This window comes from Hyperolius riggenbachi, chromosome 10 (genome assembly GCF_040937935.1).
Source record: "Hyperolius riggenbachi isolate aHypRig1 chromosome 10, aHypRig1.pri, whole genome shotgun sequence".
Taxonomy (NCBI): Eukaryota; Metazoa; Chordata; class Amphibia; order Anura; family Hyperoliidae; genus Hyperolius; species Hyperolius riggenbachi.
Window position 1 is genome coordinate 52,464,262 of NC_090655.1, and position 144,179 is coordinate 52,608,440.

At 47.6% G+C, this 144,179-nt stretch overlaps 2 long non-coding RNA genes across 5 annotated transcripts; one reads left to right on the top strand and one right to left on the bottom strand.

The window, feature by feature from the left end:
• Positions 1–8,422: 8,422 nt before the first annotated feature.
• Positions 8,423–88,904, top strand: LOC137534025 (uncharacterized). Of its 3 annotated transcripts, none has more exons than XR_011024285.1 (4): positions 8,423–8,511; positions 50,389–50,472; positions 83,499–83,640; positions 88,156–88,904. It is a non-coding gene; the product is annotated as an uncharacterized lncRNA (long non-coding RNA). The 3 variants fall into 3 exon arrangements; XR_011024284.1 differs by lacking the exon at positions 8,423–8,511 and adding an exon at positions 38,691–38,752; XR_011024286.1 differs by lacking the exons at positions 8,423–8,511; positions 50,389–50,472 and adding an exon at positions 76,699–76,749.
• Positions 86,927–110,900, bottom strand: LOC137534023 (uncharacterized). 2 transcript variants are annotated; one of them, XR_011024279.1, is made up of 3 exons: positions 110,805–110,900; positions 100,282–100,340; positions 86,927–88,470 (listed from the first exon to the last, which is right to left on the bottom strand). It is a non-coding gene; the product is annotated as an uncharacterized lncRNA (long non-coding RNA). The 2 variants fall into 2 exon arrangements; XR_011024280.1 differs by lacking the exon at positions 110,805–110,900 and adding an exon at positions 110,388–110,608.
• Positions 110,901–144,179: the final 33,279 nt, after the last annotated feature.

Genomic DNA, 144,179 nt, shown 5'->3' on the forward strand with positions numbered 1-144,179 from the left:
GATGGTAAAATTGATCAGTGATTGGCCAATCATAATTGAAAGTGTGTACCTGGCTTAAAGGGAACCTGAACTGAGTAAAATTATTTAAAATAAACACATGATGTAGCTGTAAATGAATATTACATACTTACCTCACCGTCAGTTCCTCTCAGAAGCTCACCATTTTCTTCTTACAGTGATCCCTTCCAGTTCTGACAAGATTCAGGCCCAGTGCACACCGAGCGGTTTTTGGAGCGATCCGCCAGCCGCATCCGCCTCTAAAAACGCTTGTCTAATGTATTGCAATGGGATGGTGCACACCGGTGGTTTGCGTTTTTTGCCAAGCCACAAACGCGCCTCCTGCTGCGCGTTTGCGGTTTTCGGAAGCGTTTCGTCCTCAATGTAAAGTATAGGAAAAACAGAAACCGCTCTGAAAAACACTAGTTCAGAGCGGTTTGCCAGGCATTTTTGTTACAGTAGCTGTTCAGTAACAGCTTTTACTGTAACAATATGTGTAATCTGCTACACAAAAACGCACGCAAAACCGCTAGGTATGTTTAGAAAACCTCTCTAAACATACCTAGAATCGCTCTGAAATCAGCTCCCAAAACCGCTAGCGTATTGCGGATCTGCTAGCGGTTTTGGTGTGCACTGGGCCTAAGGCCTGGTGCACACCAGAGGAGTTTTTCTGAGCGTTTTGAGTTTTTAAATCTGCTGCTAATGTTATCCTATGTGTCTGTGCACACTGGAGCAATGAGGTTTTGTAAAAAACCCCATAGCACTACATTGGGAAGAGCTTTTAGAGGTTTCAAAAGCTCTTCCCAATGTAATGCTATGTTTTTTTTTACAAAACCTAATTGCTGCAGATTTAAAAACTCAAAACGCTCAGAAAAACTCCTCTGGTGTGCACCAGACCAAAGTCAGAAATGAAATATACCAGTTGCTGTCAATTATATATCAGCTGCTGTCAGTTACAACTAAATGTGCAAGGTAATGTCCATGTTTCCCTATGGCTCAAGTGGGCAATATAACAGTTTAACAGTGTGCTGACGAGGAAGCTGTTATGGGGTAATGGCCATTTTCAATATGGAGGACGGAGAATTCCATCGATCACAGTGGACAAACAGGACGTCACGCAGGAGAGGAGAAAGAGATTGATGAGTAGACCTCATGGGAGGTACTGTAAGTATGACCTGTGTATGTTTATAATTACTTTTTATTTTCAGTTCAGGTTCTCTTTAAGGTTTAGCTTACATATATGCATTATAACTGCTGCATGCAATGCATTTGTCCATACAAAAGTGCATGAAAATGCACAGCATCTGGAAGAGAGAGCACAGAACAACTGATCAGTTAAAGCGTGTCAATTGTGATCAGCTGCCAGTGTAAACCCAGCCATAAAGTGACCCTAAGGGCTGGGACCCGCTATGGCATTTTTGGCAGTGTTTTGGGATCATTGACAATCGCCAGCGATTCCCAAACACTTTGCCAATGTATCTAAATAGGGCTGAACCCACTAGTGCGATTGTGAGTAGGGTTAATCGCAATCGCAGGGCATGCAGCATTTTGAGTGTGTTTGCGTTCAACGCTAAGTATAGAAACACTGCAAAATCGCTTTGAAAGTCAATTTTGTAGAGATTTGGGGGCGAGCATTTGTAAATTTAAATGAAAGGTTTTCGTCCGTAGCCCTGCCCCCTAATGGAAGAGGTCATAGGTGTTTCTCTAGGACCAATCAGAGAAGCTTCTGTGACCTCTTCTGCTAGGGAGCGGGGCTATGGGAAGAAGCCGGACATTGAGACACCTGGTAAGTTTAATTAGCTTTATTTAAAATTCAAAACGCTCAGCCCCCAAATCACTGCAAAATTGCTTTTTGAAAACGGTTTCTATACATGGCATTGGGTGCCCAAAATGCTGCATGTCATGCGATTGTGATTAACCCTAATCGCAATCGCACTAGTGGGTTCCCCACTATTTAAATACATTGGCAAACAGTTTTTTCTTTTAAATCGCCGGCGATCCAAAAACATTGCCAAAATCCGAGCTTGGTGCACACACCTAATTTTCAATTAACCATTCACACTCTAATAGGATTAACACTGTCCAAAGATCTCATTAAGGGTTGGGAACACACTAGGCCAGTGGTTCCCAACCTTTTCCGGCCCGGGGAACACTGTCTGACCAAATTTTTCTCCGGGGAACGGCCGGGGGGGGGGGGGGGGGGGGGGAGGGGATGCGGCCCCCGGTTGTTTGCACGACCTAGTGGACAGTGCCGTGCACAGCAGGCTATGGGGGGGGGGGGGGCTTGGGTGCGGCTGCATAGCTAGCATAGTTGCCCCAGTGTAGGGAGTTTAGTTGCCTCAGTGTAGCTAGTATAGTGCCCCAGTATAGTGCCCCAGTAGAGCTAGTATAGTGCCCCAGTATAGTGCCCCAGTATAGCTAGTATAGTGCCCCAGTATAGACAGTATAGTGCCCCAGTATAGCTAGTATAGTGCCCCAGTATAGCCCCCCAGTATAGCTAGTATAGTGCCCCAGTATAGCCAGTATAGTGCCCCAGTATAGTGCCCCAGTATAGCCCCCCAGTATAGCTAGTATAGTGCCCCAGTATAGCCAGTATAGTGCCCCAGTATAGCTAGTATAGTGCCCCAGTATAGCCAGTATAGTGCCCCAGTATAGTCAGAATAGTGCCCCAGTATAGTGCCCCAGTATAGCTAGTATAGTGCCCCAGTATAGTGCCCCAGTATAGTCAGTATAGCCAGTATAGTGCCCCAGTATAGCCCCCCAGTATAGCTAGTATAGTGCCCCAGTATAGCCAGTATAGTGCCCCAGTATAGCCAGAATAGTGCCCCAGTATAGCTAGTATAGTGCCCCAGTATAGCCAGTATAGTGCCCCAGTATAGCCAGAATAGTGCCCCAGTATAGCCAGTATAGTGCCCCAGTATAGTGCCCCAGTATAGCCAGAATAGTGCCCCAGTATAGCTAGTATAGTGCCCCAGAATAGTGCCCCAGTATAGCCAGTATAGTGCCCCAGTATAGTGCCCCAGTATAGCCAGAATAGTGCCCCAGTATAGCTAGTATAGTGCCCCAGTATAGTGCCCCAGGATAGTTCCCCCCGCCCGTCCCCGCCGCTGTTATTACCTTAACAGCTGCCGCCCCTCCCCTCTCCGGCGCGTGTATATTTCAAGCAGCGTATCTCCGGCTGCTCTGTGTGATGCGGAAGGAGGCAGGGCAGCGGCTTCCTGTAACGGCGATATGTATCGCTGTTACTATGGAAACCGAGCCCTGCCTCCTGTGCATCACACACAGAGCAGCCGGGAGATACACTGCTAGAATAAAAACATGCGCTGGAGAGGGGAGAGCGGCCGCTGCTAAGGTAATGGGGGGGGGGGGGCCTTGGGTGCGGCTGCATAGCTAGCATAGTTGCCCCAGTGTAGGGAGTTTAGTTGCCTCAGTGTAGCTAGTATAGTGCCCCAGTAGAGCTAGTATAGTGCCCCAGTATAGCCAGTATAGTGCCCCAGTATAGTCAGAATAGTGCCCCAGTATAGCTAGTATAGTGCCCCAGTATAGTGCCCCAGTATAGTCAGTATAGCCAGTATAGTGCCCCAGTATAGCCCCCCAGTATAGCTAGTATAGTGCCCCAGTATAGCCAGAATAGTGCCCCAGTATAGCTAGTATAGTGCCACAGTATAGCCAGAATAGTGCCCCAGTATAGTGCCCCAGTATAGCCAGAATAGTGCCCCAGTATAGCCAGAATAGTGCCCCAGTATAGCCAGTATAGTGCCCCAGTATAGCCAGAATAGTGCCCCAGTATAGCTAGTATAGTGCCCCAGTATAGTGCCCCAGAATAGTGCCCCAGTATAGCCAGAATAGTGCCCCAGTATAGCTAGTATAGTGCCCCAGTATAGTGCGCCAGTATAGTGCCCCAGGATAGTTCCCCCCGCCCGTCCCCGCCGCTGTTATTACCTTAACAGCTGCCGCCCCTCCCCTCTCCGGCGCGTGTATATTTCAAGCAGCGTATCTCCGGCTGCTCTGTGTGATGCGAAAGGAGGCAGGGCAGCGGCTTCCTGTAACGGCGATATGTATCGCTGTTACTATGGAAACCGAGCCCTGCCTCCTGTGCATCACACACAGAGCAGCCGGGAGATACACTGCTAGAATAAAAACATGCGCTGGAGAGGGGAGAGCGGCCGCTGCTAAGGTAATAGCAGCGGCGGCCGCGGGGACGTGCGGGAGGGGGGATAAGAGGACGGCACACCAGGCAATGGAACACTGGTGTGCCGCGGAACACTGGTTGAAAAACGCTGCACTAGGCGATGCGTGAAAGGTTGCGTTTTGCTGCATATGTGTTAATGCGGTTTATTAGCATTTTGAGTGCGTTTTATTTGCATTAGCGTTTACATTTTGCGCATGAGGTTTTTTTGCATTTTACTTTGCTTACATAGAAAAGTGCGTAACTTGAACTGCAGTTGGTCATGTGAAGTAGTGTTACCGCAATACTTCACTTGCGGCCGCTACTATGGTTATAACATAGTTGTAACTATGTAAGTTAACATAGTAGCAGCTGCAAGTGAAGTATCGCGATAACGTTACTTCACAGGACCACCTGCAGTTAGTTATGCGCGGTAGGCAAAGCGGGCGCTCCTTCACATTAAGCTGCGCTGCTATGGAGAGCAGCTTGATGAATCAGGCCCAAGGGTACACAGAGCTTGTGCCAAAGTAAGTGCTTAGCTTCCGATTGGAGGAAGCTAGCAGAGGCGGGGAGAGCGGCAGGGGGAGCCTGTAATGGAGGAGAACGATCAATGACAAGCTGCAGGAAAATGCAGGTCCTATTAAGATTTAATAATTCTGCCTCAGGTTCTCTTTAAAAATGGATTTTGAAAATGTAGTTCCACTTTCATGCTTTCCCCTGCACTGACTGATATAAGTGACGCGGTTGCTATAGGCAGCATCTCTGCACTGACTGATATAACTGATGCGGTTGCTATGGGCAGCATCTCTGCACTAGCACTGAGTGATGCGATTGCTATGGGCACCATCTCTGCACTGGCACTGACTGATACTGCGCCACCCACATGCATCATGTTACCATATGGTAGATTAGATAAAGTAGTACCAGTATGAGCTGCTGGCTGGCGGGGAGAGCACACCGGTCTGCTCAGTGGGAGGGCCCTGCAGCCATACTACAGAGGCAGTATCAGGAAGCTTGGGAGCCTCCTATCACCTGTAGTGCCGGGGTTGGTATGAGCAGCACAGGCAGCCTGCTGTGGACAGTACTTCTTCCCTGCAGTGACCCACCCCACCAACACAGGCCTACCCTGCAGTCACTGATGTACCCAGCAGTCACCTTGCTTTGATGAGTAAACCCCCTATTGCACTGTGTTTACCTAAGTAGCCTGCCATGTGCAGCAGCAGCGCCCCCTGATCACGTGCAGCTCAGTCTGCAGCCACCTGCATCCATTTACAGCAGCCTTGTCCCTTCCAGCAGCCCTGTCCCTTCCAGCAGCCTAGCCACCTGCATCCATTTACAGCAGCCCTGTCCCTTCCAGCAGCCCTGTCCCTTCCAGCAGCCCTGCCCCTTCCAGGAGCCTAACTATGGCATTACAGAGACCACCAATATACACACACACAGGTTCTCGCAGCCCTCCCATAGAACTGGCTCCTAACCGCATCTATTTACATCAAGACATTCTATAGCGGCCACACGGGGGAGCTCCACACACGAGTGCAATGGACATTTTACAGTACCGGCCACAAGAGGGAGCTCCGAAAACAATGCTGCCGGCTTACATACTGGCTCCTGGATCCTGGCTGCTCAGTGTGATGCCTCCAGAGAGCGGACTCTCTTCCTCCTCAGCTGTGCAGAGCGGAGACTCCACCTTCTCCGGCTGGGAATCGCTCGAGCGTGCTGTGTCCGCGGAGGTCTGTGTGTCCCGTGCCGCTGCTGCTGCTGTAGATGCCTCGCGCTGGTGACGTAGCGTTGTGAATCTCGCTCTCCTATATGTAATGTATACAATAACATTGCGTACTACAGTAATCGATGCTATATACTAGGCATAGCATACAGTATAGTGCCTGTCTTTGTAAATGGGAAGCACAGCTTTTTATTTGTTTCTGCAACTAGGTGTACAATACATTTATGCTGTTACTGGGGACTTCTCATTCTGCTGGACTATCCTTACACTGATAACACAGTCCACTGCAGCTTATAGGAGGGCTATCTAACTCTGAGCTCACCTCCATCTCTACTGGGCTTTTATTTTCCCTGTTCCCCAGTTATCAGTGCTGGTTCAGCTGTACCACAATGCAGCCCTCAGATCCCATTTGTATAGCTGCTGAGCCATAAGATATCAGCAATTCTTCTTAGCAAGGCGTGATATGCTGGGGACAGGGGCGTCTCTAGCCATTTTGTCACTCCAGGCGAGAAAACCTGTGCCCCCCCCCCTCTCCCCATCTTTCACCATAAAATAATCATAACACAGCAATGATTCACCAGAAAATAATCATAATGTGGCCAGCGTTCACCAGAAAATAATCGTAATGTGGCCAACGTTCACCAGAAAATAATCGTAATGTGGCCAACGTTCACCAGAAAATAATCATAATATGGCCAACGTTCATCAGAAAATAATCGTAATGTGGTCAGCGTTAACCAGAAAATAATCGTAATGTGGTCAGCGTTCACCAGAAAATAATCGTAATGTGGCCAACGTTCACCAGAAAATAATTGTCTGTGGCCAGCGTTTACCAGAAAATAATCGTCTGTGGCCAGCGTTTACCAGAAAATAATCGTCTGTGGCCAGCGTTTACCAGAAAATAATCGTCTGTGGCCAGCGTTCACCAGAAAATAATCGTAATGTAGCCAGCGTTCACCAGAAAATAATCGTAATGTGGCCAGCGTTCACCAGAAAATAATCGTAATGTGGCCAGCGTTCACCAGAAAATAATCGTAATGTGGCCAGCGTTCACCAGAAAATAATCGTAATGTGGCCAGCGTTCACCAGAAAATAATCGTAATGTGGGCAGCGTTTCACTAAAAATGTATAATTACCTGTAAAAAGAAAAGCATTTACTCACCTGTAGAAGACTGCTCTCCCTGGGTGAAGCTGCCCCGAGTATCTTACTGCAGCAGCGTAGCCAGCCTCCGAAAGTTCCGCGCTGATGGGCAGAGCAGGGCTACAAGAAGATGGCGTCAGAAGCCCTGTACTGGAGACACAAATAGTCTCCAGTACATGGCTTCAGACGCCATCTTCCCGTAGCCCTGCTCCTCCTGCCGGAAGACTATGCAGGCTGTAACAGTGAGCTGTGGGGATGAACTGGTGCAGAGTCTAGTAGACGCCGCAGCCAGTTCACCACAGGGGTCGCACAGTCTGGCGGGGGAAGGTGGGCACTTCCCCTCGTCCCCCACCCGTGGCAGTGCCCCTCCCCCACCCGGCGCTCCAGGCCACCGTTTGCCCTTGCCTGGTGGCTGGGACGCCTCTGGCTGGGAATATTCTGTTTAAAGAATACCAGAGCCCAAGAGAACATGAGAAACAGAGAGGGGGATGGAAGCTGGCGAGTTTGCTGAAATTGGATGTGTGTATGCACCCTTATTAGGCCTGTTTTTCACAGGCGGCTGAAGTTCTCATTTGTCGCACAGTTCAGCCTCCTGGCTGCTGGACACAAGTGCCATTTGGTTGCAATTACATGCAGCTGGATGGAAGAGTTTGTGAACGCCACACACGTCACATTTGACATGCGATGGTGTTACCCGTCAGCCAAAATCTATCTCATTTCACCACCACCACCATGCTTATATGCAACTCCATGGGGTGCACCTCGACATGTAGTAGGTGGCACAGAGGGGGACACTGTGGTTATAGGGGGCACAGGGGACAGAGGGGGAACAGTGTTGCGACTTAAGTAGGGGTTCAGGTTAAAAATGAAGGTGTGGGTCCTAATGAAGCACATAGCTGGAAATAATCTGCATTGTAGACTAGGGATGGTCAATGAGGTGCAATAATTGCTAGTTGATGTAGGCTTATGCAAAGTGTGAATCAATTGTAAATGTATGCAGCTTGAAAATGGGCCAATCCAATCTCATGAAGGTGGAATTTGATTGGTCCACTTTCAAGCAGCATGCACCTGCCCTGCCAGCACATTCATCCTTCTCCTGTCCAGTCACTGCACCATGGCAATGCACCTGCCTTGCCAGCACATTCATTCTTCTCCTGTCCAGTAACTGCACCATGGCAATGCTCCCAGAATGCCCCTGCCTTGCCAGTGCATTCATCTTTGTTCCTGTCCAGTCACTGCACCATGGCAATGCTGCCAGCATGTAACATTGATTTCAACATGCCAATGGGAAATAATTATGTTGTGTCATCTCATTACAGCTGGAAATATTGGGAGGCTCAAACACCTGACTGAACAAGTCCAGCAAACTCCGCCTGCTGTTTACTTTGCAATGGCTGGAAGAACTTCATTCTCAAGGGGCAAATGACTTCTTACTTCTACGGCACGTGACTACCAAACTTGGCTACTTAGATGTGGTATCAGGTGGGTATGTGGATACCTAAATGCTGCATCTGGGGCACATAGTTCCTTCATTCTGATACCTGGGGCACATGGCTAGTTAATTTTGGAGTCTGGGGACTGGGAAACAAAGCTGTTCAATTGTAATGTCTGGGATGTATGGCTGCTGTATTCTGGTATTGTGGGGTGTATAGCTACCTCATTCTAGTATCTGGCAGCACATGGCTGCATATATTGTGAAAAAGAGAAAAACACTGTTTACTTTGGGGGCTGCTTTTCTTTTTTTTTCTTTCTGCTGCATAGTTAATACTAAGGCCTCTTTCCCACCAAGAAGTTGCGTTTTAGGGGACGTTAAGGTCGCATAATGTACCCCTAACGCAACGCGTGGTGGTGTTGAAGTTGGACGTCAGATTGAGCTGCGTTATGTGGCTCTCAAAGCTCCAGGATAGTGATGGGAAGTCCAGATCTTTTTAAGGATTCGGATCATTGAAAAGATCCGGATCTTTGAACCAAATCATTTTACTAGGGAAGCAGACTGGGGGTGAAATGACTAGCAGGACAGGACTTTCCCTGCACTGTACATTCTGTATGTTCCTGTTTCTTCCAGACAGACATCCACTGTGAACCGAATCTTTCATTGTGATGATCCGGATGATTCGACTAACAAAAAAAGATCCAGATCAAATGAACTATTCATTCATGATCCGGACAACACTACAAGTCCCACCAGGAGTCACCACAGTGCAGTGAATATTAATTAGCCATGTGGCTAGTCACTGATCATGTGCAAGCAGTCTAACGGGAATAACGTACAGCATGCTGTACTCAGGGCCGGGCGAGGCATAGGCTGGAGAGGCTCTAGCCTCAGGGCGCAGTGTAGGAGGGGGCACAGAATTAATTCAGCTGTCATTCCTAATTGTGTTTGAAGCAGAAATAAATAAGAAAAAGGGATACATGGCAGTGACTGCAAGCCACATAACTAGATATTAAGGTGTTGGGGAGGTTGTGGGCCCTGTGGCGCCTCTTAGTCTAATAGCAATCAGTGTGTGATGGCTGGGGTGGGAGGGATGGAGGGGCGCACTTTGGTGTCTCAGCCTTGGGTGCTGGAGGACCTTGTCTCCGGCTCTGGCTGTACTTTCATTTAATGTGCAGTGTTATACCCTAACACAAGGTGTGCACTTAAACAGCACATTGATTTTACAGTGCTGTGAGTTAGGCTGCGTTACTGGCTGCTGTAACATGGTACTTTAACGTCCCACTGTGAAACCAACCTAAACATTCGTTAAAACTGTGCATTCGGGAACATCTCCAATATTACATATATTTTTGGTTTTCAGCACTGGAACAATTAAATGAAAAATGATATATTTACTAGGAGTACTCCATAATTGTGAAATAATACTTTTCTATCATTCTCCCAGTCTAAAGCCTCATACACACGGGCTACAACAGGTCGCCCGTGTGTATGAGGCGCGCACCACGAACCGTCGCTTGTCATAGCTGTCGCCAGGCAATTGACTTGGCCAATCGCCTGGCGACCTCTGTCACCGCAACTTCGACGCAACTGTCGCTAGTCCGTCGTGTGTATGTGGACTAGCGACAGCAACTCCATACACAATGCATGGAGCTTCCGGCAGGGGGGCGGCGGGGAGGAGGAACCTTCGGCGACAGCTTCCGCTGAATCTGTGTCCCTCTGTGCGTCGTGTGTACGGCTGTTGCACAGAGGGACCTGGCGACGAGCTGTTGCTGGCTTTAAAAAAAAATGTATTATGGCTCTTGCCACATCGGAGGGTTGTGTGTATGAGCCATAAGACTGTTTCTGGCATTGCTTGATGATTTTTAATTCACTATTAATACTTGTTCAGATGTATTTGTATATTATCATTTTTAAGCCTCACAAGTAGCCCATTTCGTGTAAACAAAATTGGTAAATGTGTTGGTAAAAATATAAAGTGCATGGTAACCAATGCTCGGAGCCTTGCAAATAAAATAGACGAACTAGAGTTCATTCTGAATGACAAAGGCTATGACATTGTGGGGAATAACCGAGACATGGATGGATGAAAGCCATGACTGGATAGCTAATTTAAAAGGATACAATGTGTTTAGGAGGGATAGAACAGGGAAAAAAGGTGGAGGGGTTTGTCTCTTTGTTAAGAATTCTTTTACAGCTGTCCTCAACGATAAGATGGAGGAAGATTGCGAAGATGTGGAGTCCGTTTGGGTAAATATTCATGGTGGAAATAAAAGTTGTCAATTGCTTATTGGGGTATGCTACAGACCACCTCTTATTAATGAAGCTGCAGAACTGCGATTACTACAGCAGATTGAAAAAGCTGCAAGTAAAAATGAGGTCATAATTATGGGCGACTTCAACTTTCCAGACATTGACTGGGGTATTGAGGCTACCCATTCTGGTAAAAGCAGCAGATTTCTGGCAGCACTACAGGACAATTACTTGACTCAAATGGTAACGGAACCAGCTAGGGGGAATGCGTTACTGGATCTGATCATTTCTAATAGACCAGATAATGTATCAAATGTGCAGGTTCAAGAACATTTGGGAAATAGTGATCACAACATGATAACGTTTGATCTGGTGACTGATAGGCCACGGGGCAGCGGGACCACTAAAACTATGAATTTTAGAAAAGCAAAGTTCAATCAAATTAGGCAGGCACTAAGTTTGGTGAACTGGGATAATGTACTACAAGGGAAGGACACTGAAGGGAAATGGCAAGCTTTTAAATGTATTCTCAATAAATATTGTAGTATGTATATCCCATATGGAAACAAAATGTCTAGGAATAAAAAAAGGCCTCTATGGATGAATAGAAAGGTTAGGGATAAAATGAAGAGGAAAAAGAATGCCTATAAGGTCCTAAAACAGGAGGGGACTGAGGCTGCACTAAGCAATTATAAGGAGTGCAATAAAAATTGTAAAAAAGAAATTAGGCTGGCAAAGATCGAAGCTGAAAATCAAATCGCTAGGGATATCAAATCTAACCCAAAAAAGTTTTACAAGTACATCAACTCTAAAAAAAGAAGGGTTGACTGTATAGGAATCCTAAAGGATGAGGGTGGGAACTCAATGGTGGATGACCAAGGTAAGGCAGAGTTATTAAATGCTTTCTTTGCTTCTGTCTTCACAAAGGAAACAGCACTGTTGCAAATTACAGAGGAAGAAGAGTCTCAATCTTCTAACTGTAATATTAAATACTTAATGCAGGAAGAAGTAAAGGCAAGACTAAATAAATTAAAAATAGACAAGGCACCTGGCCCGGATGGCATGCATCCTCGGGTCCTAAGAGAATTAAGTTCAGTTACAGCTAAGCCCCTTTATCTTATCTTTTGTGACTCTCTTGCAACTAGCAGAGTCCCAGTGGATTGGCGTACAGCCCACGTTTTCCCATTATTTAAGAAGGGCAACAAATCTGATCCAGGAAATTATAGACCTGTAAGCTTAACATCAGTTGTATGCAAACTATTTGAGGGGTTACTAAGAGATACTATACATGACTTCATAGTAGAAAATAATCTTATTTCTCAGCATCAACATGGGTTTACTAAAGACAGGTCCTGTTTAACTAACATGCTCAGCTTTTATGAGGTAGTGAATGCTAATATGGATATTGGGAATGCTGTAGATGTGATATACTTGGACTTTGCAAAGGCCTTCGACACTGTTCCCCACAGAAGTCTGGTGCAAAAGTTGAGGATGCAAGGACTGGGGAAGAGTTTGTGTGCATGGATAGGGAACTGGCTAATGGACAGAAAACAAAGAGTTGTGGTCAATGGATCGTACTCAAAATGGGAGACTGTTAGCAGTGGGGTCCCACAGGGGTCTGTACTGGGTCCAGTGCTCTTCAATTTATTTATTAATGACCTAGTAGATGCAGTAGTGAGCAATGTTGCTATTTTTGCAGATGATATAAAATTGTGCAGAATCATCAACTCTCAGGAAGATAGTGTCATATTGCAACAGGATCTGGATAGGATGGCTATATGGGCACATATATGGCAGATGAAATTCAATGTTGACAAATGTAAAGTCATGCATTTTGGTCGTACCAATGGTCTAGCACCATACAAAATAAATGGGATACAGTTGGGAACATCAAACTTGGAGAAGGACTTAGGAGTACTCATCGACAACAAGTTAAATAATCGTACTCAATGCCAAGCCGCTGCAGCTAAAGCGAACACAATTTTGGGATGCATTAAAAGGGAAATAAAAACTCGAGATGCTAGCATAATATTGCCCCTGTTTAACTCTCTAGTAAGGCCACATCTGGAATATGGAATTCAGTTCTAGGCACCACATTACAAAAAAGATATTGCAGTTTTAGAGCAGGTGCAGAGACGAGCTACAAAATTGATACGTGGGATGGAAGGTCTCGCTTACCAAGAAAGGTTAGATAAACTGGGTTTATTTAGTCTAGAGAAAAGACACCTTAGAGGAGATCTAATTAACATGTATAAATACATCAGAGGGCAATATAATAGCTTGGCGGATGAGCTTTTTGTCCCTAGGCCTTCTCAAAGGACTAGAGGACATGAGCTGCGCATGGAGGAAAAACGTTTTAGCCATTTATTTAGGAAAGGGTTCTTTACAGTAAGAGTGATTAAGATGTGGAATGCATTGCCACAGGAAGTCGTTATGGCAAACTCTATACCTGCATTTAAAGGGGGCTTAGATGCTTTCCTTGCGTTGAAAGACATCCATGGCTACAATTACTAGGTTATGCCTAATGATGTTGATCCAGGGATTTTATCTGATTGCCATCTGGAGTCAGGAAGGAAATTTTCCCTTTTGGGGCTAATTGGACCATGCCTTGTGGGGTTTTTTTCGCCTTTCTCTGGATCAACAGGGGTAGGTGGGGGACGGGCTGGAGTTGTACTTTGTACTGGTTGAACTCGATGGACGTATGTCTTTTTTCAACCAAAATAACTATGTAACTATGTAACAAATTCTTATACTGTACACCCGGGGGTACACGTACCATGTGTTCAGAACCTAACAGCTGCTGGGTTCTTAAAAGTTCTGCAACATTTATCTGGGTCATATCAGATCACAGTAAGTATTGCTAAAGGATGAATGAAATGGCGTGTGTGCAGTTGCTGCAGCATACTGTACATGTAATGGCATCACCGACACTTTATAAAAATGTACTGCAGGTACTGTATATGGCTACAGTTACAAGACTGCTATATGACAAAACATCACTGCAACCTCAACCATTATTATAATTTCTGATTATCTTCCACCCTTATTTTTTGCTCAAATAGGAAAAAAAATGCCTAGCACCACTAGAGACGCTAAGTAGGGCCCTGCCCAGCCATGATGGTTAGACGTCAAGAAGGAATAGTGACCTGTGAGAGGGATTACCTCCTACCCCCCCCCCCCCCCCCAACCTCCTCACTAACCAATCCACATGGTAATGATTCTGGGAATGATGAGGTGCTTTGCAAGAGACGCTAGGAAAATCTACCCCTTCCTTGAGCACGACTTACATACTTACAAAAATACACGAAAACGCATGCGAATTTGCATGAAAATTTGCAAACGCATACGAATTTGCATCTGCATGCAAATTAATTTATGCATTTTTCGCAAAGAAATCGCACCGCATTAGTGGAAACGGGCCCTAAAGGACAAGATGATCCTAAAAAGTACCGCACCACTCACGAATATCTAATTAGAACACGAATCGGTCTTTATTAATACAAACAAAAGCACATAAACACTTAAAAGCCAGGTACATGAAAAATAGCACTGAAAACGAGTATCAACAAATAATGATAATATTGATCATTCCAATAAATACAGATAAATGTGATACATGGTCCTATGACTCCATGGTAGCCAACATATGGTTCAAACCCTATTGAAAGTACAATGCAATGGGCAGCACTGTGGCGTAGTGGTTAGCGTTCTTGCCTTGCAGCGCTGGGTCCCCGGTTTGAATCCCAGCCAGGTCAACATCTGCAAGGAGCTTGTATGTTCTCCCCGTGTCTGTGTGGGTTTCCTCCGGGCACTCCGTTTTCCTCCCACATCCTGAAAAATACAGATAATTGGCTTCCCCCTAAATTGTTCCTAGTCTACAATACATACACTATATACATAGACATATGTCTATGGTAGGGACTAGAATGTGAGCTCCTCCGAGGGACAGTTAATCACACACACACACACACACACACTCTTCTTTACTATGTACAGCGATGCGGAGGATGTCGGCGCTATATAAATACTAAATAATAATAATACTGTATATGCATAATTTATGCCAGCAACTTCCATATAAAGTGCAATGTGCTAAGAATATATATAGGATGAGAATGAATCCCAAAAGTATAAGTGAAATATAAATGGCAAGAAAACAAACCAAGGATCCAAAAGGGACATGAATAGTGAAGAGTGTGGGCAGCAGTGAGGGAAGTGAAGGAAACAAGGCGCACACAAGCACCGTGAGAGCAGAGCGCAGGCACCGCAACCAGATGTAGAAGCTGGCTGGAGGTGTGAGGGAGCTTATTGAGGAGAGCTGGGCGAGGCTCCTGACCGCCACACAAGGGCAATGTAAGTCTATAGGGACTTGCACACTATAGCGACACGATGCAGTGCGACAGAAGTAGCTAAATTGACACAAGGCTGCCGCAAACTCTGCAGTGCATTGCCGCATGATCCGTGCTTACCGCATGGATTACGCAACAGTGCAAGTCTAAGGTGACACGGTAAGTGTGACTCTGATTGCAGCAGCGGTGCGGCACATAGGCAGATCGATGACATTTCAGTGACGTACTTCCTGTCCAGCAGAAAGTACATCACTGCGCGGGGGAAGCACTACACATATTACCCTGTTGGTGCACTTTGCCGCAGTGTAATATACCTGGGGAAATGGTGCACCCTGAGCTCTCCTGCTGCAGGATGACTGCACTGCACAATGGCCTTGATTCACTAAAGCTACTGCCCACAAACAGCGCGGGTTATTAGCACACAGGTGCTACGCGCAGTCCTGTCAGCAAAGCGTGTGCGTTAACTTACGCGAGATGCTTCTAACTGCCGCGCGATGTGCTTGTAGTGTGACTGCGATACTCCGCCAGTGCGGCTGCTACAGTGGATTATGGCGGTTGTGCTACAAGCACATCGTGCAGAAGTTAAAAGCATTGCACATAAGTTGAGACTGCACGCTACGCTGACGGGACCTCGTGCTAATATTAACTGGGGCTGTTTGTCCGCGGTAGCTTTAGTGAATCAAGGCCTGTATGTCAAGTTGGCCTTAAAGGGTCCCTGAGATGGGGGATAGAAGAAATTCATACATACCTGGGGCCTACTCTAGCCCCCTTTGGCCTGATCCGTCCCTCGATGCCATCCTCCGCCTTCTGGATTTACCGTGAAGGCTCCCATAAGTTTGGCTGTGCACACACACCCCTGTTGCGCTTATATAGGTGGGAGCGTTCTGTGCCTGTGCAGTACTATGTAGTCGCAAAACACTCTCAGCCACGAGAGTGCAATGGGGGAGCACGCGCAACCGCACTGCACATGCGCAACTGGACGTACTTACGGAAGCACTTACAGAGAATCCAGAAGACGTAGGATGGCGGAGAGGAAGCAATCACGTTTAAGAGGGCTGGAGGAAGCCCCAGGTATGTATGAATGTTCTCTATCCCCCGGTCTCAGGTACGCTTTAAGGAACGATCTTCTAAACTGTACAGTTTCAATACTGTGTAAGTACTCAGTGGGCCTGATTTGTCAAGCCCAGCACAAGGAAAACTGATGCAAAAGTGTTGCAGTTGTCCTGAGCAATCAGTCAGAATTTCTATTTTATTTGACAGTTAATCCCTGATTGGTTGCTCTCTGCGGCATCATTACTCTACTTTATATCGCATTTGTGTAATAAATCAGCCGCAATACAGTCCTACACAGCACTTCATAAGTCAGGTGCATACAATTCATTAAGCAGTAGAAGTATACATCAGAGCCTATAAGAAGGTGCCCAGGTGTATTATAGCTTTGGCTATGCCACCAGTCATGTAGGTATAGGAGCATTATGTTACAATGTAATACACTGCAAGTCTCAGTGTGAACCAGCCCTTAGGTAGCATCTCCTAGGTAGCACCACGGAATATGTTGGCGCTTTATAAATCAATAACCCTGGAAGTGTTTACATCCAGACTGAAAACCCGCCTGTTCAGTTTGGTATTTGCAGAAATATAACTTTTGTTGTGTGAATACTTCATCCTACTTCCAATTACTGAATCTGAGAGAGCCTAAGCGCTTTGAGTCCTATGAGAGAAAAGCGCTATGGAAATGTTATTATATTGTATTATACGTTACCTGTCCTGTAGCAGCCTCTGCGCTGTGTGCGTAACCTTCCATGTGGCCTCTGTCAGACGCTATGCACCAGTTGTGTGTATGGAGAGCCTCCCGGGGGTTACAGACATCGCGCGGAGGCTGCTACAGGACGGGTAATGTATAAATGCACACACAGGGGGGGACACATTTATATATTAGGGGGCAGCGGCGGGCACAGACTATTCCCTTAAAAGGACTACTGTAGGGGGGTACGGGACAAAACGTTGAACTTACCTGGGGCTTCTAATGGTCCCCCGCAGACATCCTGTGACTGCACAGCCACTCACCGATGCTCCGGTCCCCGCCGCCGGTTCACTTCCAGAATTTGCAACTTTAAAGTCAGAAAGCCACTGCGCCTGCGTGGCCGCATCCTCGCTCCTGCTGACATCACCGGGAGTGTAATGCGGAGGCCCAGTACTGTCTGCATCTGTGCAGTACACTCTCGGTGGCGGGAGCCAGGACGGGACTGCGCAGGCACAGTGGTTTTCCGACTTTAAAGTCGTAAATTCTGGAAGTGAACCGGAGGCGGGGCCCAGAGCATCGGTGAGTGGCTGCGTGGGCACAGGATGTCTGCGGGGGACCATCAGAAGCCCCAGGTAAGTTCAACTCTCTTTCTGCCTACTCCCCTACAGTAGTCCTTTAAGATTTCATGCTGAAATCGGGCGGGAATTGGCCTGCAGTATATTCGCAGCTTCAATGAACAGACAAATTTCTCTGTAATCAGATTTGATTAGAGTTAAATTTGTCTTTGTCGAATCTGCCCATGATCTCCTGATGTATGGGAACCTTAACAGGTTTTTTTCCAGTCAGGACCCAGTGAGACTACTGATAAGGAATTACAGCCATAAACTACTTTACTCTAGGAAGCCCAGTTCTCTGCCAGGAGAGGATAGCTATAAAAAAGGGCAATAGTTCATATGCTGTATTCTAGAACTCTGAAGGTGCGTACACACGCACTACCACCGGTAACGACAGGTCCGCCGGACCCTCCCGCAGGGCGGACGTTCCAGCGACAGTAGTGCGTGTGTACAGTCTTTCAGGCAGACTGATGAGGCTGTTTCTGAACGATACTGTCGGCTGAACATCCGCCCAGCGGGAGGATCTGGAGGACCCGTCGTTGCCAGCGGTAGTGCGTATGTACACACCTTGAGACACAGGGACAGACTGTTACAGTCAGCTGAGACAAAACAATAATTCTGCTTTTTTAAAATAAAACTGGGATATCTAAGTCATTTTTTTAGGAGTAGGAGGATATATACATTTGTTTACCTCTTCACTTAAATAGGAACTCCAGTGAAAATAATGTAATAAAAAAAAGTGCTTCATTTTTACAATAATTATGTATAAATATCAGTCAGTCATTCAGTGTTTGCCCATTGTAAAAATCTTTCCTCTCCCTTATTCACATTCTGACATTTTATCACATGGTGACATTTTTACTGCTGGCAGGTGATGTCACTGGGAGTAGCTGCTGTTCCCTTTTTTTGGCAGTTGGAGACAGCTGTAAACAGGTATTTACCACAATGCAGCCAGGTTCACAGACAGGAAACTGCCAGGACCATGGTCCTCAGTTTCCTGTGGGAGGGGTTTCATCACAATATCAGCCATACAGAGCCCACTGATGATCCGCTTGTGAAAAGGAATAGATTTCTCATGGGAAAGGGGGTATCCGCTACTGATTGGGATGATCAATTTTTGGTCACAGTTTCTCCTTAAAGGGATACTTAAGTCAAAAATAAAAAAATGATTTTTACTCACCTGGGGCATCCCTCAGCCCCCTGAAGCTGTATGGTGCCCTCGCAGCCTCGCTCCGATCCTCCTGTCCACGCCATCGGCTACTTCCGGGCTTGGCGACAGCCGCCGACAGGCTGGGAACGCGAGTGATTCTCCGTGTTCCCAGCCGCTATATCACCCTCTATACTGCTATAGCGTATATGTTATATGCTATAGCAGCATAGAGGGTGATATAGCGGCTGGGAACGCGGAAAATCACTCGCGGTCCCAGCCTGGCGGCGGCTGTCGCGGAGCCCGGAAGTAGCCGCCGGCGGGGACAGGAGGATCGGAGCGAGGCTGCGAGGGCACCATACAGCTTCAGGGGGCTGAGGGATGCCCCAGGTGAGTAAAAATCATTTTTTATTTTTGACTTAAGTATCCCTTTAAGTGTCACTTTAAATGACAGGCAGCATGTCCCCTGAATAACATCAGTATGTCTTCCAAATCAGGTGATTAAAGCGGACCTGAACCCAGAAGTCCTCTCTCCTCTAAAAGATACACAACTGCATAATAACCTTTAAACATAAAAACATTTTTCTTACAGCTGATACAAATCTTAGAATAAATCTGCATTGTTTCTACTTCCTGATTCATGGAGGCAGACATATTGTTGAGCCCCATACGCACGCTCAACAGCGTTTTTTTTTTATGCAGTGCTGCATAAAAGACCACTGTTCAGCATGTGTATGGGGCTTTAACATCCAGGGCTTTCAAATGGGCTTATCTGCAATCTCTGCTAATAGGCAGTCATGTGACACAGGGGAGAGATAAGATTACCTCTTGTGATTATACACAAATGAGGGGGAATTAGACAGGCTAAACTCTCTAAATACATACAGGGTGCATTTCTCTCCATTTTCCTTCTGTCCTGTGCAAGAGTTCAGGGCCCATTTAAGGGCCCTTTTCTACGAGCAGCTGATAGGCTGTGAAAAGGCTGTCAAACTCTCACAACTGCATGCCGCTGTTTGCTGCTGCCTGGCAACTGCTTACACTAGCTGCCTGGTAACTGCTCACTGAGCGCACAGTTCAACCGCCTGTGGAAAAGAGCCCTAAAGAAAACCTAAGGCAAAAAAACAGTTTCACTTCCCTGGGGCTTCAGCCAGCCCCTGCAGCTGTCCTGTGCTCATGCTGTGATCCTGCCATGCTCCAGTCACCCACAGCCCCCTCTTTCAGCTGGATGCACAGCCCCAGTCTACGCACCTCCTTATCGCACCCCCGTGGACGGGAACTCTCTGCACATGTGTAGTGCGGGAAAATCTATACTTCTTATGCACAGAACGCTCCCGGCAACGGAGCGCTATCGAGGTTGTGAGCGGCCGGCACCGGGCATGCGCAGGGGCCACTGACTCGCTAGGTTGTGTGACTGAAAGAGGTGCATGCGGGTGACTGGAGCATCGCACAATCACAGTGCGGGCACACGGCGGCTGCAGGGGGCCGTTGGTAGCCCCAAGTAAGTTAAACTTTGTTTTATTTTCACTTTAGGTTTACTTTAAACAGCTATATTATGTAACTATATTCTCAAAATAAAAATTTGCAATTACGTTATCACAAATGACATCACTCGGCAACATGTCCACAAATAACCTAATTAACCACCTTAGTGGTATGGATGAGCTCAGCTCGTCCATGACCGGCGCGGTGGATTGCTCAGGCCCTGGTGGGCCGATTTTTCACACGGTTTGCTTTGTTACACGCAGCTAGCACTTTTGCTAGCTGCGTGTACAAGCCAATCGCTGCCGCTCCGTGCCGCGTTAGAGGGCGACACCCCCCCCTGAGACCCCTTGCACAGCCTGGCCGATCTACGCCAGGCTGCGCTATGGGGTGGATCTGGACTCCCCCAGACGCCATGACTTCATCCCGATCGTCGCCATGGCGACGGGGGAAGCCAAACAGGAAATCCCGTTCTGAACGGGATTTCCTGTTTGCTCTAATTGCCGGAGGCGATCGGAAGGGGTGGGGGGATGCCGCTGCACAGCGGCTGTCATGTAGCTAGCGCTAGGCTAGCTACATGATTTAAAAAACTTTTTTTAAAAAGTGCTGCGCCGCCACCCTGGCGGATTTAATAGAACGCTAGGGTGGTTAAAGGACAACTTAAGTGAGGGATTTAGAGGCTGGCTCATTTGGGTCCAGTCTGGGTCTTCTGCGCATGCGCGGACCTTCCATACATGCGTAGAATGCTGAATGGCAGACCGCGGGAGGATGGCAAGGGCCTCAGACGACCTTATGGGGCTGGAGGAAGCCCTGGGTAAGTATCTAAGCTTTAGAATGTGACGTCTCTGCTTTACTTTAAACACTCTCTCAAAACTCACTTTTTCCGTCAAGCATATGCTCTACCTTAGGCTATTTCACCCTTTGACCCCCTTTTGTACTTCGTACGAGATAACCTAAAACACACTGCCTCCTTTTGGATTTTGTTACACATTTATTCAGATTAATTTTGTCACTGTAATTACCAATTCTGTACTTTGTACTAACTCTGTAGTTTGTATATTGGTGTATACCATTGTCTGTAGTATTTTGTACCCCGTTTGTTTCTTACTTTGTACAGCGCCACTGAATATGTTGGCGCTTTATAAATCAATAATAATGTAACAACTGGGACGCTATAGATTTTACACTTTTCTGTGCTAACTTATCCAACTGTTGTACTTGAAACTGTACTTCAATAAAAACATAAAACAAGAAAAATGATGTGCCATGTGTATTCAAATCAAGCCTAAACTAGGGCTTTAACCTTTTGCCGACCGCGTGGCCGCGGCGGCAGCCCCAGGACCGCCTAACGGCAATTGGCGTAAAATCCTGGGGCTCTGTTTTGAATGAGATCGCGCGCACGCTGCGCGCGCATCTCATTCTCGGAGGGCGGAGCTCCGCCCCCTCTTCAGTCTCCGAGCGGCTATTGCCGCTCGGGAGACTGTTAGACGGCGTAATCGCCGTCTAATTACCCGTACAGCGCTGCGATCAGCAGCAGCGCTGTACTGGGGACAGCCGTGTGACACGGCTGTCCCCTCCTGAGCCACGAAGGTGATCGGCTGTCATAGGCTGAAGCCTATGACAGCTAATCACAGGGATTGGCCGGCGGGGGGAGGGAGGGAGGGGGCTATACAAGAGAGGGGAAAAAAAACTGTTTTTGTTTAAAAAAACAAATAAAAACCAAGCACAAATAAACAAAAAAACACTGGGGTGGGCGATCAGACCCCACCAACAGAGAGCTCTGTTGGTGGGGAGAAAAGGGGGGAGGAATCACTTGTGTGCTGTGTTTTGCGGTCCTGCAGCTTGGCCTTAAAGCTGCAGTGGCCAATTTGATGAAAATGTGCCTGGTCTTTAGGGGGGTTTAACACAGCAGTCCTCAAGAGGTTAATAACTTAATTTGTGAACTAAAGAGACTTAATGTACTGCATGTTTAATAGATTAAGAACCGTTCAGTTTGGAAAAAAAATGTACATTAAGAACAGGCAAATACTTTTCACAGCACTATGTATAAAAGATAACTATACTGAGGAGGAAACAGCACATATAATAAAGTCTTATTAACCTCCTGAGCGATAATCCCGAGCTGAGCTCGGGGTATATCGCACAGGAGGATTTCTCAGGCCCTGGTGGGCCGATTTGCATAATTTTTTTTTTTGTTACACGCAGCTAGCGTGTAACTTCCGCTCGCCGCCGATCCGCCGCTACCCGCCGTGCCGCGCAGCCCCCCCCTCCCGGACCCCTTGCGCAGCCTGGCCAATCAGTGCCAGGCAGCGCTGAGGGGTGGATCGGAACTCCCTCTGACGTCATGACGTCGGTGACGTCGTCCCGCCCCGTCGCCATGGCGACCGGGGAAGCCCAGCAGGAAATCCCCGTTCTGAACGGGATTTCCTGCTTACTCTGATCGCTGAAGGCGATCGGAGTGGGTGGGGGGATGCCGCTGCGCTGCGGCTATCATGTAGCGAGCCCTGGGCTCGCTACAGGATTTAAAAAATTTAAAAAAATAGTGCTGCGCCACCTCCTGGGCGATATAATTGTATCGCCCAGAGGGTTAAAATGTAAATTGGTCTTTTACTGTCCATGTGATTGATGCAATCATTTTGTGACAAGTGGAGCAGATGCTCTTTATTTTGTCTGTTCAATTCTTATGCACACCGGATTTGAAAGTGATGTGTCATGATTCAATCTTTTCTGTAAACACTGCACATGGGAGGAGTACTTCACATACAGTAAGGAGCTCGATTCTCTAAAGCATGATAACTGCTATCGCAGTTATCACGCGAGCCGCCAGGTGCAAGCTTTACTTTGCGTGATAAGGGAAGGGGTTTGCGTGCAATCACATGCACTTTTCACGTGAAAAGCGCTCATGATCGCGCGCAAATCTTTGCTTATCACGCAAAGTAATGGTGTTCCCGTGCAAACCTTTGTGCACGGCAGCTCGCGTGATAACTGCTGTGATAGCTGTTATCACGCTTTAGAGAATCGATCCCAATAAATGCCCTGCATTGGTCAAAATGCTGTACCAGATTTACAGTATGGGTGTATGGTCACTGATGACATTTAACCTGATTCATTATTTAAATTAATTCTCAATATCACTTATTTGACACAGTTGCATAAAACTAAAGCATATAAATACAAACGGCTCAAATACCGTAGCCCAGATCACTTTTGTATACTACTTTGACTTATGTTGAATAGCTAATTAGGACCATTAGCGCATTAATACACATTAGGCCTGGTGGTTGCATTCCGCCCGCTTTGCATCCGCTTGCAACAAATTTCCTTGTCCGCTCCTTCATCAATCAAGTCCGCAGTGCCGCACACCTGTCCCGAAGCCAATCGGTCCATCCATATTCAGTCTGGTGGCTGGCAGGAGTATGGGGCTCTCCATAGGCTGCATTAGGCCAATTCTCCCTAGCAACAGAGAATTTTCAGTGGTCCTCCATGAACCAATGAGTTCTCTCTGTTGCTTAGGATTCCCATTGGTCTTCTACAGCCCGATGAAGATTCCCATGCTTATGCCGGCCACCAGGCTGTATAGGAGGGACCAAGCGGTGGCGGGACCAGAGTATTACGCAGGGCAGCCATCAGGGGGGGACAACTGACACTGCAGTGAGGGGACCAGGGCTTCTGGGGGCCCTGCCCCCCCCCCCCCCAAAAGCGCTGGAAGGGCCGCATGTGCTGGCTGCGGGCCTGTGGCTAACTAACCAGCACACCGCGTTCCAGCACTGAGAGAAGAGTGGCATCAGCGCTTAAACGTGGGGAGCAGATGAGTGAGCCCGCTACAGCAAACTTTCTATACTGGGGAACCACCTATATCTGGCTACAGGCTACCTATACTGGGCTGGAACCACCTATACCTAGCTATCTATACTGGGACACCCCCTATACCTGGCTACCTATACTTGGGGAACCACCTATACTTAGCTACCTATACTGAGTGCACCACCTGTACCTGGCTAACCTATACTGGTGCACCACCCATCCCTGGCTACCTATGCTGCGACCACCTATTACTGGCTACACCTATCCCTGGCTATCTATGCTGCGGCCACCTACTGCTGGCTACACCTATCCCTGGCTACCTATGCTGCGGCCACCTACTACTGGCTACCTATGCTGAGGCCACCTACTACTGGCTACCTATGCTGAGGCCACCTATTACTGGCTACACCTATCTCTAGCTACCTATGCTGTGGCCACCTACTACTGGCTACACCTATCTCTAGCTACCTATGCTGTGGCCACCTACTACTGGCTACACCTATCCCTGGCTACCTATGCTGCGGCCACCTATTACTGGCTACACCTATCCCTGGCTATCTATGCTGCAGCCACCTACTGCTGGCTACACCTATCCCTGGCTACCTATGCTGCGGCCACCTACTACTGGCTACCTATGCTGAGGCCACCTATTACTGGCTACACCTATCTCTAACACCACCAGGACTTTTGCAGGAGCAGGGTGAGCCTTTTTACAGTTTTAACCGGTGCCCCAAATCTCCCGGCAGCTTAATCATATGTATGCCGAGGGAGTGGGGCACCCCACACTGGGGTGGAGGGGCCCTGGATCCAAATAATTGTATAATACCGTAATACAGTGGCAATTTTTTTAGACGGTCATCATAACATGGAATTTCCTACCATTTCAACCCAATTTCATAGCATACATTTTCCCGCCCAGTTAAATGTGCCAAGTTCGGACTCAGTCTCTGCAGATCACTGGGCTAAGAGGAACGCAAACTTGGCTCTCCTGCTGTTAAGGAACTACAAGTCCAACAATGCATTTGCCTGTATGAATCATGACTGTGGCTGTCAGACTTCTGCAATGCATTGTGGGATTTGTAGTTCCTTAAACTACAACTACAGGAGAACTGTAGTTGAAGGTATATAGAAGCTGCCATATTTACTTCCTTTTAATAAATTCTAGTTGCCTGGCTTCCCTGCTGATCCTCTGCCTCTAATACTTTTAGCCATAGACCCTGAACAAGCATGCAGCAGATCAGTTGTTTCTGTCAAACCTGACAAGATTAGCTGCATGCTCGTTTCTGGCCCAATTTAAACATGACTGCAGCCAAATAGAGCAGCAGAGTTGTTAAGGAAACTGGTATTGTTTAAAAGGAAATAAATAAGGCAGCCTCCATATACCTCTCACTACAGTTGCCCTTTAACAGCTGGTGAGCCAAGTTTGCAGATCACTGGCTTAGTACAACGAGCCAAACGGATACGTTTAACAAGTTGAGACGGATCCTGTTTTTACCATTAGGATCCGTGCCCTGCGCCAAGCGGAGCTTAAAAAAAATGTTCCGAATGTTTTTAAGCAAGTGTAAACCAACCAACCCTTACTTTAATGTAAATAAATATGGCATTCTTCATATCCATAGCGCTACAGGGTCACTAATAATTTAGGAATAGATGTAAATCATGCAAAGCTTAAAGGGAACCAGAGACGCCAGGAAAAAGATATTATACATACCTGGGGCTTCCTCCAGCCCCATACGCACGGATCACTCCCACGCCGCCGTCCTCCGCTTCCTGTATCAGCCAGTTCCGGGTCCCGTAGTTTCCGTCAGTCGGCCAGTCGGCGTCAACACGCGGCCAATTGTCCGCATCACCGGGGCTCCCAGCATACCATTACGCGTGCGGCTGCATACTACGCAGCCACACGCGTAAGGGTATGCTGGGAGCCCCTGTGATGCGGACAATTGGCCGCGTCCGCCGGAAGTGACGGGACCCGGTACCGGCGGATCCAGGAAGCGGAGGATTGCGGCGTGGGAGCGATCCAGGCTTATGGGGCTGGAAGAAGCCCCAGGTATGTATGAAATCTTTATTTCATTTTCTAAGTGCGGCGTCTCTGGTTCCCTTTAAAGGGAAGGTTCACGCAGGAGCTAAAAAAAAAAAAATCCAAATCCACTTACCTGGGGCTTCCTCCAGCCCGTGGCAGGCAGGACGTGCCCTCGCCGCGGCTCCGCAGGCTCACGGTCTTCGGTGGCGCACCCAACCTGGCCAGGCCCGGCTGCGAGGTCGGGCTCTTCTGCGCTCCAACGTGCGTGTCACTGGTGCACGCTGATGTCATCGGACGTCCTCTGGGCTGTACTGCGCAGGCGCAGTAGGTCTGCGCCTGCTCAGTACAGCCTGGAGGACGTCTGATGTCAGCGCACCCCCGTGAGGCGCATTTTGGAGCGCAGAAGAGCCCACCTGGAAACCAGGCAAGGCCAGGTTGGGTGCGCCACCGGAGAAGACTGAGAGCCTGCGGAGCCGCGGCGAGGGCACGTCCTGCCTACCATGGGCTGGAGAAAGCCCCAGGTAAGTGAATGTGGATTTTTATTTTTTTTAGCTCCTGCGTGAACCTTCCCTTTAAAAGGACAACTGAAGTGAGAAGAATATGGAGGATTCCATATTATTATTTTTTAAATACCAGTTGCCTGGCAGCCCTTATGATCTGTTTGACTGCAGTAGTCAAACACTTCAGCACTGACTCTTGAGATCCTCCACCAAAAACACCACTAAGATCATAGATACGTTTACCAGAAATCCATAGACCTTAATTACAGGGTCTATATATAGCTTCTATGGGCCTGCAGCTGGCATCCCTCCTGCTGGCCTCCCTCTTGCCACACCATATCCGCCTTCACTCAGAATGATAGATTCACCATGGATTTGAAGTTTAAAATAGAGAATAGCATAGCTCCCAACTGTCCAGGCGAGGACTGGCCAGGGGGAAGGGGGGCGATTGCCCCCCAGGCCGCCTTTCATTCAGTCATTTAGGGCCGGTCCAATGCCTGGTGTATTCAGGTTTGTTGTTGTAAGGCAATGTGAAACATACACACGGGCTACAACTGTCGCCGCAACCACGTGGAACGCGCGTGTTGCGGCGACAGGTCGTCCGTGTGTATGGTGCACGCGGCCCGAACCGTCGCTACTCAGAGCTGTCGCCGGGCGATTGGCGCAGCCGCCGCAACTTTGCCGCTAGTCCGCGTGTGTATGCGGACTAGTGACAGCCACCCATAGGCAATACACGGAGCTTCCGGCGGGGGGGGGGGGGGGGAGGAACGTCGGCGACAGCTTCCATCGCATCACTAATCCCTCTTCCGCTGTGTATATGCGGAGGGACCTGGCGACGAGCTGTCTCCGATCTGTCGCGCATACGCTCCAATTTGCTAGCGACCAGCTACATTTGTAGCTTGTGTGTACCCACCATAGAGACTAGCTGATAAAAGTGCAATTAGAGGCCAGGAAAGCTGGTAAATATACACAGCATGATGCAGAGCTTGCCTGGAGGGTCCATGGTCAAAAATCTGTCTGGTCTCTCCCCATTGTTATGACTGCATGTGTGGATAAGGTGTTAAACAAGTTGAAAAGTTTTTGACAGTCCCTAGACTCCAGGAGGGCTGCTTTCTGACTTGCATGTGAGACTGGCAGGGACAGGAGTCCTATTACAGGCAAGTAGTCTCTGTCTGATGTGGGACTGCAATACAGATAGGGCTTGATTCACAAAAGAGTGCTAACTGTTAGCACGGCCGTTTGCGCGCGATCGTGAATTTTTGCTTGCAAACACGAATTTTCACGCAAAATCGTTATCGTTTCCACGTGCAAACTATTATGATTTTGCACGAAAATGGGCGTGCTAACAGTTAGCACTCTTTTGTGAATCAAAATTCTTGCAGGGGGGCCCGGGGACTTCTAGTTACGCCCCTGATATGCGCATTTGTGAGTGATTTTACAGCAATTGCAATTTTACCATGATTTTAATGTAAATCAATGGGAGCGTTTTTAAAAAAGCTAAAAGTGCTCAGAAAAGCGCATATAGTGTATCTAAGCCCTTAGTATTTGTACGCTGCGGGTGAGTTGGGCACCGGGAGCGTCGAATGACGGCTCTTCCTGTTGCCACTAAACTCACTGGTGCTGCTCCCTAGCGTTCTGGACGAGAGACGCCGGAGGTCACCGCTCAGGCCCCGCTGGGCCAATTTGAATTATTATTATTTTTTTTTTTTAAACACTGCGTGTCCTACCCGCTCGCTGCCGATCCGCCGCGATACAGGCCCCGCCCCCCAAGACCCTGTGCGCTGCCTGGCCAATCAGTGCCATGCAGCGCTGAGGGGTGGATCGGGACTCCCTATGACGTCACAACGTCGATGACGTCACTCCGTTCGTCGCCATGGCGACGGGGAAAGCCCTGAAGGAAATCCCGTTCAGAATGGGATTTCCGGACGGGTCTTCGCGGCGGCGGCGATCGGAGGGGTGGGAGGGAGGAAGCAGGGAGGGGGGTATCCTGTAGCTAGCGCTAGACTAGCTACATGATCAAAAAAAAATATGCACAAAAAACGTTCGGGCCACGGGAATCAGAACACCAGGCAGGTTAAATATTATTCCCCCTCTGAGTCATTGTAACTCGGAAGGAGGTGTAATTTGGGGTACGCTGATCACCTGAGCCCCGAATTACCCTTTCGTGCCCCGCGCAGCTTATTATTGCTGCTATGGGGCTCCTGGTTTGGGTAACCTGTGCTGAGCGCCGTGCACCAAAACCACCTGCTTTGCCTTCTCTTTGTATTCTTGTTATTAGAAACCATAACCTAAAGCTGGCCATACATACATCAATTGTTACTGACAGATTCTTTCACTATGATCGAATCATAATGACTTTTCCACCTGTCAATACTGAGTATGGATGTGGCCTGAAGGGTTTTATACTATAGTAAAGTGGGTCGTGGGCAGGCAGAGATGCACTACACTGACCACCAATAAAAAGCAGGTAAGCAAGGTATGAATGCTGGGGGGGAGGAGGGGAGTAAAAAAAAGTGATGGAAGGAGGGGTACTGAAACTTTGGAAAGTAGCATTAGCGAGGCAGGGAACATGGTGCCAGGAGGGAGGTCAGTAAAGATGTTACCTGACTGAGTGAGATGGTGGTCTGGTAAAGGAGGAGGGGACACCCGAGATGGAAGAGGGGCTTGTTTGAGGGATTAGTAGAGATTTTGGTGAGAGGAAGGACATAAGTGTGGGGGGGAGGGAGGAATGAGCCTTGGGGAATTAAAGTGGCCATACATCTGTTGACTTGACAGACGATCAACTGTTGTTCCTCAAAATGTATTCTGTGCCCCCGGTGCCTGTACTTTACCCATCACACTGTCCCTAGAGTGTCCTTGCTGTATTTCCGCATTGGCGCTCCACGTGACTACTAGCATATACAACGTGGGGTGCGTGTGTGACGTCATGTGGGCTGGGGCTGCCATGATAATGGGCCTCTAGTTTGTTTTTCCCCCAGGCCAAAAGGTCCCAGTACTCCCCTGCAACTGTCCCTCTTTTGGAGGGACAGTGCCTCTTTGGGAGCCCTGTCCCTCTTTCTACCTCATTTGTCCCTCTTTCAGGACTTTGTCCCTCTTTCCATGTACATATACATATTTCTTTACTAAAAAATGTGTTTGACTGACTCTAAACTTTATTCCCATTCTTTAAATTGATATATTACTAAATTTAAAATGGTAATATGAAGGTAAATGAACCGGCAGTGGTTGCGGCAGTGGTGAGCATGCGTTGGCTCGGTAGCACACCTCCATAAACACGTGGCCGGAAGCGCTCTGCGAATTTACTCTACGTAGTCAGGACTAGAGATGGCCCGAGCGGTTCGACCACGAACTTATTCACGCAAACTTGGGTGGTTCGCGTTCGCGGCGAACCGTGAACTTTATGCGAGTTTGACCCGCCCCCTATACTACATCATTAGGCTCAACTTTGACCCTCAACATCACAGTCAGCAGACACAGGGCAGCCAATAAGGCTACACTCCTTCCTGGAGCCCCCCCCCCCCCTTATATAAGGCAGCTGCGTCGGCCATTATTTCACTCGGCGTGGCTGCAGTAATTAGAGAAGGGAGAGGAACCTGCTGTAGACATAGGGAAAGCTTAGTTAGGCTGTTGTTAGGCTTGTTAGCTTGCTCCTTGCTGATGCTTATTGCTAAGAAGCCCACCAAAACAGCTCTTTTGAGAGATAATGTTCTTTTGATGTGATTTTTTTTTGTGTGTGTGGCCCACTGACACTTGCATGTACAGCCCTGTCAGTCGCAGCTAGCCCTTGGTAATTGCTATTAGGGTTGCCGCGATATACCGGTATTACGATATATCGCGGTATGATTGTGCACGGTAACCATACCGTGCACAATCTCGGTTTATCGGTTTTAGGGGGCGGGGCGACCGGGAGGGCGGGGCGACGTAGTGGCGGGGATGCGACGCAGCGACGAGCCCACAAATAGCGCCAGGGATACAAATACTTACTTGCGAGAAGCCAGCCCCGTCCTTCACGATGTACCCGGGCTTCATTGTACTTCCTGTTCTTGCATCACATTTCCTTGAAACAGCGCCCCATGCGTGCTATTACAAGATGATGCAAGAACATGAAGTACAATGAAAGCCCGTACATCGGTGAAAGACCTGGCTGCCGGCATGTGAGTATTTATCCCTGCTGCTGCGTCCCCTCTCCCTCCCCCCGGCTCTCTGTGCTGCAGCCACCTGTTTCTGGCTACACCCATCCCTGGCTACCTATCCTGCGAGCACCTTCTACTGACTACACCCATCCCTGGCTACCTATGCTGCGAGCACCTACTGCTGGCTACACTTAACCCTGGCTACCTATCCTGCAAGCACCTACTACTGGCTACACCCTGTCCCTGGCTACCTATCCTGCGAGCACCTACTACTGACTACACCTGTCCCTGGCTACCTATCCTGCGAGCACCTACTACTGGCTACACCTAACCCTGGCTACCCATCCTGCGAGCACCTACTACTGACTACACCTGACACTGGCTACCTATCCTGCGAGCACCAACTACTGGCTACACCCTGTCCCTGGCTACCTATCCTGCGAGCACCTACTACTGACTACATCTATCTCTGGCTACCTATGCTGCGAGCACCTACTACTGGCTACACTTAACCCTGGCTACCTATCCTGCGAGCACCTACTACTGACTACACCTGTCCCTGGCTACCTATCCTGCGAGCACCTACTACTGACTACACCTGTCCCTGGCTACCTATCCTGCGAGCATCTGCTACTGGCTACACCTAACCCTGGCTACCTATGCTGCGAGCACCTACTACTGACTACACCTATCTCCTGCTACCTATCCTGCGAGCACCTACTACTGACTACACCTATCTCCTGCTACCTATGCTGCAAGCACCTACTACTGACTACACCTATCTCTGGTTACCTATGCTGCAAGCACCTTCTACTGACTACACCCATCCCTGGCTACCTATGCTGCAAGCACCTACTACTGGCTACACCTTTCTCTGGCTACCTATGCTGCGAGCACCTTTTACTGACTACACCCTGTCCCTGGCTACCTATCCTGCGAGCACCTACTACTGACTACACCCTGTCCCTGGCTACCTATCCTGCGAGCACCTACTACTGACTACACCCTGTCCCTGGCTACCTATGCTGCGAGCACCTACTACTGACTACACTAATCTCTGGCTACCTATGCTGCGAGCACCTACTACTGACTACACCTGACACTGGCTACCTATGCTGCAAGCACCTACTACTGACTACACCTGACACTGGCTACCTATGCTGCGAGCACCTACTACTGGCTACACTTGTCCCTGGCTACCTATGCTGCGAGCATCTACTACTGACTACACCTATCACTGACTACCTATACTGCGGCCACCTATCGCTGGCTACCTATACTGCGGTTACCTATTACTGGCTACACCTATCCCTGGCTACCTATGCTGCGGCCACCTACTACTGGCTACAGGGGGGGCCCGGGCCCAAATAATTGTACAATACCGTAATACCGTGGTATTTTTTTTGCCGGTTTTCATACCGTGGAATTTCATACCGTTGCAACCCTAATTGCTATACTGTGCAAGGCCCAGCACATTCAGCGAATACCTTTTCACTGCACCTGTGTGGGACAGCTACATATTTGTAATACCAGTCATTGCATAACTGTTCATGTTTACTGCACCTGAGTGACAGCAGCACGCAGTGTTATATATACCAGTCACTGCATACCTGTTCATGGTACCTGTGTGTGTGACAGCTGCACATTTGTAATACTAGTCACTGCATACCTGTTCAAGGTACCTGTGTGTGTGACAGCTGCACATTTGTAATACTATGTTCGGTAGGGTTAAGAGGCGCCTGGTCAAGGTGATGATATAAATACACTCTATATGACCCCACGCTCCTCTATACTACAATACTAGTCCAGCCCGGCCCCCCACCCAGATTCTTCCCCTCTGTGAACCCAAATACCCACCCCCCCCCTTATATTACCCACCCCACACCCACAGCATAGGAGACAATCTTTCTCCTCTCTCTGCCAACATACAGCAGGAGAAAGATAATCAGATTTATCCCCTATTTTACACATTGGCAATATACCATTAGGAAGATCTATGCGCATAATTAACTCTATGCTCACCCGGGGTACACACACTTGTGTGTGCATATACAGTGGTTTGCAAAAGTATTTGGCCCCCTTGAAGTTTTCCACATTTTGTCATATTACTGCCACAAACATGAATCAATTTTATTGGAATTCCACGTGAAAACACAAAGTGGTGTACACGTGAGAAGTGGAACAAAAATCATACAGTACATGATTCCAAACATTTTTTACAAATAAATAACTGCAAAGTGGGGTGTGCGTAATTATTCAGCAGCCCTTCCTGCTGGAAGGTGAACCTCCGCCCCAGTCTCAAGTCTTTTGCAGACTCCAAGAGGTTTTCTTCCAAGATTGCCCTGTATTTGGCTCCATCCATCTTCCCATCAACTTTGACCAGCTTCCCTGTCCCTGCTGAAGAGAAGCACCCCCAGATCATGATACTGCCACCACCATATTTGGCAGTGGGGATGGTGTGTTCAGAGTGATGTGCAGTGTTAGTTTTCCACCACACATAGCGTTTTGCATTTTGACCAAAATGTTTCGTTTTGGTCCCATCTGATCAGAGCACCTTCCTCCACATGTTTGCTCTGTCCCCCACATGGCTTGTGGCAATCTGCATATGGGACTTCTTATGCTTTTCTGTTAACAATGGCTTTCTTCTTGCCATGTTCAACACTGGGATCGCAAAAGACAAATTACAATCGCCTATGGAATGTGATTGCATTTTTACCAAGCAAATGTGGCTCCATGTTGCAGTGATTGCATTTTTCGAGTCTCATTCCAGAGAATGAGAATTGCATTCTAACTGCCACCAACATGTTGCATGCAGTGCACCTTTGCTACATATGCACACCGCAGGCACCGCAAGGATTTACCACAGTGCTTTGTTGGATACCGGCTATCAGCAAAGAGCAAAAACGCACCCCAACAAAAGCACACCAAGTGTGAACTGGCCCTAGAGAGAATTTGATTAGGGATTACAAATTGTTGCAACCTGCAGTGTAGAACTCAGGGGCATATTTAAAATGATTTAAATATACCCTCAATTTCTACTTATGGCCTCCTCCTCCCCACAGCCATACCAATCCTCACCAAAAAGTTACAAAGCATAGAAGCGCAAATAAAACAAAAAAGATGCAGGCCAACAATCGTAATTCTGGAAAATACCAATTGCACTAACAAAAACCCGGCAATGCAATTTACATGTTCATCGCCGTGCTGTTGCTATTGGCAAAATGGGCACGATACAATTTTTGAATTGTAACGTGCCTAATACAAAAGGCCTCTAATTAGTTGATCTCCCTCTAAGATCGTTTATTATTATTTTTTTGGGCAGAGTACTTTGGCTAATCCAATTGGCTAAAAGTAAATCGCATTTTGGCCAATAGGATTGTAAGCCGGCCCACCATGGCAAGGTAGACTCTTAGGGCAGGTTGGGGTAAGGGAGTAAGAGAGGTATAGGGGATGGCAGTTTTGAAGAGGGATAAGGGGGATAGATGGTCATCATGGGTAACACTCTTACACCTTCAAGTGTAAAGTCTGGAAACACGACGACCACCTGATAAATAATTGGGATCCAGTTGGTCTCCCTTAGGCCTGGTTCAACATTGGGATCGCAAAAGGCAAAGCACAATCGCCTATGGAGTGTGATTGCATTTTTACCAAGCAATTGTGGCTCCATGTTGCAGTGATTGCGTTTTTCGACCTTTGCGACATATGCACACTGCCGGCACTGCAAGGATTTACCACATTGCTTTGCTGAATACCGGTTATCAGCAAAGAGCAGAAACACTCCCCACCAAAAGCACGCCAAGCACCAACAAATGACTGTGCACGATACAAAGTAAGTAAAAACATGGGGTGTATTGTAATACAGAAAAATGTATATACCAAATATAAACGCACTGGCTCAAAATTCAGACTTGGTAGACAAAGTAATTACAGTGACAAATGTTACATGATGAATAAAACGTATAACACATTTCAAGACGCAACATGTTGAGAGAGCCTTGTCCTTGTGAGCTTACAATCTATGGGAATTGGGGGGATGGGGTAGTAAACAACATGTATACCAAGAGGTGATGTGTTTTTCGGTTTCCTAGTGAGGAGCACAACTTGGCCAGAGACTGATGTGGGAGTGGCCTAAGTTGCAGTGCGTATGCTTGTTGGAAAATGTATCTATCAAGTGTGATGATTTTTAAGGACCATATACTAGCACAGAGTAATAATTCATAGCAGCAATTCATAGCTGTTGCATGAACTGGAGAATTGTTGCCACCCTGTCATCCTATAAATTCTAACACCAGATTACTATCAAGTGTGACCATGTTTCAGGGCGGTATACAGTCACGCTCTGTCACTCAGTTGTAAATGGTGGTGAGAAATGACTTTTGGGTACCTCTCCCATTTGTAGAGCTGCAGGACTGTCTTACAGGATGTATTCTCTGCAGAATCCGGCACCCGGCCTCCAGTACTGCAGAGTGGCCAGGATCTGCTTTCCTTTCCGTCCTCTTCCCCAATGTGCATCCATACTAGAACAGCAGAGAAAAGCACCACCTGAGAGGGCGTGTGCCAGAGGCTCCCAGCATCCTCTCTCTATACCCAGCTGAGTATTGTGAGGTCATCAGGTAATCCTGACCAGGGCAGTTTCTAGGCAAAAATACACCCAGGGCGGGGGGGTGAAAAGTGCCCCCCCCCACGTGGAGCCAGGTATAGGTGCCTGCAGTATAGGTTAGCAAGGTCTAGTTGCACTCAGTATAGGTGGGCAGCTATAAGTCCCCCCAGTATAGGTAGCCAGGCATAGGTGCCCCAGTATAGGTAGCCAGCTATAGGTCTCTACAGTATAGGTTAGCCAGGTAGGTGCCTCCAGTATAGGTATGCAGTATAGTTGTCCCGGCATAGGTTAGATAGGCAAGTGTTGCCGCTATAGGTTAGATAGGTAGGTGCCCCCAGTACAGGTTAGCTAGGTGGATGGCTCCAATATAGGTAGCCAGAATAGTTGCCCCCAGTATAGCTAGCTAGGTAGGTGCCGCCAGTATAGGCTAGATAGGTAGGTGCCCGCAGTATAGGCTAGATAGGTAGGTGCCCGCAGTATAGGCTAGATAGGTAGCTGCCCCCAGTAAAGGCTAGATAGGTAGGTGCCCCCAGTGCAGGTTAGATAGGTAGGTACCTCAAGTACAGGTTAGATAGGTAGGTACCTCCAGTACAGGTTATATAGGTAGGTACCTCCAGAACAGGTTAGATAGGTAGGTGCCCCCAGTTATAGGTTAGATAGGTAGGTATGACAAAAAGGTTAGTCAGGAGCCTCATATACAACGTATCAAAAATATTTTTGTATTCCGAAAGCATAGTGTGAACAAACTCCCCCCTCCCCCCCGCCCTCCCATTTAAAACCATAAAAATGGCTGCAGTTCCCATAGAGGATGTTAGGCCTAGCGCTAGATGAATTTGGAGTGCACTCCAATTATTCAATCATAAACAACAGTTACCAATAGCGTATTTGTTTGGGGGCCCCCTTTATGTAAACTCAGGATGCTATTAATCCTTGTGATGTTCTCTATAGGTATCCGGGTCATGTGCCATATGTCATGGATAGCATATGCTGAATAGACTTCAGCCTCTTACTTTAGCTCCACTTTTTATATGCAGAACATACCCAGCATATTTTCTAAGCAGACCGGCACTCGCCGGGACTCACCTGTCCTTTTTGTATAAGCGTATTACGCTATAATGGTGGGTACTTCCGGCATTAGCAACATCCATATGCCAGGTTCCCTAGCGTGCCACTCGTCTGCCACCGTCCGTTTATGTGCACCGGCTACTTCTGACGTTTCGGGCGTTTTGAAGCAGGAACTAGGATGCTGGGGGGGAGAGAGCGAGGCCGTACACAGAGATCCGTCACATGATCGCAGCCTCACGTGACGCGTTTCACCCGGCGTCTGGTTTCTTCAGACAGGTAGGTACCTGCAATATAGGTTAGATAGGTAGCTGCCCCCAGTTAGGTTAGATAGGTAGGTACCAGCAATATAGGTTAGATAGGAAGCTGACCCCAGTATAGGTTAGATAGGTAGGTACCTGCAATATAGGTTAGATAGGAAGCTGACTCCAGTATAGGTTAGATAGGTAGGTACCTGCAATATAGGTTAGATAGGAAGCTGACCCCAGTATAGGTTAGATAGGTAGGTACCTGCAATATAGGTTAGATAGGTAGTAGAGATGGCCCGAACAGTTCACCGGCAAACGGTTCTAGGCAAACTTTCGGTGGTTCGCGCTTGCCAGCAAAGGCGAACTTTTGCGGAAGTTCAGTTCGCCCCATAGTGCAGCATTATGGTCAACTTTGACCCTCTACATCAGTCAGCAGCCACATTGTAGCCAATTAGGCTACACTCTCTCCTGGAGCCACTCTCCCCCTTATAAAAGGCAGGCAGCGCTGGCTATTACACTCACTCGTGTACCTGCAGTAATTAGTGAAGGGACAGCTGCTGGCAGACTCTCATAGTGAAAGATTAGTTAGGCTCTTGTAGGTTTGTTAGCCATATGCGTTTTATGCTAATCCCTAGGAAGACAACAGGAAGTAGAAATGCATCAAAAACAATTTTTAAAAATAAAACATATAAAAACGCATGTAAAACGCAAACATAAAAATTGCATACCATTGCGTTCCCATTGACTTTCATTATGTGCGTTTTTTAATATTATGCAAAAAACATGCATTTTAAAAATGCAGGTTTGTAAACACATATGCGTTTTTATATGCATTTTTTCCTGCGGCCCATCAGCTTCCATTAGCGACAAAAACGCAGCGTTTGTTCTGCAACGTTAGCGTTTCTGCTAAGTGTTCACCTAGCCTGTATGTTCTCTATTCCATATACTTATTCCTCCTATATGCATCCTCTATGTATACCCAGCTGAGTACTGTGAGGTCATCAGGTAATCCCAGCATCCTCTATACCCAGCTGAGTATTGTGAGGTCATCAGGTAATCCCAGCATCCTCTATACCCAGCTGAGTATTGTGAGGTCATCAGGTAATACCAGCATCCTCTATACCCAGCTGAGTATTGTGAGGTCATCAGGTGGGGAAAAAACAGCTGTAACTGATCAGTCAAGTTTTCATTTGGAAAGACAATTTACAGCATGTCAGGACTATTTGCATGTAATTGATAATGTATTCTGTGCTAGGGATTTGATTATATTTACTTCTTTTCATAATTCACACTGATGTAATGCTTCCTGAGTGAGGTTTGTTAGGCTTTTTGTATATATGGAACACACACACACCACACCACACCACACACACACTCCCCCCCCCCCCCCCATCTTTTGTTAGATATTTGACAGGTATATATATAGCCATCATTTCTGATATCATTTGGTATATCTGCTTACATTACTTTTTCTCTGGCTACTAATAAATATATATATATATATCTTTCATTACCATAATTGCTGTATTGAAATCCTTATGTGACTATGATTGTTGTTTAAATAATTAAGTACTAAAACATTCCTTCCTTCGGTTTGCGACAACGGAGCTGCGATCAGCGGCAGAGGAGCCCTGCTCGGCTCGGCGGTCTCTAGGCGAATGCCTCACTCCCGCACCAGAGCTTCCTTTTAAAGCCACAGAGCGGACCACGTTGAGAACAGACACAGAACCCGCGCGCCGCTGCGCCACACTTGTGCTTCTTCTCCCGCCTCTTCGCGGGGTTTTCAGGCGATCGGCGACCCCAAAATCCGGGACCACCCACATATCTCCATCTCCGGACTCCCCACCCAAGAACCGAACAGGAATCTCAGAGAAATGCCGGCGCTTTCATGTGGAAATCCCCCGATCCATGGGCGCCCCCTGGCGGTCACAGCGCTAGCGGCGGGGAGACAGCTGTTCGGGGGCAGATTGCGGTGGTGAGAGGGGGCAGAGAAGGGAGATCGCTGCTGGGGGTGGACGAGGGGTCTCTGGCAGACACGTGTAATGTTATTTGGGGCCTCCAGGGGGCGGTGATGGGGAGCTATGAGCAGTGTAGTGTGATTGAAGAAGCACAGAGGCTGTCACGTGACCCCGGAGCTGTCGGCAGTGGCACTGGAGGTTCAGATGCGGCTCCTCACGTGCAGAGGGGAGGGGCTCTGGCACATCCCCCCGACCCCCCCCCCCTTGCCTTTTTTACATACAGCAAAGAAGGCTGCAAGAAGCCACGCCCCCGGCGCCGAGAAGCTCCGCCCCCCAATCTGGGACACTTGGAGAGGCAGCCCTGAGGAATTTGGGAGCAGGTGAGAATGTGCATCCCCCAAAGCAGCACCCACAATGACCCCCCCCCCGCCAATCACCCTCACTGACCCCTCCCCCCCCCCAGCACCCACAGTAGCTTCTCCTTCATCCACACACCCACACTGACCTCTTCCCCAATCACCCACACTGACCCCTCCCCCCAGCACCCACAGTAACTTCTTCCTCACCCACCCACACTGACCTCTCCCTCCACCAATCACCCACACTGACCCCCCCCCCCCCCCCCCCCCCAGAACCCACAGTAACTTCTCCCTCATCCACCCCCACACCCACACTGACCTCTCCCTCCACCATTCACCTACACTGACCCATCACCTCTCTCCCCCCCCCCCCCCCCCCACACACACACACACACTGACCTCTCCCTCCACCCACCTTAACCTCTCCATCACCCACACTGACCTTTCCCTCCCAACAGCACCCACACTGACCTCTGCCTCTCCCACCCCCCACACTAACCCGCTCCCACCCCCCACAATCCACACTAACCTCTCCCTTCCCTGACAACCACACTGACCTCTCCATTACCCCACCACTCAAACTAACCTCTCCCACCCCACAGAACCCACTCTTACTTCTCCCTGACCCGACATTGGGTATCATTCATAAAGCATTTCCCAGAAGTCTAAAATACCGACAGCTGTGTTTTCCTGCACTGATTCTCATTACCGACAACACTTATGAATGATACCCAATCACACTGATTGATGAAGTTCCCCCTGTTGGTGTCTTTTGAAGCATGCACTTTACTTAACATTGTTTGTGTCTTGTTACCTCCCTCTTGGCAACCAAACAACAAAAAATCCCCCTCCTCTCTCTTTCTGAGTATACATAAATAATGGACGCTATGCTTGTGGCGCATACCACATTTCAAACATTGAATTGGGTAGGACATGTACGCTATGCTTAGTGTCTCTTACCTGATTGGCTATATCCATATAGCTTTGCATTTACTTATTGTTTGAGTCAAACAGTAACGCCCCTTACTTGGGATGTCTCTGCTCTGCATTTCGTGCCGATTTTCCTGCTGTATTTTCAATATTATTATTTTGTTCATCACTTTATTTACATGTATATTATCCCTTGTGTACCATAATATAATGTTGTTTAATCCTTAATATTGTGTGACACTTTGTGAAAAAACAGTTGTTTTTAATTTAGGGACATTGTAATCAGCCCTGGTAACTATTTGCGTTCCAAGCCGGCATAGCACTTCCTGAAGTGACGCACCTCCGTTTGACGGTGACGCACTTCCGGCTGTCGGGCTTGGTTACCCATGTGCGCTTGCCATTGATGGGCATAGACCAGCACACAGCGACATAATGGATGCGCTACAGGAAAGGGAATCACGTGGACTCTTGCGCTCCATGACTCATTTTCAACACAGCTTGGAAGGCAGATATATTTGCGCTCCAGCTGATGACGTTCTTCACTCGGACAGCTTGTCCTATCAGAGCGCTCCATCCACGAAGGTCCCCAGCTCTTAAAGGGATACTTAAGTCAAAAATAAAAAATGATTTTTACTCACCTGGGGCATCCCTCAGCCCCCTGAAACTGTATGGTGCCCTCGCAGCCTCGCTCCGATCCACCTGTCCCCGCCGGCGGCTACTTCCGGGTTCGGCGACAGCCGCTGACAGGCTGGGAACGCAAGTCATTCTCCGCGTTCCCAGCCGCTATATCATCCTCTATGTTGCTATAGCGTATAACATATACGCTTTTGCTGCATAGAGGGTGATATAGCGGCTGGGAATGCGGAGAATCACTCACGTTCCCAGCCTGTCAGCGGCTGTCGCCGAACCCGGAAGTAGCCGCCGGCGGGGACAGGAGGATCGGAGCGAGGCTGCGAGGGCACCATACAGCTTCAGGGGGCTGAGGGATGCCCCAGGTGAGTAAAAATCATTTTTTATTTTTGACTTAAGTATCCCTTTAAGCACCTCCTTTTCTTATGATACACTGCTACTGAGGAAGTGGTTATCTTTAACCACGACACGTGTGGAGCGTCTGGCAGTCATCTGAATGCTGCTATCAATTCCAGGACCCTCCAGTATCGGTATATGTATGCTACAACCCCATAAATAACTTTTTGAATTGCATTACTGATCCCTATATGCACTGTTCATGCACTTTTACCTGAACACTCATGTTCTTTGAGCATTATATCTATCCTTATTTCTTAGCACTTTGGTCACTGTAGGGCTTATTACTGTAGCATGTCATTTTCAGGTCTTGACCCGGGTCTGGAATTGCCTTACATTGGGCTCAAGCATTGAACCCAATTTTTGACAATTTAAGCAGTTACAGGGCTGATTGTTTACATAGGTGGTGAGACACTTATTGATCATTGGTCCGCAATTGATGTATTGTGGTGAGTTGCTGCTTGTTAGCTGTAACTTTTTAAATTATTTTATGTGTTCTTTGCATGGTGTCCAATAAAGATTGTTTACATTTGGAATGGTGGTGCAGCCTGTATTTCCAAGACCTCTTTTTTCTTTTTTATGGTTAAGGTATGATGCTTTTTGTCCTGGTAGCTGCACACCAGTACTATTGAGGAGTGCGGATTATTTCTATTGCATATCAATCCCAGTCACACAGTGACCAATTGGGCAAAGTTTGAGAACCCTTCCATTAACAGTGTAAGAATGGCTGCAGTTTACATTTTCCCAGTGAATGTTGTATTTGTCTCCGCCCACTTTTTGGTTATGGGGATAAAAAGTATCCTATATGTTATTTCAGGTAATGTACTATGTGTGTGCCAAATTTCATTCAAATTCCTTCAGCCATTTTTACGTGATCGAGTAACAAATATCCGCACTTCCCCTTTTATAATATTAGTAGGATATGCTGCATTTTATATATGAACTGCATTTTCTATATGGGCTAATGTGCTTCATTTTCTGTATGGGCTAATGTGCTGCAATTCATATATAGGCTGCTGTTTCTATATGGATTAACCTGCTTATTTTCTATATGGGCCAACATGCTGCATTTTATTAATGGACTGCATTTTGTATATGGGCCAATGTGCTGCATTTTATATATGGACTGCATTTTCTACATGGGCTAACGTGCTGCATTTTCCATCTGGGCTAAAGTGCTGCATTTTCCATATTATTATTATTATTTTATTATTTAGTATTTATATAGCGCCGACATATTACACAGCGCTGTACATTGTATATACCGGTATTTCCCCAAGCCTCCATGGCAACACTACGGGTACTAGCCCCGCCCCTATTACCCCATAGGACAGAATAACTATAAGTGTTCACCTGACCCCCCCGCGGGTGTCTTTTTTTCCTTGTCTCACCTCATAGGACGGATTGCAGGTTTCATACTGCACAACATTTTCATTTTTCCTCCCTTACTGGCTGCATCATGTAGCCCTCGCTCAGGTTGCCTCCCCTGTAGCAAGGCTGTCTTTACCACACTCTAAAGGAGCGTTATGGCAGCGACCCCGTTCTGCTGTGTCTTGGGGGTCCTTTATATGCTTATCTCCTTGGATGGCACTAACAGTGTTGGGAGCGGTATCTGCGTGCATATTGGTTGCTTACCATGCTAAATGCGTGGTTTTGGGCGGGCATCCTTCACTACTTTTGCTTCTCTACCTTTCCCTAATGGCGCTGGAGGCATCTATGGCGTGCGCTCCACTCGCCGGCTGGGGTGGTGGAACGCACCGCAAAACCGGAAGTTCGGGTTGCCGGCATCGTGATTGGCTGGGGAGCGGTGGAGCGCACTACCTCGCCGGAAGTTCAGGGTTCTGACACCAGAGGTGCGTCGCACGCTAGGGGCAATGCGTAAGGCGCTTTCTATGACGCGCATTCCTCTATTTAGGGCCAGCAGTCTCTTCTCTCTGGTGGCTGCTGAAGAGAGAGGACAGGCGAGGAGTTGTCTACACCCTTGATTACTTTTGGCACAGGTGCTTTGTATGGCATTATTCTTGTGGAGGATGCGCGCTGCGCAGTATCCTAAATGCATTTTGTTGATACCTTGCTTTTTCTCTATCTTTCTAGCTTGCTACTGCTTTTCAGTAGCCTCTATGGATGCCCATAGGCCACACACAGACCAGCGCTACCATAGGTAAGGGAGTCAATGGTAAGTTTTAAAGGGACATACTTAAGGAGTGCTAATACTGGCTTTTATTTTTTTCGTGCCAGCTCCAGATCACAGCACAAGAGGAGGTCCTCCCGATCCCCGAAGAGGCGCCCTTCCAGGGAGAGGTCCGCCTCAAGAGAAAGAGCGCGGAAGAGAGCGGCTAAAGATGAATCGCACAAAAAAGCAAGACCAAGATCAAAATCGCCGCAGCGCCCACATAAGGGTCAATTATGTTGGGCTTGTGCTCAGCCTGTAATCCCGGGTAAACTAGTTTGTTCGGCCTGCTTTATTGACCTAGGAAAGGATCAAGTTCAGGAGCCAGTGGATGTAACCGACATGATTCAAAAGGCAGTGCAAGATTCAATGCAGACTTTCTTAGCAAGCATGCCGGCTCATTCTACTCCTCAATCTGTTCCTCAAGAATTGCCCTCGACTTCCTTAGCAACTACGGCACAGGAAGATTATGAATTAGGATTCGATTTTGCCCTTGTGGAACCCTTTATCAAAGCGGTCAGGGAAGCGATCGAATGGGAAGAGTCGGATGAGGAAGAGCAAGGGGATTCAAAAAAGAAATCCAAGAAACAGTACTACAAACATTTAACAAAAACAAAGTTAACATTCCCAGTTATGGACGAGATACAAGCTATTATGGATGATGAGTGGCAGAGACTTGAGAAGAAGCCTCCATTAGCCAATAGGTTCTCTAAACTATATCCTATCCCAGAGAAGCAAGGAAAGCCATTAGACAATGCACCCACGGTGGATGCGTCTGTAATTCGCTTGGCGAAACATGTTACGCTACCATTGGAAGATTCCATCTCGTTTAAGGACACGTTGGAGAGGAAGTTAGATTTTGACCTCAAGAAAATATATATGACGTCTGGGAGTGCATGCAAGCCTGCCATTGCACTTACGTCAGTGGCCAAAGCTATCAGATTCTGGACTGAAAATATTGAGAGAGGAATTAGAGAAGAGGCAGATAAGGAGGCCCTTATTTCAGCTTTGGAAGACTTGAAGATTTCGGGAGATTTTATTGGAGAGGCAGCGATCGATATACTAAGATCCTCGGCAAGGTCAATGCTTTACTCTGTCACGGGCAAAAGAGCCTTATGGCTCAAATCTTGGTCGGCAGATCCGTCATCACGATTATTATGGTGCAAGATACCGTTTGATGGCAGATCATTATTTGGCGAGAGGATGGATAAAGCAATTAACAAGGTGTCCGGGGGTAAATCTGGACTGATCCCTCAGGACAGAAGGCTTAACAGGCAGTCTTCGGGTTCTCAGGCGCAATCCCAACCCTCTAGGTACCGTAATGCCAGGTCATATAAACCAGGAAGGGGGTTCAGAAGAAATTGGCAACAACCCCAGTCAACCTTCAATAGACAATCTAAACAGAAGGGAAATCTTTCTGGTCAACCCAACAAGAAGTCTTTTTGACGTTTACAAAATCCAGAAGTGTCCGGTGGGCTCAAGACTAAAGCTCTTTTCGCAGGTTTGGAGACAGCACATCAATTCCCCGTGGGTACTAAGGACGGTCTCGACCGGACACTTTTGGACATTCATAACGGAACCTCCAGAAAATCATTTCAGAAGAACAAAGATACCAGTCTGTCCAAAAAAACGGGAAATTCTGGAAACCTATCTTCAAGATCTCTTATCGAAGCAAGCAATTATTCAGATTTCAGACCAGGAAAAGAAACTCGGGTTCTACTCGACACTGTTCTTTGTCCAAAAGAAGTCAGGGGATTGGAGACCAGTCTTGGATCTAAAACTTCTGAACTCCTTTATTCTCCTAGACAAGTTCAAGATGGAGTCTCTTCAGACCATAATATCGGTTGTAAAACAAAACGACTACTTGCTGTCAATCGATTTAGAGGACGCTTATTTACACGTTCCTATCCAAGCTTCCTTTCAAAAATATCTTCGATTCTGCATAGGAAATCGTCATTACCAGTTCATCTGCCTGCCTTTTGGGATTTGCACGGCACCCCGAACATTTACCAAGCTTCTAGTAGAGGTGATATCTGTTCTAAGACTGCAGGGATTAAGAGTCCACCACTACCTCGACGATGTACTACTTCTGTCAGATTCGAAACAGCAAATATTGACACAACGAACAGTTCTCATAGATACTCTGGAACACTTCGGATGGCTAATAAACTACCGAAAAAGTCAACTTCAACCAACAAAAGACATGATCTACCTAGGAGCCCGGTTTCTCACAGACCAGAACGCCGTGTGCCTCCCGCTAGAAAAAATCCCAACAGTCAAACAAAGGATCCTTCAGCTTTTATTATCAACGCACATACAAGCAAGGTACTGCCTCAGAGTTTTAGGAACAATGGCATCCACCATTCCCATGGTCCCATGGGCCCATTGGAACATAAGACCACTACAACAAGGATTCCTAAAACAATGGAATGGAGAGGACCTCCATCAGTCAATTGTAGTGACAGCAGACATGAAGAAGAACTTAGGCTGGTGGCTCACAGAAGAAAATCTGCAACGCCAGACTCCGCTATATCCGGCTCATCCAGTAGTTATATCAACAGATGCAAGCTTAACTGGATGGGGCGCAACATGTGGCAAACTCACGGCACAGGGACAATGGCCAGTCTTTATGAGGAATTGGTCAGCCAATCGGCTGGAACTCAGAGCGGCTTACTGTGCTCTTCGCCATTTTCACACAGTGATCAACAAGAAACCAGTCTTATTGCGAATGGACAATGCAACAGCAGTATCCTATGTGAGGCATCAGGGGGGCACTCGCAGTCAAGCTCTCCTAGACGAGGCGGGACTCATATTCAGCTTTGCGATGAGAAATCTGACATCTCTTTCAGCGATCCACATACCAGGGATAACCAATACAGTCCCAGACTACTTGAGCAGGAGTCAAATCTCGAACAACGAGTGGAGCCTCAACGACGAGACCTTCCAGATGATTTGCAGTCATTGGGAGGTTCCCGAGCTAGATTTGATGGCGACACTAGCCAACAGGAAATGTCGCAGATTTTTCAGTCGCTTCCAGGACAGGAACGCGGAGGGCACAGATGCACTAACGGCACCATGGAGATTCCAAGTGGCATACGTCTTTCCTCCAGTCCCACTCATCCTACGTTTGCTCCTGAGATTGAGGGAAGAACAGGTAACCCTCTTAGCAGTACTACCTTACTGGCCAAAGAGGCCCTGGTTCCCTATTCTTCTTCAGATGGCGACGGATGCACCCCTTCACCTTCCATGCGGTGCGACTCTCCTCTCTCAGGGACCAGTGTGCCACCCCAATCCATCACGATTGAGATTGACGGCTTGGAGATTGAGAGGGGGAAGCTAAGAGAAGTTGGTTGCGAGGAGTCAGTAATATCGACATTGCTTCAAGCAAGGAAGAATTCTACAAACACCACTTACCAGAGGATCTGGAAAGTTTATTTACTTCATGCTATTTCTCACAGTTTCAATCCACTACAGCCGTTAATTCATCAGGTCCTGTCCTTCCTCCAATCCGGAGTAGATAAAGGCCTTAGTTATAATTCAATTAAAGTCCAAATCTCTGCCATCTCCGCATTAACTAGTCAAAAATGGGCATTCCATCCTCTTGTGAAACAGTTCATGTCAGCAATCTTTAAACTTCGCCCTCCGATAAAGCCTATATTTGCGGTCTGGGATTTGCCATTAGTACTGGACTTCCTTGCTAAGTCACCATTTGAACCAATAGAGGATTGTTCTTTGACTAATCTAACGTTGAAAACAGTCTTTCTGGCGGCAATATCCTCTGCACGGAGGGTTTCGGAGCTACAAGCCTTGAGCCATGCTGAGCCCTACCTAGTGTTCTTTCCCGATAGGGTGCAGATAAGGCCAGTACAGGGGTTTATTCCCAAAGTTCCTTCCTCTTACCATGTGAACCAGGAATGGTCTCTGCCGAACTTTACGGAACAGGGATCATCAAAGCTTCATTCATTGGACGTGTCTAGGTCTCTGAAGGCCTATATCTCAGCAACCAAGGACATAAGAAAGTCTGATAGACTCTTTATAGTTTGCTCAGGCTATAGAAGAGGTGAAGCTGCGGCCACCCGAACAATAGCGGCCTGGCTGGTCCGAATTATTCAGAGTGCCTACAGGGAGGCCAATCTTGAGCCACCGAGGGAGATCAGAGCACATTCCACCAGGGGAGTGGCAGCCTCTTGGGCGGCTCAGGCAAAGGTCTCACCCGAGAAGATATGCCAGGCAGCTAATTGGACTTCTATAAATACTTTCATGAAACACTATCATGTAGATGTTACCACCAACACTTCCTTGGAATTTGGAAGAGCTGTAATATCTTCCAGTTCCTCTATATAATTTTGTTAAAATAAAATATAGTTTGATTCACCTGCAAATATTGTCCCTCCCTCTTATTGTGGCTAGTTAAATCCCGTAGTGTTGCCATGGAGGCTTGGGGAAAGCGGAAAATTGTATACTTACCTTTCGGTAATTTTCCTTTCCCCAAGCATCCATGGCAACGCAGCGGCCCACCCTCTTTCGGTGAGATACTAGTTACAAGACACCTGCGGGGGGGTCAGGTGAACACTTATAGTTATTCTGTCCTGTGGGGTAATAGGGGCGGGGCTAGTACCCGTAGTGTTGCCATGGATGCTTGGGGAAAGGAAAATTACCGAAAGGTAAGTATACAATTTTCCGCTATATTGTCTTGTCACTAACTGTCCCTCAAAGGAGCTCACAATCTAATCCCTACCATTGCCATATGTCTATATTATGTAGTGCGTCTAGGGACAATTTTTAGGGGGAGCCAATTAACTTATCCGTATGTTTTTGGAATGTGGGAGGAAACCGGAGTGCCCGGAGGAAACCCACGCAGACACGGAGAGAACATACAAACTCTTTGCAGATAGTGCCCTGGCTGGGATTCGAACCAGGGACCCAGCGCTGCAAGGCGAGAGAGCTAACCACTACGCCACCGTGCTGCCCATATGGGCTAAAGTGCTGCATTTTCTATATGGGCTAAAGTGCTGCATTTTCTACATGGGCTAAAGTGCTGCATTTTCTACATGGGCTAAAGTTCTGCATTTTCTACATGGGCTAACGTGCTGCATTTTATTAATGGACTGCATTTTCTACATCGGCTAACAAGCTGCATTTTCCATATGGGCTAAAGTGCTGCATTTTCTATATGGGCTAAACGTGCTGCATTTTCCATATGGGCTAAACGTGCTGCATTTTATATATGGACTGCATTCGGAGCAGTGCTTTTCAGCGCTGCTAGATGTGGGCGCAGCCGGCGCCACCATAGACTATTATAGGAATCACATCACACAGCGCTCAGTGAGTAACGTTGGGGCCGTCAAAAGACGGAGCTGAAGTTGCTTAAAAAACACAATAATTCGGCCTCCAGCAATCGCTGGAAGCCAAATTATATCATCCCCCCCCCCCTATCCATGGCGGCCTGGAGGGGGAATAGTAATTAACATGGCCTGGACTTGTGCAGAAGCAGGATCAGCCATGTACTGGCTGTGTCCTGCGCCCAAGTCTACCGGCGCAGATTTCACATGTATGCACTGCATTTTCTATACTGGCTAACATGCTGCATTTTCTGACATGTGAGATGGGCCCCTGTATTGGGGGAGGGGGGTGGTTAGAAGCTGTGCCCCCACAGCTCTGGAACCCCCTGCAGTCACTGGGGCTGCTCTCTGTGGTTACACCTCTGGTGAACAGTGTGTCCTTTAGCCTTTGCCATAAACAAACACTAGTAACAGAGTATGGTATAGATATTGTGGGGACTGCTTGAGTGTCCTGAACGTAACTGCACAACACTTATAAAGCATATACAGTATATTAGAATCTTGCTGCTTAAATACATTGTTCAAGTAGTCTGAAGTGTGTGTCCAGGTGCCCCAAATGTTCCTGGCATTCCCTTCAGCCATTGCACACTTTAGATCAGCATTGTCTGACAGTTATCTTCTATTGTTCTTCCTACACCTCCAGCTCACCCCTTTTCCCCTTCCCTTTCCGTACAACTGAACAGGCTGCTCAGCAGATAGCCCGCTAGCCTGTCTATACAGAAATCATTCCTAAATTACCACAAAACAAGTGCACTTACCAGATTCTATCAGACCTTAATTACAGGGTCTGAAACAGGGCATCATACGACCAGTGGCCAATATCTTCCCAGCTGGTCTTCTAATTACTGGGCTAAGATGTCCACGCTCACTCAAATAGTAGTACCCACGGTGGTTGCATGCAAAGAATATTTGAGAACTCATCTAAGCAAATCTCTCTTAAAAGCATTTATTTCAGTAAAACTCCCAATAAAGCATTTATTTCAATAAAACTCTACCCGACCGGTTTCACTGTTAAAGGGAAGGTTCAAGCAAAATAAAAAAATGAGTTTCATTTACCTGGGGCTTCTCCCAGCCCCATGCAGCCATCCTGTGCCCTCGTAGTCACTCACTGCTGCTCCAGTCCCCCCCTGGCAGCTTGGCGACCTCGGAGGTCGGCGGGACGCATTGCGTACATTTTTACGCATTCCCGCTAGTGCAGGAACATTAACACATACATTTTTACGCGTTACTGGTTCAATGCGTACATTTTTACGCAATGAACCAGTAATGCGTAAAAATTTATGTGTTAATGTTCCTGCACTAGCGGGAATGCGTAAAAATGTACGCAATGCGTCCCGCCGACCTCCGAGGTCGCCAAGCTGCCAGGGGGGGGGGGGACTGGAGCAGCAGTGAGTGACTACGAGGGCACAGGATGGCTGCATGGGGCTGGGAGAAGCCCCAGGTAAGTGAAACTCATTTTTTTATTTTGGTTGGACATTTCCTTTAAGTTTCATCAGGGGCTAACAGAGCAAACGGCTGAAACGGCATATTTATACCTTCTAAAACTCATGCCGGTCGGGTGAGGCGGACATTTGGCTGAATGGCGTCCTGTGAGTTTATATGCTGTATATCGTTTTGGGTCCCTGTCACAAGGGCCCTGATGTGAGTGATTGTTCATTAATGTTTATTGGGAGTTTTATTGAAATAAATGCTTTTAAGAGAGATACGCTTAGATGAGTTCTCATATATTCTTTGCATGCAACCACCGTGGGTACTACTATTTGAGTGAGCGTGGACATCTTAGCCCAGTAATTAGAAGACTAGCTGGGAAGATACTGGCCGCTGGTCGTATGATGCCCTGTTTCACAACCTGTAATTAAGGTCTGATAGAATCTGGTAAGCGCACTTGTTTTGTGGTGCAATATTGGTGGAGGAATTTGAGACTAGCGCCGAAGTTCTACATCTTATTTATTGGAAGGACATTGAACTGGAGTGTTTTGAACTGTGGCAGCTTATCTCAATGAGAATTTTCTAACTGTTCCGAGTTTATTTATATGATTGCGCTGATATAGTTTATATATTCCTAAATAACCACCTTGAACTAATGTTTTTATGTGAATGGAGTAATTCATATTTTAATATCAATCAACATTTATAACAGTATTTAACAGTATTTATAAATTAAATGTACTGTTTCCATAACTCCACAGGCCTTTGTCGAATAAGTTCTGGATCGGTGGGATCAAGGAGGATTGAGAAGACTCTGAACTCTCCAGAGGCTTCCCACTACTGAGGTAAGTATTCAATTATCTTTTTTCACTTCAGGTACCCTTGAAAGGATACATGAGGTGACATGATGAGATACAGTGACTTGCAAAAGTATTTGACCCCCTTGAAGTTTTCCACATTTTGTCACATTACTGCCAGAAACATGAATCAATTTTATTGGAATTTCACATGAAAGACCAATACAAAGTACTGTACACGTGAGAAGTGGAATGAAAATCCTATATGATTCCAAACATTTTTTACAAAAAAATAACTGCAAAGTGGGGTGTGGGCGTAATTATTCAGCCCCTTTTGGTCTGAGTGCAGTCAGTTGCCCATAGACATTGCCTGATGAATGCTAATGACTAAATAGAGTGCACCTGTGTGTAATCTAATGTCAGTACAAATACAGCTGCTCTGTGACGGGCTCAGAGGTTGTCTAAGAGAATCTTGGGAGCAACAACACCATGAAGTCCAAAGAACACACCAGACAGGTCAGGGATAAGGTTATTGCGAAATTTAAAGCAAGCTTAGGCTACAAAATGATTTCCAAAGCCTTGAACATTCCACGGAGCACTGTTCAAGCGATCATTCAGAAATGGAAGGAGTATGGCACAACTGTAAACCTACCAAGATAAGGCCGTCCACCTAAACTCACAGGCCAAACAAGGAGAGCGCTGATCAGAAATGCAATCAAGAGGCCCATGGTGACTCTGGACGAGCTGCAGAGATCTACAGCTCAGGTGGGGGAATCTGTCCATAGGACAACTATTAGTCGTGCACTGCACACAGTTGGCCTTTAGGGAAGAGTGGCAAGAAGAAAGCCATTGTTAACAGAAAAGCATAAGAAGTCCCGTTTGCAGTTTGCCACAAGCCATGTAGGGGACACAACAAACATGTGGAAGAAGGCTCTCTGGTCAGATGAGACCAAAATGGAACTTTTTTCTCCAAAATGCAAAACGCTATGTGTGGCGGAAAACTAACACTGCACATCACTCTGAACACACCATCCTCACTGTCAAATATGATGGTGGCAGCATCATGCTCTGGGGGTGCTTCTCTTCAGCAGGGACAGGGAAGCTGGTCAGAGTTAATGGGAAGATGGATGGAGCCAAATACAGGGAAATCATGGAAGAAAACCTCTTGGAGTCTGCAAAAGACTTGAGACTGGGGTGGAGGTTTACCTTCCAGCAGGACAACGACCCTAAACTTCAAGCCAGGGCAACAATGGAATGGTTTAAAACAAAACATATCCATGTGTTAGAATGGCCCAGCCAAAGTCCAGATCTAAATCCAATCGAGAATCTGTAGCAAGATCTGAAAACTGCTGTTCACAAACGCTGTCCATCTAATCTGACTGAGCTGGAGCTGTTTTGCAAAGAAGAATGGGCAAGGATTTCAGTCTCTAGATGTGCAAAGCTGGTAGAGACATACCCGAAAAGACTGGCAGCTGTAATTGCAGCAAAAGGTGGTTCTACAAAGTATTGACTCAAGGGGCTGAATAATTATGCACACCCCACTTTGCAGTTATTTATTTGTAAAAAATGTTTGGAATCATGTATGACTTTCGTTCCACTTCTCACGTGTACACTACTTTGTAATGGTCTTTCATGTGGAATTCCAATAAAATTGAATCATGTTTGTGGCAGTAATGTGACAAAATGTGGAAAACTTCAAGGGGGCCAAATACTTTTGCAAGCCAAGGTAGACATGTCTATGTACAGCGCCAAATATACAAATAACTATGCTGTGTTCCTTTTTTTCTTTCCCTGCCTGAAAGAGTTAATCAGGAATGCAAGTGACTGGCCTGGGACTGGATGGGACCACAGCGTAACCCTCAGTGATAAGGAATTACAGCCATAATACAGAAAATGGCTTCTGAGAGCAGAAAATAGATTAAAAAGGGTCAACAGTTCATAGACTTTAGCTCTGGCATACTTCAATGAAGGGTTATTGAGCAGAGACAATGAAACAGTAAAAACTTAAAAAGTAGATTTAAATATAAAATAAAACTTCTGCCGCTGAGGGAGTCATCAGATACTTACTTTGCCCATGCGCTGCAGCTACAAACTTCTTCTTGTTCTTGTGTTCCATCTCACATTAAGAGTGCTTCCTAGGGGACGCTCTTGCTGTGAGATGGAACACAAGAACAGGAAGAAGATTGTAGCTGCAGCGCATGGAGCATGGCCGAAGTGAGTATCTAATGACTGCTGAGCAGCTGCTGCTGCTTCCCCCCTGAGCCTGACTACCTATACAGAGGCATCTAATACTGACTATCTATACAGAGGCATCTAGTACTGACTATCTATACTGAGGCATCTAATCCTGACTATTTATACAGAGGCATCTAATCCTGACTATCTATACCACGTGTCAAACTCTGGCCCGTGGGCCAAATTTGGCTCGCAGCGCCAGAAAACTTGGCCCGCAAGTGCTTTCCTGATTTTACATTGATTTTGGCCCGTGGCCATGCTCCCGGCTCCGCCCCCTCCCACAGTAAGTTTGCATTGCCCTCCTTCCTTGTATGAGTGATAGAGCGTGATTATGCTCAGACACTCGCTTGCTCCGCCTAACTAATGACATGAGGGGTTTTACTTCCTGGCCGCCGCTCCATTACCTCCAGGAGTCGGCAACCCGTCCTGCACAGAAGTCCATTCCCCTGATGCTCTTCACATGCCCGGCGCCATGGCATGCAGCAGTGATGTGAACACAGCAGGGCGGCTCCCCCAGTAACATCGCGTATACAGGAAGTACTTCCTGTATACGCGCCATCTATGTCGGAGCCGCTCTGCTGTGTTCACATCACTGCTTCATGCCATGGCGCTGGGCATGCGAAGAGCATCAGGGGAGTGGCAGGCTGGCTACCTACAGGGGACAGCTACCTATCTAATCTATACTGGGGGACAGCTACCTCATCTATACAGGGGAAAGCTACCTATCTAATCTTTACTGGGGGACAGCTATCTATCTAATCTATACTGTGTACAGCCAGGGCCGGATTATCAACCAGGCAACAAAAGCATTTGCTTGGGGCCCCATTCAGAGTCAAAGGGGCCCCATCAGCACATAAACCAGCCCTCGCCATTATGTCAGCGGTGGCTGGAAGGTATAATGGTTAAAGGGACTCTGAGCAGTGTAGTAACTATGGAAAGATGCATATCATTTTAAAGCTCTCTTTCTCCTCTTTCCAATGATATATAAACCACCGCCCTATGCCTTTTAGTTTTCGCTATTTTCGCGATCGAAAGCGTGACCACGGCAATTTTGATCGCGAAAATAGCGAAAACTAAAAGGCGTAGGGTGGCATTTTATCTATCAATGGAAAGAGGAGAAAGAGCTTCAAAATGATATGCATCTTTCCATAGTTACATTGTATTACACAGGACGACTTTTCTCCAAAGTCGGCAGCTCGATTCAGCACAAAGCAATTAAATATAAGGAACCCAGGGGGATATAATTACAAACATCATGCTGGTAGGTGTGAGGATGTAATTAATTAGTTGTGGGTCTGCTTAAAGGCATACCCACAGGCACTGCTCGGAGTCCCTTTAAGGGCTCTGCCTCTGACACAGGAGACCAGGATTCGAATCTCGGCTCTGCCTGTTCAGTAAGCCAGCACCTATTCAGTAGGAGACCTTAGGCAAGTCTCTCTAACACTGCTACTGCCTATAAGGCGCGTCCTAGTGGCTGCAGCTCTGGCGCTTTGAGTCCGCCAGGAGAAAAGCGCGATATAAATGTTATTTGTCTTGTCTTGTTAAATGATGTCGTGCGCTGCTGATTGTATTCAGAGCCAGGCTCTCCTCCTAAGTCCCCCTCCTGCTACTGTGCACTCTGCCGCTGCCCACTCCTCCCCCCTTCCCACAGAGAACCACAGGTGCAGCAAGAATGATAGCAGCAGATGGCAAACCCTCACTCACCTATCCATGATGCAAGCGATAGAGATCCCGTCATCTGAAACCCATCTGTCTCTTCTACAGTGCAGCCGCTCGCTCTGAACTTCCTGATTCTCAGATCAGACAGGAAGTAGGAAATAGTAATAGTAGTAGTAACAGAGTGGCAGCACTCTAGAGGAGACAGATGGGCTCCGGATGACGGGACCTCTATTGCTTTGATCGCAATAGGTGAATATGAGTCATCTGGTGCTGTCAATCGCCCCTGCTGCGGCTGCCTTCTCTGCTGGACTATCGTATTCACTGGGATGGAGGCTGCATGGTGGCTGTCTAGTTTGGGAGGAAATCGGTTGTTCGGTGGTGGGGGTGGTTATGTAATTCTGTCTGGGGAACGGAGTCCGGTTTGGCGGTGTCCAGAGATTTCTGCTATTGCCAGGCTGGAGATGCAGGGGAAAAGTGCTGCTGCGGTGATATCTGGCGCCCTCTTCACAGGGGTGCCCCAGCCCCTGAGTGCAAATGTCCCAGCCATTCATCTCTCACTCTGCATTTTGCCGCTGCTATTTCCTGCTTGTGCACCCACAGAGGAAAGCGGGCTGTTGCCCATAGCAACCAGTAGCTCGGCTGCCCCGGTGTGTGCGGCATGTTGCTGTGCAGCTGCATCTTCTGCTTCTATTACAACATGATGGGGGGCCCAAATCAGTTACTTTGCTTAGGGCCCCATTTAGCCTTAATCCGGCTCTGTGTACAGCTGCCTATCTATCTAATCTATACAGGGGACAGCTACCTATCTAATCTATACTGGGGGACAGCTGCCTATCTATCTAATCTATACAGGGGACAGCTACCTATCTAATCTATAATGGGGGACAGCTGCCTATCTATCTAATCTATACAGGGGACAGCTACCTATCTAATCTATACAGGAGACAGCTACCTATCTAGTCTGTACTGGGGACACCTGCCTATCTAATCTATACAAGGGGCAGCTGCCTATCTAATCTATACAGGGGGCAGCTGCCTATCTATCTATAAAGGGGACAGCTGCCTATCTAATCTATACTGGGCGCAGCTACCTAGCTAATCTATACAGGGGACAGCTACCTATCTACTCTATACAGGGGACAGCTACCTATCTACTCTATACAGGGGACAGCTGCCTATCTAATCTATACTGGGGACAGCTACCTATCTAATCTATACAGGGGGCAGCTACCTATCTAATCTATACTGGGGGCAGCTGCCCATCTAATCTATACTGGGGGGCAGCTGCCTATCTAATCTATACTGGGGGACAGCTACCTATCTAATCTATAAAGGGGACAGCTGCTTATCTAATCTATACAGGGGACAGCTACCTATCTAATCTATACAGGGGTCAGCTGCCTATCTAATCTATACAGGGGACAGCTACCTATCTAATCTATACAGGGGGCAGCTGCCTATCTAGTCTATAAAGGGGACAGCTGCTTATCTAATCTAACAGGGGATAGCTACCTATCTACTCTATACAGGGCCAGGAACAGCTACCTATCTACTCTGTACAAGGGACAGCTACCTATCTAATCTATACAGGGGACAGCTGCCTATCTAGTCTATAAAGGGGACAGCTGCCTATCTAATCTATACAGGGGACAGCTACCTATCTAATCTAACAGGGGATAGCTACCTATCTACTCTATACAGGGGACAGCTACCTATCTACTCTATACAAGGGACAGCTACCTATCTAATCTATACAGGGGACAGCTGCCTATCTAATCTATACATGGGCCAGCTGCCTATCTAATTTATACAGAGGACAGCTACCTATCTAATCTATACTGGGGGACAGCTACCTATCTAATCTAACAGGGGACAGCTACCTATCTACTCTATACAGGGCCAGGAACAGCTACCTATCTAATCTATACAGGGGACAGCTGCCTATCTAATCTATACAGGGGACAGCTGTCTATCTAATCTTTACAGGGGACAGCTGCCTATCTAATCTATACTGGGGGGCAGCTACCTAGCTAATCTATACTGGGGACAGCTACCTATCTAGTCTATACAGGGGACAGCTGCCTATCTAACCTATACTGGGGACAGCTACCTATCTAACCTATAGAGAGGGCAGCTACCTATCTAACCTATAGAGAGGGCAGCTACCTATCTAACCTATACAGAGGTCAGCTACCTATCTACTCTATACAGGGGACAACTACCTATCTAATCTATACTGGGGACAGCTGCCTATCTAATCTATACAGGGGACACCTGCCTATCTAATCTGTACTGGGGACACCTGCCTATCTAATCTATACAGGGGACAGCTGCCTATCTAATCTATACAGGGGGCAGCTGCCTATCTAATCTATACAGGGGACAGCTGCCTATCTAATCCATACTGGGGGTGCAGCTACCTATCTAATCTATACAGGGGACAGCTACCTATCTAATCTATAATGGGGGCAGCTGCCTATCTATATAATCTATACAGGGGACAGCTCCCTATCTAATCTATACTGGGGACAGCTACCTATCTAATCTATACAGGGGACAGCTACCTATCTAATCTATACAGGGGACAGCTACCTATTTAATCTATACTGGGGACAGCTGCTTATCTAATCTATACAGGGGACAGCTACCTATCTAATCTGTACTGGGGACACCTGCCTATCTAATCTATACAGGAGACAGCTGCCTATCTAATCTATACAGGGGGCAGCTGCCTATCTAATCTATACAGGGGACAGCTACCTAGCTAATCTATACTGGGGACAGCTGCCTATCTAATCTATACTGGGGACAGCTACCTATCTAATCTATACAGGGGACAGCTACCTATCTAATCTATACAGGGGACAGATGCCTATCTAATCTATACTGGGGGACAGCTGCTTATCTAATCTATACTGGGGGCAGCTACCTAGCTAATCTATACTGAGGACAGCTACCTATCTAATCTATACAGGGGACAGCTACCTATCTACTCTATACAGGGGACAGCTGCCTATCTAATCTATAAAGGGGACAGCTGCCTATCTAATCTATACTGGGGGCAGCTACCTAGCTAATCTATACTGGGGACAGCTACCTATCTAATCTATACGGGGACAGCTGCCTATCTAATCTATAAAGGGGACAGCTGCCTATCTAATCTATACTGGGGACAGCTACCTATCTAATCTATACTGGGGACAGCTACCTATCTAATCTATACTGGGGGCAGCTGCCCATCTAATCTATACTGGGGGGCAGCTGCCTATCTAATCTATACTGGGGGACAGCTACCTATCTAATCTATAAAGGGGACAGCTGCTTATCTAATCTATACAGGGGACAGCTACCTATCTAATCTATACAGGGGGCAGCTGCCTATCTAGTCTATACAGGGGACAGCTACCTATCTAATCTATACAGGGGGCAGCTGCCTATCTAGTCTATAAAGGGGACAGCTGCTTATCTAATCTATACAGGGGACAGCTACCTATCTAATCTAACAGGGGATAGCTACCTATCTACTCTATACAGGGGACAGCTACCTATCTACTCTATACAAGGGACAGCTACCTATCTAATCTATACTGGGCACAGCTACCTATCTAATTTATACTGGGGGACAGCTACCTATCTAATCTAACAGGGGACAGCTACCTATCTACTCTATACAGGGGACAGCTACCTATCTACTCTATACAAGGGACAGCTACCTATCTAATCTATACAGGGGACAGCTGCCTATCTAATCTATACATGGGCCACCTGCCTATCTAATTTATACAGAGGACAGCTACCTATCTAATCTATACTGGGGGACAGCTACCTATCTAATCTAACAGGGGACAGCTACCTATCTACTCTATACAGGGCCAGGAACAGCTACCTATCTTCTCTGTACAAGGGACAGCTACCTATCTAATCTATACAGGGGACAGCTGCCTATCTAATCTATACAGGGGACAGCTGTCTATCTAATCTTTACAGGGGACAGCTGCCTATCTAATCTATACTGGGGGGCAGCTACCTAGCTAATCTATACTGGGGACAGCTACCTATCTAGTCTATACAGGGGACAGCTGCCTATCTAACCTATACTGGGGACAGCTACCTATCTAACCTATACAGAGGGCTGCTACCTATCTAACCTATACAGAGGTCAGCTACCTATCTACTCTATACAGGGGACAGCTACCTATCTAATCTATACTGGGGACAGCTGCCTATCTAATCTGTACAGGGGACACCTGCCTATCTAATCTGTACTGGGGACACCTGCCTATCTAATCTATACAGGGGACAGCTGCCTATCTAATCTATACAGGGGACAGCTGCCTATCTAATCTATACAGGGGACAGCTGCCTATCTAATGTATACTGGGGGTGCAGCTACCTATCTAATCTATACAGGGGACAGCTACCTATCTAATCTATAATGGGGGACAGCTGCCTATCTATCTAATCTATACAGGGGACAGCTCCCTATCTAATCTATACTGGGGACAGCTACCTATCTAATCTATACAGGGGACAGCTACCTATTTAATCTATACTGGGGACAGCTGCTTATCTAATCTATACAGGGGACAGCTACCTATCTAATCTGTACTGGGGACACCTGCCTCTCTAATCTATACAGGAGACAGCTGCCTATCTAATCTATACAGGGGGCAGCTGCCTATGTAATCTATACTGGGGGACAGCTACCTAGCTAATCTATACTGGAGACAGCTACCTATCTAATCTATAATGGGGACAGCTGCCTATCTATCTAATCTATACAGGGGACAGCTACCTATCTAATCTATACTGGGGCAGCTACCTATCTAATCTATACAGGGGACAGCTACCTATTTAATCTATACTGGGGACAGCTGCCTATCTAATCTATACAGGGGACAGCTACCTATCTAATCTTTACTGGGGACACCTGCCTATCTAATCTATACAGGGGGCAGCTGCCTATGTAATCTATACAGGGGGCAGCTGCCTATCTAATCTATAAAGGGGACAGCTACCTATCTAATCTATACTGGGGGACAGCTACCTATCTAATCTATACAGGGGACAGCTACCTATCTACTTTATACAGGGGTCAGCTGCCTATCTAATCTATAAAGGGGACAGCTGCCTATCTAATCTATACTGGGGACAGCTACCTATCTAATCTATACAGGGGACAGATGCCTATCTAATCTATAAAGGGGACAGCTGCTTATCTAATCTATACTGGGGGCAGCTACCTAGCTAATCTATACTGAGGACAGCTACCTATCTAATCCATACAGGGGACAGCTGCCTATCTAATCTATAAAGGGGACAGCTGCCTATCTAATCTATACAGGGGACAGCTGTCTATCTAATCTTTACAGGGGACAGCTGCCTATCTAATCTATACTGGGGGGCAGCTACCTAGCTAATCAATACTGGGGACAGCTACCTATCTAGTCTATACAGGGGACAGTTGCCTATCTAACCTATACTGGGGACAGCTACCTATCTAACCTATACAGAGGGCTGCTACCTATCTAACCTATACAGAGGTCAGCTACCTATCTACTCTATACAGGGGACAGCTACCTATCTAATCTATACTGGGGACAGCTGCCTATCTAATCTATACAGGGGACACCTGCCTATCTAATCTGTACTGGGGACACCTGCCTATCTAATCTATACAGGGGACAGCTGCCTATCTAATCTATACAGGGGACAGCTGCCTATCTAATCTATACAGGGGGCAGCTGCCTATCTAATCTATACAGGGGACAGCTGCCTATCTAATGTATACTGGGGGTGCAGCTACCTATCTAATCTATACAGGGGACAGCTACCTATCTAATCTATAATGGGGGACAGCTGCCTATCTATCTAATCTATACAGGGGACAGCTCCCTATCTAATCTATACTGGGGACAGCTACCTATCTAATCTATACAGGGGACAGCTACCTATTTAATCTATACTGGGGATAGCTGCTTATCTAATCTATACAGGGGACAGCTACCTATCTAATCTGTACTGGGGACACCTGCCTATCTAATCTATACAGGAGACAGCTGCCTATCTAATCTATACAGGGGGCAGCTGCCTATGTAATCTATACTGGGGGACAGCTACCTAGCTAATCTATACTGGAGACAGCTACCTATTTAATCTATAATGGGGACAGCTGCCTATCTATCTAATCTATACAGGGGACAGCTACCTATCTAATCTATACTGGGGCAGCTACCTATCTAATCTATACAGGGGACAGCTACCTATTTAATCTATACTGGGGACAGCTGCCTATCTAATCTATACAGGGGACAGCTACCTATCTAATCTTTACTGGGGACACCTGCCTATCTAATCTATACAGGGGGCAGCTGCCTATGTAATCTATACAGGGGGCAGCTGCCTATCTAATCTATAAAGGGGACAGCTACCTATCTAATCTATACTGGGGGACAGCTACCTATCTAATCTATACAGGGGACAGCTACCTATCTACTTTATACAGGGGTCAGCTGCCTATCTAATCTATAAAGGGGACAGCTGCCTATCTAATCTATACTGGGGACAGCTACCTATCTAATCTATACAGGGGACAGATGCCTATCTAATCTATAAAGGGGACAGCTGCTTATCTAATCTATACTGGGGGCAGCTACCTAGCTAATCTATACTGAGGACAGCTACCTATCTAATCCATACAGGGGACAGCTGCCTATCTAATCTATAAAGGGGACAGCTGCCTATCTAATCTATACTGGGCGCAGCTACCTAGCTAATCTATACTGGGGACAGCTACCTATCTAATCTATACAGGGGACAGCTGCCTATCTAATTTATAAAGGGAACAGCTGCCTATCTAATCTATACTGGGGACAGCTACCTATCTAATCTATACAGGGGACAGCTACCTATCTACTCTATACAGGGGACAGATGCCTATCTAATCTATAAAGGGGACAGCTGCCTATCTAATCTATACTGGGGGCAGCTACCTAGCTAATCTATACTGGGGACAGCTACCTATCTAATCTATACAGGGGACAGTTGCCTCTCTAATCTATAAAAGGGACAGCTGCCTATCTAATCTATACTGGGGGCAGCTACCTAGCTAATCTATACTGGGGACAGCTACCTATCTAATCTATACTGGGGACAGCTGCCTATCTAATCTATAAAGGGGACAGCTGCCTATCTAATCTATACTGGGGACAGCTACCTATCTAATCTATACAGGGGACAGCTACCTATCTAATCTATACTGGGGACAGCTACCTATCTAATCTATACAGGGGACAGCTACCTATTTAATCTATACTGGGGACAGCTGCCTATCTAATCTATACAGGGGACAGCTACCTATCTAATCTTTACTGGGGACACCTGCCTATCTAATCTATACAGGGGGCAGCTGCCTATCTAATCTATACAGGGGGCAGCTGCCTATCTAATCTATACAGGGGGCAGCTGCCTATCTAATCTATAAAGGGGACAGCTACCTATCTAATCTATACTGGGGGACAGCTACCTATCTAATCTATACAGGGGACAGCTACCTATCTACTTTATACAGGGGACAGATGCCTATCTAATCTATAAAGGGGACAGCTGCCTATCTAATCTATACTGGGGACAGCTACCTATCTAATCTATACAGGGGACAGATGCCTATCTAATCTATACTGGGGGACAGCTGCTTATCTAATCTATACAGGGGGCAGCTACCTAGCTAATCTATACTGAGGACAGCTACCTATCTAATCCATACAGGGGACAGCTGCCTATCTAATCTATAAAGGGGACAGCTGCCTATCTAATCTATACTGGGCGCAGCTACCTAGCTAATCTATACTGGGGACAGCTACCTATCTAATCTATACAGGGGACAGCTGCCTATCTAATTTATAAAGGGGACAGCTGCCTATCTAATCTATACTGGGGACAGCTACCTATCTAATCTATACAGGGGACAGCTACCTATCTAATCTATACAGGGGACAGATGCCTATCTAATCTATAAAGGGGACAGTTGCCTATCCAATCTATACTGGGGGCAGCTACCTAGCTAATCTATACTGGAGACAGCTACCTATCTAATCTATAATGGGGACAGCTGCCTATCTATCTAATCTATACAGGGGACAGCTACCTATCTAATCTATACTGGGGACAGCTACCTATCTAATCTATACAGGGGACAGCTACCTATTTAATCTATACTGGGGACAGCTGCCTATCTAATCTATACAGGGGACAGCTACCTATCTAATCTTTACTGGGGACACCTGCCTATCTAATCTATACAGGGGGCAGCTGCCTATCTAATCTATACAGGGGGCAGCTGCCTATCTAATCTATACAGGGGACAGCTGCCTATCTAATCTATAAAGGGGACAGCTGCCTATCTAATCTATACTGGGCGCAGCTACCTAGCTAATCTATACTGGGGACAGCTACCGATCTAATCTATACAGGGGACAGCTGCCTATCTAATTTATAAAGGGGACAGCTGCCTATCTAATCTATACTGGGGACAGCTACCTATCTAATCTATACAGGGGACAGCTACCTATCTACTCTATACAGGGGACAGATGCCTAGCTAATCTATACTGGGGACAGCTACCTATCTAATCTATACAGGGGACAGTTGCCTATCTAATCTATAAAAGGGACAGCTGCCTATCTAATCTATACTGGGGGCAGCTACCTAGCTAATCTATACTGGGGACAGCTACCTATCTAATCTATACAGGGGACAGCTGCCTATCTAATGTATAAAGGGGACAGCTGCCTATCTAATCTATACTGGGGACAGCTACCTATCTAATCTATACTGGGGACAGCTACCTATCTAATCTATACTGGGGACAACTACCTACCTAATCTATACTGGGGACAGCTACCTATCTAATCTATACTGGGGGGCAGCTGCCTATCTACTTTATACAGGGGTCAGCTGCCTATCTAATCTATAAAGGGGACAGCTGCCTATCTAATCTATACTGGGGACAGCTGCCTATCTAATCTATACAGGGGACAGCTGCCTATCTAATCTATACAGGGGACAGCTACCTATCTACTTTATACAGGGGTCAGCTGCCTATCTAATCTATAAAGGGGACAGCTGCCTATCTAATCTATACTGGGGACAGCTGCCTATCTAATCTATACAGGGGACAGCTACCTATCTAATCTTTACTGGGGACACCTGCCTATCTAATCTATACAGGGGGCAGCTGCCTATCTAATCTATACAGGGGGCAGCTGCCTATCTAATCTATACAGGGGACAGCTACCTATCTAATCTATACTGGGGGACAACTACCTATCTAATCTATACAGGGGACAGCTACCTATCTAATCTATAATGGGGGACAGCTGCCTATCTATTTAATCTATACAGGGGACAGCTACCTATCTAATCTATACTGGGGACAGCTACCTATCTAATCTATACAGGGGACAGCTACCTATCTAATCTATACTGGGGACAGCTGCCTATCTAATCTATACAGGGGATAGCTACCTATGTAATCTATACTGGGGGACAGCTACCTATCTAACCTATACAGGGGACAGCTGCCTATCTAATCTATACTGGGGACAGCTACCTATCTAATCTATACAGGGGTCAGCTGCTGATCTAATCTATACAGGGGACAGCTACCTATCTAATCTCTACAGGGGACAGCTGCCTATCTAATCTTTACTGGGGACAGCTGCCTATCTAATCTATACTGGGGGGCAGCTGCCTATCTAATCTATACTGGGGGACAGCTACCTATCTAATATATAAAGGGGACAGCTGCTTATCTAATCTATACAGGGGACAGCTACCTATCTAATCTATACAGGGGACAGCTGCCTATCTAATCTATACAGGGGACAGCTGTCTATCTAATCTTTACAGGGGACAGCTGCCTATCTAATCTATACTGGGGGGCAGCTACCTAGCTAATCTATACTGGGGACAGCTACCTATCTAGTCTATACAGGGGACAGCTGCCTATCTAACCTAAACTGGGGACAGCTACCTATCTAACCTATACAGAGGGCAGCTACCTATCTAACCTATACAGAGGGCAGCTACCTATCTAACCTATACAGAGGTCAGCTACCTATCTACTCTATACAGGGGACAGCTACCTATCTAATCTATACTGGGGACAGCTGCCTATCTAATCTATACAGGGGACAGCTGCCTATCTAATCTATACAGGGGACAGCTGCCTATCTAATCTATACAGGGGACAGCTGCCTATGTAATCTATACAGGGGACAGCTGCCTATCTAATCTATACAGGGGGCAGCTGCCTATCTAATCTATACAGGGGACAGCTGCCTAACTAATCTATACTGGGGGTGCAGCTACCTATCTAATCTATACAGGGGACAGCTACCTATCTAATCTATAATGGGGGACAGCTGCCTATCTATCTAATCTATACAGGGGACAGCTACCTATCTAATCTATACTATATCTATATCTATATTCATAGATCAGGGATATCGTCCACGAATCGTTGATGATCAAATACACAGAGCAACTTTAAAATCTAGAGAGGAACTATTGAAATACACCCCAAAGACTGAAAACAACAGAGTCCCAATAGTGGTCACCTACAACCCAAGATTAAAGACACTGAGGAAGATATCGAAAGCCCTGCAACCGATACTTCATAAAGACAAACGCCTGAAAGAAGTTTTTCCTGATTTACCAATGCTTGCTTTCAGACAACCTCCCAATTTGAGACAAATGATTATCAGAAGTGCATTATCTACACCAGAAACTCCAGGCACATTACCCTGTAATAACGCAAGGTGTGAGACCTGCCCTTATATCTTGTGCACAAGCCAAATACAAATACCAAACTCACAGAAATATCATCAAATATCAGACCAATTTTCCTGTGAATCATCCAATGTTGTATACATGATACGCTGCATGAAATGCCCCTCAAGAGGTATCTATATAGGAGAAACAGGACAAAAACTGCGCACACGAATGAACCATCACCGCTTTAAAATTAATGAGGGTAAAATGGACACACCAGTGGGCCAACACTTATGCGAACCAGGACACAGCATGCAAGATTTAAAAGTATTTATTCTTAAGGGTAACTTCAAAAATGAACAAGCAAGAAAGATTTCTGAGTACAAATTTATGAAAATGTTCAAGACATTAACAGAAGGTTTAAATTGTGGAATGGGATTCATGACTCCTTATGTAACATGATTGACTTGGCTTCACTATCTTCAGAAACCTGCTAGATTTCATGTTTGCTTGCATAAGCTCACTGGCTCCAGCCTGCTGATCACCTGACATCTAACTGCTAAACAGCAACCAGTACAACTGCCATCTTCATGCAGCTTCCCTGCATCAGTGTTTTACTACAGCTAACATCTAGAAATATGCCTGAAGAAGGGGACTAGATCCCAGAAAGCTTGCATTATTTAACTTTATCAGTTAGCCATTAAAAGGTATTACTTTTACAAGACTTTGTTTTTTTCTACCTACATATATTGTTTGGCTAACACGGTACAGAAACATTTTTACTACTATATACAGAGGCATCAAATCCTGACTTTCTATACAGAGGCATCAAATCCTGACTTTCTATACAGAGGCATCTAATCCTGACTTTCTATACAGAGGCATCTAATCCTGGCTATCTATACAGAGGCTTCTAATCCTGGCTATCTATACAGAGGCTTCTAATTCTGACTATCTACTGTATACTGAGGCATCTAATCCTGACTTTCTATACAGAGGCATCTAACCCAGTGTAACGATTGTGGAACTTTCTCCGTGATCAGCGCACAACGCGTGCGCTGACACAGCGGAAATCCTCCACAAGCGTATATTTGCAGGCACCCAGCAAAAGGTGCTACGCACCTGTAGAGGGAAATTCCTGTCGGCAGATGGCGCTGGGGAGTGCAGAGGAACCAATCCTCTGTACCTCCACAAGTGCCAGACAGGAATTGTACGAAGCGCAGAACGCAATCGCAAGAGAGGCGATTGCGAATGAGATTGAGCAAAGGGACAGGTTGTATGTGTGTGCGCCAATCCAGTCGCCACCCCGCGACCGCGCACACACAACAGCAGATATGAAATAGGAACACGATCGCGAGAGGTGCGATCGCCAGACGTGACACAAAGCAGATCAGAATAGAATACGAGGGTAGCAAAGGCACAGCAAATAATACAATAAGGAGATACGGAAAATAAAAAACGCTAGCTAACCGCGAACACCGCACTCATTCGCAACAGTGCACACGGTTATGCGCGGTCTCCACGTGATAAGCACAATAGAGACAAGCACGCCTAACTAACCATCGACAGACAAACATGAAACAGAGGACGCGAGCGCTTGCTTAACGGTTACCTCACCGAGCCTCCAGCAAGCGTAGCAGACAAGACAGACACACGAAAACAGGGACAAGCGAGAGATAGGATCCACAGCACTAGCGAAAAGTGGCTAGCGCGATCCAGGTACAGAGTAGCAGAACAGAAGTATCCCCAGCGCTAGCGAAAAGTAGCTAGCGCGATCCCAGAAGACAAAACAGAAGGATCCCCAGTGCTAGCGAAAAGTAGCTAGCGCGATCCCAGGAGACAGAACAGAAGAGATAGCTGGTAGCAACCGCTGCACCAGCTATACTCCAAGAACAGAGATCAGAACCATTTCCTGTCGACCACCTTTGGGACAGGATAATGGCAACAGGCAAGACAAGACAGAACAGGCAATACACATAATACAACCTGACTGGGCTAGAAAGGGAGCCTAAAGCAACCCCCAGGAATTAACTATACTAGATAGCAATGGCTGACACTCCAGCAGTGTCCATCAGGAACAGACCATGGAAAGGAAATGACCAGCAAAGCCTTCTGGGAAACATAAAGCTCTTATAGTGCCAGTCATCAAAGAAGGCAGGTAGGGGATTTGCATAACGAATGTATGCAAATTCCCCAGCAAGAGAACAGACCAGAAACTTGCAATGGAAAGACAGGTCTCTGTTCCAGAGACCTGCAGCCCACAGACTAGAGGAATGGACAAACAGCTGTCTGCCTGTGCAGCCAGCTGAGCGGATCATCACACCCAGACTATCTATACAGAGGCATCTGATCCTGACTACCTATACAGAGGCATGTAATCCTGGCTACGTATACAGAGGCATCTAATCCGGACTACCTATACAGAGGCATCTAAGTCTGACTACCTATACAGAGGCATCAAATCCTGACTACCTATACAAAGGCATCAAATCCTGACTACCTATACAGATTCATCTAATCCTGACTACCTATACAGAGCCATCTAATCCAGACTATCTATATGGCTCTGAGCTGAAGCCCTGTGTTATGGATTTAGCAGCATCTTGAGACCAGATAGGAAGTGGTTGTCCAGCGGATGGGTGAGAGACTTCGGCTGTACAACGGTAGCTTTGTTTGTCTCTGGGCCACAATGTCTTGTGTTTATACATGCTGCATCGCTTGCTTTTGTACACGCTTCATGGTGGCATATTCCATACTCAAGAGTTCTAACTGATTCAACAACTGCGATTGAGTTGTGATCTGGACACTCTGCTGGAATAGTGCGGACACTGCCGGAATTATTGCAATGGCAGTTGTTTGAGGAATGAGAGCATCAGTTTAAGGCGCCAAGCATCATTGCTTTTCCATCATGAATTGTGCTTGATGCTATTACCAAATTAATGTCTGGGAATTTCAACCAGGGATACCTGCTCTCTGAACTGTTGCTCATAGCTAGTAGGTGTAGTCCAGCGGACCATTCCTGGCAGGTAGTTGTAGATGGTGTGTGAATGGCATTACAGCATGGGCCGACCATATTGTTTTTAATATTTTGACAAATCTGTCAGATATTTTACTAGATGTTCGTCTGACTATGCACTTTAACTTTTTCTAATGCACTAATAAAGTGACAACACAGTGGTGGACATACACGCTCATTAGAGTGTTATTTTTTCCCCTTACCTTTTTCAATTACCTATACAGAAGCATCTAATCCTAGCTACCTATACAGAAGCATCTAATCTGGGCTATTTGTACAGAAGCATCTAATCCTGGCTACCTATAAAGAGGCATCTAATCCTGACTATCTATACAGAGCCATCTAATACTTGCTACCTATACAGAGGCATCTAATCCTGACTATCTATACAGAGGCATCTAATCCTGACTATACAGAGGCATCTAAACCTGGCTACCTATACAGAGGCATCTAATCCAGACTATCTATACAGAGGCATCTAATCCTGACTATATATATATATATATATATATATATATATATATATATATATATATATATATATATATATATATATATATATATATATATGCATCTAATCCTGGCTACCTATACAGAGACATCTAATCCAGACTATCTATACAGAGGCATCTAATCCTGACTACCTATACAGAGGCATCTAATCCTGACTACCTATACATAAGCATCTAATCCTGACTATCTATACAGTGGCATCTAATCCTGGCTACCTATACAGAGGCATCTAATCCGGACTCCCTATACAGAGGCATATAATCCTAGCTCCCTATACAGAGGCATCTAATCCTGACTACCTATACAGAGGCATCTAATCTCGGCTACCTATACAGAGACATCTAATCCAGACTATCTGTACAGAGGCATCTAATCCTGACTACCTACACAGAGGCATCTAATCCTGGCTACCTATACAGAGGCACCTAATCCTTGCTACCTATACAGAGGCATCTAATCCTGGCTACCTATACAGAGGCATCTAATCCAGACTATCTATACAGAGGCAGAGGACTATCTATACAGAGCGGTTGTCCAGCGGATGGGTGAGCGACCTCTGCTTTACAACGGTAGCTTCATTTGTCTCTGCCTCAATGTCTTGTGCTTACACATGCTGCATCGCTTGCTTTTGTACACGCTTCATGGTGGCATACTCCATACTCGATTCTAACTGATTCAACAACTGCGATTGAGTTGTGATCTGGACACCACAAGTTTTCGCACCGGGTGCCACCAACCCTAGTAACGCCTCTGATACCAGGCATGGGCAAACTTGGCCCTCCAGCTGTTAAGGGAACTTCAAATCCCACAATGCATTGCAGAAGTGTGACAGCCACAGTCATGACTCATAAAGGCCTTTGTGGGATTTGTAGTTCCTTAACAGCTGGAGGGCCACGTTTGCCCATGCCTGATCTATACAGAGGCATCTAATCCTGACTATATATACTGAGGTACCTATTGCTAACTATCTATACAGAAGCATCTAATCCTGGCTACCTGTGCAGAGGCATATAATCTGGGCTATCTGTATAGAGGCATCTAGTCCTGGCTACCTATAAAGAGGAATCTAATCCGGACTACCTATACAGAGGCATCTAATCTTGGCTACCTATACAGAGACATCTAATCCGGACTATCTATACAGAGACATCTAATCCGGACTATCTATACAGAGACATCTAATCCGGACTATCTATACAGAGGCATCTAATCCGGACTATCTATACAGAGGCATCTAATCCTGACTACCTATACAGAAGCATCTAATCCTGACTACCTATACTGAGGCATCTAATCCTGAGTATCTATACAGTGGCATCTAATCCTGGCTACCTATACAGAGGCATCTAATCCTGGCTACATATATAGAGGCATCTAATCCGGACTATCTATACAGAGGCATCTAATCCTGACTATATATACAGAGGCATCTAATCCTGACTATCTATACAGAGGCATCTAATCCTGACTATACAGAGGCATCTAATCCTGACTACCTATACAGAGGCATCTAATCCTGACTATCTATACTGAGGCATCTAATCCTGGCTACCTATACAGAGGCATCTAATCCTGACTATCTATACAGAGGCATCTAATCCTGACTATATATACAGAGGCATCTAATCCTGACTATCTATACAGAGGCATCTAATCCTGACTATACAGAGGCATCTAATCCTGGCTACCTATACAGAGACATCTAATCCGGACTATCTATACAGAGGCATCTAATCCTGACTACCTATACAGAGGCATCTAATCCTGACTATCTATACTGAGGCATCTAATCCTGGCTACCTATACAGAGGCATCTAATCCTGACTATATATACAGAGGCATCTAATCCTGACTATTTATACAGTGGCATCTAATCCGGACTATCTATACAGACATCTAATCCGGACTATCTATACAGAGGCATCTAATCCTGACTACCTATACAGAGGCATCTAATCCTTACTATATATACAGAGGCATCTAATCCTGACTACCTATACAGAAGCATCTAATCCTGACTACCTATACTGAGGCATCTAATCCTGGCTATCTATACAGTGGCATCTAATCCTGGCTACCTATACAGAGGCATCTAATCCTGGCTACCTATACAGAGGCATCTAATCCTGGCTACCTATACAGAGGCATCTAATCCTGGCTACCTATACAGAGGCATCTAATCCGGACTCCCTATACAGAGGCATCTAATCCTAGCTCCCTATACAGAGGCATCTAATCCTGACTATCTATACAGAGGCATCTAATCCTGACTACCTATACAGAGGCATCTAATCCTGGCTACCTATACAGAGGCATCTAATCCTAGCTCCCTATACAGAGGCATCTAATCCTTGCTGCCTATACAGAGGCATCTAATCCAGACTATCTATACAGAGGCAGAGGACTATCTATACAGAGCGGTTGTCCAGCGGATGGGTGAGAGACTTCTGCTTTACAACGGTAGTTTCGTTTGTCTCGGCCTCAATGTCTTGTGCTTACACATGCTGCATCGCTTGCTTTTGTACACGCTTCATGGTGGCATATTCCATACTCAGTTCTAGGGTTGCCGCGGTATACCGGTATGACGATATACCACGGTATGATTGTGCACGGTAATCGTACCGTGCACAATCTCGTTTTACCGGTTTTCAGGGGGCGGGGCTACCGGGGGGCGGAGCGACGTAGAAGCGGCGCACGAACAGCGGTGGGTATAAATACTCACTTTCCAGCAGCCAGCTCCGTCCTCCGCGCTGTACCCGGGCTTCATTGTTCTTCCTGTTCTTGTATCTTATTTCCTGAAACAGCGCCCCCTGGGTGCTATTACAAGGAGATGATGCAAGCACAAACAGGAAGTAGAAGGAAGCACAGTACACGCGTGAGGACTTGGCTGCTGACAAGTGAGTATTTGTCCCCTCTCCCTCCCTCCAGCTCTCTGTGCTGGCCAACGAATTCTAGCTACACCTATCCCTGGCTACCCATGCTGCGCCACCTACCACTGGCTACACCTATCCCTGGCTACCCATGCTGCGCCATCTACCACTGGCAACACCTATCCCTGGCTACCCATGCTGCGCCATCTACCACTGGCTACACCTATCCCTGGCTACCCATGCTGCGCCACCTACCACTGGCTACACCTATCCCTGGCTACCCATGCTGCGCCACCTAATACTGGCTACACCTATCCCTGGCTACCTATGCTGCTACACCTATCCCTGGCTACCTATGCTGCAAGCACCTACCACTGGCTACACCTATCCCTGGCTACCTATGCTGCGAGCACCTACCACTGACTACACCTATCCCTGGCTACCTATGCTGCAGCCACCTACTACTGACTACACCTATCCCTGGCTACCTATGTTGCGGCACCTACCACTGGCTACACCTCCCCCTGGCTACCTATGCTGCGACACCTACCACTGGCTACACCTATACCTGGCTAACTATGCTACGGCACCTGCCACTGGCTACACCTATCCCTGGCTACCTATGCTGCAGCCACCTATTACTGGTGGGTGGGGGAACATTATTTAATGTAAGGGGGTGGGGCCCAGGTCCAAATAATTGTTTTATACCGTATACCGTAATACCGTCATACCGTGGTATTTTTTTTGACGGTTATCATACCGTGGAATTTCATACCGTTGCAACCCTACTCAGTTCTAACTGATTCAACAACTGCGATTGAGTTGTGATCTGGAGACCACAAGTTTTCGCACCGGGTGCCACCAACCCTAGTAACGCCTCTGATACCAGGCATGGGCAAACTTGGCCCTCCAGCTGTTAAGGGAACTTCAAATCCCACAATGCATTGCAGAAGTGTGACAGCCACAGTCATGACTCATGAAGGCAAATGCATTGTGGGACTTGTAGTTCCTTAACAGCTGGAGGGCCAAGTTTGCCCATGCCTGATCTATACAGAGGCATCTAATCCTGACAATATATACTGAGGTACCTATTGCTAACTATCTATACAGAAGCATCTAATCCTGGCTATGTATACTGAGGTACCTATTCCTAAGGGCCCATTTCCACTATCGCGAATTTGCATGCGTTTGCTGCAAGCCAATTCGCATAGCCAATACAAGTGGATGGGACTGTTTCCACTTGTCAGGATTTCTGAGCATTTTCGTCCGTGTCAAAAATTTGCGTGGCAAAGCCTTTACAATTTGCATACCGCTATACGGGTGTATGCGAATTTCCATGCGAAATCGCACGCAAATTTGCATGGAATCAATTGAAAAGCACACAGGCACTGCCATGGCTAAATTCGCATACAGCGTCATTCATCCGAATTCGCATTAAAATTTGCATACAACCGCATGCAAAATTTTTCACACCGCACAAGTGGAAATGGGCCTGACTATCTATACTGAGGCATCTAATCCTGGCTACCTATAAAGAGGCATCTAATCCTGACTATCTATACAGAGGCATCTAATCCTGACTATCTATACAGAGCCATCTAATCCTGACTATCTATACTGAGGCATCTAATCCTGGCTACCTATAAAGAGGCATCTAATCCTGACTATCTATACTGAGGTACCTATTCCTGACTATCTAGACAGAGGCATCTAATCCTGGCTATGTATACTAAGTTACCTATTCCTGACTAGCTATACAGAGGCATCTAATCCTAGCTATGTATACGGAGGTACCCATTCCTGACTATCTATACAGAGGCATCTGAGGGCGCAAAGCATCATTGTTTTTGCATCATGAATTGTGCTTGATGCTATTAACATTCAAATGAATATCTGGGGATTGCGACCAGGGATACCTGCTCTCTGAACTGTTGCTCAAACCTAGTAGGTGAAGTCCAGCGGACCATTCCTAGCACTGCCATGGCATGCAAGTCCCGAGGTAGTGACCAAAAATAACAATACAGGACAACTTCCGAGGCCCTGCTGTATGACACTGATAGACTGTACTACCTTTAACGAGAATCTGTTATGGAGGGCAAGTCTGCCATCCATTCAAGTAAAAGGTATGCACTGACTGCAAACAGCTGTTTGTGTAGTGACGGCCATGCTGGACTGGTGCGCACCATGACGGCTTTCAAGCCCATATGGTCGCCGGGCTGAGGTAGCTGTAATGACAGAACAGTGACTGTCCAGCTGATCAAATTTGGTCTGTCCACAATGAAGCAACGACCTTATTATCGTTGGTGTGCCACCCCTCGAGACACTCCTATAGCTGGCGGTCATTGCTTCATTGTGATATGCAAGCCCCTTCACCGCGGCAAGGTAATGATCACGAAGGGGAATGGGCACATGTTCATGCCTTTTGTTTTGTTGTTGCAGCTGCAGTGCAGACAGAAAAATTAGGCAGGCATGTACACGCACCAGAAAAAGTATTCTAGCAGCCGCTGCTACCAGCATCCTTAAAAATTCAGGAATCCGCCTGGAGTCCTGGACCCTGTTGGTGGTGGCGGAGAAGGCAGTCAAGCGGCCTGTGGGTAGAGGTGCTGTGTGGGGAGTGACTTAGTCTTGGGGCAGGCAGTCACACGGCGTGCAGGCAGAGATGCTGTGTGTGGGGACTGACTTAGTCTTCGGGCGGACAGTAGCCCTCCGGCATCCATGCCTCATTCATTTTGATAAAGGTGAGGTACTGAACACTTTCGTGACTTAGGTGACTTCTCTTCTCAGTGACCATGCCTCCAGCTGCGCTGAAGGTCCTTTCTGACAGGATGCTTGAGGCAGGGCAAGACAGAAGTTGGATGGCAAATTGGGACAGCTCTAGCCACAGTTCGAGCAAGTGCACCCAGTAGTCCAAGGGTTCTCCGCTGCTCACAGTGTCTCCATCCACACTTAGGGCCAGGTAGTCGGCTACCTGCCGGTCCAGGCGTTGGTGGAGGGTGGATCCGGAAGGGCTAAGGCGAGGCGTTGGGCTAAAGAATGTCTGCATGTCCGACATCACCATGAGATCGCTGGAGCGCCCTGTCCTTGCCTGCGTGGACATGGGAGGAGGATTACTGGCAGTGGTACTTTATTGCGTTGTGCTGTGACATCACCCTTAAACGCATTGTAAAGCATAGTTGCCAGCTTGTTGTGCATGTGCTGCATCCTTTCTGCCTTCAGGTGAGTTGGTAACATGTCCGCCACTTTGTGCCTATACCGAGGGTCTAGTAGTGTGGCCACCCAGTACAGCTCATTCCCCTTGAGGTTTTTTTATACGGGGGTCCATCAATAGGCTGGACAGCATGAAAGACGCCATCTGCACAAAGTTGGATCCAGACGTACTATCCATCTCCTCTTGCTCTTCCTCAGTGACATCAGGTAAGTCCTCCTCCTCCTGGAACCTTGCAGAGGGACAGAGGAGAGAGAGTTGTGTGAAACGTCACCCCGGGATACAGTAGAAGCGCTAACACCTTTGGACTTATATAAAGTCCTCCTCCCCCCAGCCACGAACAATACCACGGGAACGTCGAGCAGCACAAGCCCCCTGCGACTCCTGCTGCGGTTTTTCTTCTGCCGACACCTCCTTCTCCTCCAAAGAAACACCTTCCCCATCATCCGAGTCTGACTCCTCTTCCCCACACGACTCTTCCTCCTCAACCCCCTGTGCTGCAGCAGACGTTGAGGAAATATCTTGTTTTGATGAAAATTGCTCCCACTACTGCTCCTCCCGTAACTGTTCCTGTTCACGCTCCACTACAGCTTTATCCACCACCCTATGCACGGCACGCTCCAGGAAGTAAGCGTACGGGATCAAGTCGCTGATGGTGCCTTCACTGTGACTCACCAGGTTGGTCACCTCCTCAAACGGCATGAGCCTGCATGCATTTCGCATCAGTGTCCAGTTGTTGGGCCAGAACATCCCCATCTCCCCAGATTGTGTCCTTTTACTGTAATTGTACAGGTACTGGGTGAAGGCTTTCTCCTGTTCTAGCAGGCAAGAGAGCATGACCAGGGTCGAATTCCAGCGAGTCAGGCTATCACATATCAAGCATCTCACCGGCAAGTTGTTTCACCGCTGAATGTCCACAAAGCGTGCCACTCCACAAGGGAGTGGCTACAATGTGCCTGCTGACTGTGATGTAGAGGGTCAAAGTTGACCCTAGTGGTGCACTATGGGGGCGAACCACCGAAAGTTCGCCTGGAACCGTTCGCCGGCGAACCGTTCGGGCCATCTTTAGCCATACATAGTGACGGTTGTATGAAAAATCACGTGGCAACATATTGGAAATTGCACTTAGAAATCACTGCGAATCGTGATCAGATTTACAGCATATTTATTAATCGAAAAATGTTCACAGTGGAAAAGGGCTATAAGAGGGTACCCACCTTCTGACAACCATTGGAAACTTTATTTTTTTTTAACATTTGTGGTAATTTTTCATGTCACATTGTAAGCTCTGCTTATTTCAATATCTGTGTTGTGTCCTCAGGTCTACAATGCTCCAAAGCCAAAAATGGAGCCAGGTATCTGGAAGAAGCTTGCAGAACTGGGGTTAATATTATCTACCAAGCCTCTACACTTAACATTTGGTGCTCGGGCCTTTTCCTATGCAGCCCCTACTCTATGGAACTCACTTCCACAATCAGTACGAGAGGCTCCTTCTCTGGACAGCTTTAAAAAAAGGCTAAAAACTCACCTTTGTTCCCGAGACTGTGAGACTGCATAATGCAGGGTCACAGCGCTTTGAGTCCCCAGGGAGAAAAGCGCTATATAAATATTATTGTTATTGTTACATACAATTACATTGTGCACCTCTTCGTTTGTCCAGATTACATACTGGTTAAAGAAGGAATACGAACATCTTTATAACTCTGAGTATTCTGACATCTTTATAACAAAACTGAGTACACCCTCCTTTTTTTATAAAATATTTTATGAAATCTTTTTATGGGACGATAATGAAGATATGGCACTTTGATGCAATGTAGTCAGTGAACAGCATGTATAATGGTGTAAATATGCCGTTCAATCAAAACAACTCAAAACGCAGCCATTCATGTCTAAACCACTGGCAACAAAAGTTGAGCCCACCCCTAAGTGAAGAATGTGACAATTGTGCCCAATGTGTCAGTATTTTGTATATATTTGTATATATTTTGCATTATATTTCAGCACTGCCTTAAAGGATACTCGAAGTGACGTGTGACATGAGACAGACATGGGTATGTACAGTGCCTAGCATACAAATAACTATGCTGCATTCCTTTTTTTTTTTCATTCTCTGCCTGAAAGAGTTAAATATCAGGTATGTAAGTGACTGACTCAGTCCTGACTCAGACAGGAAGTGACTACAGTATGACCCTCACTGATAGGAAGGGGTTTTATAGTTGGAATTTCCTAGCAGAAAATGGCTTCTGAGAGCAGGAAAGAGATACAAAGGGTCAATAGCTCATAGATTTTAGCTTTGGCATACTTCAATGAATGTGTCATTGAAGAAAAAACAAAACAGTAAAATTTAAAAAGTAAATGTAAACATAAATAAAACTGTAAAATATATCTTAAGTCATTTTTAGGAGAAGGAAGATAGATACAATAGTTGTTTTCATTCGTTTATTTTCGCTTCGGGTGTCCTTTAACTCTCTTGGGCATGGAGTGGGGAGATGGTGGACTGGTCTGGAAGGCAGTGGTGGAGACTGGCTGGAGAGCTCGATGCAGTCGTCGTCCTCTTCATTCTTCCTCTTGTCATTCTGGTTGTGCTGTCCCTCTGCACGTCTCTCAATGGACTCAACTTCTTCACTCACAGCTCCGCTCCTCCTACACCCCAGCAGCCCACATACGGGGACAGCACTGGTTGCTACTCTGATTGGCTGGCAAGGGAAGTGTTCAGGCGGGAGTGATGAAAATAACAGCAAACGGCCTGCTAGGTTATCACACTGTGTGGTCCCTTCTTGTGGCCAGTCTCTCTTTTGTGCTCCTCCTCCACATGGCCGTGCATAGCAACCACTGCCGGGAACATACTGGGCATGCGTGATTACTAATGACTCGGAATCATGCATGCTCACAATGCACTTAGCTATGGCTGCTGTGCAAAGCTGTTTGGGGACATGATCCATGGGGGTGCATGTTGTGGACAGGGCATGCGTCCTGCTATGACTAGAACCAGTCAGATATGTGAATGGGAGGGGGGGGGGGGTGGTGGACAGCTGCAGTACAGAGGGGAGACCGGTCACAAGGAGGGCCACCAAGTGTCTGATAATATAAAGAATAAGCAGGTAGCTATAACTAAAACACACTAGTTTCCAGTTTTCAATGAACTGACTGATTAGTTTTAGCTGGTTTTCTCAAATTGCTTTTTTCCCCATCACTCCATCTGGGATTAAGAAAGGCAACCCACCCTCAAAACACCCCTCATATTCATCTCGGTGACCCCTTTACTTTGTGGGCCATGACCTCCCCCCCCCCCTTTTCCCAACCTCTGAACAGAATGGGAGGAGGGGTGGTAAGTGGCTGCAACAACCATCACCCCACAAATAGGCCACAGAGGGTAGGAGGTGGTGGGTGGGGAATAATGAGTGTAGATTAGAGTACAAACCTGCAGCCAATGCTGGATGCTTCATGTAGCGTTCAAGACGAGACAACACCACCAAAAGCTGCCACTGTTTAAAAAACACTTCCATTTATTTGAATAGAATGGCAGTAGATACCTTTTATGGCCTGCTGAAACCAACGCGTTTACCGCCCGTGTGAATCAGCCCTTAATTGCCTAAGGGGTGCTGCTCCTCTGGCCCCCTTGTCTATACGGGATCAGCCATATTCCCCAAGGAGGGAATGCAGCTGCAGAATTCTGAAACTCCTAGCATGCCTTTCACCCCCACAATGCATGCTGGGAGTTGGTTCTTTGGGTCTTTCCACACTATGCGCATTGTAATAGGGTCCCAACACAACAGTGGCAAAAAAGTCTCTGTGATAGATGTGTGCTGGGACCATGCAGTGAAGCATACAATACAATGAAAACATGCTTCACTGCCACCGTAAATGCAGAATGCGTCGGGTAAATGCACAACATGCTCTGTATTACTTCAGTGGAACTTGCTGCACTGCACTAGATGTGAACGTACCATAAAAATACCACTACATCGCATTGGAGTCCGATTATGTTGTCCATTGTGATGGAACGCATTGGATTCGGTGAGAAAGGACCTTCAGTCCATACCACTGACATGCGCTGTTACTTCACCCTCCCAAATTTTTCGTTATTGGTAAAGCAGAATTTAATACATTGCAGATTAGTATATAGTCCACACAATATGCACCATGTACAAAAGCCTCTTCCCCTGCAGATAGCCGTTATAAAAAACCTTTGCTTTGTGCCCCCCATATAGAAGTGTTACTTTATTCCCCCTCTTCCCATAAGATGTGTGTGCAAACAGCCCTAATCCAAACAAGAACTATTATTACCATCCACATCCCCAAATCATCCCTACCCCCCTTTAAAGTAGACCTGAAGTCTTGCACATGACAGAAGAAAACAGAGAAATGCACCCTGTAGGTATTTAGAGAGTTTAGCCTGTTTAATTCTCCCCTAGCTGTGACTAATCACAAGTAGTAATTTGATTCCTTAGCTATGTCATCTGACTGCCACAGCAGAGATCTCATTTGTAAACACAATGTTAAAGAAAACCTGTAATAAAAAAAAATCTCTCTAGGGGATACTTGCCTTGGGAGGTGGAAGCCTCTGGATCCTACCGAGGCTTCCCCCGTCCTCCTTCATCCCTCCGTTTAGCCTGCCGGGACCCCCGAAGTGCGGCAATGTAAATATTTACCTCTCATCGATCCTGTGCTGGCGTACTAGCGGCTTTTCATTCGGGTAAGGCAGAAATAGCCTAACCGGATTGATCCGCCCTAATACGCAGGCACGAGTCCTTTTGCGCCTGCGCAGTAGAGTGGATCGAACGGCTTCAGCTATTTCTGCCTTACCCGAATGAAAAGCCGCTAGTGCGTCTGCGCAGGATCCCGGAGCCTTGTCAGGGTTGTTGGGGGAGCCAACGCTGGATTCCCTGCAGTTACAGGGTTGCGGAAAGCCTTATTGGGACCCTGAGGCTTCCCCCTCCCAAGGTAAGTACCCCCCACAGGACTTTTTTTTTTTTAATACAGGGTCTCTTTAACTACTAGCCGACCGTGTGACGCCGATGGGCGTGGCCACAGTGGCAGCCCCAGGACCGCCTAACGCCGGCGTAAAGTCCAGGGCTCTGTTTTGCAGGAGATCGCGCACAGGCTGCGCGCACATCTCCTGCTTGGTGGGCGGGCGGAGCTCCGTCTTCAGTCTCCGAGCACCTATCGCCGCTCGGGAGACTGTTAGACGGCGTAACTACAGTCTAATTACACGTACAGCGTTGCGATCTGCAGCAGCGCTGGGGACAGCCATGTGACACGTCCCCTCCTGAGACACAGAGGTGATCAGCTGTCATAGGCTGAAGACTACGACAGCTGATCACGGGGATTGGCTGGTGGGGGGGGTTACAGTATAAAAAAATAAACACTTATTTTTATAAAAAAAAAAAACACACACAAATAAATAAACAAACAATCATTGGGGGGGGGGGGGGGGGGGGGGGGCGATCAGACAACGCCAACAGAAAGCTCTGTTGGTAGGGAGAATAAAAGGGGGGGAGGGGGGTGGAATCACTTGTGTGTTGTCGAGTGGCCCTGCAGCTTGGCCTTAAAGCTGCAGTGGCCAAGTTAATGCAAAATGGCCTGGTCTTTAGTGGGGTTTAACACTGAGGTCCTCAAGTGGTTAACAATATGTCTGTGAAAGCGGAGAGTAGACCAACTGCAGATTTATTGCAGACTTTGTATCAGATGTAACAAATGTTTGTTTTTTCTTTAAAGGTTATTTTGCTGCTGCTTATCTTTTAGAGCATATAGTAAATTCTGAGTTCAAGTCTGCTTAAGTATTACCTCCTGGTGGTGGGGCCCGACTTGTTAGATGTTCTCAGCTTGGGGCAGCATGTTGGCGTAGTGGTTAGCGCTCTCGCCTTGCAGTGCTGAGTCCCGGGTTCAAATCCCAGCCAGGTCAACATCTGCAAGGAGTTTGTATCTTCTCCTTGTGTCTGTGTGGGTTTTCTCTGGGCACTCCGGTTTCGTCCCACATCCCAAAAACATACAGATAAGTTAATTGTCTTCCCTCTAAATTGGGCGTAGACTACGATACATACACTACACAATATATACATAGACCTAGTTACCAGGCAGCAGCAGCAAGCAGTTGCCAGGCAGCAGCAGCAAGCAGTTGCCAGGCGGCAGCAGCAAGCAGTTGCCAGGCGGCAGCAGCAAGCAGTTGCCAGGCGGCAGCAGCAGCAAGCAGTTGCCAGGCGGCAGCAGCAGCAAGCAGTTGCCAGGCGGCAGCAGCAGCAAGCAGTTGCCAGGCGGCAGCAGCAGCAAGCAGTTGCCAGGCGGCAGCAGCAGCAAGCAGTTGCCAGGCGGCAGCAGCAGCAAGCAGTTGCCAGGCGGCAGCAGCAGCAAGCAGTTGCCAGGCGGCAGCAGCAGCAAGCAGTTGCCAGGCAGCAGCAGCAAGCAGTTGCCAGGCAGCAGCAGCAAGCAGTTGCCAGGCAGCAGCAGCAAGCAGTTGCCAGGCAGCAGCAGCAAGCAGTTGCCAGGCAGCAGCAGCAAGCAGTTGCCAGGCAGCAGCAGCAAGCAGTTTCCAGGCAGCAGCAGCAAGCAGTTACCAGGCGGCAGCAGCAAGCAGTTGCCAGGCGGCAGCAGCAAGCAGTTACCAGGCGGCAGCAGCAAGCAGTTACCAGGCGGCAGCAGCAAGCAGTTACCAGGCGGCAGCAGCAAGCAGTTACCAGGCGGCAGCAAGCAGTTGTGAGAGTTTGAGAGTCATTTCACTGCTTATCTACTGTCTGTAGAAATGAGGCCTTAAGCAAAACTTGATATGCATGAGAGATCTCATACTGGTGACAAACCTTATTCTGTGCTTAGTGTGCAAAATGTTTTTATACAGAAATTTCATGTTCTCACACATAAGACTCCGAGTCCTCACACCAAGGAGAAGCTGCGCTTTGAGTGTAATAAAATGGTTGATTTACTTCTGAAACCTTGCCATACATGAGTAGATCTTGCACTACTGAGTGGCCCTGTTTATGTTCTGAGTGTTGGAAATGTTACAGAGGTAAAGCAAACCTTGTCATGCATGAGCGATCTCGCATAATTGAGAAGCCCGTTGTATGTGCTGAGTGTGGGAAATGTTAGAGGTAAAGCAAAACTTGTCATACATGAGCAATCTCGCATAATTGAGAAGCCCGTTGTATGTGCTGAGTGTGGGAAATGTTAGAGGTAAAGCAAAACTTGTCATACATGAGCGATCTCGCATAATTGAGAAGCCCGTTGTATGTGCTGAGTGTGGGAAATGTTAGAGGTAAAGCAAACCTTGTTATGCATGGGCGATCTTGCATAATTGAGAAGCCCTATTTATGTCATGAGTGTGGGAAATGTTTGAGGTAAAGCAAACCTAGTCATACATGAGAGAGAGCACATATACCAGGCTTCTCAATTGTGTGCGGAGTGTGGGAAATGTTTCAGAGGTAAAGCAAATCTTGTCATATATGAGTGATCTTAAACTATTGAAAAGCTCTATTTATGTGATGAGTGAGGGAAATGTTTTGGAGGCAAAGAAAATCTTGTCATATATGAGAGATCTCACAATGACAGACATGACACTCGACTCATACTCAGTGCAAATGTCTAACAAGTGGAGATTTATGCCAAAATATTTCCAACACTCATCACATAAATAGAGATTTCAATAGTGTGTGCTCACACATGTATAAGGTTTGCTTTACCTCCAAAACCTTTCCCACACTTGGCACATAAAATCTCAGTAGTGTGTGATCATTCAGGTATGACAGTTTGTGTTACCCCTAAAACATTTCCCACACTCATGACATAAATATGGTGTCTCAATTGTGTGACATCTCACATGTATGGCAAGGTGTGCTTAACCTCTAAAGCAAACCTTGTCTTACACAAGAGATCTCACACAGTTGAGAAGCCTGCTGTATGTGCTGAGTGTGTGGGAAATGTTTTTGAGATAAAGCAACCCTTGCCCATACATGAGTGATCTTACATCACTGAGTGTCCCTATTTATGTCCTGAGTGTTGGAAATATGTCAGAGGAAAAGCAAACCTTGTCATACATGAGTGATCTTAAACTATTGAAAAGCTCTATTTATGTGAGGAGTTAGGGAAATGTTTTGGAGGTAAAGAAATAGTCATATATGATGGATATCACAATGACGGGCACGATACTCTACCCATACTCAAATCAAATGTCTTATAAGCAGAGAGTTATGCCCAAAACATTTCCCACACTCGGCACATAAATAGATCTTTTCAGTAGTGTATCCGCTCTCTTATTTGACAAGGTTTGCTTTACCTCTAAAACATTTCCCACACTCAGCACATAAACAGGGCCTCTCAGTAGTATATGATCACTCAGGTATGACAAGGTTTGCTTAACCTCTAAAACCTTTCCCACACTCGGCACATAAATAGGGCATTTCAGCAGTGTGAGATACTTGTATATGACAAGATTTGCTTTACCTTCAGTACATTCCCACACAGCATAATATGTGGTCATGTCAGAGATAGCCTGATAGCAAGTGGTACAGGATAATGAGAATGCACATAGGGGCTTCTAAGTAGTGTGAGAGCAGCAGCTCGCCAGCAGCCTAGCGCTGTACTGAGCAGCAATTCCATCAACTTAGTCACATTTCTGGAACAGTAACCCATCACCACTCCTGTCCTGAAATAGTGCTTTTACATATAAAGTCACCCAATCAGTGTAACCCCTTACCTCCCAGCACAGCTATTCCAACCCCTCTGCACACTTTTCATGTAGATATTTCTTCAGTGCCGACAATGAACAATTCTCCAGTTGATTAACATCTATATGTCTTTTTGTTTCCCCCAGGCTGTGTGTATGTCTTTTTGTTTCCCCCAGGCTGTGTATAAGAGAGATGACCCTGAACCTCTCAGGAAGGATTGGCACATTGGGTCACATGCAGCATCGGGAGCCTTACAGAGGATGCAGTAGTCCGGTGCCTGGAGATCTGGTATGTTTCCACTGCGTACCGCTCTGCATTAGTGGGAGAGAGGTATGGGGGGGGGGGGGGGGGGGGGTGTTAGTGTCGCACTGAGACCCCCGATTACTGGAATGCATAAGCAACCAGTATTACACATATCCGGCCTCAGGCAATCCCCACCTGTGCAGCATGATAGAGGCTCTGCTGTATCTGTATAAGCAGAGTATCCGCTTTTAGTGCTATTTTACACCATCTGTGTTCCCATACGAATAGCAGATTCCTTAGCAAAATAGAAATTGCGGCAGATATTTTTCACCAGAGCATTTCTTTTATTCAAATCCAAATCGTGCCTTTGCTGCATTTTTCCATGTTTCAGCTAATTTAGAATTACAGGAACAAAAATTTAAAACACAAAAAAAAAAATAAAAAAAAAAATAAAAATAAAAAAGCATGCTAATGCAATTGTGATTTTGGTGTAAAAGTGCCCCTACTGTGTATACTGTGGAGGTGTCAAGCTAGTATTCGAATACAAGGCAAATGCATATTATTGATCTGAGATACTTTAAAGGGAGATAAAACCTGCATTGTGTAGGTAAAGAAAAGGACCTACTCACCGCTCCCCTCACTCCCTGCCGTCGGGTCCCGCTCGTCAGCCACAGCTCCCGGTACTGGCCGACTCTCCTGACCCGGACATACTGCGCCGCACATGCGCAGTATGTCCTGTAATCTTCGCTTCTGGCGTCGCATCATGACGCCAGAAGTACAGACACTCCCCCGCCTCCTGCGTGTGCGCTCCAGCGGCTCCACTATAAAGCTAGCATGCTAGCTTTATGTTGGTCCGCTAACTTGTGACAAAAAAAAAAATCTTCTGTGAACTCACCATACTACTAACGGAATACCTTGGGGTGTCTTTCTAAAATGGGGTCATTTGTGGGGTTCCTATACTGCCCTGGCATTTTAGGGGCCCTAAACCGTGAGGAGTAGTCTTGAAACCAAATGTCGCAAAATGGCCTGTGAAATCCTAAAGGTACTCATTGAACTTTGGGCCCCTTAGCGCAGTTAGGCTGCAAAAAAGTGCCACACATGTGGTATCGCCATACTCAGGAGAAGTAGTTTTGGGGTGTATTTTTACACATACCCATGCTGAGTGGGAGAAATATCTCTGTAAATAGACAATTGTGTGTAAAAAAATAAATAAAAATAAATTGTCATTTACGGAGATATTTCTCCCACCCAGCATGGGTATGTGTAAAAATACACCCCCAAACACATTATACTACTTCTCCTGAGTACGGCAATACCACATGTGTGGCACTTTTTTGCAGCCTAACTGCGCTAAGGGGCCCAAAGTCCAATGAGCATCTTTAGGCTTTACAGGGGTACTTACAATTTTGCACCCCCCAAAATGCCAGGACAGTAAACACACCCCACAAATGACCCCATTTTGTAAAGTAGACACTTCAAGGTATTCAGAGAGGGCTATGGTGAGTCCGTGGCAGATTTCATTTTTTTTTGTCGCAAGTTAGAAGAAATGGAAACTTTTTTTTTTGTCACAAAGTGTCATTTTCCGCTAACTTGTGACAAAAAATAAAATCTTCTATGAACTCACCATGCCTCTCAGTGAATACTTTGGGATGTCTTCTTTCCAAAATGGGGTCATTTGGGGGGCATTTATACTATGCTGGAATTTTAGCACCTCATGAAACCTGATAGGTGGGCAGAAAAGTCGGAAATGCTTCAAAATGGGAAAATTCACTTTTGGCACCATAGTTTGTAAACGCTATAACTTTTACCCAATCCAATAAATATACACTGAATGTTTTTTTTTTTAATCAAAGACATGTAGCAGAATAACTTTCGCGCTCAAATGTATAGGAAATTTTACTTGATTTGAAAAATGTCAGCACAGAAAGTTAAAGTCATTTTTTTGACAAAATTCATGTCTTTTTTGATGAATATAATAAAAACTAAAACTCGCAGCAGCAATCAAATAGCACCAAAAGAAAGCTGTATTAGTGACAAGAAAAGGAGGTAAAATTCATGTAGGTGGTAGGTTGTATGAGTGCGCAATAAACCGTGAAAGCTGCAGTGGTCTGAATGGAGAAAAAGGCTTAAGGGGCGAAAAGACTGTGGTCCTCAAGTGGTTAAAGTATTAGAGACAGAAGATCAGCAGAAAGCCATGAAACTGGTATTGCCTAAAAGAAAATAAATATGGCAGCCCCCATATACCATCTAGCTTCAGATTAAGTGAGATATACTGGCTGTGAGACCAATGCTACCCCCTAATACATCTGTAATTTGCACTGTTATGTTAGACACAACATAGATTTTCATAGCAGCTGGGTTGTGGGGGGTGAAAGGACAGTAGGACTGCAGTCACAGAAATAACACTGCATGTAAAACTACCATTTCAACCCTGTCATAGTGAAAGTACAAATTGTTTTATGCTATGGTTCTGCAGATCTCTCTGGTGATAGTCTCAGACAACAAAATACAGGGTGCATAGCTGCTGAATGAGCAGGTCAGAAAAGTGTTCCCCCTACACTAGTTTTACCTGGGCATCATGTCATTTTGTTTCCATAAACCCCTTGAGCAGAGAGAGGAGCCTAAGCAGGGTTGTAGTTTCATAATGCATCACTTCTGCTCAGTAGTAAATATGCAAAATATTCCCTAATGTCCCTGTACGCTAGACACAAGTCCAGAGTGGCTGATGAGAAGTGTACCTGTTATTTTACACAACCATTCTAATCCCAACTTGCAAACAAAAGCTGTTTCAGGCTAAATTGGCCTTCATCAGTGCAAGGCATGGATTAATATGGCTCTACAGATACAACTTGGAACCCCGTCTTTAAAGTGCCCCCGAGGTGAGTTATATGGAGGCTGCCATATTTATTTCCTTTTAAAGGGACCCTGAACAATTTTAAAAATGACAATTTCCACTTACCTGGGGCTTCCTCCAGCCCACCATAGGCCGCAGGGTCCCCCGGCATCCTCCTGGCTCCTCTCGCGGTCCTGCTGGCAGCTCAGTTATTCAGCAACTTCCTCCTGAAAGTCGCCAGTCTTCTTCCTGGCCGGCACAGGTCATCAAGTCGCCCGGCGTGAGAGTCCTGTGCATGTGTGGTTCAGAATTAGAGAGCTGCGCATGCGCAGGAATCTCACGCCGGCCAACTTGGTGACGCGTGCTCGGCCAGGAAGAAGACTGGCGACTTTCAGGAGAAAGTCGCTGATTTATGGAGCCTCCAGTGGGACTGGGAGAGGAGTCAGGAAGATGTTGGGGGACCTCGGGGGCCTATGGTGGGCTGGAGGAAGCCCCATGTAAGTGGAAATCATTATTTTTAAACCTGTTCAGGTTCCCTTTAAGCAATGCCAGTTTCCTGGCACCCCTGCTGATCCTCTGCCTCTAATACTTTTTAGCAAATCTGGTGTTTGACAATATTGTACAATCTGACAAGATTAGCTCCATGCTTGTTTCTGGTGTTATTCAGACACTATTGAAGCCAAATAGACCAGCAGGGCCGACGGCAACTGGTATTGTTTGACCTGGATGCTGCCAGATTTATTTCCTGTTATTCTCACCTCGATTTCACTTTAAGCACTGCATAGTCTTCAAACAGCCTTAGAAGTTGGCCTTATCACTGCGAGTACTGCCAGCTGATTGGTTGAGGCTGCTGGTTACTTGAGTTCCAGATAACTAGGATAGCTGTATATGCTTGGTAAAGAGGTTTTTAGTCTCTTACAAAATCCCCAATAAATGAAGTCATTTGGCTGCTGGCAATAGCCGGTTTCTGAATTGCATGTTCAGAAATTGCGACAACTCCGAATGACATTAACACCAGAAGTTTCAGCGGGCCTAGGGTGAGGCGTCTTTCTATATCACCCTGCTCCGAAATTTGGCCCTGGCCATTTTCAATGTACTCTAAAATCCTAGTACTTGTGGTACGCCATGACTTTACTCTGCGTCTCCTAAATAGTCACATATTTTACAATCTCATGCTTAGGGGGCCAGCCAGGGGTTGTCGTTTTTTTTTAACCATAAATGCCCATACCAAATGCAGGCAACAACTAGCAATGCCGCTACAACTACATATAAGTTCATTTCCCGCATACAGGTGTGCTTTAACATAATGCTTTTATATTGAATGTTTAGAATATTCTCTCTGTGTGATTAGACATTAACTTGTTACCTCTCATACAGCTTTTATTGTATCAGCTGTGAACCATATTTACTGCAAATCACGGGGGACGTTAAAAAACAAAACGAAAACAACCAGAGCAGCAGCAGGGAAAAATGGCCCCGGCTGCATACAAATATACTGCATATGTATTTCAACTGATGCAAAAAAAAAATAGTAATAATTCAGCCTTCAGGATAGGCAGAAAAATAAAACGTTAGATAATTAGGAGCAAAGCAAGTACCGTTATTTACGATAGAAAAAAAAAATATATTGTTTTCCTCAGAATGCCGTAATCTGTGCGAATGGCAGCATTGTCTATAAATAGAATTTTACTTTTGTAGAAAACAAGTCATTTTTCTTGTGTCCGCAGGTCGCCTGTTGTAAGTTTTTTTTTCTATAAAAGTGAAACGGTCGGACGCAATCGATGGCCACAGTAAAGAGTCGCTGGGAGTCTCCGGTCGGTCATGGTAGGCACTTTTTTTTTTCTGTGCAGAAATTCCAGCCGTGGTTTGACAACAGTGCCACACCCAGCAGCGGGAAGAGGGCGGAGCCAGCGACTGCCGTGCAGCGTCTTCAGAGCCATGAAGTTGACGAACTCCAGGAGTTTGCGGCGGTTGCTCTGAGGTAGGAACGTGCTGCTCAGCTCCAGAACGTTGTTGCGGTTTTCTCTGGAGACCTGAAAGACCTAAAGAGGAAGGGGAGAAGTCAGATGATATTTTAAAATATTACCATTATTTTTAATAGTAGATATACATGTTCTATGTACATGAACTAATGTAAAGCACTTGCTTAAAATCGTGGGCGTTTTCTGCAATGCGATAACGCGCATAATGCTTCCCAATGTGCAATCGCAGTGCACTGATAGCATTGTGCGATTTTCTGCGATGGGGGAAAAGGCCAACACTGTTGCTTTGTCTGCAATGGGGAAATAGCAAGCGTCGTGCGATACAGTCAGCTGTTCTCAGCTGGCTGCCGGCCAAGAATGCGGATTCAGCCGTGGGAAACCGCTGTTATTTTCCTGCGGCCTCAAGTGTGACCATTCCCTTAGTTTTCCATGTAACTCCTAGCCTGGGACCCACTTGCAGTGTTTTTGTTTTAAAAAACACTCTCATTCCCTTGAATGAGAGTCGTGGCACAGTTGGCGGAAAGGATTTTTTGAAAAAAAAACGCTGCAAGTGGGTGCCAGGCCTTAGGCTTTGTTTATAGTGGTGTGATGCAAAAGCTGCATTGTAGCGTGGAATGTCACCCTTCAAAGCAACACCTATGAGACATTCAAAGTGTGTCTGACTTTTCCATTGCGTTGCATTCCTACTTTTACAGGGAAAGAAACGCAACACTCACTGTCCACCGAGCAGAACGCTTGTTCATCTGTCTAATATGTGAACATCTGAACTTCAAAGTTGAAAAACTCAAAGCTAACCCATTGTTCTATCCAATTGAAAAATGCTTTTTGACGAAGGTAAAGGATGCATTGTTGCTGTATACTCTGAAGACCACTTGTGTGTTATATTTTACTTTGAAATGTTATCAGATCTGATTGCTATAAATATTGTAATCACATCTATACTTAAGATTCTTAATATTGTGTTTATATCTACAGTACGAAAATACATTAATACACAGTATACAGACTGGAATCATTGTCTTCATTTCATAGAGGAATAATATCAATTAAATTATCAGTTTAGATCTTCTGTGGGTACCATGAGGATTACCTCGCCGCCTCTGGGGGAGTTGGGATGTGTACAGTTAGGATGAATAATGAGATGCAAATTTCTCCTTGCATTCAATTTTCATGTAAACTATATGCAGCTTGAAATTAAACCAGTCAGAATAATTTCCTGTCAATTTGTATTGGTCCAAGTTCAAGCTGCATAACATGTACATGAAATTTGAATGCAAGGAGAAATTCTCATTGATCATCCCCTAGACCAGTGATGGCTAACCTTGGCACTCCAGCTGTGACAAAACTACAAATCCCATCATGCCTCTGCCTCCCCGGGTTATGCTTAGAGCTGTCAGAGTATTGCAATGCCTCATGGGACTTGTAGTTCCACCACAGCTGGAGTGCCAAGGTTAGCCATCACTGCCCTAGACTGCAGTGTTCCCTAACCTGGTCCTCAAGGCCCACCAACAGTGCATGTTTTGTGGAAAGCCACAGAGGCAGTTAATCAGCTCTGCCGAGACACTAATTACCTCACCTGTGCATGTTTGTGGTTTCCTGCAAAGCATGCACTGTTGGTGGACCTTGAGTACAGCAGTGATCTGCAAACGTAGCTCTCCAGCTGTTAAGGAACTACAAGTCCCACAGGAGTGCATTGCAGGAGTCTGACAGCCACAATCATGACTCATTAAGGCAAATGCATTGTGGGACTTGTAGTTCCTTAACAGCTGGTGAGCTAAGTTTGCAGATAACTGCTCTAGAGTAGGGCTTTTCAACCCTGTCCTCAAGTACCACTGCGGCCTAGTGCACACCAGAGCGATTCGGTTGCGTTTTTAGGAACGCTTGCGGCGGAGGAAACGCTTGGGTAATGTATTTCAATGGGCTGGTGCACACCAGAGCGGGTCGGTTTTAGCTGAAACGCAAACTCCCGGGCTGCAGCATTTTTTGGATTTCGCAGGCGTTTCTGCCTCCAATGTTAACTATAGGAAAAACGCAAAACGCTTGATAAAAACGCCAGATCAGAGCGGTTTTCCAGGCGGTTTTGTTACAGTAGCTGTTCAGTAACAGCATTACTGTAACAATATCTGTAATCTGCTACACAAAAATGCTTCACTTTAAGTAAAAAACACTACACAAAACGCTTCATAATAAGAAAAAAACGCTTCAAAAACCGCTAGCATTTTGCGGATCTGCGACTCCCGGGTCTCCGCTCTTCATTCTCCGCTCTGGTCTGGTCTCCGGCATGCTTCCCTTCTTCCTGTCCCGGCAGGAAGTTTAAACAGTAGAGGGCGCTCTACTGTTTTTAAACTTCCCCCAGACAACTAGTTTATACACACAGGGGTCGTGTCACTCAATTTCATCTCATATGGGACCAATGGGAAAACAGGAAATAACTCCAACTGCTGTTATCATGCGTCTGCCTCAGTATTACATAACACTGCATGACATTCAATATTCTGAACTGCAGTAAAATACCAGTACCTGCTGTAATAAAGTCATGCAGTGCGGCTCTTTTATTGCACATAATCCCCCTTATCTGTAATAACCTGCACCTTGCCAGAATGTTAATTTGCAAAATATTAATACCCCATTGGAATGTATCATTGATTGCAATAACTCTGTATGGTTGTATCCCTGCACGTTCTTCAACTTCCATCCTGTTGCTAATGCATTGTTGCCTGTACTTACCCTATATGCTTCAATAAACTTTGTTGGTTAAAAAAAAAAAAAAAAAACTTCCCCCAAACAGGAAGAAGGGAAGCATGCCGGAGACCAGACCAGAGCGGAGAAGAAGAGCGGAGATCCGGGAGTCGCGCCGGCGGAGCAGGTAATGTATGCGGGATGGGGGGAAGCGGCGGCAGCACCACCACCACCACAGATTGTGAACGGTTTCAGGCTGAAATCTGTTTGCAGTAAAGGTAGCCATACGATCCCTCTCTGATCAGATTCGATCAGATAGGAATCTGATGGCAAATTGACCAGTGTATGGCTACCTTTAGTCGGAGAGTTAATGGCTTGTTTGCATCGAGATAACAACTGGAGTTTCTTAACTCTTCCTGTACTGGAAACAATTAGACTGATGTATCTGATCTTAATGTTTTATTTCTTAGCTGTACTACACATACAAATCATAATATCATAATTTTTTTTTCGCTGCAGTGTCTCTTTAAAAAAATAAATAAAAACACGACAACGAAAAAAGTCCTTTATTGCTCTGGATTAACCAGGGATACTTACCTTGCAATAATCCCACGCCAGTATCCTCAGGAGTGGTCCCACACCAGTATCCTCAGGAGTGGTCCCAGGCACCCGCCCAACTCCCGGGGCTAAATGGCTATAGACAGCCTCTGCAATCTGTATTGCATAAGCTAGAAACACGAAAATTGTTTGCTAAAACAAGAATTTTCGGCAAACTGTGTCATAAACAAAATGGCTGCTGGGGAATTCCCGTTCCCCGGAGGCCACCTCAGAGTGTCAGATTGAGCGTTATTTCACATAAATAGGTGGGTCCAGGGGACCAGGGCACCTCCTGCTCTGGTCACCTGGACCCACCATCTATGTGAAAAATGGCTGGTTTCGCCACTCTAGTGTGGCCTCCAGCGTTCCGGGATTTCCCAGTGGCCATTTTGATCGCATAACTGTTTGCCGAAATTTCTTGTTTCAAAGGCAACATTTTTGTGTTCATAGCCTCTGCTATACAAGGTAAGGTAAGGTAAGTCAGCAGTCAAAAACATGAGGAAAAAGTCTGGCACTATAGTGTTTAATGTACAAAAATGATGTCACATCAAGTGAATATAAAGTGCATCAGCAAAGCTTAATGGACAAAGATAGATCATGCAGTAAAAAACACACATACCGGCATGGTATCTTCGTACTCACTGGGTACAAGTGGGAGGCAGCGGTGGTGGGTGCCAAAAGGTGCACGGCCCAAGGTAAGGTAAGTATCCCTGGTTAATGCAGAGCAATAAAGGACTTTTTTTCGTTGTCGTGTTTTTATTTCTTTTTTTAACTCTCTGCTGAAATGGGTAAAGGGTACCGTGTACCCCTATACTCATTTTTCCTGGGGAGGGGGCGGCTTCCGGAGTCTGCTTGTTAAAGGGGACCCCCGGATGGCACCATGAACCCCCCAGGACGTCGGTGGCCCCCACCTCCTCCTGGGGCAACGGAGGTGGGGAAGAGCCCCTTGTCCATGGATTGGACAAGGGCTCTGAAGGAGAGGGGGAGGTTGACCGCCCCTCTCCTCCAGAGCCCCCCCCCCCATACCATGGACCATGCGGGCTGGTATAGCTCAGGGTGTGAAGCCCCACGTGGCCGGGACTCCGCATTCTGGCTATCCCAGCCTGCGTGGGAGACAAGGAGTTAAGGAGGCTTGGAAGGGGGAACTCCACGCTGTCTGTTTTCATGAAGTGTATACAATATGTATACAGAATTTGGAATGCAGTAACCTGTACTGCAGCAGTGTCATTTTACAGTTTAAAAACCATTTTTCCTATGAAACTTTGAAATCTATTTGCTCAAACTATAAGGTCTTTTCACAAAATTTTTTTTTACCATGTTCCTACTCATCTGCTTAACCACCCTGGCGTTCTATTAAGATCGCCAGGGCGGTTGCGGGAGGTTGTTTTTTTTTAATAAAAAAAAAAACTATTCCATGCAGCCAACTGAAAGTTGGCTGCATGAAAGCCCACTAGAGGGCGCTCCGGACGCGTCATTCTGATCGCCTCCGGCGATCAGAATTAACAAGGAAGACCGCAATGAGCGGCCTTCCTTGTTTTGCTAACCTCGTCGCCATGGCGACGAGCGGAGTGACGTCATGGACGTCAGCCGACGTCCTGACGTCAGGCGCCTCCGATCCAGCCCTTAGCGCTGGCCGGAACTGTTTGTTCCGGTTACGCTGGGCTCGGGCGGCTGGGGGACCCTCTTTCGTCCGCTGCGGCGGCGATCAGGTAGCACACGCGGCTGGCAAAGTTCCGGCTGCGTGTGCTGCTTTTTATTTCATGAGAATCGGCCCAGCAGGGCCTGAGCGGCAGCCTCTGGCGGTGATGGGACGAGCTGAGCTCGTCCATACCGCCCGGCTGGTTAATATACATGCCAAATTTGGTGATGATAGCATGTACAAGGGCTTTACAATTAACCGCAGAAGTTGGCACTATTGACTTCAATAGAAATGCACTCGGAACACGAAAATTCGGAACACGAAATTTGGTTTTCGCATGCGGTACACAAAATTTCGACGAAATCGGAATTCAGCTATTCCGATCAGCCCTAGTGCCAGATCATCTCATGCGAGCACAGAGCTCCTCTCTTGATCCTACCCACTGTCCCAGCAAGCCCCAAGGTATCCTCATCCCTCCTCTATAGTATCCCAGGGTGTCACTATAGCAATAGTACATAGATCTTAGACCAGGCAAAGCTGTAGATCAGTGTTTCTCAAACCTGTTGTAATGACTTCCCCACGGCGCATGTTTTGCAGGCAACCTCACCTATGCACAGGTGGGGTGATCAGTGTCTCCGCTAGGTGGGTTCTATGTAGCTGAGACACTAATTGTGCCACCTGTGCATAGGTGAGGTTGTCTGCAAAACATGCACCATTGGAGAGTCACAGAGAATGATCAACCTCTATCCTTCCTGGTGACACTAAGGGTGCATACACACATCAGACCATAGTCTTTGGAAAATGAAAGATCATAGACCAATTTTACCCCCTTCCATGTAGTATGAGAGCCATACCTACACAGTCTATTCTATGGAGCTGAACTCCCCATCAGATAGAAATCTTTGCAAGATGCTGAACAGAAAGATGCTGGCTGTACACATTCAAAAGATCAGTATCTGCAAAAGATCTGTTCCTGCAAAAGATCCATTCCTGCAAAATGCATTCATAGTCTATGATATCTGCAGATCTCAATACACACCTTGTTTAACAGACATTCATCTGCAGATCAGATCCACCAGGATGGATCTTCAGATCTGCAGATGATTGTCTGTTAAACAAGGTGTGTATGAGGATCTGCAGATATCATAGACTATGAATGCATTTTGCGATCTTTCATTTTCCAGAGACTACAGTCTGATGTGTGTATGCACCCTAAGGGCTAGTTCACAGTGCAGTTGCAGAATAATTCTAATAATAATTCTTAATTGCCCATACAATTCTATGTGCCTGTTCACATCTCTGCGCTGTAACAGATCTTGTTATCCTAACTGGCTGCATGCAGGCTTTGTATTTAAGTTTATAGCCAGTCCCCATTGCAGTTCAGTCATAACAGGTGCATTATGCAACTGACCACTGTGAATGCAGGGGGTGTCTACGCACCATCTCTGTGGCAGACAAGACACCCGGGTACACACCTAAACTAAGGATATGAAAACTACTTTTACACTACTGTAGTACCCCGATACTCATTATACAGGTGGTAAAATGACATGTAAATCTGTTCTGCAGCTTCCATAGCCATGTTTTTCTCTACAAGTGGTCAATAAACCCCACTGTAAACATCTAAAGATGAAGTGATGGTGAACAGAAGCTTCAATGGCTTCTACTGAAGACACCAATAAAAAACAAACGTAAGCAACAAGTATTTTTTGATGCTTTGACAAACAGATGTATTTGCCTTGTTGTCAATGTGGGGATAGGTACAACACCAGCAACAAATGAGGGGTAAGTGAGAAATGCTGAGAACAACAAAGATGCAATGGTCTATCACAAACATACAAGTGGCCAAAAGTCAAACAGAGATTATCATCAACACCAAAAGTGTTACTGAAGCATTTCTAGAGATGAAGAAGCATCTCCAGTGAGAAATCGGGATATTTAATAAAGATCTGCTGTTAAAGGACAACTGAAGTGAGAAGTATATGGAGGCTGCCATATTTATTTCCTTTTAAGCAATACCAGCTGCCTGGCTATTCTGCTGATACTCTGGTCTGATGTGTGTATGAGCCTTTAGAGGCATAGTCTTTTGAAAATGAAAGATCACAGACCAATTTTACCCCCTTCCATGCAGTATGAGAGCCATACCTACACAGTCTATTCTATGGAGCTGAACTCTCCATCAGACAGACATCTTTGCAAGATGTTGCACACAAAGGTGCTGTAGACATTCAAAAGATCAGTATCTGCAAAAGATCTGTTCCTGCCAAAGATCCGTTCCTGCAAAATGCATTCATAGTCTGATATCTGCAGATCATCATACACACCATGGCCGTTTCTACGGCCGTGCCGCCGCCCGGGGCGCTGCTGGAAGGGGGGCGCTGTGATGGAGGGGGAGCTGCAGCCGCGGCGAGGGCAGCCCGACTTCTCCCTCCCTTCCTCTCCCCGGGCCGCCCTCCGTGCGATCCCCCCTCGGAGTGCAGAGTAATGCAGCAGGGAAGCGCTATGCAAAACTACTCACCTCACTAGCTCCAAGCGCTGCTCTCTTGCCGCCAGTCTCCTCTCTGCCTACACGCTGATACACACACACGCTGCTAAACAGGAAGCGGCGTGTGTGTGTATCAGCATGTAGGCAGAGAGGAGACTGGCGGCGAGAAAGCAGCGCTTGGAGCTAGCGAGGTGAGTAGTTTTGCATAGCGCTTCCCTGCTGCATTACTCTGCACTCCGAGGGGGGATCGCACGGAGGGCGGCCCGGGGAGAGGTCGGGCTGCCCTCCCCGCGGCTGCGGCTCCCCCCTCCATCATGGGGGCACCTACCTAATCTATCCTGGGGGGCACCTACCTATCTAACCTATCCTGGGGGGCACCTACCTATCTAACCTATCCTGGTGGGCACCTACCTAATCTAACCTATACTGGGGGGCACCTACCTATCTAACCTAAACTGGGTGGCAGCTACCTATCTAACCTATCCTGGGGGGCGCCTACTTAATCTAACCTATACTGGGGGCGCCTACCTAATTTAACCTATACTGGGGGGCGCCTACCTAATCTAACCTAAACTGGGTGGCACCTACCTAATCTAACCTATACTGGGGGCACCTACCTATCTAACCTATACTGGGGGGCACCTACCTAATCTGACCTATACTGGGGGGCACCTACCTATCTAACCTATACTGGTGGGCACCTACCTATCTAACCTGGGGGGCAGCTACCTAATCTAACCTATACTGGGGGCAGCTACCTATCTAACCTATACTGGGGGCAGCTACCTATCTAACCTATACTGGGGGGTAGCTACCTATCTAACCTATACTGGGGGCACCTACATAACCTATACTGGGGGGCAGCTACCTATCTAACCTGGGGGGCAGCTACCTAATCTAACCTATACTGAGGGGGCAGCTACCTATCTAACCTATACTGGGGGGCACCTACCTAACCTATACTGGGGGCAGCTACCTATCTAACCTATAGTGGGAGCACCTACCTACCCACCTACCTACCTAGCTAGTCTATACAGGTGACAACTATACTGGCTACCTATATTGCAGGCACCTACCTAACTAACCTATACTGGGGGCATCTACCTATCTAACCTATGCTGGGGGCAACTATTCTGGCTACCTATATTAGAGGCACCCACCTAGCTAACCTGTACTGGGGACACCTACCTATCTAACTTGTACCGGGGACGCCTGCCTATCTAACCTATACTGTGGGCAACTATACTGGCTACCTATGCTGGAGGCACCTACCTGGCTAACCTATACCGGAGGCAACTATACTGGCTCACCTATGCCTGGCTACCTATACTGGGGGGACCTATAGCTGGCTACCTATACTGGGGTGCCTATTTTGGGGGAATCTATACTGAGTGCAACTAGACCTGGCTAACCTACACTGCGGGCACCCATACCTTGCTTCGGGGGGGTTCGCAATTTTTACACCCTCGCCCTGGGTGCATTTTAGCCTAGAAACTGCACTGATACACACCTTGTTTAACAGACATTCATCTGCAGATCAGATCCACCAGGATGGATTTTCAGATCTGCAGATGATCGTCTGATCTGCAGATGAATGTCAGTTAAACAAGGTGTGTATGATGATAGACTATAAATGCAATTTGCAAGAACAGATCTTTTGCAGATACTGATCTTTTGTGTCTGTACAGCATCTGTGTGTGCAGCATCGTGCAAAGATTTTTTTCTGTTGGAGAGTTCAGCTCCATAGAATAGATTGTGTAGGTATGGCTCTCTTACTACATGGAAGGGGGTAAAATTGGTCTGTGATCTTTCATTTTCAAAAGACTATAGTCTGATGTGTGTATGTGGCCTAATACTAGAACAAGCATGCAGCAGATCAGGTGTTTAACATTGTCAGATCTGACAAGATTGGCTGCAGTAGTGTCTGAATAACAACACCAGAAAAAAAGCATGCAGCAGGACTGCCAGGCAACTGGTATTGTTTAAAAGGAAATATGTGCTGTGCAGCAGTACAATGCACTTGCGTACTGCTGCATGCATTCTGCCCGCAAGCGCAGAGCTTAACTATTCACTGAAAAAATGGGATCAGCAGCGGGTAGCAGCGCAGATGGCATGCGATCACACCCGTTGCGTTCCGATCACACGGCCATCTGCACTACATTGATGTGAACGAGGCCTAACATTAATGTGCTGATAAAAAGCGGACAAAAGCGCACTAACTGGAAATGAGGCCTTAACCTTTATAAAAATTAAAAAAAAAAAAGGAAATAAAGAGGCCGCTGTCCTCGGGCAACAGACTTCAAAGGAAGCGGGGGAACCAAAGAAAGGGCTGCTACTGGAACAGGATGAGCTCGCTGGAAGCTTTCTTTATTTATGAAGTATTATTTTGATTTGAAGTGCTGGAATATAGTTTTTCTGGGAATAATTACTAATCTGACTCTCCAGCTAAAATGTAAATCTCTGCATGTAAAACCCCCATCATCCAGCACCAACAGGGATTAGCTGATGCCAGATAAGTGTAGTTTCCAGTTGCTTGACAGTCAATGGTCCTGCTACGGCTCCGGTAATCCGGCGACTTCAGCTGAAGGTGCGCACCCTCGCGTCATCAAGCCGGTTGCTGTAAGAGTCCTGCGCATGCGCAGTTCACTAAAGACTGAACCGTGCATGTGCAGGACTCTTACGGTGACCAGCGTGATGAGGCGTACGGTGCGCACATTCAGCCGAAGTCGCCAGATTACCAGGACCATGGAAGGGACCAAGAAAACGCTGGGGGACCTTGCGGGCTATGAGGGGTTGGAGGAAGCCCCAGGTACGTCCGGATTTCATTTTTTCCTTACTGCTCAGGGTACCTTTAATGTAACACTGTATAAAGAAGTATAAAAGTAGTTTATGCATCCTGCAAGGCCAGGATATTTTTCTGGTTAACCGAGTTATGGATAATGGGGGTTTTACTGTACCTTGCAACTAAACTTAGATACCATAGATTTTTCCTCACTTTCTGTCCCACTGACATTCGGAACACCATTGTGTCCATGCACAGAGCATGGGAGACCATAATGAAAACTAGACAGAGGGTATAACTTTTATAGCTGTCTTTGCCTCTGCTGCATAGACTGTCCCTGTTACACTTGTAAGCATCAGGCATGATATCTGCCAACAGGGACACGGACAGCAATAACTTTCCTATAGAGCTTCAAACCCTTCCCTCATTCAAAACTACAATGTAACCTTTTTCAAAAGCTAAAGGACGAGTGTGCACATATGTACTAAACCATCCCCAGATGAAGTCTCTACAAATAACATAATAATGCAATACTGAACTTCCCCAGCTACCTACAGTTTACTAGAACTTCCACAGCAGCCTGTGCACTGCACACTAGTGGTAATATCTGTGTACCTTACCAGATTCTCCATGCCTCTTCCAGCAATCCCCACTACTGCCCAACACTTTGTAAAAGCTGTACTCACATCTGAGATCTGTAGTTCTGCCTTATCAGTGCTTCCTGCACATCACTTCCTGTTCCTGTCTGTGTGCAGGAAGCAGGAGGGGCAATGGCCGGGAAAGAGCAATCATATCTGATCTACTAGTCATGTAACAACCCATACACAGCGAATGGGTATATAACACAAAGGGCTCTATTCATAAAAAAAAATTGTCGCGAAAAAACTCGGAGGGAAAATACTGCAGCGGTATTTTAGACTTCTGGGTGGTCATTCATAAAAATGTTGGCAGCTGCGATGCAAGTGCGGAGATCTCCTGCTGAAAGCTGGCGGTAAGCTGTCGGAAGGCATGCGGAAACACTTAAGTCGGCAGAGTCCCTCCGTGCGCTGCTCTCTCTGGGAGGTCTGTCCCATTCACTTTCATGTAATCCGAATTCTTCTCGCTACATCAGAGGAAGCGGTATTTCCCATCCTCATACCGCTTCCTCTAACCTTTATGAATGGACATTTTGTTACTTTTTCTAGATAAATGTAGAAAAACACAGCACATGGCGGAAATTTCTCGCTCTGCTGGGGAATTGTAGCTTATCATGCGGAAACAGCTTTTATGAATGCCCACTTTGCTAAATGGTCGGGAAAGTCCGCTGTTTTGAGCGGAAAACTTGCGGTAAAGTTTTATGAATAGAGCCCAAAGTCAGAGTAGTCGCAGGGTTCTCACATCTCCTCTGTGGAGAAATCAGTAATATATTTTAATTGGAATTATGAGCAAGGAATAATCTGAGGCTGCTTTATCACAATATCAAAAGCAGACTCAGCATTCCAGCTGTAGGCTTGTTTTCATGGAGAATGTTGTGCATGTTATACAATGCTGACAGAGGGGAATCCTAGAACCATACTGATTATGAGCCACAGCTGATCAAGCTCTTCCATCCCGTTACACATAATTTCACCTGCATTATTGGACAATGGAATCTGTATTTTGTGTGGATTTCTATCTTTGCAACACTAGTAGAAAAAAATGTACACTCACCCCCAGATCCACAAAGGTCTTCACAGCATTTTTTACAAGACACAAGGTGGCGCTCTCAGCTAGGAGGAATAGAGAGAATAGAATAAATAAAATATGTGTCAAGATGGGTTACAGACACAAAGCTAACATTAAATGCTAGGGACACACTTCTTATCAGATCGAGAGGTCGCACCAATTATATCAGACTTATCCGATCAGCTCTAGATCAATTACAGGATCTATTTTATGAAGTAATGATCTGAAAAATAAATCCCGTTATCAATGGTGAGCAGTTTGGACATGTACACCACATAATGTAGCCCCCCTTCAGATTACCTGTCGCTCTAACAGGAAATTGTATTGAGTGCACCCAGCATTACACACAGGAGTCTAGTCCTGGGAAAAGAGGTGAGTGGACTCACCTGGAAAACCTGCGCGGTCAAGCATAATGTGGGCGTGGTCATGGGTGGGGCCAAATATACATGACCTTAGCAGTGATGTAAAAGGTCTGCCGGGGAAGTTTGAGCTCTGCCGTAGTGTATCCCCCCAAAATAGATGTAATCTGACAGCATTTCACCAAAAAGACACATAATCTGGTAGAAGTTCCTCCAAAACACAGATAATATGGCAGTGGTTCCCCCAAAATAGACAATGTGGCAGCAGCAGTTCCCCCAACATACACATAATTTGGAAGCAGTTCCCCAAATACGCGAAACCTGGCAGCGGATCACCCAAAATACACGTAACACCCAAAATACATATAATCTGGCAGCAGTGGTCCCCCAAACATACACAATCTGGCAGCAGTTCCCCAAAATACGCGTAATCAGGCAGCAGCCGTTACCCTAACATACACAATCTGGCAGCTGTTCCCCAAAATACATAACAGCGGTTCCACAAAAATGCAGATAATCTGACAGCAGTTCCCCCAAAATAGGTACCCCCAGCATAGGTAGCCAGGTCTATAGGTGTCCCCAGTATAAGTAGCCATGAGTATAGTAGTCCCCAGTATATGTAGTCAGGGGTATATGTCCCAGTATATGTAGCCAGGGGTATATGTCCCCAGTATATGTAGCCAGGGGTATATGTGCCCAGTATATGTAGCCAGGGGTATATGTGCCCAGTATATGTAGCCAGGGGTATATGTGCCCAGTATATGTAGCCAGGGGTATATGTGCCCAGTATATGTAGCCAGGGGTATATGTGCCCAGTATATGTAGCCAGGGGTATATGTGCCCAGTATATGTAGCCAGGGGTATATGTGCCCAGTATATGTAGCCAGGGGTATATGTGCCCAGTATATGTAGCCAAGGGTATATGTGCCCAGTATATGTAGCCAGGGGTAAATGTGTCCAGTATACAGTGGGTTGCAGAAGTATTCAGCCCCCTTGAAGTTTTCCACATTTTGTCACATAACTGCCACAAACATGCATCAATTTTATTGGAATTCCACGTGAAAGACCAATACACAGTGGTGTACATGTGAGAAGTGGATCCAAAATCATACATCATTCCAAACATTTTTTACAAATAAATAACTGCAAAGTGGGGGTGTGCATAATTATTCGGCCCCCTCAGTCAATACTTTGTAGAACCATCTTTTGCTGCAATTACAGCTGCCAGTCTTTTAGGGTATGTCTCTATCAGCTTTGAACATCTAGAAACTGTTGGAACAGTAAGAGGGAAAGGCAGAAATTGCTGGCACTGCAAAAATCATTACACATCCAAGGAGGGGGAGGAGGAAGAGGGGAGCGCTGCACAGCCCCAACGGAGATGGATACGGAGTGTATCCCCAGCGTGCTCAGGTCCAAACAACAACGTAATCCAAAGGAGAAGGAGGAAGCGCCGGCACTGCTGACAAACACTTTATTTAAACATCAATAAAATCAATGCAAGGGAATTCATCCAGGCAGATTATGGAAGACACATACCGTGGGTAGATGTAGCAGGTGCAGTGGGTGGGGTGCCTGACGCCGTTTCGCGCAATACGCGCTTCTACGGAGGCTGTAGAAGCCTCCGTAGAAGCGCGTATTGCGCGAAACGGCGTCAGGCACCCCACCCACTGCACCCACCGCACCTGCTACATCTACCCACGGTATGTGTCTTCCATAATCTGCCTGGATGAATTCCCTTGCATTGATTTTATTGATGTTTAAATAAAGTGTTTGTCAGCAGTGCCGGCGCTTCCTCCTTCTCCTTTGGACATCTAGAAACTGAAATCCTTGCCCATTCTTCTTTGCAAAACAGCTCCAGCTCAGTCAGATTAGATGGACAGCGTTTGTGAACAGCAGTTTTCAGATCTTGCCACAGATTCTCGATTGGATTCAGATCTGGACTTTGACTGGGCCATTCGAACACATAGATATGTTTTGTTTTAAACCATTCCATTGTTGCCCTAGCTTTATGTTTAAGGTCGTTGTCCTGCTGGAAGGTGAACCTCCGCCCCAGTCTCAAGTCTTTTGCAGACTCCAAGAGGTTTTCTTCCAAGATTGCCCTGTATTTGGCTCCATCCATCTTCCCATCAACTCTGACCAGCTTCCCTATCCCTGCTGAAGAGAAGCACCCCCAGAGCATGACCGGGACACAGCAACTCCAACACAGCAGGTCTTGCAAGGTGTCCCTGGTATCCACTGGTTGATGCCTATGAAAAGTGGTCCAAGGAAAGACAGCTGGTCAACGGATAACATGCCATGGCTGCCCAGGGCTGGACAAGGTTTGTGGGGAAATGAAGCTAGCCCCTGTGGCCTTATCCCACTACTGCAGCACGGACTTCTGGAAAACGTATTACTGGTCACGAGCCAACAGTATCCTGACATTGCAGCTTGCTGAATATGGGGCTGCCTATGGGGAAGATCCCATTAGGCCACTAAAAGCACCTACCATGGGCACATGAGTCAGAACTGGACCATAGAGCAATGGAAGATGGTGACTTGGTCTTTGGTTTTGAAATTCCAACAGAACATCTGTGGGATGTGCTGGGAAAACAAGACCCATCCATGCAGACCCCACCTCACACCATTACAAGCTAGGATATGCTGCTAATTTTAACTTTTTGCCGACTGCTCCATATCAATTGGCGTGAACGCAGCGGCAGCTCCAGGACCGCTCAACGCCAATTGGCATGAAGTCCTGGGGGCGGAAATTGCAGGGGATCACGTGCGCCAATGAGATCGCCGCTAGGAGACTGTTAGATGGCAAAACCACCATTTACATGTTGCAGCGCTGTACTGGGGACAGCCGTGTGACACGGCTGCCCCCCTATGATGCTCAGGAGCGATCCGCTGTCATAGGCTGAAGCCTATGACTGCCAATCGCTGCCACTGGCTGGCGGGGGGAGGGAGGGGGGGAAAAAAAGGAAAATTTATCAAAAATGTATAAACAAATAAAACAAAAAAAAATAAACATGCTGGCAGCGATCAGAGGCTACCAACAGAAATCTCTGTTAGTGGGCAGAAAAGGCAGGGGCAGGTTGAAATCACTTGTGAGCTGAGTTGTGCGGCCCTGCAGCAAGGCCTTAAAGCTGCAGTGGCCTAATTTGTAAAAAAATAGCCTGGTCACTAGGGGGGTGTAAGCCTACAGTCCTTAAGTGGTTAAACACACTTAAAGCGGACCTGCACTCAGAACTTCCTCTCTGCTCTAAAAGATAACCAACAACATAATAACCTTTAAAGAAAAACAATTCTTTATTACAGCTTACGGGGCTCCAACAATAAATCTGCAGTGTGTCTACTTCATGCTTTTAAGAAAGCAGAGAAAGGGTTAACATCCCATGTTTACATATTAGCTGTGTCTGTGGAGATTGACGAATTCCTGGGCTGACACAGCTGAGAGATTAAATTACACTTGTGATCACTTGAATGAGGGGACATTAGGCGGGCTCTTTTCTCTAATAACACTCAGGGTGCATTCTTCTCTGTTTTCCTTCTGCCCTGCGTAAGAGTGCAGTTCCACTTTAAGTATATTGACACTTTAAAGTGAGGAAGAGGAAAGTCTCTGAATCCTATAGAGCAGGGGTCTCAAACTCAATTTACCTGGAGGCCGCAGGAGGCAAAGTCAGGATGAGGCTGGGCCGCATAAGGAATTTCACAATCGCGGCCCATCGCCGCCTCTCTCACTCTTCCTTCACAGAGAGGGGCGGGGAGAGGCGGCGATCCGTGCGGCGATTGACGTCAGGAGGGGCAGAGCTGAAGCTGAAAGCTCTGCCCCTTCCAGGAAATGCCGGCGGATTGCCCCCAGGGCGATTTGGGGGCTCTGCAGCCCTCGTTTAGCGGCGGGGATGCAGTGGATTACCTGGGAGCACTGAAGCAAACTATAAGGAAGCTTTTGCCGGCGAGGGCCACAAAATATTGTATCGAGGGCCGCAAATGGCCCACGGGCCGTGAGTTTGAGACCCCTGCTATAGAGGCTTCCCGGATCCTCTTGGCTCCAGCCGCAGCTCGCCGGGACCCTAAACATCTGGGCTGCCCTCATCTTCTAGCTTGAGTGTGGCCGTACTGCAACAATAGGCGCAGTACACCCCCAATTATGCCTGAATTAGGTGCGCAGGCCTGATGTTCCTACCATAAAGCCCTCTTCCGAGAGCCTGCGTTTGGCAACAGGGGACTGGAGGATGCAATGGGAAGCTTCTACAGCAGGAGTGTCCAAACTTTTGAGGCCTAGGGCCATATCGCTGTTCTTGAGAGTGCTAGGGGGCTGAACTAGCAAAATTAAACTCATTTTTGCTGATTGCCGCTAAGTACACCCCTGCATGCGGCACCGCAGCTACAGCCTGTGGGCCACATGGAATTAACAACTGCAAAGAGCTTTGGGAGACACCAGAAATGGCTCGGCGGGCCATATGTGGACCCCGGGTCAGAATTTGCAAATTATTGCTCTATAGGATTCAGAGGATTCACCCTTCTTGGGTAAGTATGCGCTATTGCTTCAGGTACACTTTAAGGTCACGTTGTGCTTCTCTTGAAAGCTGGAGGAGCAATTAATAAAAGTATTAAGCTGCTACAATATAAAAGAACTGCTGTGATTTTTATCACTCAACCAAGTGACGATTGATTGGATCCTGGCCTTTTGTCTGTTTGAATCTCACTATTCACACAGATAATAGCGGCTTCAGGCCTGATCTACCCTCTCTGGCATTAAAAACATCCTCTTCTTGGCCAGAGTTTAGTGCTTTGTTTAAGGACGTGTTTGACCACTGACGGGTTTTTCCCCTTTAGGACCAGAGAAATTTTCACCTTTCAGCGCTCCTCCCTTTCTTTCACCAATAACTTAATCACTACTTATCACAACAAATCATCTACATCTTGTTTTCTTCACCACCAATTAGGCTTTCTTTGAGTGGTACATTATGCTAAGAATTATTTTATTCTAAATGCATTTTAATGGGAATAATAATAAAAAAGTGGAAAATAAATATATTTCCGTTTTTGGCCATTCCAGTCATAAAATAAAACGTTCTACTGTGGATAAAAGCCACACATTTTATTTGCCCATTTGTCACGGTTATTGCAACGTTTAAAATATTTCCCCATTTCCATTTGCCGGGCTGTCCTGCTGGTCGTCTGCCTCTAATATTTTTAGTCATAGACCCTGAACAAGCATGCAGATCAGGTCTTTCTGACTGGATTATCCACATGCTTGTTGCAGGTGTGTGATTCAGACACTAGTGCAGCAAAAGTGATCAGAAGGACTGCCAGGCAACTAGTATTGTTTAACTACCTAACAACCGCGTCGGCAGCCCCAGGACCGCCTAACGACATTTCTTGGGGCCGGCTACTGCAGGAGATCGCGGGCGCATCTCCGCTTGGAAGGCGGAGCTCCGCCCAGCCTTCAGTCCTCGAGCAGTGCTGTAGTGGGGACAGCCGTGTGAAATGACTGTCCCTCTGTGGGACACAGGAGCAATCGGAAGTGATAGGCTGAAGCCTCTCACAGCCAATCGCTGTGATAGGCTGGCCGGGGGAGGGAGGAAAGGTTGGAAAAATGTAAGAAAAATACACCTTTTTATTAAAAATAAATATTTGTCAAAAAAATAAACATCTGGGGGCGATCAGACCCCACCAGCAGAGCTCTGTTGGTGGGGAGAAAAGGGGGGGGGATCACTTGTGTGCTGTGTTGTGTGGCCTTGCAGCGAGCCCTTAAAGCTGCAGTGGCCCTTTTAGTAAAAAATGGCCTGATCTTTAGCACTGTGGTCATCAAGTGGTTAAAGTGGACCTGAACTCTTGAACAGGACAGAAATAAAACTGAGAAATGCACCCTGTATGTATTTAGAGAGGTAAGCCTGTCTAATTCCCCCTCATCTGTGTCTAATCACAACTGTAATTTGATCTCTCCCCTGGGTCAGCTGACTGTCTGCAGATAAGGTCATTTGAAAGCACAGAATGTTAAGAAGTAGAAACACTGAAGATTTATTGTATGATTTGTATCAGCTGTAACAAAGAAACACAAGGGGGAACAAGGAGCCCAAATCTTGATAACACAAATTTGTTGTCATTTGTGAGCAACAAATTTGTGAGCGCTGAGTGGATCGGTAAAAAAAAAATCTGCCGACAAGACGTCCTGCTGTCGGCAGAACGTCCGCCCAGCGGGAAGGTCTGACGGACCAGTCGTTTGTTACAATAGAACGTGTGTACACACCTTACAGAGACTCTGAAGTCTCAAGAAAAAAAAACGTATTTTTATTTAATAAATATGTTTAATACTTTAGCCCTAGTTAAACCGCCGCTCTGCGCTATCTAAATCCCCCCAAACTTCCCGGGGGTCAATCCGGGGAGCGCTTCAGTGTGAGGCAGGGTTATGAGCTGCAGCCCTGCCTCACACGCGTCTGTCAGCGGCGGATCGCTGCCTCTCCCCCGCCCCTCTCAGCCTTCCTTCACTGAGAGGGGCGGGGGAGAGGCGGAGATCTGCCGCTGACAGACACGTGTGAGGCAGGGCTGCAGCTCATACCCCTGCCTCACACGGAAGCTAATGATGGCAGCAAAATCCACGACCAAGAAAGTCGTGGATTTTGCAGGGGAGAGGGAGGGCACGTAAGGGGGGATTTAGATAGTTTGAAGCGGCGGGGATGAGGCGGTTTAGCTAGGGCTAAGGTATTAATCATAATTCTTAAATAAAAATACGTTTTTTTAGAGACTTCAGAGTCTCTTTAAGGGGCCAGTGAGTGTCTCTTAACCAAATAGCGGTGAGTATGCTTCTATGCATACCCACGGCGTCTGATAAGGGTGCCTGTAAAGCTGACCTGAACTCAGAGCTTCCTCTATGCTCTAAACGATGTACAACAGCATAACTTTTAAAGAAAAACATTTCTTTGTTACAGCTGATACACATCCTGCAATAAATCTGTTTCTACTTCCTGATTTCATGGAAGCAGACATGTAATTATCCTGTGCTTTCAAATGATCTTATCTGCCGTGGCAGTCAGGTGACACAGGGGATAGATCAAATTACAACTTGTGATTAGACACAAATGAGGGGTAATAAGTCAGGCTAAACTCTCTAAATACATACAGGGTGCATCCTATATAATAAACCCTAACCGTCCTTGCGTCATCCTCCTCCTGTCCATGTTTTCTGGCTACTGCGCATGTGTAGCCGACAGGAGGAGGAGGACAGGGGGGCGGGCGGCTTATTCAGAAAGAGCCAAGCGCCCGTCTGTAAACAGGCCTTATGCCTAGTTTCTATATGTTTTTCTTCCGTCAAGTGCAAGAGTTCAGGTCCACTTTAAAGGGAACATGACAGTGGTGGGGGAAAAAAAGTCATACATACCTGGAGCCTCCTCCAGCCCCTTGGCTCCTTTGCCATCTTCCTGACCTGCCTCAATCTGCTACTATGGTCCTCTGCACATGCGCGGCTCGGCCACATTCCCACCCACATCGTGCTCCCGTCACCAGGAGCATACAGTGCCTGCGCAGTACTACTGTACAGGTGCAGAACGCTCCTGGAGTTAGGAGTGCGATGGCGGTGAATGCAAAGCTGAACTTCAGAGGATCCTAGCAGCAGATCGAGGTGTCCCGGGAGGACAGTGAGGAAGCCTCAGGTATGTATGAATCTTTCCCCCTCCCCAGTATCAGGTACACTTTAACCACTTGAGGACCCACCCTTTACCCCCCCCTTAAGGACCAGCGCTGTATTATGTGATCTGTGCTGGGTGGGCTCTGCAGCCCCCAGCACAGATCAGGGTGCACGCAGAGCGATCAGATCGCCCCCCTTTTTTCCCCCCTATGGGGATGATGTGCAGGGGGGGTCTGATCGCGTCTGTGTGCAGGCATGTTGCGGGGGGGGGCACCTCAAAGCCCCCCTCTGCGGCGACATTCTCCCCCTCCCTCTCCTACCTCCCTTCCCCGGAGATCCGGGCTGCACAGGACGCTATACGTCCTGTGCAGCCAGTGACAGGACGTCCCCTGTCACATGGCGGCGATCCCCGGCCGCTGATTGGCCGGGGATCGCCGATCTGCCTTACGGCGCTGCTGCGCAGCAGCGCCGTACAATGTAAACAAAGCGGATTATTTCCGCTTGTGTTTACATTCAGGCTGCGAGCCGCCATCGGCGGCCCGCAAGCTATTCATGGAGCCCCCCGCCGTGATTTGACAGGAAGCAGCCGCTCTCGCGAGCGGCTGCTTCCTGATTAATCAGCCTGCAGCTGGCGACGCAGTACTGCGTCGCTGGTCCTGCAGCTGCCACTTTGCCGACGCACGGTATAAGCGTGCGGTCGGCAAGTGGTTAAACATGTTTTCCGCATGCAGAAAATAACTGACAGCAGAGTGCAGCACTGTGTGTGTTTTTGCTATCAATTACATCAGCAGCTTAAAAAAAAAGCGCACGTTATTCCACATGCAAGCACACATGGAGTTTTATACATACCTGGGGCTTCCGCCAGCCTCCTCCATGCAGATCGCTTTTTTTTTTTAGCTCACAACTGTCCTTTTAAAGAGAATCTGAAGTCTACTAAAAACAAGGTTTTTACTATAAAAACCTCTTTAACCTAATTGCCCCTCCTAAAACGCCATTAATCAGCCCAAATTACCTTGGGGACATCGCGGGGCTCCCTCCGCATAGAGGAAGAGATTTCAACTGCAGCTCTGCCTCCATGCGCATCCATCAGCGCGGATCACCGCCCCTCTCAGTCTTCCTTCACTGAGAGGCGGAGATATGCGCGGATTGACGCGCATGGAGGCAGAGCTGCAGCTGAAAGCTCTGCTTCCTTAGGGCAGCAACATCCACGACCTAGAAAGTCATGGATTTTGCCTCAAGGGATTAGGGGTGATTTATGGCGTTTTTAGGCGCGCACAAGCTTGTGCTGACTTATGCAATAAAATTAAAAACTGCGTTGTGATGATGGTGTGCTGACCTAAATTCATTTGCAACTATTGACATTTGGGTGACATGGCTTAGCACCCAGGTTCAGCACCCAACACTCGGGCAAGGTGTGCCACTCCAGAAATGTTTGTGCACCATTCCAGTGCTGGGTCCCTCTTTGGTCCAATGTTTCTTCACTGTGCAACCATGGCCGTGGGTGAGTATGTCTGTACTGGGCATGTGCAAAAAAGGATCGATCATGCATGCCAAGTAGAACTGATGCTGAGAATACATGGTTAGATAGTTGCGCCGGTGTAATGCCGATTTATGCTTCCTATCGAGACATGCTGAAATCCGATCTGGGCATGTGCACCAGCACTTGAGCTCAGTTTGCCTGATATCCTTCCGCCGGCTTGTCGATACTAACTACTAATAAGCATCCCATAGGAGCAGGTTAGGAGAGGTTGTATGTTAGTGTTAGGAGTAGAAAAGGGAGGTTAGGATTAGGAGAACAGATGGGAGGGTTAGTGTTAGGATAGGAGAGGGGGTAGAGTTAGGGTTAAGAGTGGAGAAGGGTGAGTTGTTAGGCAGGCCAGTAGCATATCCCGATAAAATTGTATATTTAGACACCTTGACTAATCGATTGACGCTACCAGATTAAACCTGGTAGTACATTTCGACAAAGTAGGACAACTCGGCACTACACCGCCCTAACCCTCCTGCTATACGTTTGATAGTGAATGTAAGCTAATTCGACGGGTAGGTTATTTCGTCGGTACACCGCCCTTGTGCACTGCACAAGCCTATTCAACCAGAAGGGGACCCAGGTCACCACATACTCGGGCTGTAAAGCAGCAGAAGGTATTCCCAGCAGGCACATCTGCTCCTCCAGGCAGCGTGATATCTTCTCTCTTATCTGCACAGGAGAGGCTGCACTGAAGAGCCCTCTCCACTGTCCAGTGAAGGGGTTACTATGCTATCCCGGTGGTAGAGAGGGGAGAGAGCATCCTAAACTGTGCAGGGAGATGTCGCCCTGCGGCCTCCGTCCAGCCGCTGCAGGCTTCCTTCAGCTCAGCAAACTCTCTCCTGTGTTCCTGTCTCAGGACGGGCAGCAGTGTGGACGGACCGTGGCTGCCGTGTGTCTGTGGCAACCTGTGCAGCTCCCCATCCGCCCTTAGCAATTTCCCACCCCAGGCACCGTCCTATGTTGGCTTCCCAGAAATCCAGCCCTGACCCTGTGCATGCCAGTCACTCACATCACATCCTCATGTTTTCACACACTTGTCGTTCACTTCTCTTTGGCTGCTTGCAGGAGATTGTCTCATGTGGGGGCGGGGCCAAAACGGAGGGAAAAAGAAACTGGCGACATCATTGTCCAAGGGGAGGGGAGACAAAGGCTGAGGCTAAGCTGCGCTGATTGGTTTAGCAGAGCTGAGGGGCAGGACTCTTGTCTGCAGGCTCAGCAGGAAACACATATTTATGGACATTGCAGCGATTAGTACAGAAATCGCGGACACAAAAAAATAACACTATTTATAGAAAGTTTGTTAATTAACATGGTTGGCAATGTGTTGTGGGCGGGGTTTGATGCTTACATCATCATCATGTAGCTCAGCCTGCAGCTATCCTTATGGGCTGAGGCTGAGCCTGTCACACGAAACCCCATCGCCCCCTGGCCAATCACTGGCAGGGGGCGTGGATTTGATGTGAAAAGGTGGGAGGTTTGAGTAGTACTTCTGTGTTCATGGGGATCAGCTGATATGGTCTGGCGTGTAGTACTCACAGCCTCCCTGTCATCCTATGCGTCCTCCAACAGCAGAAGCCAACCTCCTGCCTCCTCCAGCAGCAGCAGGAGTCAGCCTCATGCCTCCTCCTCCTCCAGCAGCAGCAGAAGCCAGCCTCATGCCTCCTCCTCCAGCAGCAGCAGAAGCCAGCCTCATGCCTCCTCCAGCAGCAGCAGCAGCAGAAGCCAGCCTCATGCCTCCTCCAGCAGCAGCAGAAGCCAGCCTCGTGCCTCCTCCAGCAGCAGCAGCAGCAGAAGCCAGCCTCGTGCCTCCTCCAGCAGCAGCAGCAGCAGAAGCCAGCCTCGTGCCTCCTCCAGCAGCAGCAGAAGCCAGCCTCGTGCCTCCTCCAGCAGCAGCAGAAGCCAGCCTCGTGCCTCCTCCAGCAGCAGCAGAAGCCAGCCTCGTGCCTCCTCCAGCAGCAGCAGAAGCCAGCCTTGTGCCTCCTCCAGCAGCAGCAGAAGCCAGCCTCGTGCCTCCTCCAGCAGCAGCAGAAGCCAGCCTCGTGCCTCCTCCAGCAGCAGCAGAAGCCAGCCTCGTGCCTCCTCCAGCAGCAGCAGAAGCCAGCCTCGTGCCTCCTCCAGCAGCAGCAGAAGCCAGCCTCGTGCCTCCTCCAGCAGCAGCAGAAGCCGGCCTCGTGCCTCCTCCAGCAGCAGCAGAAGCCGGCCTCGTGCCTCCTCCAGCAGCAGCAGAAGCCGGCCTCGTGCCTCCTCCAGCAGCAGCAGAAGCCGGCCCCGTGCCTCCTGCAGCAGCAGAAGCCGGCCCCGTGCCTCCTGCAGCAGCAGAAGCCGGCCCCGTGCCTCCTGCAGCAGCAGAAGCCGGCCCCGTGCCTCCTGCAGCAGCAGAAGCCGGCCCCGTGCCTCCTGCAGCAGCAGAAGCCGGCCCCGTGCCTCCTGCAGCAGCAGAAGCCGGCCCCGTGCCTCCTGCAGCAGCAGAAGCCGGCCCCGTGCCTCCTGCAGCAGCAGAAGCCGGCCCCGTGCCTCCTGCAGCAGCAGAAGCCGGCCCCGTGCCTCCTGCAGCAGCAGAAGCCGGCCCCGTGCCTCCTGCAGCAGCAGAAGCCGGCCCCGTGCCTCCTGCAGCAGCAGAAGCCGGCCCCGTGCCTCCTGCAGCAGCAGAAGCCGGCCCCGTGCCTCCTGCAGCAGCAGAAGCCGGCCCCGTGCCTCCTGCAGCAGCAGAAGCCGGCCCCGTGCCTCCTGCAGCAGCAGAAGCCGGCCCCGTGCCTCCTGCAGCAGCAGAAGCCGGCCCCGTGCCTCCTGCAGCAGCAGAAGCCGGCCCCGTGCCTCCTGCAGCAGCAGAAGCCGGCCCCGTGCCTCCTGCAGCAGCAGAAGCCGGCCCCGTGCCTCCTGCAGCAGCAGAAGCCGGCCCCGTGCCTCCTGCAGCAGCAGAAGCCGGCCCCGTGCCTCCTGCAGCAGCAGAAGCCGGCCCCGTGCCTCCTGCAGCAGCAGAAGCCGGCCCCGTGCCTCCTGCAGCAGCAGAAGCCGGCCCCGTGCCTCCTGCAGCAGCAGAAGCCGGCCCCGTGCCTCCTGCAGCAGCAGAAGCCGGCCCCGTGCCTCCTGCAGAAGCCGGCCGCGTGCCTCCTGCAGAAGCCGGCCGCGTGCCTCCTGCAGAAGCCGGCCGCGTGCCTCCTGCAGAAGCCGGCCCCGTGCCTCCTGCAGAAGCCGGCCCCGTGCCTCCTGCAGAAGCCGGCCCCGTGCCTCCTGCAGAAGCCGGCCGCGTGCCTCCTGCAGAAGCCGGCCGCGTGCCTCCTGCAGAAGCCGGCCCCGTGCCTCCTGGAGAAGCCGGCCCCGTGCCTCCTGGAGAAGCCGGCCCCGTGCCTCCTGCAGAAGCCGGCCCCGTGCCTCCTGCAGAAGCCGGCCCCGTGCCTCCTGCAGAAGCCGGCCCCGTGCCTCCTGCAGAAGCCGTCCCCGTGCCTCCTGCAGCAGCAGCAGCCGTCCCCGTGCCTCCTGCAGCAGCAGCAGCCGTCCCCGTGCCTCCTGCAGCAGCAGCAGCCGTCCCCGTGCCTCCTGCAGCAGCAGCAGCCGTCCCCGTGCCTCCTGCAGCAGCAGCAGCCGTCCCCGTGCCTCCTGCAGCAGCAGCAGCCGTCCCCGTGCCTCCTGCAGCAGCAGCAGCCGTCCCCGTGCCTCCTGCAGCAGCAGCAGCCGTCCCCGTGCCTCCTGCAGCAGCAGCAGCCGTCCCCGTGCCTCCTGCAGCAGCAGCAGCCGTCCCCGTGCCTCCTGCAGCAGCAGCAGCCGTCCCCGTGCCTCCTGCAGCAGCAGCAGCCGTCCCCGTGCCTCCTGCAGCAGCAGCAGCCGTCCCCGTGCCTCCTGCAGCAGCAGCAGCCGTCCCCGTGCCTCCTGCAGCAGCAGCTGCCGTCCCCGTGCCTCCTGCAGCTGCCGTCCCCGTGCCTCCTGCAGCTGCCGTCCCCGTGCCTCCTGCAGCTGCCGTCCCCGTGCCTCCTGCAGCTGCTGGGCCACCGTGCCTCCTGCAGCAGCGGGCCACCGTGCCTCCTGCAGCAGCGGGCCACCGTGCCTCCTGCAGCAGCGGGCCACCGTGCCTCCTGCACCAGCGGGCCACCGTGCCTTGTGCCCCTTCCAGCAGCTGAAGCCGGCCTTGTGCCCCTTCCAGCAGCTGAAGCCGGCCTCATGCCCCTTCCAGCAGCTGAAGCCGGCCTCATGCCCCCTCCTCCACCATGTACCGCAGCAGAAGCCGGCCTTGTGCCCCAGTTGTCCTCACGGTTAGTAGCTGAGCTCACTCACTTGCTTTTAAAGGGAAACTTAACTGAGAGGGATATGAAAGTTTCCTTTTAAACAATACCAGTTGCCTGGCAGTCCTACTGATCTCTTTGACTGCAGTAGTGGCTTAATCACACCAGAAACAAGCATGCAGCTAATCCAGTCTGACTTCAGTCAGAACACCTGATCTGCATGGTTGTTGAGGGGCTGTGGCTAACAGTATTGGATACACAGGATCATCAGGAGAGTTAGGCAACTGGTATTGTTTTAAAAGAAAAAATCTATATCCTTCTCAGTTTAGGTTCCCTTTAAACAATACCAGTTTCTTGGCTATCCTGCTTATCATCTGCCTGTAATCTTTTTAGCTATTGACCCTGAAAAAGCATGCAGCATATCAGGTGCTTCTGACATTGGGCTCTATTCTCAAAGACCAAACTTTTCCACAAAATTTTACCGCTATATTTCCGCCAGCGGTAAACTAATTTTTTCAGCATTCTCCTAATATTTTCCGCATGTTTGCCGCATGCGGAAAAAAAGATGCAGAAACAGCCATTATTCATGCGGGAATCATGCGGTAAAAAGGTCGCATGAAAAAGTGTTTAAAAAAAAAAGTTAAAGTCCAGCAAGCACAGCCCTTAAGCCTCCAGACTTCATTAAAGTCAATGGGATGCGGAATTTATCACCTACTACTTGTAGGTGATAAAAAATCGGTAATTAACAACGAAATGATGCGCCTGAACATTTTTGAGAATTGATCTTTTATTGCGGAAAATACCAACTTTTGTGGAAATTTTTCCGCATGAATCCCGCACTTTTACCACACTTTTTCCGCATGCGGAACATTTTGAGAATTTCAATGTGGCGGTGTTTTGGTCGGTAACTTCCCGCATGCACTTTACCGCATGCGGGAAGTCTTTGAGAATAGAGCCCACTGTCACTTCTGACAAGATTATTTGATGTTTGTTTCTGGTGTGATTCAGTCACTACTGCAACCAAATCAGCTGTATAGCAAAACAAATGATATTGTTTAAGGGAAATTACGTTTTGCAGCCCCCATATCTCTTGTTGCAGCCTACAGGCCCCCTGGAGGAAGTACTCAGGTAAGCATAAATGCTTGTAGTTCTTTGGTTTCCTTTAGGCCTCTTTCAGACGGTGCCCAGCTGGTGCTGGAGAGCAGCTGACAGGCAGTGAATGAAACGCCTGTCTGAAAGAGGCCTCAAGCAGCTGCAGGCCCAGTCTGTAACAGCCAGCCATCCTGCAGCACAGCAGGTCACCCAGCATAGCATCCCCAGGTCAGCTGGTCACTTGGCTGGCACAATACAGTCAGCATCACCAGGCTGTTAAAGGGAACCAGAGACGTTGGGGGGGAGCTTTTATACATGGGGCTTCCTCTCGCCCCATACGCATGGATCGCTCCCACTCCGCCGTCCTCTGCTGCCTGGATCCGCCGGTACCGGGTCCCATCATTGCTGCGAGTCGGCCGGCAGATGCGGCCAATTGTCCGCATCACACGGGGCTCCCTCCATATACGTACGCATGAGGCTGCTTACTGCGCAGCCTTATGCGTATGGGTATGGAGGGAGCCCCTGTGATGCAGATAATTGGCCGTGTCCGCCGGAAGTGACGGGACCCGGTACCGCCGATACAGGAAGTGGAGGATGGCGGCGTGGGAGCGATCCAGGCTTATAGGGCTGGAAGAAGCCCCAGGGATGTATAAAAGCCTGTTCTATTTTTTTAACAACTCTCCTCTCTGGTTCCCTTTAAGCAATTCAGCTCAGTACCACCAGCTCGTTATGCCAGCAGAGCATCCCCACCAGCCAACCCAGCTCACATGACTGCCAGGCCAGCCCAGCACCCAGGCCAACACAGGAACTCTGCCTATTATTGTAACATTCTAGCCGTTTATGGTATTTCTGTGTGGGAACACAACTGCTGCTATTTTGTGGTAACGCGCTGCAGAGGGGCTCCTGATCTCCCAGGACCCTAACAACTCCCCTGGTCAATGAAATGGTAACCATTCCCTGATGTCAATTTTATGCTAATTGTATGCAATGTTTGCTGCTTCGGATTGGAACAATAAAATCTAGCCAGTTTGTTGTAGAGCCCCTGACTAGGGATCATCAATGATAAGCAAATCATTCCCAGCTGGTGCAGGATTATGCAAGTTTTACACACAAATGTATGAAGCTTGAAAATGGCCCATCACCTTGGCAGAATTAATTTGTCCCATTTCCAAGCTGCATATATTTGCATATAAAATTGCATGATTCTGCATTAACTTGGTAGTATTTGCATCTCATTGCCCATCCCTACTACTGCATTGTGGGAGTTCCTGCCCCTGCACACTGGTGGGTGGGCTCCTTAGCTCAGCCTGTAGGCTGTTTTCTGACCACAGACCATCAGCCTGGTGTGAAGTGCATTCCTGAAGGCTTGGGTGTAAGTTCTTGGGATTTTTTTGGAGGGGTAGGTTATCAAGAAGAATACATGGTGGTTAACCACCGGTCAGTAATATATTTGTGTATAATGTGTAATCCGCTTTCTATTAGTTGTAGATGTTCCAGGCTTGCATAGGGATGAGCAGGCAAAATTCTGTAACTTGATTTTGTATGGTGTGTGGGGTTGTGTGTGGGTTTATTTTTTTTTTTTTTTTTTTTTTTTTTTTTTTTTTTTTTTTTTTTCTCCTCTCGCATTGAAGTCTATGGGGTGGGGCTGATTGTTGTGATTGCAATAAATTTACTCATTTGACACCAAATTTGGTCTGTATATCAAGGGTAACCCAGGGAGCATGTTGAAACTTTTATTTTTTGTGTTTGTAATGGCCACTCTGTAATGCACCATGTGACATTTGCAGTGTGTTGTGGTATAATAATGTGTGGCAGCATAACCCATGGTGCAAAATGCATGCTGTGACAGTAAAGCATACTTTTCATTGCCTGTATGTGACGCAGCGTGGGGGTCCTGTGTAGCACTGCTTTTCTGTTTGCTGTAGCAATGGGAACACAATATCAGATGTGAACTAGCATGAAAGACTTTTTTACATGAAAGGTGTACATAATTAAAGAGAACATGAAGTAAGGACTATTAAGAAAAATAAATACATAAAAAAAATATATATACATTGTGTATTTTATTTTTTTGTTAATACCAGTTGCTTGGCAGAGCTGCTAATTAGGAGTGATCAATCAGATGCAAATTATTTTGAGTTGGTGCAGTTAGTTTGTTTTACCCCCTGTAATATCTATATTTGTTATTAAACCTTTAATGACTGCCGCCTGTAGGGATCAGTCATTATTGCTAAGGCAATATTTTTGAGGCCCAGTGCTCTATAGATACATTGCTTTGCCATTACCTAGTGATGCATCTGTACAGCACTGGGGCCCCTGACCTGTCGCCCTAGCAATGGCATCTGATCACTACTGACATGCAGGCTGGGGGTAATGGTTTGCAGCATGCCCAGCTAATAGTGAAATAAGGTATCATTGTAATCAGGTAAGGGCCAAACTGTGGCATTTGTCATGTGGAAACTGAAAGTGTTTTCTCTCCCAAATTGTACCATTATTGGTCACCTTTTTAAAGACTTGCTAATCCTCACTTAAGTTAGATAGCCAATGTTCCCATTTTGAGGTGTTTGGTTTTCTTTTTTTGTCCCATCCAATTGGGGTAGGAATGTTTTTCCAGAGCACAATTTGACATGTATTTTGGTTTGCAGTCATTTCTTGCCATACAATGTTTAACCACTTGAGGACCTAGGGCTTTCTACCCCTTAAGGACCGGCCACTTTTTTTCCATTCAGACCACTGCAGCTTTCACGGTTTATTGCTCGCTCATACAACCTACCACCTAAATGAATTTTGGCTCCTTTTCTTGTCACTAATAAAGCTTTCTTTTGATGCTATTTGATTGCTCCTGCGATTTTTACTTTTTATTATATTCATCAAAAAAGACATGAATTTTGGCAAAAAAATGATTTTTTTAACTTTCTGTGCTGACATTTTTCAAATAAAGTAAAATTTCTGTATACATGCAGCGCGAAAAATGTGGACAAACATGTTTTTGATAAAAAAAAAAAAACCCATTCAGTGTATATTTATTGGTTTGGGTAAAAGTTATAGCGTTTACAAACTATGGTGCCAAAAGTGAATTTTCCCATTTTCAAGCATCTCTGACTTTTCTGACCCCCTGTCATGTTTCATGAGGGGCTAGAATTCCAGGATAGTATAAATACCCCCCAAATGACCCCATTTTGGAAAGAAGACATCCCAAAGTATTCACTGAGAGGCATAGTGAGTTCATAGAAGATATTATTTTTTGTCACAAGTAAGCGGAAAATGACACTTTGTGAGAAAAAAAAAAAAAAAAAGTTTCCATTTCTTCTAACTTGCGACAAAAAAAAATGAAATCTGCCACGGACTCACCATGCCCCTCTCTGAATACCTTGAAGGGTCTACTTTCCAAAATGGGATCATTTGTGGGGTGTGTTTACTGTCCTGACATTTTGGGGGGTGCTAAATTGTAAGCACCCCTGTAAAGCCTAAAGGTGCTCATTGGACTTTGGACCCCTTAGCGCAGTTAGGCTGCAAAAAAGTGCCACACATGTGGTATTGCCGTACTCAGGAGAAGTAGTATAATGTGTTTTGGGGTGTATTTTTACACATACCCATGCTGGGTGGGAGAAATATCTCTGTAAATGACAATTTGTTAATTTTTTTTACACACAATTGTCCATTTACAGAGATTTCTCCCACTCAGCATGGGTATGTGTAAAAATACACCACAAAACACACTATACTACTTCTCCTGAGTACGGCGATACCACATGTGTGGCACTTTTTTGCACCCTAACTGCGCTAAAGGGCCCAAAGTCCAATGAGTACCTTTAGGATTTCACAGGTCATTTTGAGAAATTTCGTTTCAAGACTACTCTTCACGGTTTAGGGCCCCTAAAATGCCAGGGCAGTATAGGAACCCCACAAATGACCCCATTTTAGAAAGAAGACACCCCAAGGTATTCCGTTAGTAGTATGGTGAGTTCATAGAAGATTTTATTTTTTGTCACAAGTTAGCGGAAAATGACACTTTGTGAAAAAACACAATTAAAATCAATTTCCGCTAACTTTTGACAAAAAATAAAATCTTCTATGAACTCACCATACTCCTAACGGAATACCTTGGGGTGTCTTCTTTCTAAAATGGGGTCATTTGTGGGGTTCCTATACTGCCCTGGCATTTTAGGGGCCCTAAACCGTAAGGAGTAGTCTTGAAACGAAATTTCTCAAAATGACCTGTGAAATCCTAAAGGTACTCATTGGACTTTGGGCCCTTTAGCGCAGTTAGGGTGCAAAAAAGTGCCACACATGTGGTATCGCCATACTCGGGAGAAGTAGTACAATGTGTTTTGGGGTGTATTTTTACACATACCCATGCTGGGTGGGAGAAATACCTCTGTAAATGGACAATTGTGTGTAAAAAAATCAAAAGATTGTCATTTACAGAGGTATTTCTCCCACCCAGCATGGGTATGTGTAAAAATACACCCCAAAACACATTGTACTACTTCTCCCGAGTACGGCGATACCACATGTGTGGCACTTTTTTGCACCCTAACTGCACTAAGGGGCCCAAAGTCCAATGAGTACCTTTAGGATTTCACAGGTCATTTTTGTTTCAAGACTACTCCTCACGGTTTAGGGCCCCTAAAATGCCAGGGCAGTATAGGAACCCCACTAATGACCCCATTTTAGAAAGAAGACACCCCAAGGTATTCCGTTAGGAGTATGGTGAGTTCATAGAAGTTTTTATTTTTTTGTCACAAGTTAGCGGAAATTGATTTTAATAGTTTTTTTTCACAAAGTGTCATTTTCCGCTAACTTCTGACAAAAAATAAAATCTTCTATGAACTCACCATACTCCGTACGGAATACCTTTGGGTTTCTTCTTTCTAGAATGGGGTCATTTGTGGGGTTCCTACACTGCCCTGGCATTTTAGGGGCCCTAAACCGTGAGGAGTAGTCTTGAAACCAAATGTCGCAAAATGACCTGTGAAATCCTAAAGGTACTCATTGGACTTTGGGCCCCTTAGCGTACTTAGGGTGTAAAAAAGTGCCACACATGTGGTACCGCTGTACTCAGGAGAAGTAGTATAATGCGTTTTGGGGTGTATTTTTACACATACCCATGCTAAGTGGGAGAAATATCTCTGTAAATGACAATGGTTTGATTTTTTTTACACACAATTGTCCATTTACATAGAAATTTCTCCCACCCAGCATGGGTATGTGTAAAAATACACCCCAAAACACATTATACTACTTTTCCTGAGTACGGCGGTACCACATGTGACACTTTTTTGCAGCCTAGGTGCGCTAAGGGGCCCAACGTCCTATTCACAGGTCATTTTGAAGCATTTGTTTTCTAGACTACTCCTCGCGGTTTAGGGCCCCTAAAATGCCAGGGCAGTATAGGAACCCCACAAGTGACCCCATTTTAGAAAGAAGACACCCCAAGGTATTCCGTTAGGTGTATGGCGAGTTCATAGAAGATTTTATTTTTTGTCACAAGTTAGTGAAAAATGACACTTTGTGAAAAAAAACCAATAAAAATTAATTTCCGCTAACTTTTGACAAAAAATTAAATCTTCTATGAACTCGTCATACACCTAACATAATACCTTGGGGTGTCTTTTTTTTTCTAAAATGGGGTCACTTGTGGGGTTCCTATACCGCCCTGGCATTTTACAGGCCCAAAACCGTGAGTAGTCTGGAAACCAAATGTCTCAAAATGACTGTTCAGGGGTATAAGCATCTGCAAATTTTGATGACAGGTGGTCTGAGGGGGCGAATTTTGTGGAACCGGTCATAAGCAGGGTGGCCTTTTAGATGACAGGTTGTATTGGGCCTGATCTGATGGATAGGAGTGCTAGGGGGGGTGACAGGAGGTGATTGATGGGTGTCTCAGGGGGTGGTTAGAGGGGAAAATAGATGCAATCCATGCACTGGGGAGGTGATCGGAAGGGGGTCTGAGGGTTTGGCCGAGTGATCAGGAGCCCACACGGGGCAAATTGGGGCCTGATCTGATGGGTAGGTGTGCTAGGGGGTGACAGGAGGTGATTGATGGGTGTCTCAAGGTGTGATTAGAGGGGGGAATGGATGCAAGCAATGCACTGGCGAGGTGATCAGGGCTGGGGTCTGAGGGCATTCTGAGGGTGTGGGCGGGTGATTGAGTGCCCTAGGGGCAGATAGGGGTCTAATCTGATAGGTAGCAGTGACAGGGGGTGATTGATGGGTAATTAGTGGGTGTTTAGGGTAGAGAATAGATGGAAACACTGCGCTTGGGTGGTGATCTGATGTCGGATCTGCGGGCGATCTATTGGTGTGGGTGGGTGATCAGTTTGCCCGCAAGGGGCAGGTTAGGGGCTGATTGATGGGTGGCAGTGACAGCGGGTGATTGATGGGTGGCAGTGACAGGGGGTGATTGATGGGTGGCAGTGACGGGGTGATTGATGGGTGGCAGTGACAGGGGGTGATTGATGGGTGATTGATAGGTGATTGAAAGGTAATCAGTGGGTTATTACAGGGGAGAACAGATGTAAATATTGCACTGGCGAATTGATAAGGGGGGGTCTGAGGGCAATCTGAGCGTGTAGGCGGGCGATTGGGTGCCCGCAAGGGGCAGATTAGGGTCTGATCTGATAGGTAACAGTGACAGGTGGTGATAGGGAGTGATTGATGGGTGATTGATGGGTAATTGATGGGTAATTGATGGGTAATTAGTGGGTGTTTAGAGGAGAGAATAGATGGAAACACTGCGCTTGGGTGGTGATCTGATGTCGGATCTGCGGGCGATCTATTGGTGTGGGTGGGTGATCAGATTGCCCGCAAGGGGCAGGTTAGGGGCTGATTGTTGGGTGGCAGTGACAGGGGGTGATTGATGGGTGATAGGTGATTGACAGGTGATCAGTGGGTTATTACAGGGAAGGACAGATGTAATTAATGCACTGGCGAATTGATAAGGGGGGGGGGGTCTGAGGGCAATCTGAGCGTGTGGGCGGGTGATTGGGTGCCCGCAAGGGGCAGATTAGGGTCTGATCTGATAGGTAACAGTGACAGGTGGTGATAGGGGGTGATTGATGGGTAATTAGTGGGTGTTTAGAGAAGATAACAGATGTAAACGATACATTTGGGAGGTAATCTGACGGCGGGTTTGCGGGCGATCTAATGGTGTGGGTGGGTGATCAGATTGCCCGCAAGGGGCAGGTTAGGGGCTGATTGATGGGTGGCAGTGACAGGGGGTGATTGATGGGTGATAGGTGATTGACAGGTGATCAGTGGGTTATTACAGGGAAGAACAGATGTAATTAATGCACTGGTGAATTGATAAGGGGGGGGTCAGAGGGCAATCTGAGCGTGTGGGCGGGTGATTGGGTGCCCGCAAGGGGCAGATTAGGGTCTGATCTGATAGGTAAAAGTGACAAGTGGTGATAGGGGGTGATTGATGGGTGATTGATGGGTAATTAGTGGGTGTTTAGAGGAGAGAATAGATGTAAACAATGGATTTGGGAGGTGATCTGATGTCGGATCTGTGGGCGATCTATTGGTGTGGGGGGGTGATCAGATTGCCCGCAAGGGGCAGGTTAGGGGCTGATTGATGGGTGGCAGTGACAGGGGGTGATTGATGGGTGATTGATGGGTGATTGATGGGTGATTGATGGGTGATTGATGGGTGATTGACGGGTGATTGACGGGTGATTGACGGGTGATTGACAGGTGATCAGGGGGATAGATGCATACAGTAAACAGGGGGGGGGGGTCTGGGGAGAATCTGAGGGGTGGGGGTGATCAGGAGGGGGCAGGGAGCAGGGGGGGGGGGATAAAAAAAAAATAGCGTTGACAGATAGTGACAGGGAGTGATTGATGGGTGATTAGGGGGGTGATTGGGTGCAAACAGGGGTCTGGGGGGTGGGCAGGGGGGGGGTCTGATGGGTGCTGTGGGCGATCTGGGGCAGGGGGGGGGAGAAATCAGTGTGCTTGGGTGCAGACTAGGGTGGCTGCAGCCTGCCCTGGTGGTCCCTCGGACACTGGGACCACCAGGGCAGGAGGCAGCCTGTATAATACACTTTGTAAACATTACAAAGTGTATTATACACTTTGTATGCGGCGATCGCGGGGTTAACATCCCGCCGGCGCTTCCGTATAGCCGGCGGGATGTTGCGGTGACAGGCGCCGGCGGAGGATCGCGTCACGGATGACGCGATCGCTCCGCCCATGCCCTTAAATGGACCGCCGCCTCTGTGGGTGAGCCGGTCCTTAAGGGCTCCACTTCCCGGCCGCCGCTGTGCGTTAGGCGGTCGGGAAGTGGTTAAGCTACTGTATATACCTTGCATGTGCTTGCATGCAAGACTTTCAGCATCATTTTTTGATGACGTGATGTTTATGCTGCTGCTGGCAGTCCTTGCACTTGCTTGTGATGTTTTGGTGTGATTTGAATGCATGTTTTTGTTTTACAAATGGAAAATGTAATAGGCCATTAACCACCCTGGCGTTCTATTTATTGTGGTGCTGTGGCCGCGGGTGGCTTAAATGTAATAGGCCATTAACCACCCTGGCGTTCTATTTATTGTGGTGCTGTGGCCGCGGGTGGCTTTTTTTTTCCTTTTTAAGTAGCCACACTACCACCCCCAGGCGGCTGGGAGCGCACATGTCCTCCTTGATTGTATTTATACGTCATGGAGGACTAAGTGGTTAAAGGACATCAAAGGTGAAAATAAACTGAGAAAAACAATTGTATATAGCCTCCTCCTAAAAATGTTTTTTTTTTTTTTTTTGGTACTTGTTTTTTTTTTTTTTTTTGGTACTTATCCGTTAGCCGGGCGCATTCGGCAGGTGGCGCTAATTACTATTCCCCCTCCAGGCCGACATGGATAGTAGGGAAAGATGTAACTCTGGTGGAGTTTTGTCGCCACCTAGAGGATGCGCCCGGCTAACGGATAAGTACACTTTTTTTTTTTTTTTTTTTTTTAACTGTTTCATTGTCTCTGCTCAATTGCACCTTCATTGAAGTATGCTAGAGCCCAAATCTATGAATTATTGATCCTTTTTATCTCTTTCCTGCTCCAGGAAGCCATTTACTGACCGGAAAGTGTTTTATGGCTGTCATTTCTTATCAGTGTGGGTTATGCTATAGTCTGACCCGGACAGAGTGTCACTTGCATACCTGATGTTTAACTCTCTCAGGCAGAGAAGGGGGGGGGGGGGGGGAAGGAAGACGGCTTAATTATTTATGTGCTTGGCACTGTACATATACATGCCCATTTCATCATGTGACATGTCACCTCGGTTGTCCTTTAAGGGGTGAAGCAAGTACAAATGGCGCCTGAGGTTTTGGCGTTGCCATAGGCCGTAACAGGAATTACAGCTAAAGCGCCGCTCTGACAGTAATTTGGGTGCCCTCAAGACGCAGGCCAATTTAGTTTGATAACTGTGTAATTTGGCTGTCAGCAGTAGCTTGCAGCCGAGTTGTGCATTTCCCCACTGTCCACGGCGACCTGGAGGGGGAGTAATTAATTCCTCCAGATTGTTTGCAGTAGGCGGGTGAGCAGTTACTTTACCCTGTGCCAAAATTACCTGCTGGCTTAATTTATGTGCGTTAAGGGGTCCACCTGCCACCACCTCACTCCCCCCTCTCTCCACTACAGCTTATCATAAAGGCCACAAGGGGGTGCTAAATGTAATGGGGCCCTAGGCAAGGTAGTTTAATCTGATTAGACGTAGTGAATGTGTAGATTCAATGTAATTTTAAAGTCTCAGTGTCACAAACAATACTGTGTCAAGCAGTGAAGTGTACAAGAGTGCAATTCACCAGGATTTTCATTTGTGGACAGAAAATGTATAAACTTCCTGAAATCAAATCTATGCCTGTACTGGTGTTGGGATGCACTACTGCTGCGTAGGGGGAACATAATCACCCAGCTGATTCATGTAGGCTCCCCCAGCCTACATAAACCGTTCTTAACAAGCGCTGCACTTGGAGACTCCTAAGTGACTCAGCTGGGTGAGAGGCTGGTTATGCTCCCTCTACATAGCAGGAGTGTGTCCCAATGCCAGAACAGGCACAGGATTGATTTCAAGAAGTTTAGCGTGTGTGTGTCTATATCTATCAGAGACTAACAAATAGAATGAATTGATACTTGCCTGGGACTTCCTCCAGCCCCATAAGCACATGTGATGTCGTGGTCTGCCGTTCAGCCGCCATCAGCCCCATTAACGGTCTCAGTCATGTCAGTCCAGATCTATTGCACATGCGTGGAAGTCCCATACTGGACCTGACCGAGCCAGTTACCAGGGCTGAACGGCAGAGTGCGGGAGGACGGCGAGGGACTCAGATGTGTTTATGGGGCTGGGGGAAAGCCAGGGTAAGTATAGATTTGTTCTATTTGTTAGTCTCTGGTACAATTTAAGGAAAGGGACACACTTGTCTTTCAGTTTTTCCTGTGTGTGGTTTTTCTGCATGCCATGTGGTTTGTGTTTTTTTTTTTGTTTTTTTTTTAATGCAGGATTTTTTTTTTCTCCCTCTCACAGCCATTCATGTAATTGTTAAAAAAAAGTTCAGAATCGTACTGCAGGTTTTTTTTTTTTCGCTGCTTGTGAAAAATGCATTGTGTACTATCAATTGATTACCAAGTTCCTCAGAAGTCTTTCAGAAAACACACATGAAAACCGTTGTGTCCCCTGCCTCAAGGCTACTCACACTAAGGCATTGTGACAGATACATTTTACACTGAAGCATACTTTTAACTGCATCAAATGTCACACTGCATGTAATGTGCAATGGAGGGGAAGCCAATACCAATTGCTTGGTAACCCTGCTGATCTATATGGCTTCAGTGGTGTCTGAATAACACCTGGTGCACACCAGAGCGGTTGTGAATCGTTTTTACAACTCTTGCAGGGGGAAACCGCTTGGCTAATGAAAGTGAGACACAACACAACACAACACAACACAACACAACACAACACAACACAACACAACACAACACAACACAACACAACACAACACAACACAACACAACACAACACAACACAACACAACACAACACAACACAACACAACACAACACAACACAACACAACACAACACAACACAACACAACACAACACAACACAACACAACACAACACAACACAACACAACACAACACAACACAACACAACACAACACAACACAACACAACACAACACAACACAACACAACACAACACAACACAACACAACACAACACAACACAACACAACACAACACAACACAACACAACACAACACAACACAACACAACACAACACAACACAACACAACACAACACAACACAACACAACACAACACAACACAACACAACACAACACAACACAACACAACACAACACAACACAACACAACACAACACAACACAACACAACACAACACAACACAACACAACACAACACAACACAACACAACACAACACAACACAACACAACACAACACAACACAACACAACACAACACAACACAACACAACACAACACAACACAACACAACACAACACAACACAACACAACACAACACAACACAACACAACACAACACAACACAACACAACACAACACAACACAACACAACACAACACAACACAACACAACACAACACAACACAACACAACACAACACAACACAACACAACACAACACAACACAACACAACACAACACAACACAACACAACACAACACAACACAACACAACACAACACAACACAACACAACACAACACAACACAACACAACACAACACAACACAACACAACACAACACAACACAACACAACACAACACAACACAACACAACACAACACAACACAACACAACACAACACAACACAACACAACACAACACAACACAACACAACACAACACAACACAACACAACACAACACAACACAACACAACACAACACAACACAACACAACACAACACAACACAACACAACACAACACAACACAACACAACACAACACAACACAACACAACACAACACAACACAACACAACACAACACAACACAACACAACACAACACAACACAACACAACACAACACAACACAACACAACACAACACAACACAACACAACACAACACAACACAACACAACACAACACAACACAACACAACACAACACAACACAACACAACACAACACAACACAACACAACACAACACAACACAACACAACACAACACAACACAACACAACACAACACAACACAACACAACACAACACAACACAACACAACACAACACAACACAACACAACACAACACAACACAACACAACACAACACAACACAACACAACACAACACAACACAACACAACACAACACAACACAACACAACACAACACAACACAACACAACACAACACAACACAACACAACACAACGTTTGGGGTTTCTAGCTTAGACATTTAACAGCAAGGCCTGGAGGCCCCTTGCAGGACCCGTCCCGCGGTCCGCTGCGTCGGGGCCCCAGGCCTCCGGCCTGGAGGCCCCTTGCAGGACCCGTCCCGCGGTCCGCTGCGTCGGGGCCCCAGGCCTCCGGCCTGGAGGCCCCTTGCAGGACCCGTCCCGCGGTCCGCTGCGTCGGGGCCCCAGGCCTCCGGCCTGGAGGCCCCTTGCAGGACCCGTCCCGCGGTCCGCTGCGTCGGGGCCCCAGGCCTCCGGCCTGGAGGCCCCTTGCAGGACCCGTCCCGCGGTCCGCTGCGTCGGGGCCCCAGGCCTCCGGCCTGGAGGCCCCTTGCAGGACCCGTCCCGCGGTCCGCTGCGTCGGGGCCCCAGGCCTCCGGCCTGGAGGCCCCTTGCAGGACCCGTCCCGCGGTCCGCTGCGTCGGGGCCCCAGGCCTCCGGCCTGGAGGCCCCTTGCAGGACCCGTCCCGCGGTCCGCTGCGTCGGGGCCCCAGGCCTCCGGCCTGGAGGCCCCTTGCAGGACCCGTCCCGCGGTCCGCTGCGTCGGGGCCCCAGGCCTCCGGCCTGGAGGCCCCTTGCAGGACCCGTCCCGCGGTCCGCTGCGTCGGGGCCCCAGGCCTCCGGCCTGGAGGCCCCTTGCAGGACCCGTCCCGCGGTCCGCTGCGTCGGGGCCCCAGGCCTCCGGCCTGGAGGCCCCTTGCAGGACCCGTCCCGCGGTCCGCTGCGTCGGGGCCCCAGGCCTCCGGCCTGGAGGCCCCTTGCAGGACCCGTCCCGCGGTCCGCTGCGTCGGGGCCCCAGGCCTCCGGCCTGGAGGCCCCTTGCAGGACCCGTCCCGCGGTCCGCTGCGTCGGGGCCCCAGGCCTCCGGCCTGGAGGCCCCTTGCAGGACCCGTCCCGCGGTCCGCTGCGTCGGGGCCCCAGGCCTCCGGCCTGGAGGCCCCTTGCAGGACCCGTCCCGCGGTCCGCTGCGTCGGGGCCCCAGGCCTCCGGCCTGGAGGCCCCTTGCAGGACCCGTCCCGCGGTCCGCTGCGTCGGGGCCCCAGGCCTCCGGCCTGGAGGCCCCTTGCAGGACCCGTCCCGCGGTCCGCTGCGTCGGGGCCCCAGGCCTCCGGCCTGGAGGCCCCTTGCAGGACCCGTCCCGCGGTCCGCTGCGTCGGGGCCCCAGGCCTCCGGCCTGGAGGCCCCTTGCAGGACCCGTCCCGCGGTCCGCTGCGTCGGGGCCCCAGGCCTCCGGCCTGGAGGCCCCTTGCAGGACCCGTCCCGCGGTCCGCTGCGTCGGGGCCCCAGGCCTCCGGCCTGGAGGCCCCTTGCAGGACCCGTCCCGCGGTCCGCTGCGTCGGGGCCCCAGGCCTCCGGCCTGGAGGCCCCTTGCAGGACCCGTCCCGCGGTCCGCTGCGTCGGGGCCCCAGGCCTCCGGCCTGGAGGCCCCTTGCAGGACCCGTCCCGCGGTCCGCTGCGTCGGGGCCCCAGGCCTCCGGCCTGGAGGCCCCTTGCAGGACCCGTCCCGCGGTCCGCTGCGTCGGGGCCCCAGGCCTCCGGCCTGGAGGCCCCTTGCAGGACCCGTCCCGCGGTCCGCTGCGTCGGGGCCCCAGGCCTCCGGCCTGGAGGCCCCTTGCAGGACCCGTCCCGCGGTCCGCTGCGTCGGGGCCCCAGGCCTCCGGCCTGGAGGCCCCTTGCAGGACCCGTCCCGCGGTCCGCTGCGTCGGGGCCCCAGGCCTCCGGCCTGGAGGCCCCTTGCAGGACCCGTCCCGCGGTCCGCTGCGTCGGGGCCCCAGGCCTCCGGCCTGGAGGCCCCTTGCAGGACCCGTCCCGCGGTCCGCTGCGTCGGGGCCCCAGGCCTCCGGCCTGGAGGCCCCTTGCAGGACCCGTCCCGCGGTCCGCTGCGTCGGGGCCCCAGGCCTCCGGCCTGGAGGCCCCTTGCAGGACCCGTCCCGCGGTCCGCTGCGTCGGGGCCCCAGGCCTCCGGCCTGGAGGCCCCTTGCAGGACCCGTCCCGCGGTCCGCTGCGTCGGGGCCCCAGGCCTCCGGCCTGGAGGCCCCTTGCAGGACCCGTCCCGCGGTCCGCTGCGTCGGGGCCCCAGGCCTCCGCATTTCGAGTTGGTTTTTAAGCATTCTAAAAGAATGTGAACACCTGCAGTTTGCTTTCTGAACTCTTGGAGTGCTGTAGAGTAGAGAGGCAGTCCATAAAAAAGGCTATTTTGTGCTGTGTGTCTCTTTAAATGAAACCTTTGCTTTCCAGTCTCCACTGCTTGTCACCATTGGTTCTCACCTCTCAATCTCTCAGTTCTACAAATCGCCTCTAACCATGCTCCAGCGTCGGTCACATTGTTGTGACAGTTAGTACGGCACGGTCATATTAGCAAATTAGTAGTAATTACAGCCTGACTCACTGAACCGCATGGCAGCAGCGGCCAGCTCTGTAAGGGCTAGTTCACTATGGGACTGGAAGCAGAAATCGTGAATCAATTTTTGTGGTTCATTTTTACTGTAATGTGAGTCCCATTCAATAGAATGATAATCACAGCTCCCCTGTGTTGATGTGATGCCTATGAGAGATCTATCAGAGACCATCAAAAGAAAGGCCTATTCGTGTGAAGAAATGGATGTAAGATTCATTTGTGTGCTAAGTTGTATGGCCCTGTAGTGAGCTGTTAAAGCTGCAGAGTGCAGAATTGTGAAAAATTGCCTGGTCACGAGAGGGGTTAAAGCATTTGCAACAGCTGTTGTTGTTGTTGTTGTTATTATTATTTAGTATTTATATAGCGCTGACATATTACGCAGCGCTGTACAGTGTATATATGTATATAGATATAGATATAGTCTTGTCGCTAACTGTCCCTCAAAGGAGCTCACAATCTAATCCCTACCATTGCCATATGTCTATATTATGTAGTGTAAGTACTGTAGTCTAGGGCCAATTTTTTTAGGGGGAGCCAATTAACTTATCTGTAGGTTTTTGGAATGTGGGAGCAAACCGGAGTGCCCGGAGGAAACCCACGCAGACACGGAGAGAACATAGAAACTCTTTGCAGATAGTACCCTGGCTGGGATTCGAACCAGGGACCCAGCGCTGCAAGGCGAGAGAGCTAACCACTACGCCACCGTGCTGCCCCCACTACGCCACCGTGTATTCTACTCAACAGGTGAAAACAGTGGCTCTCTGCAGTTGGTTTGTGGACAGTCATGGCTAAGACAAAGGAGCTCAGTGAGGACCTGCGGCTGCACATTGTGGCTGTTTACAAGAGCTACAAGGCCATTTCTAAATGTTTTTAAGTTCCAGTGGCTACAGTGCAAAGTATTAAAAAATACAAGATGTTCCAGAAAAGCTCAGAGGATGTGGTCGGAAGCCAAAAGTGACGCCTGTGCTGGCCAGGAGGATAGAATGGTGATAAACAATCCAAGGATCACCACCAAGGCCATCCTGGTCAATCTGGGCTCTGCTGGTGGCAATGTCTCAAGGCAGACAATCTAAAGGACACTGCACACTGCTGGCTTCCACAGATGCAGACCAAGGAGGACGCCACTTCTCATCCAAATAAGGCACAGAAAAGCTTGCTTGGCCTTTGCAAATGCTCATCTGGACAAAGATGAAGACTTCTGGTCTTCTGTGTTATGGTCAGATGAAACAAAAATTCAATCGTTCAGTCACAATTTGGTTCTTTCATTTAGCATCAAAAAGGAGAAGCCTTCAACACAAAGACCATTCCCACTGCTAAGCAAACATGGTGGTGGGAACCTAATGCTTTGGGGGTGTTGTTTAGCCAATGGATCAGGGAACCTAATCACAGTAAACCGCACCATAAAAAGTGAAATGCATGAGAATTCTCAATGACCATATCAGGCAGTCTGCAGAGAAACTTGGCCTTGGGCATTTCAGTCCATGACAATGACCCAAAACACACAGCAAAAGTGGTGAAGAAATGATTAACAGATAACATTAATGTTTTGGAGTGGCCCAGCCAGAGTCCTGACTTGAATCCAATTGAGAATCTGTGTAGGGAGCTAAAGATCAGAATGATTGCAAGACCCTCCAACCTGAAAGATTTGGAGCTTATTTCTAAAGATGAAGATCAATGGGCAAACATACCTGTGGAGACATGCAAAAGGCTGGTCTGCACTTATAGAAAATGTTTGCTGTAATAGTCAATGAAGGCTTTTCTATTGATTATTGAGAAGGGTATGAATAATTTTGGACTTTACAAATGTAAAACTGAGCTGTTTTTTTCCACAACAAAGCTTCTTGTACATCGCCATCTTATCTTTTTGGAGACACCTATGTCCTTTCCTGTCAAAAAATTACTTGCTGGTTGAATGAAAGTAACTAAGTCAAAATTTGTCAGGGGTATGAATAATTATGGACAGCACTGTATGTATCCATGTTTATCCCATCATGTCCCCTCCATTCAGGGACTATACCACTTTACTAACCAATACACTTAGTAGCATGAAAGAGTCCTAAGGATTTAAATCTGCTTCCTTCTGAGAAGTGTGTAAGAATACTTACAGCCAATACATTTCCCACATTGAACATAAGTGTCTTCTAAGCAGTGACTTACACAGCAAACATTTGCCACATTCAGTACATGAATGGTGCTTTTTATCAGTGTGAAATCTGTGTGTGAAGCTGGGATTTCAGAAAGAAAAACTCTTACCACACTCAGCACATGAATATGGCTTCTTGCCAGTGTGGGATCCCTTATGAACATGAAGAGCTGATTTTGAAACCAAGCATTTCCCACACCCAGCACATGGATAGGGCTTCTCACCAGTGTGGGAAATGCTGTTTCAAAATCAGCTTTTGTTGTTCATAAGAGATTCTCTCCCCCCATACACACACTCACACTCTGTTTAGAAGCTCTATTCGTGTGGTGTGTGTGTGTGTGTGTGTGGCCCCATTAATGTAGTGTGTGTGTGTGGGTAATGTTTTGCACAGAAATGACACACTAGTGGGAAGCCCTATCCATGTGCTCTTATATTTGGCAAGGTCTTATTTCTGTGCAAAACATTTCCCACACTCGGCACATGGATAGGACGTCTCACCAGTGTGTGATCTGAGTGTGTGACAAGGTCTGATTTTGGGGCAAAACATTTCCCATACTCACAACATGAATAGGGCTTTTTACCTGTGAGAGATTTCTTATGCATGAGAAAATTTGATTTACTCCCACAACATTTCCCACATTCATACATGAGACCTCCCACTTGTGAGAAGCCCTATCCATGTGCTGAGAAGAACTGATTTCTGTACAAAACCATTTCCCCCACTCAGCAGATGAATAAGTGATTCTCACCAGTGTGCGATCTCTCAGGCCTGACAAGAAGTGATTTATAAACAAAACATTTCCCACACTCAGCACATGAATGTGGTTTCTCACCAGTGTGATTTATCTCTTGTTTGACAAGGTTTTCTTTATCATTAAAATATTTCCCACACTCTGAACATTTCCACAAAGAGTTCAAATTCAATAAAACTGCAACCACGGAAAAGTGCTTTAATTAACCATAAATTACTTGCCTCTCCTAACTTCCATTAGACTCGAGTATCCTCGGAAATGGTCCAGGCCATATCCTCTTGATATTTGACAAACAGAGCGCCACATATCTCAATCCCACTCTCTGCTCTGGACTAAGTATAGCAAGCCCCAGAGCAATGACATTCTGAATGCTGCTGCAGAATGTCATTTTGCTGACTTTTAAGGACATCAAGGTGAAAAAAAAAATAAGCTAAACAATTTAATCTATCTTTTTTCTCCAACCCCCCCCCCCCCCCCCCCAAAAAAAAAAATATTTTCTGCTCTCAGAAGCCATTTTCTGCCAGGAAAGTGGTTTATGGCTGTAATTCCTTAACAGTGAGGGTTACGCTATAGTCCGACCTGGTCTCAAGCCAGACAGAAACTGTCACTTGCATACCTGATTAACTCTTTCAGGCAGAGAAAGTAAAAAAGGAACATAGCCCAGTTATTTGTGTGCTTGGTACTGTACATGCACATGTCTATCTCATCATGTCACCTCGGGTGTCCTTTAGAAAACATTTTATTCCTGCGATGGTGCTGTGCTCATACAGAGGTCATTCAGCTGTAACTAGCAACATAATGGAGGCTCAGGAAAGCCTATGTTCTGTGTGTTTAGGTGGGAGCCGTGAGCGTCTCTAGTGCAGAATCATCACGATGGCGGCAGACAGCGCTGAGCGAGAGGAAGATGACAGCCCGGAGATTATATTGAGCGGTAACATCTTGGGATCTTTTACGGAGCACAAAGAGGCACGAGACCTGATTGTGAACCTGCAGATGTCCTGTATGAACAGAGAGGTGTGCGCACAGAGGTTTATAGGTGAGAGAACCACTAGATCCATATGTGACTGCGGGACATAGTGAGTCCTGCTGATCCAGAATCTGGGGGTAGAGGTGGAGGGGGGATTGCTGGGGTAATAGATTGAACTCTGTGCTTTGGGATTAGGCAGGGGTAGGAGAAGAGAAGCCTGTATATCCCTTGTCTGAGTCTCATCATCTTCTCTTCTTTCTTTGTAGTTATTATGGACAATTATCAGGAGCAGCCTCACCTTCTGGATCCACATCTAGGTAAGTTATTTTCATAACAATAGACAATGGTGAGAAATGTTGCTGATGTTAATAACCGTGTGGAGCCAGTCGACACTTCACTTTGTAAACAGATCCCTTTGTGAACCTGTCGGGGGCCACTATATCAGGATCTTGGCTTCAAAGTGATAGGTTCAGATCAGGTTCATGGTCTCCGATCAGGGTCAGGGCTCCAGTCAATGGCTCAGATCAGTCATGCCGTTGAGTCGTGGGTTCAGAGCAGGGTCATGGCTACCGAGTCGTGGGTTCAGAGCAGGGTCATGGCTACCGAGTCGTGGGTTCAGAGCAGGGTCATGGCTACCGAGTCATGGGTTCAGAGCAGGGTCATGGCTACCGAGTCGTGGGTTCAGATCAGGGTCATGGCTACCGAGTCGTGGGTTCAGATCAGGGTCATGGCTACCGAGTCGTGGGTTCAGATCAGGGTCATGGCTACCGAGTCGTGGGTTCAGATCAGGGTCATGGCTACCGAGTCGTGGGTTCAGATCATGGTCATGGCTACCGAGTCGTGGGTTCAGATCATGATAATGGCGTTTAAATTTCGAATCTATTTCTGACTCTGACGCCTATTATAATTTGCTTGTAATCAAAAGTAAACCAATTCAGGTATAAAGTTTTTATTACTATTTAGTATGTATGTAGCTCCGACACCTTGCGCAGAACTGTACACAGTACATTGTCTTGTCCCTTAAAGAGACTCTGAAGCGAGTCTAAATCCGTGTTTTTAACTGATGTTTATGTTAAGCACTATAGCTAGTGCTAAAACGCTGCATCCCTGTGGCAAAACAATGGGTTTATACCCCCCAAATCCCCTTGTCTAATTGCGGGGAGCGCTTCCTGCGTGAGGCAGAGCTTAGGGCTGTAGCTCTGCCTCTTCACGCGTCAATCCCCACTGATTGCTGCCTCTCCCGCCCCTCTCAATCTTCCTTCACTGAGAGGGACTGAGGGGAGGTGGAGATCCGTGGGCTGATAGACGCGAATGGAGGCAGAGCTGCAGCTCAAAGCTCTGCCTCCAGGAGCAGCAAAATCCACGACCACGAAAGTTGTGGATTTTGCCCTGTGATTTGGGGGGTATAAACCCCTCGTTTTGCCGTGGGGATGCAGCCTTTTAGCACTAACTATAGTGCTCAACATAAATAGCAATTTAAAACGTGAATTTAGACTCTATTCAGAGTCTCTTTAAAGAGGAATGTTAACCAAGGAATGAACTCCATTCCAGTCAGTAGCTGATACCCCCTTTCCTATGAGAAATCTTTGCCTTTTCTCTAATACATCATCAGGGGAGTCTGTATGACTGATATTGTGGTGAAACGAAACCCTTCCCACAGTGTAATGTCAGGGCCATGGTCCTGACCATTTTGCTCTCTGAGAACCTCCTTCGAGGAAGGTTCGATTCGCGGAAAAGTTTGCAAACCGCAATAGACTTCAATGGAGATGCAAACTTTGAAAAATAGAAAAAATTATGCTGGCCACAAAAGTGATGGAAAAGATGTTTCAAGGGGTCTAACACCTGGAGGGGGGCATGGCGGAGTGGGATACATGCCCAAAGTTCCGGGGAAAAATCTGGATTTGACGCAAAGCAGCGTTTTAAGGGCAGAAATCACACTGAATGCTAAATTGCAGGCCTAAAGTACATTCAAACATCTTGCATTGGTATACATCAATCAGGGAGAGTAATTAGAGTTCTGCTTCACACTGACACACCAAACTCACTGTGTAACGCACCGCAAACAGCTGTTTACGTAGTGACGGCCGTACTAGACTGGTGCGCACCGTGGCCAGAGTGTAGGCAGTGGCGTTTTTCAAGCCCATATGGTCGCCGGGCTGTGGTAGCTCAGTGATAGAACAGTGACTGTCCAGCTGATCAAATTTGGTCTGACCACAATGAAGCAACGACCTTATTATCTTTTGTGTGCCACCCCCACCCGAGACACTCAAATAGCCGGCGGTCATTGCTTCATTGTGATACGCAAGCCCCTTCACCGCGGCAAGGTAATGATCACGAAGGGGGATGGGCACATGTACATGCCTTTTTGTTTTTTTGTTGCAGCCGCCCGCAGTGCAGCCAGAAAAATTAGGCAGGCGTGTACACGCACCAGAAAAATTAGTGTAGTGGCCGCTGCTAGCAGCGGCCTTAAAAATTCAGGAATCCGCCTAGAGTCCTGGACCCTGCTGGTGGTGGCGGAGAAGGCAAGCGGCCTGCAGGCAGAGATGCTGTGTGTGGGGACTGACTTAGTCTTCTGTCGTGCAGTAGCCCTCCGTGATCCATTCCTCATTCATTTTGATAAAGGTCAGGTACTGAGCACTGTTGTGATTTAGGCGACTTCTCTTCTCATTGACTATGCCTCCAGCTGCACTGAAGGTCCTTTCTGACAGGACACTTGCGTCAGGGCAAGAGAGAAGTTGTATGGCAAATTGGGACAGCTCTGGCCACAGGGCAAGCCTGCGCAACCAGTAGTACAAGGGCTCATCGTCGCTTTTCGCAGTGTCTACATCCAAACTCAAGGCCAGGTAGTTGGCTACCTGCCGGTCCAGGCGTTGGTGGAGGGTGGATCCGGAAGGACTATGGCGAGGAGTTGGACTAAAGAATGTCCGCATGTCCGACATCACCCTGAGATTGCTGGAGCGTCCTGTCCTTGCCTGCGTGGACTTGAAGGAGGGTTACTGCCAGTGGTACCTTGATTGCGTTGTGCAGCCACATCACCCTTAAACGCATTGTAAAGCATCATCGACAGCTTGTTCTGCAAGTGCTGCATCCTTTCCGCCTTCTGTTGAGTTGGTAACAGGTCCGCCACTTTGTGCCTGTACCGAGTGTCTAGTAGCGTGGCCACCCAGTACAGGTCATTCGCCTTGAGTTTTTTGATACGGGGGTCCCTCAACAGGCTGGACAACATGAGAGAGGACATCAGCTGGATGCAGACGTACTCTCCATCTCCTCTTGCTCTTCCTAAGTGAGGGGACGCAACTTCTCTTCCTCCCCCCAGCCACGAACAATACCACGGGAACGTGGAGCAGCAGAAGCCCCCTGTGACGGCTGCCGCGGTTGTTCTTCTTCCGCCGCCTCTTCCTCCTCACCAGAAACACCTTCTTCATCACCATCATCAGAGTCTGACTCCTCTCCTTCCCCACACGACTCCTCTTCTTCCTCCTCCTCCTCCCCCCTCTGTGCTGCCGCAGGTGTTGTGGAAACATCGGGTTCAGATGTAAATCGCTCCCACGACTCCTGCTGCCGTAACTGTTCTCGTTCACGCTCCTCCACAGCTGTATCCACCACTCTATGCATGGCACGCTCCAGGAAGTAGGCGTAGGGGATCAAGTCGCTGATGGTGCCCTCAGCGGGACTCACCAGTTTGGTCACCTCCTCAAAGGGCTCCATGACCCTGCATGCATTTGGCATCAGTGTCCTGTTGTTGGGCCACAACATCCCCATCCTCCCAGATTGTGTCCTTGTACTGTAATGATGGTACAGGTACTGGGTGACTGCTTTCTCCAGGTCTAGCAGGCGAGAAAACATCAGCAGGGTGGAATTCCAGCGAGTCGGGCTATCGCAAATCAGGCGTCTCACCAAGTTGTTTCTACGCTGAATGTCTGCAAAGCGTGCCATGGCCTTGTAAGAGCGCCTGAAATGCCCACACAACTTCCTGGCCTGCTTCAGGACATCCTTTAAGCCTGGGTACTTGGACACAAATCTTTGCACGATCAGATTCAGCACATGTGCCATGCAGGGTATGTGTGTCAGCTTTCCCAAATTCAAAGCAGAAATGAGATTGCTGCCACTGTCACACACCACGTTGCGGATCTCAAGCTTGCTCCACCTGTTTGTTAAGAGCAGCCAGGAGAGCTGCTCCGGTGTGACTCTCCGCTTTCAGGCAAGACATGTCTAACACTGCGTGACACCATCGTACCTGGCATGCAGCATAGGCCCTGGGGTGCTGGGGCTGTGTAGCTGGAGAGGAGATCGCGGCACCAGTCGAGGAGGAGGAGGATGACGACAGCGAAGAGGTGGTAGCAGGTGGAGAGGAGGTGGCTGGAGGCCTGCCTGCAAGCCGTGGAGGTGTGACAAGTCGGTCCGCTGCGCAGCCACGTACTCCCTGCTTGCTGCCATCAGTCACCAGGTTGACCCAATGGGCCGTGTATGTAATGTAGTGGCCCTGCCCGTGCTTGGCAGACCAGGCATCCGTGGTCAGGTGGACCCTTGACCCAACGCTTTTCGCAATAGATGACACCACTTGCCTCTCAATTGCACGGTACAGTTTGGGTATGGCCTTTTGTGAAAAATAATTGCGGCCTGGTATCTTCCACTGCGGTTTACCAATGGCCACAAACTTACGGAAAGCCTCTGACTCCACCTGCTTGTATGGTAATAGCTGGCGAGCTAATAGTTCCGCTACGCCAGCTGTCAGACACCGGGCGAGAGGGTGACTGGCAGACATTTGCTTCTTACGCTCAAATACTTCCTTCACGGACAGCTGGGTACTGCTGTGGGCAGAGGAGAAGGAACCGCTGAAAGGAAGAGGTGGTGTGGAGGAGGGTGGCTGTGAAGGTGCAAGGGAGAAAGCGGATGAAGACGATGCACCTGAAGTAGGAAGAGAGGGAGGGTGGCTTGTCTTTTGTGTGCTGCTTTTCCTCAGGTGTTCTTGCCATAGCTGTTTGTGCCTTCTCTCCAGGTGCCTTCGTAAGGCACTTGTCCCTACGTGAGAGTCGGCCTTTTCACGGCTCAATTTTTGCTGACAGACGACAGATGGCTTTGCTCCGCTCTGAGACACACATGTTAAAAAATTTCCAAACCGCTGAGCCCCCCTGGGGTTATGGCACTACGGTGGCATCAGCAGCTGACGTTGAGGGGCATGTTGGCTGGCTGTCCATAGCTGGCGATACATGGCGCCGGACACTGCCCCCAGCTGTTTCTGAGGACGAGCTCCCTCTGCTTCTATCATGGATTCGTCTCCTCCTACTCCTCTCTGACTCCCCCTCTGAACTGTCCCCCTGGTCATCTCCTCTACCGGGAACATATGTGGCATCTGTATAATCGTCATCATAATCCTCCTGCCCAGCTTCGCTTTCCTCAGACGCCTCCTCAACTGCACCAACTTCATGTGGTTCATCAGCCTCCTCACACGTTACGTCCATACTATCGCCACCTAACTCAGACGTATGAGGTGGTGTACCTGCGCCTTCTTCTTGTTGTTGCAGTAGTGGCTGTGAATCAGTGATTTCACCACCACCACCAAATAACTCCTGCGAAGTGTCAAATGCAGCAGATGTGGTGCTTGTTGTAGCGCTGGTGGCTGCGGGAGATGAGGTGTTCTGTGTTAAATACTCAACCACGTCCTCACAATTTTGGGACGTGATGACACGTGCCTTCTTCTGAGCACTATACTTTGGGCCAGGGCCGCATGAAATCGCATCAACATGACCTCGCACAGACATGCCGGGTGGCCTTCCTCTGGGTCTGCCTCTACCTCTACCTATTTTGTCCATATCTGGGGGGATGAAGTGAAAGGTATGCACTTACTTGACTAATACAATGTGCAGTCAAACAGGTGCAGTTAATAGGTATGCATGGAGTGGTATATCACACTGCGTGCACTCACGTAGGTAGGTGTATATCACACCGCGTGCACTCACGTAGGTAGGTGTATATCACACTGCGTGCACTCAAGTAGGTATGTGGGTTCACTGAACACAACAGGTAGGTATATGCAGTAGAGAGTATTACAATGTGCACCTGTCTCACACACACAGGTAGTCACTGAATGTGCTGGGCCTGGCTGGGGGTGGCACACACAGTATGAATTAGCAAGGCTGTCTATGCAACACAAGTGTCAGTGGGACACAAAAAAAAATAGATCACACGAACAAGATTAGCTCTAAAAAGAGCTGTTGTGGGGAGCTATTTTAGCAATAAGAAATCAGCAAGGAGCAAGCCAACAAGCCTAAAAGAGCCTAACTAATCTTTCCCTATGAGAGTCTACAACAGCTGTCCCTTCTCGATTTACTGCAGGAACACGAGTGAGGGTAATGACGGACGGTGCCTACCTTTTATAAGGGGGGAGTGGCTCCAGGAGTGTGTGTAGCCTGATTGGCTACAATGTGCCTACTGACTGTGATGTAGAGGGTCAAAGTAGACCCTAATGGTGCATTATGGGGGCGAACCGAACTTCCAGAAAAGTTTGCAGTTCTCCGCGATCGCGAACCCCGGAAGTTCGCCACGAACCATTCGGGCCATCTCTATACCCATATAAACTGCTTAGTAGTTGGAAATTTTCTCGTTATAATCATACACATTTACCATGTTTACTGCACTTTTTTCATATGTTCTGTCTGCAAACATCTACAAGCTGTATTGCTACATGCACCACACTCCATACTCCTTTCCCCTGTTCTGCTTTCCTCACCTTGCTCAGCTTCTCATGACCGGTTAGCTCTCTTGAAATCTCTCGCTCCCGCCTGCAGCTCAAAAAACTTCCAAACATTTAAATCTCATTCATATTTGCATACTCTCTCCCTCCTGATCTGGATGTAAAGGATGTTGTCAACATTACAGCGCCACTCGGTGGTTGGAGACGAGAGCCAAACCTGCTTGCAGTTTAGGTTAATATTGTGCTCCCTTTGCCGCTTTGCTGGGGGAGGCAGCCCGTATATAGCCGGTTGCAGCAGCCCTGTCCCAAGCTTTAGTACACAAAATAACTCACATGGGGCTGCTAAAGGGTTAATAAGGAACACTGCTAGGGATGGTCAATGAGATGCAAATTTCAAAGCGATGCAGCATTGTGTAAATGTATGCAGCTTGAACATGAACCAATCAAATCCTGCTGAGGTAAAATCCAGTTGGTTCATTTTCTAGCTGCATACATTTGCTTGCAAAATTGGCATAGTCCCACATCAACTGGAAATGATTTGCATCTCCTTGACCATCCCTACACTGTACTAATATTAGGTATCACCACAGTGGCCTGCTTTTCACATGGCAATGTATCCTCGCGCATTGAGGGTAAGGTTAGAGAGGGGAGGATTTGCCTGGTGTTGATGGGGAGAGGACCCGCACCAGTGCTGTAGCAGCACAGAGGCTCTTGGAATACAGCGTGGCGATATGGGAAGGTATTTGTGGATGGGTCTGTACTGATCCATTCCAAAGTGGTTGGCGGTTTTTTGGCTATGTGGACTGTGTGGCCAGGAGGTGGAGTCCCCCAAAAATGAATGCCCTCAGAGGTGAGAAGGGAGACTTTGAGAAGGGGTCACAGTCTGATCTGTAAGGTGAGGCTGAGGCAGGGTATAGTGCACTCTAATGGGCAGGGAGACTCAAAGGGTTCAAATTGATGGACGTAATTTTTTTTTCAACCTGGTAAACACAGCAGCTTCTGCTGTAATAAAATGTCATAAACAATCATTGGAGCGGTCAGAACAGCTGTGCATATTCTCTGCAAATAGCTCTAGCATTATGTAACTTTTTTTTTTTTTTTTTTTTTTTTTTTTTTACAAACCATTTAATTCGTGTATATCTATAATTACAGCCAGCAGCAGCAGTAGTCCTTTTTATATGGCTGTTAAGTTACCTACTCAGTGAGAAACCCTTCACCTTGTGAAAGTGACATCATGCCTCGGAGTGATTACATGTGCGGTCATATGGCTTAGCCACTGATGGATCGCAGTGCTGTATAAAGAAAAAAAAAGTTTTTTTCCTTCTAACAGCCTGCTAGCTGCGATCACGGGCTAGCAGGCTTTCTACAGAGCGGAGCTCCATAATTGAAGCAGGAATAAGCGTGTAATCCCTGCTAATCTCCTCCCCCAGGACTTTACACCAATCAGCGTTAGGCAGTCCTGGGGGAGCCACCTTGCGGCTGCCGATCAGCGTTAAAATCGCATATGATTTTGCACAATGTGAAATGCACGTAATGCTTTGCAATGGCAATGCACTTCTGATCCTTTCTCCAGACCTTATTCACTATTGTGATCGGGGGTGTCCTTTACAGCAGCATAATGGACAAGCATTTGCATTTATACTGTAAACTAAACCTCGCTCACATATGGGTCAACTTCCCCATCTTTAAACATATAGAAAGTAAAAATAACTCTATTGGCAGCAGGAGGCCAAATGGCCTATAGCAAACCTGAAGTGGAAATGAAAATGGTAAGTGAAATATAACCTAAACCAACTGGGATGCGGAATGCTTCATGGACCGTTTGCAAACCGATTTCCGGAAGTTTGTCCAGCACTAGTCAGGAGAAACAATCTAGGGAGTGGGCAACTCCAGGTGTATTACACCTATCTGGAACTTGATGTGCATTAAAGGGCAACTGTAATGAGAGGGATATGGAGGCTGCCATATTTATTTCCTTTTAAACAATACCAGTTGCCCGGTTGTCCTGCCCCCTAATACTTTTAGCCATAGCCCCTGAACAAGCATGTGGCAGATCAGGTGTTTCTGACATTGTCAGATCTGACAAGATTTGCTGCATGTTTGTTTCTGGACACTACTGCAGCCACATAGATCAGCAAGGCAACTGGTATTGTTTAAAAGGAAATAAATATGGCAGCTTCCATATACCTCTCATTTCGGGACAAGGCAATAATCATAAAAAAGTTTAATACCTATTTTTATCATCCTTAGGGGACACAATACGTGCGTATGAGAGGTATCTGCGAAGGAGACTTGGGCGCAGGATACAGCCGATATATGGCTGATCCTGCTGTTGCACAAGTTCCTGGCCGTATTAAATACTATTCCCCCTCCAGGCCGCCATGGATGGTGGGGAATGATATAATTTGGCTTCCAGCATTATTGTTTTAAATAACTTCAGCTCCGTCTTCTGAAGTTACTACCTGTGCGCTGCTATAGCTGTAATACCTATTACGGCCTATGGTGGCGCCAGCTGCACCCAAGTCTCCTGCGCAGAATTAAGTGTTCGATCCGTGCCCCCCCTCATCTCATTCCGCTGTGTCTGTATTGTAATTCCTAGGCTACGGCTGGGTCCCGGCCCGATCCCTCGGGTCATCCTCAGCTGCCCCAATTAAGATGGCCGCCAAGTCCTGCCGCGGCTGCACAGTTCTCATAGCCGCAAGTGCGACTGTGCAGCTCTAAGTCCTCCTCCAGCTCTGTTTTCGTTCCCGGCTGTCTCGCGTGCTCCCTAAGGATGATAGAAAACAATAGGTATTTCTCTTTTTTTTTTTTTTTTTTTTTTTTTTCTTTATGATTTTCACCTCGTAAGTCCTTTAAGCTGTCCTAAGTTATCTTGGAATGCCAATTTTGCCAGGAGACCATTGAGAAAATAAACCTCTGACCTGACTGCAGGGAGGCAGTTGAGCTGTTCCCCGGAAACAGAATGTTGCTCCGCCCATACCTGCCCTGACAGGGAAGGTGGGCGGGGAGCTAAGTCACTGTGAGGCATGGATGGAGTAACTTCCTGCTTACAGGGTACAGATAAACCTGCTGGTAGGTCAGAAGGCTAATTTTCAGGATGGGCTCCTGGCAAAACATGGCAGCATTTCTGGATAAAATTAAATAGTGATCTAGGTGAGTTTTTTTTTTTTTTTTTTATATAAGTTCTCTAAGGCACGGTTCATTGGGAATTTTCTAATTAGGTACTTTTCACACGCTATGTTCACACTTGGTGCCATTCTGTCAGGAAGCATGGCAAGGTATTAAGCTGTGGATGGACTGATCTGTGAGGTCTTATAAAATGATGCGGCTATATCAGGCTTGGCATCTGTAAGGTTGTGTGAGATCAGTCACTCCCTCTAACTGGCTCTGTTGTCTCCTCTGCAGGCCTTAGAATCCAAGCTTGCTGCATGCAGGAACTTTGCCAAGGACCAGGCGTTGTGCAAGTCTTGCGTTCCAGGAAGCATGAACAGCAGCAGCACAAACCACATACTAAGCAGCGGAGGGCGGAGCTACGACATACGTGACCAGCAAGGAAGTCCTGAGAGCACACGGCAGTGTGCGGAGTAGCGTGCAGCAGGATTCTGAGGCGGCATCAGCTGGGACAGTCACCCGGGGACTGCATCTGTAACTGATATGCTGGCATGAAATCTTCGCTTGTGAGTGCAATATCTTTTAAAACTTATTAAATTAGAC